Genomic DNA, 140,668 nt, shown 5'->3' with positions numbered 1-140,668 from the left:
TTGAATAGTTTAGCGATTCAAAAATCGTTAAAAAACTTCAACGCGCGCGCCGTCGTATAATGTACGTCTAATATTAATTATAGAATATACTAGTATACTACTATAGCGTTTTTGATGTGTGAATAATTTTGTGCAATATATTATAATATATAATGAAATTGGTAATAAAAGTATGTTTTAACAATATTTCCCTTATATCAATATTATTATGCGAAGTCTAGGCCACATATTTTTTATGCTCTAATTTATTATTCTTATGACGAAATAAATAAGGATTAATTATTGTATTTGATACAAATGAGGTTTAAGACCTGGTAATTATTTGTCTATTTGTTTATATTTAATATAAAAATCTACAATCGTGTATAAAAAATTAAAAGTTACAGATTTTATATATATTGTAAAAAAAAAAATAAATAAATAATGAAATTATTTTTATGTAGTTTTATTTAAGTCTTATAGTGTTTTTATAAATAGTATTTATGCACAGTATATATTAATTTTGTTAAATATTTCTTTTTTAAAAATGTCTTTGAGGAACTAATCAATCTCAATAATTATAAAATTTTAACTTCTTCTAGAGTATTATTAATTATTATTAATATATTATTCATATGTATTATATCTAAATGCCATATAATAAAGTAAAATATTTTCGTCAAACCTAAATTTCTTTAAGTTTAAAAATGAGATTAAAAATTCAACTCTAATAAGATATTTAAAAATGAAGGACGAGGAACGCTAAACCAAGTGCTTCAATAATCCAACAACATATTAGACAAATTTTTATTCTTTTGAATTCTTTGGCAACGAAAGCATTAGTAATAGTATAATGAATAATAATAATAGAAATAATTATAGTAATATTATACTAGTATTATATTTATGGCAGTGAAGATGGTAGTTGAATTTATATATATTATGCAGTTAAACCTTGTAGACTGTAGTATATAGTGGCTCGCAATTACATTCAGTTTTGTCCGCTTCCCCACGCACTACAATTCTCCCGCAACAGCTCATTCGACCACCTGTCGTGAAAAATCATAAACTACGCCCGAGGGATGCTTTTAAAATTACTTTTTCGACTTCACCTTGCGTGTAATATATATATAAATAGGTAGGTAAACGTATAAAGTGGACTGAATTGTATTACACTCACGCACACTTGTGTTTCTCAACACGAGTTTTGTTCCTAACATACCGCTTTGTAATAAAAACCCAGTGCAATAGTCGTAGACGCCATCTGAACGAATAATACAATCATTGATAAACGTGGTAGTTGGATTTTTCGTGTTTTGTGAGAAGAAGTTTAAACTGTAATTTATAAGTACAAAAAAACGAAATTAGGAGACCGTTGACAATAGAGACTGATGAGGGGAAAACAATTCAAATTTTTAAAATTTGTTAGTGTACTAGAATTTAGTAATTTAAAGAAAGGACCTACAATAAAATTAATTTAGACACGATAAAAAAAATATTTAGCATGACTTATTTTATTTTGAAAAATTAAAAATGGCTGTCTTGTAATATGTTGAGCACTTATATATGTGACACACAATAAATAATGTCTAATCCATCGATATATTATAAGAATTTATAAGAATTAGTTTTCATGTATGAAAATATTTTGCTGTATGTAAAGCGTGTACATACAATGAGTCAAACGTAAAGATATATATATATACATTACACCTATAATGTGCTCTTTGCATAACATTTTCAAAGTGAAAAAAAAAAGATAGTGGTAGGTAATAAAGGTCGTTTGACCCCATTGCGCGTCTTACTTCGTATGTATAATTAAATCGCATTGAATATGCGCACACACACAAACACACACAAATAAATGTGGCTCAATGTATATATAGGTAATAAATCATAATATTTGACGTTGATTTGAATTGATTCGAAGTTTGAAAATCAAATTAAAACGGCAACGGTGTTTCAATACGCACGAGTTTTGTTTTGTATAACTTGTAATTTATCATGCATCTGAATAGCTCGCGATTCACAGAGTTCAATTTTTTTGGTTAGTTAATATTATCACCACCGTATACATACTTTTAATAATAATTAAGTAATATAAGTAAATTTTATATACTTTATACACTATACGACATACGTAGGTATATCGTATATAGTATATACTATTGACATAATTAAATATTTATTAAATTTATTTATTGATTTAAATAGGTTAAGTTAAATATATTAGTAATAAAAACTGTTTATTGTTACGATTTATATATTATGTATAATATTGCAGATAATATTATATGCATCATTGAGCGCATTATATAATGTAGTTTTGAAGAACTATCTACAAGATATTGCAGAATAATTTCGTTAATCATAAGGACCAAAAAGTAAAACAAGTACTTCTGTAGCCTGTGGGTATAATTTTTATGTTTTGATTTACAGTGAGATGCATACGTGTAAAAAAATTGCCAATTTATTGCTGAAAGTTGATATTGATCATTATTCTTTACACTTATAATATATTACACATGATGTCTTCTAGTATGATGTACGATTGAAAACTACTAGAAAATTTGATTTTTGCATTATATTATCAATCATGCTGAATGTGAAAAAAAAATTTCATTAATTTATTATGAACTTTTATAATCGTGTATATCTAATAGCCAAAAGTAAAATGTCCGAGTCCGATGTTATTATGCTGAATGTTGAAAAAAAATTCAGACGGCTATCGGCTGTGGTGAATTGTTTACATCATCCCACCACACCTCATTCATCTACCTGTTATTGTCTAGAATCATAAGTCCACCATCGCACCACGACGTGTTTTGGGTGGATTATATCGTTGTAGTGTTATTGTTTACATCTACATCAGCATGTATTACATAACAACCATTATACATTAATACCACATGTATTCACAATACATATGTACATAGTACGCATTATGCTCAATATTACATAAAATAACATATTATGATATTTCGGGGACATGTATAACATAGAATATAATTTGTCGTTACAACGTACGAGAGGATACAATATAACGAACGTTATAATACAATACACGCAATACACCCTAATAATAACCAATAATTGGTTCGGCTGATTTATCGTAAACTAGATATAATTTTTTATTGAACTAACACAAAGACTTTCTCGGAAGTTATTTTAGTTCAAAGATTTTTAACGGTTTGATATTAGCGAAAATCGCCAGATGTGTAATAATAATATGTATTGAGTTATAGAAACTAGCTAATTTTCTGCTAGCAATTTTTGTTTAATTATTGTAGTCTTATAGAGTCCTCATCTACCTTGCCATCTAACATATTTATACAGGATAATCAATTACTTCGTCGATTAACCATACAAATACAAGATAGTTAATTAATTTATTGATTTATTGATTTGAAAATCGATTTTAGATAAGTAATTGTATTTTTTTTTATTGAGATCCATATATAAGGGATTTGAAACAACGACTATCCCGTAATTAATGAATCGATTTATTTCACAACTCTAGTCCGTAATGTGCGTGTATCCAGTCAATTACCCCAAAGCTTTAAGCTGGGTCCTATATTAATCAGCTTAAATATCTTTATTTAATATCCTTTTATTCGATATACCACAGTCATCATGTACTAATATTGCTCCATTTGTAGATTATACAACTGTGTAATATAGTGAATTCCGTAATTAGAAGCGATAACATATAATCTACAAGGTCTCTTAAATGTATTATAAATTTATTGTAAAAAAATGGAAGATATAAATCAACTCATCAAAAAGCATTGACATTTTTTTTTAATCATCGTCATTATTTCTCACCACTAAAATTCGACTACGAGCCCATACCTTGGAAACTGACAGTCGAAGTCATATAAATATAAGATTAACTTTATGGCCACACTTATCAATAAAATTTCGATGATATTTCCAATAATAAACTAAAATCAGTCATTTTAAAACAATGTTCAATTCTAATAATATGTAAACAACTACTATTTCCATTAATTAGTTACGGATATCCAATCTGGAGAAAATGTTAGGCTACACATTCAAGAAAAATTAAAAAATTAAAAATAAAGTTTTAAGAACTATTACAAATAGTCTACGATTCATAATTAATGAAAACATACATGAAGAAATTTAAATCAATAAAATTGGAGACTACATTACGCTCTATCAAAACATTTTCATAATTCAATACTCAATTCAATAGGCTCCACTACACTATAATCTATCTGGCACTTAAATGACTTTGAAAATGTGGCTGTCCACATGGTCTGATTGGTTAAATTGTATCTATATATTCTTAATATATCTATTATATCTTCGTGTTATTTTTTTATTAATTGTTCTATAGTTTATATAATACCAATTAAATATTTATATAAATCACCTGTTAGTATATTTATATATGTAATGATTATCTTGTTAAAATAATCATAAAATTATTATTCTGTATTATCCATAGATATAGATAACTAGTAATAAAAACCGTGCATGTATATTTTAGATAGGATGGAAGAAGTTTTTGAAAGTTTCACGTATAGTTCATCTTAAATACGAATTGTTTGTATAAGTTGTTCCACACCGGTTCTTTAAAGAGGTTATTTCTGATTTTATTAATAGTTTATGTGAAGAGCAAGTATAAAATATTGATAAGATGGACGACGATAAGTGTTTAAAAGTTTTTAAGATATTTCAACAAGAAATTTAATAAGCGTGATTCTAACAGTTTATACCAGACTGTTGTTTGAATTTAGCATTTTATACTATCAATTTTATAACGATATAGGCTTATTCTGACGAATACAATAAATTATTAATAAACTGCAAGCAGTCTTATTAGCGTTTCCAAATTCGTATAATATCGCGAGTAATATATTTTTAATAAAAATTATTTATACACACCTATTATCTATTTTATTTTCAAACCAAAGATTTTTAATAGATCATAAATTAATAAGTTTTGGTTTTTTGTGTGTACTCATCTCTTATTTTTAATTTCATAGTCAAACAAATAAATCCGAAAGGTAGTCTAAAATACCAAAGATTTAAAAGAAACAATCATACTGTGAAAATGTCGAACAGTTTATAGTCTATTGTATTTTTTGTCACATTTCATTAAAAAACTGAGTCGGTAGTTTTAAATAGATCATATCGAACTATTTTTGATTAAACAACCATAAGCGGAATGTATAAAAAAGTACACTGGATCCTGCAGCTGGAAGAGGACTATTTAGCGCTGTTAGCGAGGTTGGTGCTATTATAGGTACTTAAGTACATTATTTAAAGTTTCACAGAATTCAGAATTTAAAGCATTTGCTTAATTTTTTTTTAATTGAAATAAAATCTACCTACGTGAAATCTATAGACGTTTTTGAAATGTTACTATGATTTAAATTTTAAAATATTTATTTATTTATTTTTTATTTCGGTGGTTTTTATTTTTAATGGTTTTTATTAGTTGTTTTTACTTCTTTTGCTTTTTTTTTTATCTATATCTATTTTATACTTAATCAATTGGTTTTCGTAATCTTAGAATATTATTTTTAGCAAAGGCACTAATTTCTTTAATTCCAAGTATTTTATAATATACGAGGAGAATATATGGACTTCTTAAGGAAAGACCATATTTTTTATTTTTTGGAGTTTTTTCCTGGGAGATGGATTATAATTTTTTAAATTGATCACTTACTAAAAACGCGTATGGTTCTACTTTGTATAATACGATTAATTATACTACATTACCACTGTATAAAGAATAATTATACTCTATAATGTGTTTAAACTATTATATCGTATATTTAAATCTGTTGTTGTCTTCACGTTTATATATCATTGGTCTTATTTTATATAATAGGCATAGAAGAAAGAGTGAATATTATTATTAAATTATTAAACTATAATCGCTAAACAAAACGAAGGAACTCACGGTGTTAATCCACGCGTGATGCGCGTCTTTGGAATTTTCGTTCGAAAAACAAAGACGTATTATGTTGCACCCTGTGATCGCATACCAGGACGACGACGCGTATTCCATAATAATTGTGTAGCAGATCTCCGGAGTACGGACATTATTTTTTTGCTCTTGACTCGAATTTAAGCGCTTATTGTATATTAGGTATGTATTATTATACGCGAATCGTTCGAGCGTGCCGAGCTTACAAACCACCTGGGCCTTATGACTCTGAAAATCGTTTTTCCGCCGTATTTAATCCAATTTTGTCTAACACGATTTTTAATCGAACACCGTACTTCTAGTTACCTACCTAATAGAATATATTATTATAATATATGTGTATCGTTTTCCTTGATGACTTACCAATGACGCTTACTAGATACCTATATGACCTGGCTATGTGAAAATAACATTCACGTATGAAGCAAGTATACGCCATTTATATTATTATTTACTATATGCCTAATTTATTTATTATAAATGAAATGTGATATATATCACAATTATATTCATACGCCATTGCGATGTACAAACTGTCGATTAAAAATTAATTAATTTTGCGACGCTTGTCTAATTTACCAGATATCTAATCTTCATCACCGCCTCCACTATATTTCAAAGGTACAATATATCAAGCAAATTATCCGCGTACGATAAATGTGCAAAGTTTTCATGCGATATATTGTATACGCATAATATATAAAATTATAAAGGCTAATGAGGGTAACGACAGCTGTTGCGGGTAAAAAACCTTTTAAATAGATTAACAATTATACGTAGTGCGTAATACACACGTATAAATGATACATGATTAACAGTATACACTAGTTTTTATGATATGTTTGTTCTTGTCTTGAACAAGTTTTGTATATACAGCGTTTATAACCGAAATATACGAATCTGATGATTTTGAGGTGTTGCAGGGTCAAGCGATGACTATTTTCAATTTCGATACTTTCTCGAAATTTTCTGTCGATAATAAATAAGGTATATTTTACGCGCAAGAACGTTTATAATGTATTCTTGTAATATATTTATATATATATCGCTACTATACTTACTGTTGTGCAGTATTAATCTGAATATAATAATACAAACGTATTTTATAGTCCTTTATTGTTAACTTTTTAAATCGTAATGGCTATGTATTAAATGTGTCTACTCATTAAAGACCGAGTCAGTCCCCACCGATCGTGTAGCATGATGTATATAATTATCAATTGTCATTAATATAAATACAACGTGAGACATACATAAATAAAATCATAAAATATTATAATCGAATTTATCATGATTTTCTTAAGCTTTTTTTCGTTTTCATGTAATATGGTTCATATAGTCAGTGATTATTCCATGAATTAATAAACCTATTACTAAATATACAGCAGTACCCGTAGTTATTCTAATAAGTAATAACAAACATTCAATTTCTATGTTTTTAAGTAAAATTGTTTTAACATAATTTTGAGTATGTAAAAATATTCCAATTTTGAAAAAAAATATTCATTAGTTTCTTTGATAAAAACTCATAATTTTTATTTTGTGTTCTTAAACAGAGTATTTTCTTCAAATATTCTATAATAAGATTCATATGTGTGGTATAATTTAACATGCATATCTAAACTTTGCAGCCTTTACTGGAAATTGTAAACGAAATGTAATAGGATAAAATTCTAAAATAAAAACTATTGTTATTATATTTGGAATTTCTATGTGGATATTTTCATGAAAACATTCTGTTTCAGGGTATTAAAAACATATAATAGGGTTAAAAAGGAACGAAATATCGACATGATGAATAAATTGTAAAATATTAGATTTTTTCGCTGAAAATTGATTAAGATAAAAAATGTATTATGATTTTTTTTGTTATTTAAATAAAGCCATATTTTTACCTTACTTTTTTATTCAAATACTGCTTGAAGGTATTCGGATGGTGCCACGTGGGGGTGGTTTTAATGATGACGAATGGAATCGAATTTCATTTAATATTTTATAATAAATTGACGCGTAACAAGCTGTAAATTATATATTTATATATTAAGTTAAACAGAAACAGCGACTATGACATATGATAAATAAATTCAAATAATATGCATAGGTATATTATTATAGTATCGACTTACTTATACTATATACGTACACGTAGTAATGAGGTTTTCTCTACAAAAACAGTTTTATACAATTTTTTTTTAAGTCAAAGCGAAAATGTGGTTTTTTTATCCATACAGAATAATAAATCAAGCGTGCTTATCCTCTATTTTTTTTCAGTTATGTAGTTGTATGAATTTTGATTCTTTGAATTTTTAAATGTTATGCTTAAAACTTTGAAAGCCATACTTTCAATAAATGATAGAGATTTTTTATACTACTTACTGTTCTTTGTGGAGATACAAATTTCTATTTTTAAAACACGAACTTATTTTTATTAAAGTAAATTATTTAGTGGATCGTTTTTTTTTTTTTTTTTTTTTGGAAATGTTGATACATAAAAATCATAGTTTGAATGAGTTTTTTTAAATTTTATGTACTGAGAATAATAGGTTCATGATAATGAAATTAGAAGATAATATGGAGACTATAACGATTTGAGCATTTTGGTTATAATATTAATCTATTGAAATATTTCACAGTTTGTAAAATTTATCTGAATATTTTTAATAGATCCAATTGTATTACGTATATTTTATATAATTGTAAAACAATTTTTAATTATTATTATCCTTAATATAAACATTTTTAATAACTAATAAATTACTCGTTTGGATTTTGAATTATTATGTTTATTTTAATAAAATAAAAAAATATTCACTATATAATTTACATCAACAAAAATGGGTTCTCATTAAAAAACAGAAGTTTGAATCATTATAGAATACTCCTTAAGTTGTCAAAAAATTCTTTGTAATTTGAAAATTTGGTCTTTAAATATATTAAAAAAAAATCAAAAATCAAAATTTGAATAAATTCATTATTAAATGAAAAAACGAATGGTCAGCATGCTTGGTAAGTTATTTTGTAATCTGTATACTAATATCTACACATCAACTTGTTGACGCATGTAAAACCCTCCACTTAAACCCAGTGGGATGTCTCTGTATTGTTAAATGAGAAAAAAGTAAAATTCTAAAATATGTATAAAACTTTAAAGGGCGTTGCAAAATTAATCTTTTCACGACACGTCGCTAATTTGAATCTCATACAAACAAACAAGTAAAAGTATTTTTTTTTTTTAAAGGGCGTTTTAGTATCAGCTGTGCGAAGTTTGAATAAGCATAAAAAATAAAAATATTAAATTACCGTAAAGATTAAAAAAAAATGTTTATTTTCATATTATATAATTGTGTTTTTAATAAAATATTAATTATATTGATATCATTTGTAAAATGAAACCATGCAATGGTTATATATTACATTATGCGTACTATTTTCACACAAACATAACGTTTATTTGCAAAAAATAAACTATAAGAATAACTAAATACGATATTTATAAATTTCAAATATGATTTAGAATAAGAATTCGTACTTTTTAAGAAAATATACTAATTTATTATAGTTTATAGTGCAGTGTATAATATTTTAAAACAGCATTGGCATTTGACGTTAAAAAAATAAAACTAAAAATGTTCTTTTTGTTGTAACACGTAACTGTATTGTTTTGGCTCTGGAATTTAAATAATTATTTTCATATTTTATTTATAGCAAGTTTTGTCTGGTTATATTATGAACTGAAACTGCATCCAAATATTATAAGATAGGTACAATTTTTTTTTTTGGTGTCTATTTAGTTATAACTTATAAGTTTTATTTATTCAATTTAATTTTGTATGGTTTATAGTTATGTAATAAGTTAAATTATGAATAACGAGTTACAAATAAATAAATATAAATATATTTTTGAAGTAAAGAAGTCAGTAAATAATATAATTTTTTTTTTATATAAACGATATTATTACAAAAATTTAAATAAAAACAATATATTATTTAAAACAGAAATTAGAATTTTTTTTATGCTACGAGAGATTTTAACTAGATATTATTTTTATCCCGACGATTATAATAAGGTAGAACATAGCGTGTGTGTGTTGCTGAAATTCCCAGGCGGACACCCGTTTGGGAATTAATAATAAATTGGCTAGCAGAATTTTAAATTAGAGTATTAAATTAAAATTTTAATGAACAAATTACCAGATTATTTCAATTTTCGATGTACATATATATTTATTAGTGTTATTTATAAATAAGATTAGAACATTTTAGCATTTCGCATATTTTTTGGGTTAGTTCCAAATATATTTAAATGTGATAGAAATTTGTTTCACTTACTGGAGATTAAATATTTGTTATTTTCATTTTATATATTTTAGAGATTTTGAAAATAGCTTCATATTTTATTATTTTGAAAAGTTTTAGGTCATATTGTTGTGTTTATTTGTAAATTTTTCTAACATATCATACTTCGATTATTTTTGTTTATTATTATTATTTTTTTGATTAAAATTCGTTTAAAGTTTTATTTGTTATGTTAACGAAAATGTTCGATATTATTTATTTTTTTTTAATCACAATCGCTATATGATAAACAACCATATTCGTATTTTGTATATCTATGACCTGTTATTTTTTTTCGTAACTATATATTTTAATTTTTTTTTTTTATACTTATAACAAATCCATAGCACAAGTAATTTTTGAGCATAGTTTAACATTTTTGCAGCATATCAGTTAGGTATTATTATTATACATTTTATTTATAGAATATTATCATTTCTCGTCAGTATAACATTAAATTATTACAATTAGGAAACAAATTTAAAATTCTAGGGGGAGATGGCAATTGCCCCGTCTTGTCCTCCCCTAGGGTCGTCCATGGTCGTCTATCAACAATCTTTTGTAGTATTTACGAATCCAAAACAATTTCTTTTTCTAGTGCATTAAATGTGTACCAATAATTAAAATACGATAAATATGATAAATTAAACTAGGTAATTGAATATTTTTTGATAAATTCTGTTAGTTATAGCTACTTATAAAATATTATTATTTTAAATCGGTTGGTAGAAATGATTAATATGTATTTTGAGCAAAACTACGAATGTTTTTAACTGGTGTGACGATGGTACTAAAATAGTATAACGATGATCGGTCATTTTTTACTCGTGTAATAATAACCAGTCGCTATAGTAAGAATATTATATATACCTGATCTAACAGTCAAGCAAATAAATGTATTAAGCTGTGTGCATGTATCATGTATTTCGGCATCAGTTTTCGGGCCTTTAATAAGTGTTCGCGTACTGATTCCCGCATCGTAAACCCTAACGAGCCCTCTACTGTCGGTTCCAACTTGCCGCCCGAGTACCGGAGTACATATACCAGACTCTATAATCATCTCCTTGCATATGCATATACAAAACGCGACATACAGAGTGTTACGGAAAAACTGATAATCATGTAATCAACCGTAACTATGTAAAAGTTTACATTTAATTTTGTTTTTAATACAATATTACATGAACAATAAAAAAAAAAAAAAAACGTAAATACAGTGATTAGAATAAATTTTTTTACATTAGTCAGTAATTTCTGTTGCAGCCCATACCTTGTACATTGGTTGTTATAATTTGTTCGCGGTATATCAGATCGTGATTAATCTGTTGGGACAATTCGTCATTATATTATTTAAATGGAAGCTTATATACACTTTATTCAATACATACATTATAGCAGGTAAATGTGACGTTTTGTTCGGTAATATAATATTTTATACCGTGTATACGCGAACTGTATTAAATTGTATAACTTTGGTGTTTTAGAGTTGAAAGGTAATGTCGGTTGGGTTTTGTGTGTTTTCAAAGGAATAGTGTTTTTAGTTTATTTTGGTAAATATTTTAATATCTAAAAAAACTAAAAAATATTGTGCGCTTAAGCCTGTGTTGTAAATGTTTAATTCAAATCATTTTTTTTTGTGTATGACTATGGAAAATGTATAAATTAAAATCTGGGAACTGCGTTCTTTCTTGGGGTGTGTAGCCATATAGTATATTTTTAGTATAGTTACCTTGCATTGAGTAGGCAACTATAATAGATATGTTAGAATTCAATTCAATAATTTTATCTTTGTAAATGATTCTGAACTTAGACCATGTCAGTCTCTGTGTTTAATGATATTTTATTAAATATTTGTATTGTTATTAATATATATAAATAATTAGTAATATATTAGGTTGAATAGATTTTTGGCAAAAATCTCACATACCTATAAATTATATCTGGTGATTATTTTATTCTAAAATACTTATTATTTTAAAAAAAACTATTAACGTTTTTGAAAATATTTCTTTTACATAATTCAATAATTATAAGTAATAAAAAACAAATATTTTTTAAAATAATTATGTTTTTTTAGTTTTTAATTTTTTAAACGACATACATTTTTAATTTCATATTCTGAAGTAGAATATTATTTAAAATATTTTTATATGTAAAAAATGTCAATATGAAACTCAAACAGTGATGGATGTGTTAAATTTGAATTAACCATAAATCATTGTACATACGTATTGCATATGAAAAAGATTATATGCGGATGCTGTCTGTCAGCGGCTATATTACTGAGGATATTTTATTAGTGTATTGTAATTAATTAGAAATGTTGTGTGACATCTATTTTAAATTTATTTTTTTATTTCTAAAAATGAAAATTAATTTACCTATAGGTAATATTATAATGATCATAAATCTCTTTTTTGTTTTTAATTGTTTTATCTTCTAATTATCTTGTCTCTAAAGTTTTTCTAGATCATTTTTATCGATATTATATGTACCTATATCACATATGTGTTATTTTTAATTTTTCTGTTAACATGTGAAAATTGGAAGAGAGAGATATTGATATTCTGTTTTTTCACTAACAATATCACAGGTGCAACTTAAAGATTTAGACATATTTTCAATTTGCGTAACACATTTTAATCGGTATGATTGATCTAGTAAAATTATAAATATTATGAAACAGATTTTCATTTTTCATCAACTTTAAAACAAGTTTCCTAGTATTTTTTGTTTTGTCAATTTACAGTTATATAAAATTATATTAAATAGAAATTAAAGACTATTATTATCGAGTAACATATTTTTATTAACTTTTCAAAAATTAAAAGAATTCAAATTTTTGTAAAACGTTTTAAATCAGTTTAAATATTTAAAAAAAATTATTGAGTCTAGCAATTTTTTTGTTTTTATTACTTATAAGTTATAATTATGTATGAAATATTTTCAACAAACTTATAGTTTTTGAAATAATGAGTAATTCATAAAAAAATATTACCATGTATAATTCATTAGAGTGGGAAAGATACTGTTCACCCAAATATTTTAAAACTGAATTCTCTTTTCGTCCAAAAATAGAATAGAACTTTTGACTACATTTTTATTATACACACTTTGATAAAAACTTGCTTTAAATTATTTATGTCTATTATTAATATGTCCACAAAAATCTGCTCTATAATATCTTATAAAGATAATATCGCCATAAGAATATTTGAAAAACTATAGGTATGTAATGTCTACAATGGTCCACCATCGAGATAGATCTATCTCAGTGTGGTCCGCTTATTATTTGATAAAAATAATACTAGTCTTAATAATATTTGACAAATAACTAGACAACTGTAACAGTTGAACTGTTTTTGTGCAATTTCGTTTACTTTCGAGACGGTATTTTTTTAAATTATTATTGTTGACAATTTTAATAAATTTAAGTGAAATAATGGAATTCCTGTAAAGTAAAGGAGAATGTCGTATAATAGTACCTGTATAATAATTTTAAGTATAATTTTGGATTGAATAGTAAAAAAGACGGCTCTACCCGTTGGAGATATGTTACAAAAACTTGTAGTGCACTAATATATTCAGACAAGAATGATTTTTTTTATTTCAACAACTGGAGAAAAAATCACGACTTATATAATCTAACAAATATTTATCTCTAATTGTAAATGTAGGGTGTAAACCTAAAGCTATAGGAGATATGCATATACACCTGAAAAAGTAGTTTAAAGGAAATTGTTCACAATGACCAGGCAACATCAACATTTACTGTATCTGATATTAATAGACCAAGAAAAAATGTATATAAAGCTAATAAAATTGTTCTTTCTCCTAATACTACTAAAATTAAATGCATACACTTATTGATGTGGAAATAATAGTTACAACTAGAGGAGTCATTTACACAAATAAATATTAAAGTATTTCTCAAAGTGTATATTATAAAAATGTGGTCGTAACGTGCCATAATATGTTTGGAAGAATAGAGAATGTAGTTTTATATATATTGTGATGAGTTATTTCCGAAGTATATCGCAGAATGATGTGAACAGGTTCACATTAGGTCCAAATTTAGGTTAAAATTAATATCCATATTTATTTGTTTATTTAATATATTTTTATTAATATAAAACAGAAAGAGTAAATAAAAAAAACAATTTGATTTAATTATACTTAATTAAATATATTTTGGGGACACTTAAAATTTTTAACCATTTTGAAATTACCGTTAGCCAGAATACGGTGGTACTGTTCTCTGATTTAAATATAGCCTACTATATAATATTTTATGTTTAATAATATATTATAATATTATAATTTATTCATTGTATCGAATCGTCGTTGTGCGTTCGGATATGACGATGACACGGCGGGGTGTAAAACGAATTATCACGCATTTATTTCTACGACCGATTTTGTTCACTTTTGGCGCGTGGCCCAATAACTGTACCATTAGCGAGAGAGAAGTGTAATAAATTTATATATTATATATATATAGCTTTATGGGAAACAATTGTGATAGGGCCGACCTTTTAGTGAGCGTCCTTGTCGATATTATATTGTTTGTTCGAAAAGTAACTTGTTTAATAATGTTGGCATTCGCTGATTTTGTGCGTTTGGCGATTAAATTAAACTTCGCGCATCTTTCGAAACTGTATATAATATACACGTATTTATTAGTTTATACATAAGTATACGTCAAAGTGCATTAGATGGAAATCAAATCGTAAATATTCGTAAATGTGCAGACATTTTTATGCAAACCCAATTTTCAACAAAATTAATTTTTTGTTTTTTTTGGCGTTACTCAAAAACAAATAACTGTAGATACTTAAAATTTTTATAAAATGTTTATATTATGAGTTTTTATAAACATTAAGATTATCAAGATATTTCAATTATTTTTAAGCTATTTATAGGCATGATAAATTTTTATTTTTATTTTTTTTTTTAAATGTCGATTAAATATTATTCACTGAGTAAGAATGTTTGAAAACTTAAGTACAATGTTTCTTATAAGTTGTTAATTTATTAATTAAAAATTATCATGAATCTATTGTTACAATATTTTTTTTAAAAGCATTTTAAGTTAGAAATTTGACAAAATTTTAAACATCGTGAAAATGAGTAAATTATTTTTTAGTTTAAAATTAGAAAAATGTATGTTTTTGTACCTAAATTTAAAAATTGAATACAATAAGAGTATAAGGTTCTTTATAAGTTTATCAATCCATACATAACGAAAAAAATTCTACCGGAAAGCTAAATTTATTTTTTATAAGTATTTAAACTTTGCGTCTGTCATCACTTTTAATCAGTAAAATTGCTTTGATTTTAAATTTTTAATGGTTCCTGTAACAAAGTGATTTTAGTGTATATTTTGGATTACGGTTCATTATTTTGTTATAATTCTAAAAAATTATTCGTGGGAATTTAAAACTTTTACATATATTGTGAATTTTACTATATGCAATAACATTTTTAAAATATATAGATTAATTTATGGATAATACCTAATTATTTCATGAATATATTCACACTGTTTTACAGTTAAATGCTATCGACTCAAGAATCAATAATAATAATATATTTTTTTTTATTTTTAACAAGAAATATACAATCTGTACCCTTGGGCACAATAAGAATATGTGATATAATATATATATATATATTTTTTTTTTTTTAATATGAAAACGTGAGGGAAGAAGCCATCCAGTGAAAGCATTACCTATTTGTTTATTAATAATTTTTTATTTTTTTATTTTATATAATTTTAATTTATTCATTTAGTAAATCTCGACACTATTTTCTTTTCAGTCGTCGTGTAGAATTGCCTGGAATTGTGCGAGAAACAATAATATAGTGTAGTATAAATACTATAAATATATATTATTATATTAAATAAATATTAATAATATTTATAATTGTACTGTTTTTGCAAAAGTTAAATCAACCTACCACAATAATACTAATAATAAAATAAAAATTTTAATAGTTATTTTAAAAATATATCGTGAAATATACTTAGTGATATAGGTGACAGATCGTCTACATTCAGAATCGTTTTTCTTTTACTATGATATATAATTGAATTTAAATTAGTTATAGTAACTCATTAGACACTTACTGTATATCAGAGCATTAGACATCTACTTGTCCAAATAACATATTTTTTTTTGTTTCTAAACTAATATAATTTATTGTTCTAATTTGAAATTATTCATATTTTTCTATTTTGATTTTTAACTAGATTGAAGTATGGCAAGAATATATATGTGTATATGTAAATATCGAGACAGTATAATTAAAAAATACTACGAACATGTTTTATAAATTTACAAATTATAAACTACCAATTGTAAATATGTAAGTTATGTTAGTTTAAAATTTTTTCTTATATTAAAATAAGTAGGACGTAGGTAGTAAGATTTATAATTTATAATTGGTTTATATTATATATATTGATTAATATTACTAACTTATATAGTCAGTTCATCATATCAACGTTATAGCAAGACCTATTTTAGCCTTGTATACCTAAATAATAAAATTATACCTGTATATTTTATATCAAAGAGTTAATATATTCACAATATTCTACCTACCTATCACAACGTATTTTATTATTATGTTATAATGGAATCAACCCTTACCTAGATTTGCGTGTAAGGTTTGTCCACTTCGTCGCCACAGTTTATAGGTTTATGTCATGTAGTAAATGTGTTTTTTTCATTTAGATTTTGTTATTAATTTTGTTTTATTTATCCTGGCATAGAAATCATTAATGTATATAAATTATATTCACAAGTAAAAAATTCATCTCTAAAATGATTTTAATATTACGTTGAAAAAATCATACACACACACATGGAGAGGAAAAATAGAAAAATATTATAGTCGTAAAACAATTACGTAGGATGTTCCGTTTAGAATACCACACGCATAAATGTACACGCAAAAAGTATAATTTCCGACTTTTGTTGTTTGTGCAATGTAATTTATTGTACAAAACTAGAGTCGTCGGACGCCACCATTGTCAGCGAATTTGGATTACGTATAATTAATACATTTTCGTTTTTATTTTTTTTCATTTCCATTTAAGACAATCTAGATGTGATAATGATTCGTAACAAAAGAATCGTCATGGTCGTCACCGTGGTGGCCGTCGTTATATATATCCTCTGGGTTCTCTTTATCCGACTCTTTTTAATATTATAATATACGACGTATATTCGTTGGCGTTTTTTTTTTTTATATTTTTACTATTATTATTATTCATTTATTTTTTTATGAATAATAATAAGCGCTTGAGCCGAATTTCTGTATAAAATAATAGCGTACATCGGGGTGGTCGGTGGGAGGGTGACGGCGGTGCGCACATAAAAGGAGGTCATAGCGAAAATTCGATTTCTACTTTATGAAAGCGGCGACGACGATGGTAGCGGCGGTGGCAGGACTGTCGAGGATTTAGTGTGCACGAGAACTTTTTGGATCGGGGCCCGACACAGAGGAGACTATTTTTTCCCCCAACCGCCACTGTGCATCTATGTTTATACAGTACACATATACACGCACTCGTATATGTATATGTATTTATATAGTATCATCCCGAGTCTCGACCAACCACCGCCATTGATGCCGCTACTTATGCCACCCCTCGCATATCGCAGTCCGTGCCGCCTGCACATATACACACAAATCAAACAGGTTTATTTATTTCAAAGAGAAATATCTGCACAGATCAGACTTGGAGTGTGTTTTTAAGGAGATGAAAATTACGAAGACGAGTTCGTATTATTACCTACATTTAATAGCCTCGAAACATGAATAATTACTGCAATTATAACAAATTTTATTATATTATATTAAAACGTTAATTTTTTTACTAGTTTTTAATGAAATTATACAATTGTAAAATTCATGCTCTTTTTTTGTACACCATAGGCATTTTACATCAACGGCTACTATTGCAGTGAACTGTTGACAAATCGACAGTTGTATATATAGTAGTCTGTTCTTAATTTTGCATTAAACAAAAAGAATATTAATAAATGCGTATGTACATATTTACAGGGCGAGATTAAGGAGAAATGTGCTTAAAGACAAATGCTTTGATATTATTATCTACGCCCCCGCGATATACTAAATTTTTGTGGAGAATTTGTCTAATGTCTACTCACCACGGCACACCATATTTTTGAAATTTTTTATTATTTTTAAATAAAACATTTGCACATTCATAAAATAGGACGTATACGTTAACGTTTGCCTATCACGGTACTTCATACGAGATACTAGTTAATACTTAGGAGACCTACATTAAAAATAAATCAAGATGCAAATAAAAACTAATACAATAAATTAATTATGAAATATACATTTTCCCAATATTAAGTTGATGATTATTTTTAGACTATAATGTGTACTACTTTAAATTTAGTACAAAAGATTATGACAAAATATTATGATGGAGTAGTAAAACAATTATTTCAAATGACTGGCTTTCAAAAGTGTCAAAAGTGTAATAGCTTATAATTATTCTAAAATTAAATTAAAAACTTTTTTCTTACTTTATTATTAGAAAAAGTGTTAATTACATTTATTATATTTATATTTTGAAACATATTTTTTTTCATATCAAATATAATTAGAGCCTTAGAGGGAAATTTTATTAATTTGTTTCTGACCATAGTAGAACTTAAACAGTTCATAAAACTGAAAAATATCTTTACCTAGAACAATTTATTTATGTAACTGAAAGATACATTCTGAAAAATGAACATACATCAAAGAATACATCTTCGAAAATGGTTTTTTTTTTGATAAGCAACAACATTTACAATACTGAATGATGATCAATTTTTTTAAACACATGCCTTTTAAGTAGTAAATAATCACTGTAAAATAATTGAAATTGTCTACTAAACACAATTTATTATTATAGCTTTAAATATAGGATATGGTGCTTTGGTTAAAATAATAGACAAAATGATCGGTTTTAGGTTCTAGGAAATTGAGTATAGTACCTAATGATTAATTTAACTCTAATTACCTATTCAATTTTATACAGTATTATATTTCAATACTTGAAAATGATAAAATATTTAGGAGTGAAAAAAGTTTCAAATCAACACTTTTTGTAAATTTAGATGTATGAAATTATAGTTTCACGGGGTAAGTATCTTTATACTTAGTTATTTGATTTTTGCATATATATTAATTTAAAATACTCCGAAGAATATTCTACTTCAAAATATAAAACAAACATATGCTATAAAAAAATAATAAATAAAAATAAAATCCTGACAATGAAAAAAATAGTATAAAATACTAGAATACTAAGAACATTATTTATTTTTGTGCGTTGGATTTTTTATGGTAATACAATTTTTTTTTGTAATACATAAGAATTTTTAAATATTAGTATTTTTTGTAAAATGTTTACTTATAACTTTTGTAATCATTAAAATATCATGAAAAAGTCAATGTACAAACACAATTGAAGTTCTTGATTTTAAGTTTGATAACGAGTCAATTTACTTTCCAATATTTACTGTCAATAATATAAGGTTGATTTCGATTAACATAAAATTACTTTGTTGCCTGAGAGTTAGAGAGAAAAACAAATGTCGCTGCCATTTTTCATAAATCATAACACACGTTTAGTTTATATTTGTGAGCTGTAGCAGATATTATTATAATATAATATATTATATACCTATGTTCTATAATACAGCTTAACAATATTGTGCACAGTTTTGTATATTCGTGTCACGTTTACATGTTGCATGTTGTATCTATGCATTATATTATTTTTTGGATTAAATATCGTTTATCCAGTCATGCTCAATACTCGAGGCTTAAAGCCTGCCGGATATCGTCCTTCGTCGCGGATCCTATTATATTTGTAAACGCTGCGGGTATTTTGCTGTAGTTTGCGTCCTCTTGTTATTTTGTGTTATTGCGTAGCGTATAATATGACGTGACGAAACAGCAGAGCCTGTCACGTCACCATCTGAAATTTTTTCAAAATAAGTCGACTGACGTACGTGCGGAATACTAAAATACTAAAAAGATTTATCGTATGTAATGGGATTTTCGAAACTATATTCGTGGCTGATTGATTGCTTCGGTGACCAGTAATAAGCGACACATTATATGGCGTAGTGTGACAAAATTTGTCCAGCTGAAAAGTTTATTATTGAAGCTATATGTAGGTACTGCCCTTTTCATTAAATATTATATTTATATTTTATGTGAGTATATATATAACAAATAGTTAAGACTTCATTTAGTATATTTTAGCTATATACTGTTTATCCGTGATTCTTGAGTATTCAATAAAGGTTTGTATGTTAGTATTGGATTTTGCTTGATTTGGGGAGAACATCAGTCAGATTTTTATTTTCGTATCTAGTTGCTTCAACCAGTTTATTGATTGGTTATCCAAACACATGTTTAATCATAGTTACGAATTAAGTATCCGTATTAGCAACAAAGAATTAATTATTCAATTTCTTATGTTATTTTTGATTCAATTTATAGAAAAATAAGGATTACCCGATTACATCAATTCTATACCTAACTATTTACATTTTTTTTTTAATAATTTACAGTAACAGATAATAAATCTCAAACATTTTCGTTTATATGAGATTTTATTTCCAATCCTGCATGGTAATGATAAATAATAAAAATAACTATAGTCTACAGCTAGATATAAACCATAAACCATAATGCAATTCTTAAGTAACGTGGAGAATAGCGAAATAATATTTTTATTAAATCATAAGAAAGTAGATATTATATATTGTAACTGCTACTATGCTATAGTTTAAACAAGGGAGGGATTTTTTCGACCGGTATTATAGTGCCATCGACTGTGTGACTATTTGACGAGACGACCAGTGACATATCTAGAAATTTATAAAAGTGAACCAGAGACATTTATTGAATAGCATATACCGTCCTTATTTTTTAGAGGTTATAAAACTTTATTGAAAGTAAATTATGTTTATTTTAAAATTATTTATCTCCACTCCCACACCCCACGGAACTTGAGTTATCACATTAAATATTTTAAAATATATATACATTTTAAATGTTTAATGCAAAAAAATATTATAATTAATAAAGTTTATTAATTATTTTAATATCTTCTACAATCCTTGAATGATAATTATTGAAAAATCATCTATAATAAATTGTAGAATTAATAAAATATGTAAGCATTAATTGTTTAAGTTGGCTAAACACTATTAGACTTATAATTTTTACTAAATAACTAATAGGTATTTTATTTTTTATTTTGAAAAGTATTCAATAATATTACTTCAACACATACTTATTATTTTCAAATATTCATGTTTTTCTATGATTATAAAATTGCCTTTCTTCTTGTGATTAGCATACGCGAACGAAGCAGAGTGAAAGTCAAAGTTAAAGTTCATTATAGACTTCTTGCTGATTTTTTTTAAAATAAAAATACAGATGCAAAGTAAAGTGAATTTTTCATTCTTTAAAATATTCAAGTTTTATAATATCTGTTACAAATTTTCAATATGACTCGATAATGGCCGATTTGTACAGATTTAAACGGAGGACGTAAAAGCTTTTTGTTGTGGGGTAACCATTTCGACACTAACCAACGATAGTTCGCTAACATTATAAACGCTTACAAATCACAAGCGCTACATTTATTTGCAACGAAAAAATAAACACAACGAAAGTAAACTTGCATGTCTTATCTTTTCAATGGCATATTGGTCGTTTCCCTGGGATTTACAGTAGCCGAGCTATATAAATTCGTAAACTGGTGAAGACTTATTTGGATTTATCGTGAAACGGAAACAGTGATGAAAACGCTGTATTGATATTACCATCGTAACACTACAGCTGAAGAGTACGTGATATATAAAATTCCAGTAAGACCGCCTTTTGCATATATATTATATATATATATATATTATAAGTATATACCAGGGTAAGGGTATATAATATTTATAGTCAGTGCTAGATTCGTGTACGTATTATAATATTTGGCACGTAGCCTACACGCAATTATTAGCGTACGTCATTATTGCCATCTATACGACCGTGCACCAGTGTCTATACAAACAAATAACAATAACATGATATATGACGACGCGCGTCATGCCGGTAATGTAAAACACCGGTCTAAAATCGGCTGTAAAGGTTGCTGCGGGACTGTAGTTGCTATTCAAACTCATATATTACTATAATATTATATATATATATATGTGTGTGTGTGTGTGTGTGTGTGCATATGTGTTTCATGCTATATTATACTTTTGGTTTGTAAAGGTTAACGGGGTTTTTCACTCACACCCTCTCTTTACAGTGCAATAAACGCCGCCTGGTCGCGTGTAAAGGTCAATCGTTTTGCGTAACAACCGTACCTACTTTAATGCAGCGCCGGACGCTGAAAAGGCTTTTACCAAATTTATAACCACATCCTAAAATCATCGATCAAGATGAGTATTCGTGCGTTGTCGGATAGTAATAGTATGGTACAGTAATCTGAAATACTACCAAAATCGTAGGTGTAGTATTATGCTGTTTATAATGATTAATGACAGTGGAGCGTCGATTTTCTAAACTAAAAAATATTTGAAAAAAAAAAATGAATTCATATTCTATATTTTTAAATTTTTGATTTAAATGAATAATATTACGTACTTTTAACAATAAAATATGTATATTTTTATTTCATTCTATTATATCTATACATTAATGCATACAGTATATTTGTTTTATTTTTTATTATATAAAACATTTAAATTCATGTTCATTGTATATTGCATATATTTTTAGTTATTGTTTGATTATTATCTGTATAAATCAATTATTCGTACCCCTTCAGTCCCAATTAGTGCGGATAATTGACGTCTTCACTGTATAATTAATAATACAAGATATTTCACCATGTATGTTTTCACCCATTTTTTCAGGCGTCGTTCATAACCGCACACTTTTATATCTTAATTCCGCATATTTTCCCCAAATTAAACCGTTCAATACCGCACACATCAATATGTATCAATACTATATACATTTATCTAAAATAACATTATCATTTAGTATCGCACACTATTGTTAATCATATTTAATCAAGATCACAAAATCTGAAACCAAATTTAAACTCATACGAAACGACAACGAAAACCGTACACGTAAAGTATGTAGGAATAAAGAAAAATATATTTTAAATTTATATAATCGTTTCATGACCAAGGAAATAAATTTAATTGATTATTTAAATACATTAGCGTGTAAATTTATTTCAATTTAATTATATATAAAATTATTTTTAATTTATACTAAATTATTTTTTTATAATAAAATATGCTTAATTTTTAACTGACAATCAAATGTGTGTGGTTTTGAACTTTCAACCTTTCAAATTTACCTTTTTAACAATAGTATAAATATGTGCGGTATTGAACGGTGTAAAATATGCGGTTATGAACGGTAAATGTGTAGTAATGATAACCGCCGTTTTTTTTTTTCATTTAGTAATTTCTTCGTACAAATTTTCATTTTTGAAATTTTGAATATATTTATATAGATTATATTTAAAATTAAAATTTTTTTATTGTTAAGGAAGCTTTTACATAGTTAGTTTTTATTTAAATTATTTAGTGGGCATTTTTTTTAAAACTCAGATGCACATAATTTAATTTTTGAACGAGTAATTTTTTAGTTATCAAAATACTTAGGATAAAAGGTCTTAAAAATTGTTTTATAAAAATATAAAATAAATGCAATATCGGATCTAGTGTTTATTATACTTGGACCATTTTTATAAATTATATATTACATTGATTAATATTAATAATTATACATTTCTCAAGGGTTTCATATTACCATAGCCATCATATCTTCCAAACTCATCATCATAAACCATTTTGATGAATCAATATTTTCAGAAAAATTATCTTCGAAATAATTTATACTTAGTTGAAAAAGGGGCTTTTCATTTTAAAATAGAAGTTTGTATTACCTCGGGACACTTATCCTTAAGTAGTATAGAGTATTATAAGAATGTTTAAGTGTTTTTAAAGATTCTAAAATCTGAATTGGAAGAAACTTATTGTTAAAGAAAAAAACGAAAGGGAACATGATTGGTAAAACATTTTTTGTAGGCTGGTAGTTACAATCGCCGGTAATTGTTAGCACATCGTCTGTTTACCTGTGCAAAATACCGTACATCATTTGTGTATCAAGAAATTAAACAATAGAAAGGTAAAAAAAGATTGAAAAGTACATAAATTATTGTACAATATATGTTGAAAGAATTGTTTAAGACTTGAGAATTAATAATTGTTATTATTCACATACTTAATATAAAAATAAAAATAAATGGATTATTCAGTTAAATTTTAAATAATAGTCATAATTTTAATAAATATGCGTTTATATTACGATAAAAATCTATGTTTTGGTCTTTGTTATGACCCACCCGTATACCTTAGTTGCGTTTTATGTCGGTAAATTTATTTTATTAAGTAAATAAATACCTATTTAATGTTTGAAAATAGAATATTAAAATTTTTAAATTTTAAGCTGATAGTAAACTAATTATGTTTTTGGGTTTACCTCATCTCTTCTAGTTCTATTGTTAAATTTATTGATGTGTAAATGAAGAACGATCGTTATATGACGTAAGGTATTTAGGCGATGTGTACTTAAACGATGTATAATTCAAAAATTGTACGATGCACAATAATTATTGTCTTACAAAAATGATTGAAATGAATAATTTTATTGCGAATTATCAGCAACATTGTTCGGCATAACACTACAACAGTTTTATACTTAGGAGCGAACTAATTTTTTTCAACGTGAGCATATCGTGTGTAGATTTCAATTTTCTTTTCATATGAAAGTAACATTTCTTTGTTTGCTACCCGTCTAACCCAACCTATTTCTTATTTAGTGGAAGTACATAAATTACTCACGGCAACTATATGATTATAAATTATATAAACTCATGTTGAGGAATTATTGCAAATGTAATTGAAGATTTTCTTACACAAGGTTTTGACATTTATTTTAATCTTTAGATATCGATTTTTCTTGATTTTATATTATTTTGGATAAGTGTAAAGAGATTAGCTTTTTTACTAAAATTTCAAAGTATAAGTATTAAATATCTAAATGTTAAAAACACATTTTTCTTTATTTGTAACTATTTAAACTGTATTAACACTTTTGAAGTAGCAATTGCGAGTGATATTCCGTTAATATGTGGTTCGTTATTTTAATAATTTAGACCACAAAGGCGTAAATGGTTGTTAATAAAAAATTGTTCGTTGAACTTTGTAACAGAGTAGCCGTCGTCACATAAAACGGTCCTTTTCAGGACCACCAATCACAACACAGTACATACAAAAGGACACCATCGTAGGGATTTAGCGGCGAATTCGAAGCTCTTCTAGTCACCTAACCTCCCTAAGTACGACTATGGGTAGGGGAGACTATAACGAAATCAGCAACACCCGTCTTATAACAATATAACTCCAAAACTGCGCAAATAGTGAGGTAAACTGTACCGATGGTAAGCATGGACACGCACGGCGGCACACCTGTGGTTTACGATTCGGTACTAGATCATATTATATCAACCGGTCACATTTACGGAGCAGCATTATTTATTCTTCCAACACTACAATCGTTAATATTTATAATCAAAGATGAACGACGAATTAACTGACCAGTGGATTATAGAACTATTTCGCGGTGACCAAGACACTCATTGACGAGACGGCAATTGACGACTTCAGCAGCATTCTATACGACTAGAGCACGGAGTCAATATATGCTGAACCTTGCGTACAATTACCAGCGGCTCATATGTGGTTTTATATTGCATATAGTCGATCTATTATGACGACTGATAGAAGGAGATTCTTCTTAAAACCATCAGTCTAACCCCACCCCTAGTGTGCCTACTCAGGTATTCACTATACGAGATTACCAAATTAACACGACTTACACCAAGGCCGCGAAAAATTGATTTTAACTCGTTCACACTTGTTCTTGTATAATTTTTATAATGACGTACTAACTTTTATATTTTATTGGTCTCGCTTATTCAAGCCTAACTACTCGGCCCGGATATAAATTTTCCCACATACATTGTTATATATTTTTTGACATTAATTAAGAAACAAGTGTGATATTAAAGAAAAACAATCAGAGTATACTTATACACGATCACGAGCCATCGGATATCAACGGACCTGTAATCAACGTTCGACATTATTTTAAACTAGCATTTAAATAAAAAGTATTCTGCATAAAAATACGAATAAGCGACTGTTAGCCGTTAAAAAGCCCAAATATTTGTAAGCGATTACATTTTTTTCTCCATAAGAAACGTAGTAATACAAAACCATTTCAACGGAGTAATGAATTCTTTTTTGCATAAATTGATTGTTTTTTGATAAAATACTTGACTTATATATTGATATATTTAATTATATCGTAACATGTAATTATCAAAAATGAATTATAATTGTGACCGCATACGAATTCAAAGAACACGATCTGGTAAAAAAATAGTTATCTTTTGACCAGTCTTTTTAAATGAATATAAATATTATATAATATTTAACGGTCACACACACATAAGTGTTTATCCGAAACCCGTACACAAGACTCGAGCCAGCTCGATTTTATAAGACCATATATTATATTATGTATAATATATCTATCGCTTGGTCTATACATCCGGTCATTATATAAAATGTTTCCTAAATTGATATATATATATATATATATATATATATTACATAAAAAGAATTCCCCTTTTGTCCATATCATGGAACGTTTCCAAGTCCTAGTTATATTATTGATATTTGCAGTGCGCCTGCTGTTTTAACATGATTTCGTGTTATTATAAGGTTAGGCATGCATTTGATTTTTTTAGGGGCTATTTTTATTTTTCATACGCGACGTGCATCACATAGATTAGGTACTTATGTACATATAGTGGGATTATAAATAAATCAATAATATGGTTTCTATACATTAACGTTGTCGTCGTTTTATTCGTATAATTGGTACATCGAGATTTTTTCGATATCATAATAATACGCGTTCCTATAAATTGTATATATTATGTAAATATGGAATACAGTGTAGTATAAATTGTACGGAATACACAATGATATAGGTATTATATTTTATATTTTGAACGAAACTGGAAATATCTAAAAGCTAGATATGTATACAATAATACAATATTATTAAATCGATATCCTACTGAGTGGATATTTTGAGCGGTATTCGACGAATGTATTAATATAATACTAGTATGTATACGCTAATATATATATTATTGTGTGTGTTATATTATATTGCTATTTTACGGTTAGACAATCAGAAGTAATACGATTGTACCTGGACTTTGCGTAGGTGTTTTTAAAACTTTTTTCACAGTCTAACAAATATTTTTACGACCTTCAAATAACAACCTGTCAAATCGTTATTACACTATAATTTTATTAAATCTGGTAAAGTATTTGAGTAATTTTTGCTATAAATATTTTTTTTTGAATTGGAAATATAAGTTTTTTAAACAATAATTTTAAATAAAAAATTATCACTATTCAATCAAAAAGAAATATTATATTAAATCTATCGTCGTTATAATAAGTATCAAAATGATATCGTACTTTATAAAGCAAGGCGTAATGCATCGAATATTATTACAGAAAAGTGATTTAAAATTTGATTTAAATAAATTTAAATGGTTAATTCCTAGTATAATCAATAGTTGACTTGATAATGGTACAATATTAAAAAGTATCGTATTTTAATATATAGGGGAACATAGGATGTCTGCTCGAACTATTTGCTTAGTAATATCTGATTTCATATAAGTATTATTTTATACAAAAAAACAAAAAATTGTGGTTTGGATTTTAAATTTTTTATTTAAAAACTTGCTTTGATTTATTATCATACCTATTTATTCATATTTCAAGTAATAAATAAAATAAATATTCGTTATCAAAACTTGATATCGTTTACAAACTACAAAGTATTATAAATTATAATTATCGAAATTTTTTCTTGATTAATAATAGTAATATTTTCTATTTTATTGATTTAATATTATATATATATATATATATATATATTCATGAAACGAGCATGAAATAACTGGAAGGTCGTGGACAGGTCGAAGCACACATCTGCGTGGAACATAATTACATAAATCATTTAAGCACACCCTAACTGTGCTCCTATGATTGTATACATTTGTGTAGTAATATTACGAAACGTACTAGTACAATGCGAAAGTGCTCACCGCGTAGATTCATGTAATAATATACGTATCACTAGTTACTACATAACGTATAATAAAATGAACGCAATGAAAATATTACATTTGATGAAGATGTAATAAAACAACAATAAAGTAAAACAAATCGTTTATATAATTTTTTTATTATCAACAGCATTCTATACTTTATTTTTATTTGTTAAAATGTGCATTATATTATATATATATATATTTATATATACATATATAATAATATATATATACATATATTATATATATACATATATAATAAATAATATATATATATATATTGTACAAAATATGCAAGCTCAAATATATTGTTCACATGTACAATTTTATGTTATTATTATATTATATAATATAAAATTAATTGTAATAATAATAGTAATAATAATAATAATAATAATAATAATAATAATAATAGTATCGTATTCGCATATATCTAAATCAACACTCAATAATTTTATTAATTTTATTATATATTATATAATTTTACTGTGTTTCAAAAATGAAAACTTAACAACTCGTAATTATATGACTGTACATGTTTTTCACTAACGTACACGTTAAAACACATAATATTGTATAAATACGTATATATGCGTTTAGTATAATAATATGTAATACATAATTACTGCAGTTTTTCGATTTGAACTGAAGTAACTCGAGTTTTACGTGACGTGATGTATTTGTCGAGCTCGTGTGTACCTATGTACAAGTCTGCTCAACTCCGCAGAGCTATACCACTGGATGACGATTGCGGTACGATAAAAACGATTTTAATGGTAATAAATAATAATAATCATAACAATTACAATAATAAGTATACATTATATTATTATGTTGTATTATTATGTGTTGCATATGCAGTTTGTGCTGAGGTACACGTGTTCAGCAGCTCGTCTCCGAGTATTGTCATAATCCGCTCGGTTCGCCATGTAATGCTTTTGACGCTTCCATTATTGCTTCGTCCAGCCGTTCTACTCGGGTGCTTATTGAGTGGTCGCTGTAAAATCACAACAAAAATGGCGTGACATTAATAATTTTTATATTTTTTACTATAATTATTTGGGTACTTTAGTAAGTATTAAAAACGACCACACGTTACGTGGTTAGCTTGCTCAATTGAATTTGTAAGTATTATACACGAGATAAATAATAGTATGTTATACATTTACATGTCGATATTTTTTACCAATACCTATATTATTGTATATTAATAGTAGACGTTAGTCTTAGTAAATTATGATTATAACGGTTCTTAGAGAATTTTGGCGGGTGTCCTATACTGTTTCCCATAAATACGCGATAAAGAGATTTCGGTTTTTGTGATTTGTAAAAACTGTTTAATAAACACCATTAGTTATTCGTAAAATTTATTTTCAAATATAAAGTGTTTTCATATAGTTAAAAATACCTTCGTTATTGATATTATACACTGTGTAAAGGGTGAACAATAAAGTTAATTATAATGTGAAATTATTCATGTTCTTAGAAATATATAAATATATATTTTTATTTATATTTAATTTAGATTTTAGAGACACTATAAAACATTTTTCAAAAGAAAGTATAACTATTACTTTTTTAATCGTCATGATAATAAAAATCTATTTTTTTTTACGTGTATCAAATTAGGTTAGGTATAACAATTATCATATTACCGAATTCATACATTTAGTTTAGTTTACATATTTATATGAACGAATTAAAATTATATGAATAATTATATAAATTATGGTATGTATAATATACGATTGTTGTAAATGTCGTGTGATATAACATGTACCTTTAATTCTGTAATAAATTCTGTAATAATATTATACAATACGCTAATTTAAACATTTTATCATATAATATATAGATATACATTTTATTCTGCCGCAAAACCGAGTTCGAGAGTCGAGCATTTCATACACAACTTTATAGCGTCGGGTCTATTTTCTCGAAATGTTTTTAAATTTATGTTTCGCTAAACAATTTATATATTACATTTATATACAATTTGTGCGGGGTAACTAATATATTTAACTGGAGAAAATAAAAACATCTCTGATGCACAGAATTTCTCCGGAGATGAAATATTAACGCGATAAATTGTTGCCAAAACATGTTCAAAGCTTACGGACAGCTGCAGTAGAATAATATAAGTAATGTAAGTGATGTCACAGTACTAAAAACCAGAGAACCGAGATAGCACACGAGATTAAATTATATCATACTATTTTATTTACACAATATAATGTCATAATTATTGTTGTACAATATGTTATATGCCTTTTTAGGGCTTGATAAAATTATGGTTTAATGCATTATTTAGTGGACATTTGTTTATCCGAGAAGTTAAGTTATTTTTGGAATAATAATAGTTTCATTTTACTAGAAATATACATGCGCTGTGTTCTTTTGAGTCAATTGTTTGTATTTTTCTATAGTTAAGCCATAAAATTAATTTTTTTTACGAGTTTTCTTACCATAGTGGCTTAAATTTTTTTAATGACAACTTTAAACTTTTTTTAATTTTATAATTGGGACTATGATGTGTTAAATACATAGTAAAATGACATTGAACAGTTCTCAAAAGTTGTAATTTACTATATGATACCGTTCATTTGAACATAATATCATTATTTATCTATTATCCTTTGTTTACATCAATATTATTAAACTGGTATTCTCCTGCTACCGGTATTGAAATTAAATCTGTATATTGATGTAATAAAATAAATTTGAAAAAATAATATGTGTAATTACTACATAGTATAATTAGATATTTATTTGTAAAAGATAAATCGAATAAATAAATATAAATTAAGAACAAGTAATTTTTCAAAAATTGATTTGGAAAATAATAGTGTAATTAGTTAAAAAAGATTTAAAAGCTTTATAATTTTTTAAAGAAGAAGTAGAAATAATAACGAAACGTAATCGGAATACGACAAATAATCCAACATCTTGCTGTAGTGTACACCATTACTAAATCATCCATATAGAACCTGCATAATACCCATAATACGATGTATAAAATAATGCATTGTAATACAAAATACACGAAATTAATTTTACAAATATATCTATTTATATACAAACATCATAAATCACAATTATTTCGCGGGAAAAATAATAATCGTTCCGAGATAAAAAAAAAAATAACAAATTATGATAAAAAAGTGTTTTATTTATGTCTGCAAGCAGATTGGTATTTTTTACGTATACAATACGAAAAAATGCGTATCAAATGAATACACACACACACACACACACACACTAGAGAGTGGTAGAAATAAGAAACGTTTTTTATGATATGACACGTTCAGTGGCGATCGCATGAAAAAATAAAAACCTATGTGAGTGCCTAACCTTTGTACTCACGAATGATGTGTAAACATCTTAGCTGCAGTACGACTTTGATTGGGGAATACAATGTCATGGTTTGAGTGGGAATTTGTATAATAAGGTAACAATAATCATACAAGATCGCGTTCTCTTTAAAATTTATATTTAACTTTTTTATTTTTATTTATATATATTTATTTTTATTATTATATATAATTTATATATATTATAATTATTTATTATATATTATTAATTATGATATATTATTGTATATCGTCAGCCTATTTAGCAAACGGTATAATTTCAAAAAATTCAAATTTCATTGTTTCATGTCATTCGATGGAAAAAAAATGCGCGTTGATTGGTATCATAATCATAATATTTAAGTGTGTTTTCTTTTATGAACCCGGTGTTAATTGATACGTATTAGTCGTAACTCCGATAAACAAATAATATAATTTCTATAGAAACCGGCGTATCTCAATATATATAATATTATATATTATATTATATTATATTATTATTTTATATTATATTATGTATGTCGGGTAGCCTTCGCGAATACCGTACGCAATAGCCTCACACACACACACTCAAGCAATCACATCTACATGACTTACGCCTGACGCTCGATTCCCCAAGACGGTCGTACTACAAACCGATAGCATAGATGTTTACACATCAAAAACCGTCCGTTTCTTTTTTAAACTCTTCAAGTCGACTGTCTGCACTCCGTTACGAAAACGTCGTCGTCGTATCACGAACACCACACGTACTACCATCACGTTCGAACGGGCATCGCAGAGTAATCCGCTCCCGAATTAATCCTGGGGATGGTAAAACTCGATCGCGCGAACACTGCAATCCGCGAGACGTTCGATCGTTGTTCGCATTATTACGACGATGGCATTTGACGGTGTAAACATAATGTTTTAGTATGAATAGTATGATGGGTACATTATTTTATTACAGTAGCGGTGTGCGTGTCGTTTAATTCATTCGTCGGTAATCGATAAGATACTTATTGCGTACCGTCGCTGTGTTCGCGGTAACGAATCGATTTCAATGTATATATAAATAAATATACGTACGTTGTGTGTGTTTGGAACAGAAACTAAAGTTTGTTACCTAATTTAACTTGTGCTTCCGAGCAGATATCCTAAATTGAAAACACAATCTCGAAAATAATAAATTATATTATTAAACTGCGAAAGTTGGGCGACCGACTCGTTTCGACGCTGTGTGGTATTGGATTTGCATACCTAGTGTGCCGGCTTAAATGTATTACAGAAAAACAGCGTGACATCCCGATATCACGCGCGTATATTTTAATATTATAATACTGTACGCATTGGAAAGTCTGATCTGTGGCAGGGTCCAGGGGTCCGAAACTCTCAGAATTAAAAAGTAGACAATTTTATCGTTAGATATGATGTATATTGAATCAAGTATAATTAATTGTATAATTTCGTTAAAATGTTAAAACAAGTTTACGCAGCTTTGACGAATTTTATAGTTCATTAAATTTATTTCAAATTTAAATTATCTCGGATTGTGTGCCTGAAGAAATGTCAAGCTATCTACGCCTATTTATTGTATTATATTAAAATACATTTTACGCTAGATTTTGCCAGTTAAAGAAAATTGTTTTGAGTGAGTTCGTAGATTAAGTCAACGTTATAAGTTAGTAGTTAAAAGTCTATATATTTAATTCTTTATGTTAAAATTTAATATAGAAAAAAAAATATTCACTTTGCTTTAAAAGTTACTCAACTTAACTCACACATTTTTTAAAACAAAAATCAAACACTTTGTTGAAAATGTATTGTACTATAGCATACTGCTTATTACACATAAACTATAGTGAGTTTGAAAATTATATGTTTGAGATAACTAAATTATTAAGTCAAGGAATGTATATAATAAATAATATTAATTATGAAGTTATATTAGATTACTATAATAAATTTTATTATATGACCTTGGTGGAAATTAATAAAAATTGTTATTTTTTTTTAAATTAAAATGTTTTCATAAATCATAACCTGTGAAGGAAAAATGAAAATATCGAATTATCACTATTTTAATAAGTCGACAATGTACCCGATAAATTGTATATTTTGCAATCAAAGCTATATTATAATTTTCAGTTCATAAATTCGTTAATGCCCTTACAGCGTAGTAAAAGGGTATCTTATATTATTATATAATATTTATATGTTGTTGGTATTCTACAGTACGCTGGTTGATGCGATCTTTCGAAATAAGTACGATACACAATAATCACTGCAGACGCTCCCGCGGGTAGTATTATATTATGAACTCGCAAACATTTCTTCTACTCTTGTTATATTTCACAATAGCGTCAGTGTATGTACATTATATCCGAACCGGAAGCATATAATACGACGAAATGTATTATCGTACGTAGTATGCACTACGCCTTAAGTATAGCATCTAGGTTACGGGATTACCACGCGAAAAACCATTTTCCGTTGAAATGTATCAAAGAATCATCATGCACCACGTAGGCCATTTACGAAATGCAAACCTAAATAATAAATAAAATATATATGCATTTAGGATTTGGGTTGGAATACCAACCACGGATGAAGTATTCGCTATCTCTATCTCTTTTTTATCTGTCTCGTACGCTCTCTATATTCGTCAGAACTACGCTCGCTAACGAATTGAAATGCCAAATCGAATTTTCTTTCGGTATAGTACGAAATACGTGATGTGTTTACCGGTATTGAAGTATAAATAAAAATAAAATTCACTACGACCTCGGACAAAGAACCTTTCTTCCGTTTTGTATAATATTATGTTATTTGGTATATGTACGTAGTATATATATTTAGAAAATAAATGACTCTGTGCAATTTTACTTGTTCATTGATACATTGTACTCAGGGAAATTTTTTTTTATTCTCTCAAAAAATTATTAAATAATATAATATAGTATATGTGTAAGAGAATTGTCTTAAAATAATAATTTTTGAGATTAAGCTTGAAAGTAATATTTTTGAATTTATGAGTTTTTATTTAAATCATAATATATTTATAATTTTCTTAAAAAGATTATGTAATTTGTATATTGTATACAATTTAATAGTAATATATTGAATAGAGGGTTAGTTTAGATCAAAATTGATCAATATTAAGATAAACAATTATTCCATGCGGAGCTCGATTTATTCTTAACCATTAAAACTTACTCGTAAAAACAGATTCTCTGACATCTCTCTATTATTAATATTATTTTATTTTTTAATGGCACTTTGAAAAACACTTTCAGTATTATAAAGATGTTTTGAAAGCTCTGAAGTACATTCACGATACAGCTAGTGTTCATTTTCGAATTTGTATATTATACCTATTTTCGGTATGGTTCTTTAAATAACAGCAGTACCTAATAATTTGCAGTAAATTGTTTATTCTTGTGTATAAGTATAACGCTAAACTATTTTGTCAACATTTCCGTAAAATATATTCCCATTTAGGTTATAAAATAAATAATATGGGAAAGTTATTATTTAAAACCTAAAAAATCATGATAGAATGTAAACATTTAGTTTATTTACGGTATTTAAATTCGTATAATAAAGGAAAATATCCACCGGAATAACAAGTTAAGAACTTCAAACATTATACGTGATATTAAGTATACAATAAAATATAGTTACTATGTATAAATTCTATTTAAATAAAGCAGTTTCGATCTGATTGTGATCTAAATTTCAGATTTATTTACAACACAGAGCAATAATGTAGTTCTATGCGTACAAACATAATATATGTAATTAAATAATTAAATAATTTATGATTGGTGTGATTGAAAGATATTCCTTGCAAATGTGATTATAACAATTGATGTATATAATAAATTAGCTAAAGCAACAATCGAGTAAAGTTTTGTATGAAAACGGTGACGATTATACAGCGAACATTGTGATTAAATATTGCGTTTATATTCTGTAACACAACAATAATGGTAATATATATAGGTATTATTTGTGAAAATGTGATGTAAAAGTTATTATGCATTATTATTATTAGGAATGCTGTTTGCTGTGACTCATTTGCAAAATGTTTGAGCTTATGGTTATATATATATATATATAATATAAGCTTGTTTGCTATTTGCAAATTTAAAAAAACTTGCTGGTCAGTCAGAATAATTGTATTTTCGTGAATGTCGACACTATGGATTTTTAAAGTAACATTTTATATTTTTGTTCGATTTATTTATTAATTTTTTTATGTTTATAATACAAACAAAATATTGTTATTTCTCTTTCTGTATTAATTTTACAATGATTTTTTTTTTTTTTTTATTTGAATATGATAAATGTTCTATAAAATGTTTCGATGTTTAATTTTGAAGGTGAGTTTAGATAGCAAATTGGATCTAGTTTACATTTTAGATACTTTAAAATTCCCAGTACTTTTTTTTATAATCAGAAAAAAATTTAAAAAAAAACAAGAATTTTAATATAAATTAAATTTAGATCTAAGTGCTTTGGGTGCAGCTCAAAAGAGAAGTTAATCTAAGTTTTTATTTTTTTTTCGACGAATCATTTCTAATATTTTGATTAGTTTTAGTACGTTGGTTCCAATTGAATTGCAAAAATGATGTAGATTCTTATTTTTTTATAAGAAAATTTTGACTATATATTCAAATAATTTTAAGCCAAAGAGTATATCTGAGTTGTATATACAAATAATAAAAATATTATTGCATAGTTATAATTATTCATCTAGATATTCGATGTTTTGATTCGTTGTTATATCTAATCTTAAATATTTTCCATGATATTATTTATTATTGCTAGGCATTGAATTTTTTATCATTGAAGTTATAAGCAGAGTTTGTGATGGCCGAGATAGCGGTGAAGTGGGACATGTAATTACAGGTTCTGCGCGTTAATATGCTTTATATTGCTTGGGTTTAATGTTAATGGTTTGCGAGTTAGCTTATTTATTGTTCCTATAATATTTGAATTGGTTGTGTTTGGGGTATCGTACTTAATTAGTTAAATATGTATTATTGTAATTGTCTTCCGTAATATTCAGAGATGGATTGTTCTATGTCTATATTTACGAGAAGAGGGGAGTTGTTAATGTTTTTACACGATGATGATAGGTGGCCCGTTTGTTTAGAAAGGAAACAAGTGACTTTGTCGTCCTTAATAAATATTCAATATGTTGTATTTTCATAAGATGCCGCAATCGATCCAAGAAGTTTAGAGATGTCGTTGTTCCTTGTATAAAGTTGTCTGCGAAAGTTTGTTATATGTGTAAACTTATTTAATGAGAACTTAGACATCAACGTATAATGGAGGACATTATTTTTACTTCAAAGTTTTCCAGTGTTTTAGGAATAAAATAGGTAGGTATATAGCTAGATAAAAATTTGATAGAATAATACTTTTTATGAATAAATAAATAAATTTGTGTATCGGTATTGTTGTGTTATAGACATAAATAATTGTCGAGTGTGAATTAATTAGATTTTCAACTATTAAATTGATCTATTAAAAATATAAATAATTTGTTATTACAAAAGTGTGAAGTGGATATTATATATGATACTTTATTTAAATTTTAGAATATGATTATGATATATTGAATTTATTAAATAATTATGTCAATTCAATTAATTAGTATGGTTTGGTTTATTTTGGGAAATGTTGTGTTGGTAAGTTGTTTCAGCAAAACTTTTTGGTGTAGCGTTGTATTTTGGGATGGTTGTAATTATGGGTATACCATTTTTGTTTATAATACAGGCTAAATTTTAAATTGGAGTACTGGTATTAAACTGATTTTAATATTTTGAGTAGCTTGTTTATTAGATGCTAACAGTTTTTTTAAGAGAAAAATATTTTATATGATAAAATACAGTTTTATATATCTAAACTTTGTGAAATTGACTAATTTTTTCTCGTAATAAATAATTATTATTTTATTAACAAAATGTATTTAAAATACTATAGAGGTTTTGTAGGTATATGCATCATATTACTAAATAATTTAATATGCTTTATTCTGTGTGACTTTTTTTGAAAGTTAAATTACGAGCGTGATAAATACACACAGGTGTGGCTCGGTTTAAAGTCAAACACATATATTATAATTTATAATGTATATAAAAAGTATTATCATTGATTATAGAATTGTTCTATAATCAATGGTGTTAATATGTATATATACTGATAGTTTATTCTTATTATTCTCTTCTAGATAGAGATAAAATCTTCCATAAAAAAGTTTGTTTATAACATAAATCTCTATTGGTAATTAAATTATAATTATCTAATAAATGATCGATTAATTCAATTATTTGTACTAATTTATTCTTATTAATTGTCCAGTTATTTATGAAAAATGAACAGAAGATACATTAGATATAAGCTATTGTTTGTAAAAAAATTGTACTGTTATTTCTGATAAGTAGACATTTTTTAAATTCCCAAATGTTCCTACGTCGTACAGAAGTATAGAAATATCGATGCTCATTAAGTATGTACTATAATAATTTATAATATGATGTAATATATTAAACACTGTTTATTTGGTTCGATTTTACGTTTGAAAATTAATCGTATGGAAATGAAAGGCATATTTTGTTTTTATTCATATAATATACTGGATAATTAATTTAATGCGCTTGTTACCATAATATTTTCAGTAACAGTGTATGATTGCTGAAGATAAATTTAACTATTATCTGTATCGCGTTGAACGAAATTTTAGTGATGTCTAAATATTGATTTTATAACTAAACCAACAATTTAATATGTTTATTCTTTCCTTTGTAAACCGTCGATTTCATATTGATTTCACCAACTGTCGATTCTATTAATGTTTAAATTTAATATGATATATATTTAAAATTATAAATGTAAATAATTATTTTGAGATATATATTTTTTAAAAAAAATTTTACTTACTATCTACACATATATACGAAATTTGATGTATAATGTACCTAGGTCAGTATATATAAATCATGATCTATGAATGGCTGGTACCGAATTAGTTCCCGAACTCCAACCCCACGTGTCGAATTGGTTCCCGTTTGAAAAGGTATTTTATTAAGTTGAGCCGAATTGGTTCTCGTTTAATTATCTACATTTTCTTTTTCAATTTTACAAGTTTAAGACTGTCAACTTAAAAGTAGGCTTGGTTAAAAATGTGCGTTAATATGTGTTATAAAAAAAATTATATAATATATACAATTTTAAATCGTTGATTTGGAAGTCAACTATAGTCATCACTAGGTGTAGGTATGAAAAAAATACTGCTAGGTTCTTTTAGAATTCCGACTTGTAATTTTCAATAATCAACCAACTTAGTTCCCTTTTCTCTAAACATAAACTCTATAATTAGGAAAAAATATAAATTAAAATACGAAATACAAATTACAAATTTATACGATGTATTATTCAAAACTGTACAGTACTCACTGCTCATTAACATTATTGTCGTTCATACATAGGATATAGACGATATACCACATAGTAATAAAAGTATATTTATCTTAATCGTTATCTTAATTGATCGGGGTATTATCGAAAATTTGCTAAACTTCTATTACACAAATGTATTGCCATCTTATTGTATATTATACTATAGAGTCTATAGTATAAACTATATAGTGTAGTTGTGTAGGTACATTTATATTTTATAATATCTAATTTATATTTTGAATAAATTATTAAAAATAAAAATTACCTGTACACAAATGGTAACCGAATTGGTTACTCCCCTGTGTATTTTAAAGAAATTAAAAATTATTTAAATACATTATATCATCAGAAGTATCAGGTAAATTTATAAATTTATTAATTCAAGGCAATGAATGCGTGATTATTAGTTAGATTTTTAATATTATAAGATTTAAACTTTAAAGCATACGTATACAATTTTTATAACGTTTTATTTTATTAAATTTACTGTCCGTGTTCGGCTTCATTGATGAATATTGTCTAATTTTATGGTTTATTTTTGCTATTGGTGATGCTGTTTCTTGGGGGTTTCCGAAAGTTAAAATTTAAAAGCTTATTATGGCATATTGAAAGAATTAGATTATGGGGTGTTTTAATGTTATATAAGCAATTTTACAAATTGAACACGTGGGTTTGTTTTCCTCAGTCATGAGGGGTCCATGGATGTGAGTCCTATACAAAGTTTGTTCATCATTACGACTCACATTTTCTGGTTTTTCTCTGGAGTTTTTAAATAGTAAAATTTTGTTCCTAGATATTGATCTAAATGATATAAATCCGCGATGGCTTTGCTATTTAAAATATACGTGTAGATATATTTTATTCACCAATTTCGCATATTTATAAAAACATTTTTGGTGACTTTGTTGCAGACTTTTTTATTTTATCTCCTTATTAAGGTGATTTTCTTTCGTGTCTACATATCCGTATATATGGTTATAGATGTGTATTGTAATATAGAATTTTCTCTATGAAATGTTTCGTACATAGACTTCAATATGCCGCTCGGAAGAATCATTTTTACTATATTGTGGCTCAACTTAAAAAACATCGTACACGCTTAATAACGGATTCGTCAAGAAAAATGAACGAAAAAATTTGTTTAATTTTATATGGTCTCTAAAAGCTCGATACCCACATAACTACGTAATCTGATGTGGTCTAATCATAAATAATTCTATATAATATGAATTTGACCTAGTTGAGTTGAAACGATACTAAACAATCTCCATTATTTCATTAAACATTAATTCACGCGCTTATAAATATTTTATTGGTCTTGAAAATTTCTTCCAGTTAAATAATTTAAGAACAATTATTGGGGAGCGATGAAACGGCTGTTGAAGTAACCTTCGATATAGGATGATTATTATAACAGTCTTTAATTACTCACTAGTTAAACAGTTTTTAAGCAGCGTTAATGAAAAAAAGTTAATTTATTTCTTAAATATTTTAAATCTATTTATTTTTTTAACGGGTATTTTAAGTATAGGGGTATTCCATAATACGTATTACAGTCATTTATCTACTTGATATATTTTTTATAATCTTAACTATATCTGTATATAACTATTCTATAACTATTTATCTACTATCTATAACTAATTAACTCTTCGATTTGAAAATAAATTTTTGTACCTATTAACAAATTTGAAGAAAACTATTCAACTTTGAAATATTAAATTTAAAATATTTGTCGTTAGTCTAAAATAAAAAAAAATTATTAGAGTTATATTTTATAGTTAATATAAAGTTATACTTATATTCCTCAAAATGTTGTTTTTTTAAATGTTGTATAATGAAAAAAATATTTTCAAACACGTTAATACTTTTTGAGATAATGAGTATTTACAGTCTAAAAAATTAGTTACTATAGTTAATATAGTTTTGACTCGGCCACATAAAAGTAACCGCATAATGATGACTATTTTATAATATAGAGTAAAAAATCAATAATAAAAAATAAAAAATAATAATAATATACACGCGTGTATTTATAAACTTATAATAAACGCGGAACACGCGAATATGACACAGTATTATAGTCTAATGTAATATTATTGTACGCATACGCAAAAAAGAAAATAATACGCTGTGCCTGAAAGTTTATCTGTTTCCACGTCGTGAAGATAACGTGCTACATACATAATAATGACTTTGGATGACAGACATAATAATAAACATAATAATGTGCTATAGATATAATAAATACATTGTGATACGTTGTATAAACATTATGTATTATCTAAATCAATATGCATTTTATAACGATATTTGGAAAAGTCGTTGAATTATAAAATAAAAATAAAAATGATTCAAATCATTATTGGCATTAATACTTTGAAAATGTTTTTTTCTAAAATTTTAATATTAAAACATTTTTGAAACCATACGTGACAAAGCAAGAATGTTATCTATATTAGAGTCCATTGATGAAAAAAAAACAATCAACTATCGATCGTAGATTAAAATTGAAATGTATACATATAAAAACTTCTTTAGTCGTGTATGATTACCTCAACTACTCATGTTATTATAGCTCTTATAAAATATGCTTATTGTGCATCATTGTACAGATTGTATATAATATTATGTAAAATAAAAAAAAAAAGTCGTGTATTATATGAAAAAATTTGGTTATACATATGAAGGAAATCACTATATTATTGCATATCGCATTTAGTTTTATAATCATTTTTTTTATTTTTTTTTTGGGGGGATTTCCGAGTTTTGATAGTTTATAATATGTTATAATGTTGGTGATGTATTCGACTTACAACTTTATGTTTCTGGGTTTTTTAATTAGTCGGTCACTTTGAAACTTCTCATTAGTTTAAGCCATCTGCTATCTATGTTTCATGGTATTGCTAAGAGATTATAACATGATATAATATTTAACAATTGTTTTTTTTGTTTGTTAAAAACTGTTCAATTCAATTGTTAAAAATGGATATAATCATATTATAATTTAATGTTTATAACCTTAGTGTTATAAAATACGTTTTCCTATATTTTTAATTTTTTAATTTTTTTTTTAGGCTAATAGCGCTACGCTTGCACTGGATAGTTTAAAGGTTATAACTTATAACCCTCTAGCCCCTAGTATTATCTCTCGATTACAAAGTGTCCTTGACCACAACTTCTGTTATTTACTTATGTTTTGTTTTTGACAGATTTTTAGCAAAAAATAAAAAATAATATTAAATTGTATTGCTATGATAATATAATATGTATAAAAATTGTTTATAGCCGCTATGGACATTTGGAGTATACCACAAGAGAATGTTTTCTGTGAAGTTGAATCAAAGTACAAGTTTAAAAATATTTACGACTTCATAATTAATTTGGCTACAATTTCTTTTTTTTTTTTAATAAAGTTCTTTCTAGAATTAAATCAAAGTTTAGTGTGTTGTATAATCTGATTACACACTATAAACCTCGTGTATGGGCGTGATGTAGAAGTGTAGATTAGACGCGTATAGAGTCTACCGATTTACCAACCATATTACATTATATGCTTGACGTATTAAAACTTTTTTTTTTTTAATTTTGTTGTACAAACGGGTCGCAGGGAGCCGTTAGCTAATCTCTCCGCGTGTTTGAACGTTACATTTCGTGGCTGCTTCTTTTCTTTTGCTGTTAATTGTAAATCATGGTTATAACACAGTAATCATTTTTTTTCTTCTGCGACAATTTTCATTTTATGGCACTGTAATTCCACAGCTTTAAACTGGCTATTTTCTGCTCAAACATAAATATTTTTTTCACCATGACTTTTGATCTTGTTATTTTTATATAACTTGCATAGTTTGTGTGCTAAATAGTTTTCCACGTTCATTTCAAGTACTTTAGGTTACTCATGATTATTTTAATTTAGATTTAAAGCGTTTAATGTGAAACAATCTAGTTTATATTTATCGAAACCATTTTCAATTTACATTAAAATACAGTTGGTTAAAATAATTTTTTAAAAAATAATTTTTTTTTTAGCATGATTTTCCAATTTTTTGTACATGGTATACTATTTTTTTAAAGTAATTATAGGTCTAGGAACGAGTAATTACCGTTGAATTAAATATATATGGACTGGAAGATTAGTGAATTATTATTCTAAGGACAATTATTTCATGTGTACACATGCAACGTGATTTAATCGATTATATTTATTACAATAACTATAATGTTACCCAACTGAGCAACAATTAAATAATAAATTATCACACTTCACACAATAAATATACATTATTGTACATACTTATTTCCACAACAGTAGTAAAAAATCTAATCGAAATAATACAATTCAATTCGGAAGATTCAAAAACTAGTAACAACAAAAGGTACTTTTAAGAAGATTGCAGTGGTATTTTTCATATAATATAATATCAGAAATACTTTTAGTATTTAAATATTAGTATGGAATTTATAATATATTAATACATTAATATACGTAATAGTGTCGTGGATATAATATTACTAAACGTGATAGAGGATTGTCATCTCTTATTTTTATTTACGTTATATCATGATAAATATTATTACATGATATTTGTCATTATTGCATCCTCAAAATACGAACTTTCTACGTAATTAACGATTTTTAGTTATAGTTTAGTGATGGATAATACTGCATTTTTAAAGTATTAAATTATAATAGTAAAAAATCCACAGTGAAATAGCCTTATTTCACTCTAATCAATAAATTATATTTTATCCTTGCATTAAATAATTCTCTTAAAGACTATTTTCTATTGTTATTGTAGTATATCAATTATTTTTTAAAAGTGAAAAAAGATACAAAATTTTGTCTCGAATCGAATTATGATTGTTTAAATAGTTTATAAAGGTTTATTACAAACATAATTATGTTATAAATTTTCATTGTTAATTTATCAAAATTTTTTCGATGAAAATTCATTTTTTTTTAAAGAATAAAATAAAAACATTTATTTTTTATCTTATAACATTCATAAAACTCTCGTTGTAGAAAAATTAAATCACTGATATATATATATATATATATATATATATAAAGATATATTACTTTTAGACAATTTTAATATCGTTATTTTTAAAACAATAATGTATACAAAAAAATTATTTTTTATTTTATCGTTGTTCTTGTTTATATTTTATAGAACGTATACTCAATACTCATATTACATATTATATTTATAATATCATTTATTTGTTCTTTGAAAAGATAACATATACATATCAGCCGATAGGTAGACAAATATAAACACTGTACAATTATGTCTAAATATCATATTATTATACTTGAATTCGTAATAGATATGATTATGATATGATTAAAAACTTCATTTAAATATTACTCTTTCCGTACTACGAATCGAATCAATTAGAAATTAAATTTTCAAAATTTTACTCTCTAATAAATTAATATGCGTTATGTAATTTCATACTTATATTATTAACAATAGATTTTTTTTCTTCAAAATAGTTATTTACTACGAAGAAAATACTTTCAACCATTGTATACCGTTCAAATGAAAAGAAGAAAAACGGTAAAGGAAAATAAATCGTTAAAATAAATATTATCTTGTTTATGGTCATCCGATATTGATATTTAAGTGTATATGTATTATTACATATAGCGTGACTTGGTCATAAACTGAACATTTTTATAATACTTTGAATATATTTATAGTAGTATACTAGTACCTAATAATAAAAATAATATAATGGTATAGCAACCGAGTGGTCAATCAGTCGTCAACTTTTCGACTGAGACGACAGTAATCACAGTTTAATGTTAACATTGTTAACTTAGTCTTATGTATTATTTTGAAATATTATAAAGATTGTTTTAGCAAAAGTCTTGAACATATTATATTCATGTTTAAGTCGTGTATGCATTATCAGCAGAGGTGGCAATATGCCGATGAAAACAAATAACACAAGTTATTTAAGTGATTGAAACAACATTTGGAATATTTGTTAATTAAAATTATTTGTTGTTACTTATTAATGTCATAAAATTATAAATTCCAAACTAGAAGATATATAAGCTAATAGATAAAAATATTAACTTAATTCAGTAAATTAAAAAAGTTATTTTTTTTTTTATTATCATTATTATCATCTGGGTAATTTTAATTAACACAAGTAATGATTGTGATATTTAAAATTTTTTTTAAACATCTAATAATTTTGTTAAAAATTAATTGTATTATTCCTTATGATTACACAATATGCTGCAAGCAAGAATGAAAGAATGATAGTAAGTTTTTGTTTATTAATTTTTTTAAATTAAAATAGATATAATATATTTGCTTACTTTTATTTAAATCATTATTTCTATCGGAAGTATAAAAAAAAAAAAAAAAAAAATAGATAAAAATAATGTTTAATTAAATTCTAATCGCACTCACAGTTATAGATTTATATAAATATGATTTCAACTATTTGATTATGTGTAAAATAAACTGAAAAAATTTAAATCATTTTAATGGATAATATTTAATTTAATCTAGTTAATAATTTGATTAGTTAATGAACTAACTATTGATGTTACGGAGCTTACAAAAACTTTTCAAATAGTTGATGGCCACATTTGTTTACTACAGTAAAATAGTTTATATAGGTATTTTTTCAACGTTGATTGCTTGAATAATATTTTACCACTATAGTGTAATTTTGACTTTTGAGATACGAAGTATTTAAATTTGATCCATGTAAAAAGTTACACTGTGTGTGTTAAAATAAAGCTCAGGATTTTAATGTAGTGAAGTTTTCTGAAAAATATATTAACGTATGATGGTGAAATGGTACTTAGGTATGTTCAAAAATATCATTCCGAAAGAATTTGATGTGTAATTTTTTTTTATGTTTTATTGTGGGTAGTTCAATAAAATGATTAAATGAGATAATGGTAGAAGTTTTGTGTTTTGGTGCTGAAAATTGCTTGATTAATTAGTTGGAGTACTCTGTATAAGTTTTACGACGTTCTTAATTTTACAGTCGAAAAGTTTATAACTTAACGTACCTGCTATTAAAATATCATAATATTTTGGTTGTATAATAATAATACAAGTACTATAATAATTTAAGCTAGATTTAGGTATGTATAATAAGTATTTGGGTCCTATGTGGTCAAAAATAGTTCTTTTTTTGGAGAAGAAGAAACGCGTTTAAACAGTTTTAATATTAATTTATATTTTATCTGCTAGAACACCGAAGGATGCATTTATAACATAAAAAAATTCAAAAAATCTTTGTAATTATTAGAAATTCATAAAAAAAATCACACTGATCCACGATAGAGAGTTTCATAATCACCTTTATCTACAGCGTATGAATAATATATGCTATGTACAGCATATAATTATTTGATTTGGGCTATTTTGTTAAATATTCGATGTAGTTTGGTTGGATATGACATTGTGAACAAGCATTGGCTTAGAGAAAGTGTTCTCGGGGGACTCAACTCTCTAAAATTATAAATTAGTATTTCAAAACTTGCATTGCATTTATTTTAAATGTGATGAAAACTTGTCATATAGCCTATGTAGGTATTAATAATTTTTATGAAAATACATATTGAAGCCAATTAATTGCTATTTTGTTGACAAAAGGTTTTTTTTATAAATATAAATATAATATAGATTAATATTAAAAAATAGACTCGGGGATTCAGCCACTTTTAAATAAAGTTTTATGTAGTACCGCTTATGTGGGAGAGTTGTTCATTATATTAGAATGTGTTGGTGTGTTAGACAAATAATATCTTCAATAATTGTTATATATATATATATATATATATATATATATTTCATTGAAAAAATCGTTTTTTTCTAAACAATATCAGTAGTATGGGTATTTTTTTTTAGAGAACAAAAAGAGTATAAATGTTTCTACTGCAGCAGTGGATGTACAAATTTATGCGTTCCGGACGCGACCATGACGGTTTCAGATGTTCTATATTATATTATTTTCCGTTTAAATCGTATTATTATTCTGTTTCGCGTTTGGTTATATAGTATACGTTATTGTTGAAAAATATAGCGTTCCACCGTCGACTTTTGAGTTTTAATTTCGTAACCAAACGCGTGCATCGTTTGTTCTACGTTTTGCGTGTTTTTACGGCTGAATTTTCGACAAACCGTAATAATTACACAACGATATAACAAAAGAAAGTAAGTTAGTAGTGACACAGAGTGATTCTCTTATCTCAAATACCAGACCCTGTTTTAGGAAATACAAGGAACGTTTTGATACTTATTCAATACATTTTATACATTTTTCTGCAATTTTCATAATTCTAAATATTTTAAAGCGCACATTGGCCAGATAAAAATATTACGTTACCACCATTTTATGTAAAAATCTATATGAGATTATCAGTAGATAAATTATTAGTTTTTAATATAATACTAAAAAATTAAAAATTATCTGTATTTTCTGATTTACGATATGTATACTTGCCTCAATTCCCAGATACCACCGGTATGTACTCTAAATCTCCGGTTAAATTTTCGAATCTTGTATGTTTTGTGTCAAAATCAATATTACCATTATGCACTACCTTATCAGCGTATTGGTGCGCGTACGTCGTTAGATTGTTTATTATTATTACAATGTGACCTCAACAATGGAATAACATGTTTGTAGTTTCAATGTTTTAGCATTGTCTTTGCCATTTTCGCTTGAATAACTGATGGTAAAAGTATAAATGTTGCAGTAGTGTAAGGTCATGTTTATATATGTCTGTATATATATATATATATTATTAATTCACGAGAGAGCGCGAGAAATGCAAATTAGTTACCGAATTAATTACTATCGGTAGCGATGCGTCGTCGTGATCTGAATAGCAATAAGCGAAGATCGTTGCTCACGCCTCACAAGGTCGTCTCGTATTATAATTACTAAAATTTAAATTTTAAAATATTGTTGCACGTTTGTTATAATGTATATACCTCGAGAGAAAGAAAGAGAGATAGAGGCCGCGTGAGTGATAAAAGGGCAAAAATAATGGGTGAGCGCATGTCCGTGGTGCCTTGGTATTCGAGACGGAGCTTTTGGGGGTTAAATGCTATATGAGGTAAGAGAGAGATGAAGATAATATAAAAAGCCATGGGCCACGTTGTTTCGTGACAAAATAATATAAAACATTATGAAGAAACATCAATAAAATGGTTCGAAAACAAATGGTTATATATGGGCGTGGTTTTTCGAGACTGCCGTCAAGTCGTATTATACGCGCGGCTGTGGGCTTGTTATATTATTTTGATTGTGTATGTGTGTGTGAGTGTGTGGTGTGTGTGCGTGTGCTTGCTTTGTATTTTATAATATTATTATACTTCCTTCACCGGTGACACCCTGCACCATCATTACCCGTCGTTTCCTAGTTCGACACGTATCGCCTGACACGAATAATATTAATATTACAAATATTATGTCCGAAATGACGATGGAATCGATCGGGCTTACGATACAATAATAAAATAATAACCTCACGTATAATGGTGTCTCGGTGGGTCGAGGAAGAAAAAAAATTTGTATTTACGATGATGGTAAACAATAATAAGTAGTTATATAGGCAAAATAATAACGCTAGACGATGATATATTATAACTCAGCTGTATATTATATTATTATGTACATTGGTAAATTTTATAACAGTAAATACTAAGTAAATTATTATTACCACAAAAATTATTATTTCAATGTTTCTAGAGATTCATTTTTTTTAAACAAAATTTTAAGCTATCAAAAACCAAAATTTTGGGAAAAAATGTTCTTACTATTTTTAACGTTTTTTAATGACAGCATATATTTTTTATTTCACATTCTAATTTGAAAATTTTAATAATTTTATAAAAATCAAATTGTTGATAATAGCAGTCAACTAGTTATAAATTATAATAGTATTTCAAGTTTTGATGAGCCAAGTAATGGAAAAATATTTTGCGGAATACCCTTGTACCATTCCGCTCAAAAATTTTAAATATTTAGAACAAATTGACAGCTTGTTTGAAATTCTGTCAAATTTCTCGGACAATAGTATTATATAGATTACCTGGAAATTCATAATAATTATACATTTTAAAATGATTTAAATTACGGAGATTTTTATTAGATTTAAAAAATGTTAATTTTCTTCATATCAGTTACATATGAATGTATAATTATTATACTATAACTATCAAATTTCATTATTATAATTTTACAAAAAAAGTAATTATTTATATTATTAAATGTATATAACTATTGAATATATATGTACTTTATATTATACTCAATGATATAACTTACGATATTTGTAAGGTGTATAATATATTTCTAAATACCAATAACTCTTTTTTTTTTTTTATGAGAAATTAAAAACGTATGTTGATTTCTGGTTAAAATGTAAAAAATTTAAATCAATAAAAATAATTTTGTATTACAGTCAAACGCCAAATTATGTAAAAATGATTTTACAAAATATCTATTTACTTTTCAATATAATGAATATTTTTTAATATTAAAAAAGACACCCCATGTTTATTGAATTTCAATAATAGTATTATACCTACTTGATGAATTTCGGTAGTTTTATTTTATATTTTCCTTGTCGGTTACGTTTGATCGGTTTTTTAATTTTTTACCGACGCTATCATCATCGCCCTCTGACATTCTGCGTTGTTTCATGCAATATCAATTCTATTATATATTCATTATTATTGTTAATAATTTCCAAAAAAAAGAAAAAAAGAAAAAAGTGAAGTCGTTAAAATTAGTTTTATTGAACTTGCTGTGATAATGAAATATGCGTTGGATATTGTACGCTTAATAACAATAGTTTATATTACATTGTTATTATAATATAATTTCATTGTAGTTTTTGTGGTGTAGTAGGTTGTTGCCTATGTGTTCATATCGTTGAATTATGAATAAATTGTTTGTGTATGGAAATGAATGCACTAAAGTTCACAAAAGTGTCAGTAATGAATTGTTTGATATAATTGTGATTACGTCCATCGTAGATCGTAAAATAGTTAAAAAAGTAAACTCGGCATTGGTTTGGACACGATCAACTCTTGTACTAGTATATTTTTTAATCAAAGTAATTAAACATTTAATATGTTAACAATTATTAGCGAAAAAAACATTGTCAATATATTTATTATTTGAGCACTTGAAATTTTTACATAAGTTTCATAATATCCTAGTTGTTAAAATCTTAAGTACCTATAGTTTTAATATTTAAGTTTTAAAAATTTGCATCATGTGTTTATCAAAGTAAGATATAATATATTATGTTTACTCTGTTTTCATTCAAATAAATCTTTTTGGTAGAGTTTTGAAAAAATGTGTATACTACTAGATTAATAAGTTTGTAGCTTAAAATAAAACAAGAGTGTAAACCTCTAAAGTTTACTGAATATATTATAACTTAAGTATTAAAGGATTGTTTTTTATCGTTGAAACTAAGGCCATAGAATGGTATTTGGGTTAGACTGGTGTGAAAACGAATAATATGATACAAATTCATGGACAAACAAACTATTTGGTTTCAATTAACTGAAAAAAAATCAAATTGAATAATATAATAAAATATAAGTGCGACCGCGCAAGACCAATAAGAAAATACAGCTTCACGTGCCAAAATAAAGGGTGAGTTTATACTAACGATATCATTATATCACTATTGCTCACAACTCATAAGCATATAAAATTATATATTATGTTTACTAGACAAATATTTATACACAGAAAAAAATCCCGATTAAAGATTTGGGGGTATAAATTATAACCATATAAATTAAAAATTAAAAATTATAATGTTTAATAACATGATTCGCAAAAAAAAACAGTTGAAAAAATTTGAATTACAAATTTCCACTATTTACGTGTTTGCAGATATTTTACATTGAGTTATTGGTAATTTTAGAAATATATTATACACCTTACAAATATCGTAAGTTAATATATAGTACATATATTTAATAGTTATATACATTTAATAATGTAAATAATTACTTTTTTTTTGTAAAATTATAATAATGAAATTTGATAGTTATAGTATAATAATTATACATTCATATGAAACTGATATGAAGAACATTAAAATTTTTTAAATCTAATAAAAATCTCCGTAATTTAAATCATTATAAAATGTATAATTATTATGAATTTCGAGGTAATCTATATAATATTGAATAAAAACAAAACATTGATTTCCGGTACCTATCTATGTATAAGGAGTAAGGACGTAACAAAGAAGCTATAGGTATTATAACGATAGCGCGTGTCCTGAGCACAGTTTGTAAATGTACTTAAAATATTATGGCAACCTTTCTATGATTTATTTAAATCGCAACCGCTCCTTGAAAAACTCATTTTCGCATTAATTCAAAATAACCTTCTCATGTTTAAAATCATAATGTCATTTTATATCATGTCTATGTAGTTGTACAAATATATGTTGGAACGTAGGTAAGTACACACTGACGTTATTGTGACCTTTTGTATGTTTAAAGTCGAATACCCTCGTGCATATTCGGTAAACTCTTAAAAATAAAAAAATGTTATCGATTTTTTTTCCAGACTATATCATAATATTATAATATGATTATGTTATATTATATTATTTTATCATATCTAATAAAATAATAGGATAAAAAACAGGAAATTCAAAAATTCATTGCAAGGCATTTTTCAAGTTTTCAAAGTTGACCCATTTTCTGCACATCACTGTAAGTGACTGTTATCAATCAATGTTCAATGTTCAATATACATTATAATAATAATATAATAATTGATTTTTCTATTAAAGAATAAAAAATATAATGCACTTAAGACAAAAAACGAAACGTTTATTCTATTATACAGCAGAGTATACTATGTGATCGAATATTGTAAGTAATTAAATCAAAAAAAATTATTAATATTTCAAATGACACATTATTTTTTAAGTTAATTATAGTTTTATTATTTAGTCATATGCTGCCTAAGGATATTCGTATCGTCGAGAAAATAAAGTTATAAAGTTTATCCATTGTTTAGTACAGTAAATTTTATAGTGTAAATATTATAATAAAATTGACTATTATTTTGAATTTAAAATTATTTATGCATTATTATAATATTAAAATGTATAGTTTCTAAAATGTAGCCAAAATTAAATTAAATTTAAAACTATACAGTGTGATTTATCAATCATGTTCAGCTGTATATTTTTCCTTTAATAGTATATTAATAAAATTATGATTTTTGGATTTTTTTTTAGTAAACATAAAGCTTTTATTTTCTATGTGAATTACGAAGTATAATGTAACAACTTTTTTTTAAAACCTAATCCAATCCTTTTTTACAGTAAATATTTAAGCTGATGATATTTTAAAATTGTTTATGATGGTTAATATTAACATAATTATAATTTGTAAAATTTGTCTAGGTATAATAAATACTAGACTAAATATTACAAATATTTTTTATTAGATATAAAATCATCATTAAAGAATAACATTTTAAGTACATACAATTTTAAAACTACTAGTTTAAATTTTTATTTAGATATTGCATTTATATTTAAAAATAATATTATTCATGCCTAAAAATTAAAAAAAAAAAATGTTGCCAATTTTAAAAAGTGTATAATATGATACTTCCCAAATTCCTAAATGATATAAAAACGATCAACTAAACATATAAAATTATTGTTTTTAATGATATTAAAAATAAAAAAATGTAAGATTAAATAAATGCATTATTAAAGGACTAAAGAGGGTGGATCATTATAATACTATATAAACATCAGAACTGTGATCTTTAGTAAGTAATATGTTTAATGTCACGCAGTTACAGAATATAATAAAACATACATGACTGTATTTAAATTTAGAAATAGAACTTTTGTCAAAAACATAGAATGAATTAATATAAAAACATAAAAATTAGCAACAAGTAAAGCATAAATTACTATTAGTTTTGATCGGGAAATTAATAATCTAAAATCGAATGTCGTGTTGATATTTAAATCGTTTTTTGTTAAGTGGTAAGATTTATTTTTCCAATATTTACCATCGCGATGATAGTATAAAATTAAAAATACGGTCTCTTCATCGATTCGTTAACAATTAATAACTATGACCTTATATAAAGCATATTACGACGCAATGTCGTTACGAAAATATTTATAAAATAATTATATTTTATGATAATTTTATGTTCTTGCATAGATATTCAATGCGGAACATTACGTAGAAGAATGAATTTTTAATAATAGTTTTTATTTTTTTAGATTTGTTTTCGAAGTGTCTGCCCGAAGAAAAGAATAAAAACATGCTTGTAGGTGTTATAAACAGAACAATAATAATACATTTGAAATGTGTATACTCGAGTAAGTCAAAAAAGTACAAATATTATTCCGCTGCATTATTGTATATTACATTCAAGGACTACACATTTTGTACATTTTTATGGTTAGAAAATTTGTAGGTATTAATAATATAATATGATATAAGAGTTGAAATCAAACTATAAAATGGATTATGTATGTAAAAATCTGTACAATCGTTATTTATATGAAATTATTTTATCAATCAGTTTTGATAGTATACATTTTAATGACTAGAATTTTTTAAATAAAAATTATGTCAATAGATTCTTTGAGATTAGGAAGGTGTTTACCATTTATTATTTCAAACCCTATTGATTGTTATAGAGCGACTTTCACTTAAATTTAATTTTGGCTCACGAAAATCGAATATTTTTATACTAATATTATAATTAATAGGAATATGACGTCTAAAATATTTTTTAAACATATTAAAAATAATAAATAAATTTAATATTAAATCCTTTAAACACTATTATAATGATTACTTTTATGAGTTACAATCTTGACTGCTGTTTTAATTCTGGACATTTTTTTTTTATGTAAATACACAAAATTATTAATCTAAATCTTGAACGATATTAGATTTACGTAAAATTTTAATTATTTATTAAATTTTTCTTCAATTTTGTTTATTTTAAAATTATTGACAGAATTAAAAAGTAGAAAATCATAAAATTATAATTGTAATTTTAGTGTTTGTATTTAAATTCATGCTTGCAGAGAAAATACAGCAAGTTTATTTATGTATTTAAATATTTATACTTATTTTGAGGCTAAGGGTTAGTAAAAAAAAATGTGAGATTTTATGTTAGATAGGAAAACCTCGTACGTAACTATATTACAATACTCGTATGTTCTCATAGGTATACAGAATAAGAATTCTATCTAGTTTGTCAGTGGCATAAATAGAAGAATTGAAAGGGGAGGAGATATTAATTTTCAAATAATAGATCATTATACTTACAAACACACACACATATTATATATATAAATGCGTGCTTTAATTTTCTATAAATAACATAAAATAATTTGATTCCTAGGTTTTTAGGATTATTATAGTATCAAATATATAAAATATATATAGGTTATGTATATAATAATTTAAAATCTTTATTATACAAAGAATAAATAATATGCCTCTTAAATATGTATTATATACAGACATAAAATATACTCAAATATATTTATATTTTTAAAGTAAAACTATAAAATCTATAAAAATACTATTATGATTTTAGATTGCAGTTTATTGTTTAAAAAGTTAAGACGTGGTGTAATGACATAATTATGTTTTTAAGTGCTATTTTGGTAGCCCATTGGCTTAAATAATTATAAAAATCTTGAGTTATAGATCTACAGATATATTATGCATCACATCAACATTTTATTATTAATAACTCATTAAATTTATTATATTTTAACGTATTATATTAGATTATATTAATAAATATTAAAATAATAATTATGAAAACTGAAAATAGTTATTAAATAGGACGTATTTATAAAATGAATAAAAATCAGCGTTTGCAAAAAAAACTCTTGAGATCTTAAAATTAAATCAGAGTTTTAATCTCCTTTCCTATAATAACGCCATTACTGTAATAGGATCTTTGTCACTTATCGATGTTATAAGAATTACTCCTACAACAATTTGTAATTACCATGGATATTGCATTATCATTATCACTGGATTTTATTTCAACTCTTCTACTGTAATTTTCATTTTTCACCACATTTCAAGAAGCACGCGTAACAACGTAACACATGGCACCCGATGTTTTACACAGTTAGGTTATTAGGAAATAACATTAAATGCAATTAATTAATTTACGATTAACATTTATAAAAGATCCGATAAATTCATATTTCGTGTCATACAAAACAAGTCTTAAAAACGTTATCATTCTTTTACGTGTTTAGTTTATACTAAAAATTTAAGTATTTCTTTACGTATTTTTGTCATAAAGTGCTTTAATTTTCTTTCAGTTTTTCGGTTTGTTATGTTATTATTGCATCAAATTTGAATACAATTTAAGACAAAATATATACGTTTGAGTCCGGACATCCCATACGAAGTTGTATTAAGTTGATTTCACTTATGTCTGAAAAGTATTATAAGTTATGATCTATCCCTGATATATATTCATAAATTAATGTTCTATTATTGAATATTTTACATATTGTATTTATCCTCTCAGCAGTGTCATTATATTTATTCCGTTATTTAGGGATTTCTACTCCAGTACAATATTGATCCATTTTCAGACGATTTAGCTTGACAGTTGAAATTTGTACACGCTGTTATTCAACTTATCATCGCAAAATGTATAATAATGATTATTGTCGATTTGTACCATATATAACGTTTTTAAACCAATATTCATGTTCTGTGACGAAAAAAAAAAATCGACAAATTTATCAAACGATCAATTTTACCACGACCAATTTACCTATACTCATAATGATGACGTTTGAATAATAAAAAAAAAAAATATTTAATAATTATTTTATCTTCATTAGGTGTTTGTTTTAACAACAATGTTATAATTTATATTTTGATAGCTCTATCCAAGGGTACACACCAGCTAACAGTAATTCAAATTAATTATTTACTGCCTATTAAATTCAATTAAATGATAAAATTATACTATTCAGGATATATTTTATATCGTTGAATGTATTTGTTTTTATTCAAATTATGATACGATAAAATAGAGTTTCAAAAGAGTGAAAAATATGTATTGTTTTAGATTCTGAACGTAGTGATGAATGTATGGATTTTACAATGATGTGTGTGTTTTTTTTTTTTGTGTGTCTGTGTATAGCATAAATAGTCGAAATAATGCTTCAATTTCAAACTTCGGGGGGTGTTTCCGATGGCAAAGTAAATATCCTTGGTGCATTATACAGGTAAAAAGTTTGCATTTTCCAACAGTTTTCAAAAAAATCGAGAAAAACAAAAAAAAAAAATGACGGAAAAACGGAAATTTTTACGCAAAACTAATTTTCGACCAAATCGATTTTTTTTTATGATTGTAATTTAAAAAGTAATCACTGTAGATACTTGAAATTTTCACCAAATGTTTATGTTAGTATTATCTATATGCAGTTTAATTTTCAAAAAATTTTGACTTTTTTTTTTGAGTTATTTATAGACCACTAAAATTATCGATTTTTATGAGAATTTTTTTTTGAAGTGTCGATAAAAAAAATGTTGGATGACCAAAAAATTTTGGAATTTAATACAAGGTTCCTTATGAGTTGTCCTTATTGTAGCTAAAAAAAATTAAAAATCGTTGGTCACAATTTTTTTTTATAAACGTTTACAGTTCAAATATTTACGAAATCTATCAAAAACGCGAAAATTTGTAAGTAATTTTGAAACTGAAAAATCATTTAATTTTTTGTGTTTATAACTAAGTATTAAAAATACTACACTATGTTTTTCCTAAGTTTTTCTTCAAGTAGCTATAGTAAAAACTCGAAGCATCATTATAGGAAAAATGTTAAGTGCGTTTGAATTTAAAATTTTTACGAAATAACGTAACGATAACGATTTAGTCTCAAACGATTTTAAATATTTATTAATATTCAAAAAGTATAAATCGTAGATACTTGAACATTTTACCAGTTATTTAGATTGGTATTTTCTTTACATTATTTAATTTTCAAAATATTTTGACTTTTTTTGAGCTATTTATAGACAACTGAAATTTTCAATTTTTCTGAAAATTTTTTTTTGAAGTGTCAATAAAATTTTTTTGGTCCAATAAAAATTCTTGAACATTTAATACAAAGTTCCTCATAAGTTATTCTTATAGTGATCAAAAAATTTTGAGAATACATAGGCACAATTTTTTTTTATTAGCATTTGAAGTTCAAATATTGACAAAAATTCGTCAAAACCATGAATATTTGCAAACTATTTTGTAGGTATAATTCATAAAAATTAATAATTAATTGATTAACCATGATTTTTGCAAATGCGTCCTAATTGAAAAAAAAATATTTGTTTTAAAATAGAATGTATGACAATATTTAAATATAATATATTCTAGACTGACAAATCATCTCCGTTCAGAATCGTTTTTCGTACACAATGATACCTATCATTGCATTCAAATTTAACCTACTCTAGTCCGAGGTTCACCCTACCCCCTAATGTACAGCAGAGCGGTATCTACTTGTCTGCTATTTTTACTTAACAAGGATTTTTTCATAGCAATTTATAATTTTTGACTATTAACGAAAAGATCAACATATTTTTTATAAGTTGATAATTTTTAAATAGATTTTGATAGTGCTTACTTTTTAAATTACTTTTATGTACTCATACATTTTGGTTTATTATATTATTAACAAAATGTGACCATTTAAAGTCTAGTGAGTTTATTATTAGTTTTAGTTAAACCAATATTGGAATAATTACCCATATGCGTAGAGATAAACCTAAAAATTAATATAACTAGTATGTATAAAAAAATATTCATTTATATACATTAAAATACATTATATATATAAATATTAATCGTTATAATTTAAAAAAGATTTCTACTTATCTAACAACAGAGTAATATGAATTATATTATGTAATTCAATAATTTGTATGAATGGCATTTCAATCACAAAATAATATGGTTACACAGAGTTCTGTATAGATATCTTTAGGTATAATGCTATCGTGCGTTCAGATAATATGGTTTGTTATAAAATTTAAAGTAAATATTTAACAACATATTAAAGATAAAGCACGAAATTATTAATTTATTATGAGTTGATTATGAGTTAATACCTATAAGCCAGAAGAAATAAATATAAATACATATTATATTATTCTTAACAAATTTTACGTAATCGAGATTGTAAAAATATGAATCAATGTATGTTCAATGACACATCGTTTTATTTATTTTACGTAAATGGTAAATCATTAAAAACTTACATCTATACCATTATAAATGTTCAGCATTACAGTCAATACAGGTAAATAAAAATAGAGAGTGATTTACCAAACATGTTTGCACAGTTATTTTCATTAATTATAAAGTTATTCGAAATCAGATTTTTTGCATTTTTAACTATACATAAATATCATATTTTCAAATTATTAAGATTATATTATAAACTATTTAAAGAGTGTTTTGAGGAGATATACACTTTTGTTTTTCAAATATAAACTCTCATTTTCTACTATAAATTATTTAGTGAATATTTTTTCTGAAAATGTTGATAATTCAAAACAATGAAAATGTATAACCTATTTATATGAATTCTGAAATTTTGTGGATTTTAAATTTTCGAATATCAATCAACACTTGTAGAAATAGTGAGTGTTTACTTATTTTAAAAGGATTGTTTGTTATATTATATTAATGACAAAAAGTATATTGACTAAATTAATGAAATAATAGCAATAAAAAGAGAACCGTCCGTCATTTTATTCATATAACCATCGTATTCATGTATTAGTACTTTAACATATTATTATAACAACCTATGAAAGTTTCCGTTTGTCCTCAATAATATTTTATTTAAAAAATAATCTTTTTGCTAAGGTTCGTTGAAATATTAAACAGAAGGTAACGGACCGTGTATTGCACGTGCAATACTACGATATAAGAACGCGCGTATTTGAACTTTGGCCACTTTGGACGGTAGTTGACAGGTCATTGAAAAGTACCACGCCTATGTGATATTTATCATTGGATTTTCCCTCTTGTATACATACATATACTGGCTCGGGTTATGTAATAATAATTTATACGTTTGTGTAAATAAAAAGCTGTAAAAGCAAGGTCCCGAGTTCATGAGAGGTCGTGTTTTAGTTATTTTGTTTTTTCGAAGCATTTTTCTCTCACAGTTTTTGATGGTTAATTTTAATAAAAATTATTATTATTTTTAATGTAAACTTAAAAAAAAAAAATAAAAATAAAAATTCAAAGTTTTTTCTTTTTTAATCCAACACAAGTAGGTAATGCATTGTAAACTGACATATGTGAATTTTAAATATTATTGATAATCTACATTTACCTTAAAATATGTAACTGTATTATTTTGTGCATAATATCGTTTAAAAAGTGTGCATTTATCATTGTATGTAATAATAACAAATTGTAAGTAAAACGGAGAAATTTAAATATTATATTTTTCTGAAATTAAATTCGCTTACTTAAACCAAAATATTTATTATTATACAGTATTATTTAAATCACGGCCACTGTTTGAATCATGAGAATAGATACTTTAGTGCTAATGAATAATAAAATGAGATTATGTGCTAATCAGTTACCATGTATTAATAGTGAACATTATTTCTTTTTTGTTAAAAATTAATCAATGTTATCAAATAAAAGCACATCCCGCAGTCAGTATTTAGTTCTGATCTACAGACTATGATTACCAAATGGATGTTTAAAATTTGTAAGAACAATTTAAATAGCTTTAAATTCATAAATTTTAATAAATATTTAAATTCATCAAATTTATTGTTGTCAAATTATAGGTACATGCATGTATAATTAAATGTAATATTACAAAAGAAATCTTTAATATAATTACTTAATTAATTATAAACAACGATTGCATTAGTAAAAAAAAAAAAAAAATACGTATTTAATATTGGAAATAAAAATAATGTTTTTAAAATATATTTTAAATATATATATATATATATATATATTCTATATATATTATATTATTATTTATTATGTAATCTTTAGTTTAATACTGGAATACGGCTATTTTCAATACTTTTTTTTGTAGTCAAATTTACTCATTGTAATTTCATAATAAAATTAAAAATATATTATATTCATTATAATTTGTTAATGCTAATTGGTTATTAGTATCGACAGATTAAATTATTGATATATTTATTTGAAAATATGTATATTGATTTTAATTACATAACATGCGTAATCCTTTAGAAATTTAATTATCTAGTTTTTATCATAGTTTTTTGTACTCCCTGCAGTGTAGTTAAATAATGATGATATATATGACATACAATAAACAATATTCCAGTCGACCATCTTTATTATTATTTTTATTTTCATAATATATAACGACATCACTGGTGCCGACGTTTTTAGACATTAAACAGGTTGATTTTTTTAAACTAAAACTTTCATTATTTTCAAAAATAATTGTTTTCATAATATTTGAAATAAATACAAAATTAAATGTATGTATATATGAAATAATATTCTTACTTTCTTAAATGACAATATATAATTTTAGTTTCATAAACTAAAACAAGATATTTTGCTGTTCATTTTGATACGTAGTAATTAAATATCAAACAAGTACCAAGTTAATTAGTTTTAAGTAGGTATTAAAAGTTTTGATGAGCTAAGTGGAGTGGCATCAGGCTATAGAGGTAACCCGCAAAGTGTTGGTCTACTACTCCTTTTTAACTAAACTTTAAATACTTATGAATAATCATTAACTACATGTTCAAAATTTTACTTTGTATCAAGAAAGTAAGAATATGTTATCCAGTAAGAAAATTAAAAAATTATGTATTTCTTTTAGAAAAAAAAATGTATTTATATTAAGGCTTTAAAATTTATATTGATGTGCCTGATTCAAAATAAGTACGAATAGTTTCTCAGTTATTAATATTTTTATATTAAGAAATAATGAGGAAGTTTAAAAATAATTTAAAATTGATGATTTATTGGATTTAGTCTTTATTATACTCGGATTAGTTTTACAAATTATTATAAAAAATACTGACTGACAAGTATGAATTACTTAAAATTTTCAAATTATCATAGCCTTCATATTATTCAAACCCTTTATAATGAACTTTATAATTTTATTATCTTTAGTACATAAAATTCTAATTTTTATTTTTGATTATGCCTTCATTAAAAAATATATATATATCTATTAGGTAATTTACAGTAGAAAATTAAGATTTATGTTTGAAAAACAAAATTTTGTTTTTCCACAAGTAACTCTTTTTAATAGTAATACATAAAATCTCAATAATTGAAAAATATAATATTTAAGAGCTTATTTAAAAATTCCAAAAATCTAAATTTTATCAGAACAACTGTATTATAGTTGTGTAAACATGTTCGGTAAATCACCCTGTAATGGTGGGTACCATATTATTATACCATCTGTGTTATACGGAAATAATAATAATTATTAATATACGCGGAGTAGATTATATTGACCGTAATAGTTCGACTGATATAGCACTACAATGTAAGCAGTAATTTAACACTGGATAACAAAATAATTATAATGTAATTATAAAGAAGAAAAAATATATCACTAGAGATTATAAAATTAATTTTAATCGATTTAAATTACAAATTAAAAGTTATGATATTTGAGTAAAAAATATATTCTTATAATACAGTAGACGCCGCTTATAAGACTCACGGATATAAGGTTTAGTCGCTTATTAGACTCAAAATCATCTGGAACGGTCTGGACGTATCCAAATACATTAAAAAAAAAATCGGTTATAAGACTCAACACTTCGGTTATAAGACTCCAATTTCGTAAAATAAATAGTAGAAAATAAACTTTTTTGGTTATAATTTTGAAATAAATTGGTATTGAAAAATGAAATAATATTCGTGTTGATTATTTCTAGTTTCTGTTGGTACCTTATAACGTATAATAATTTTTATCGCAGATAAAAGTTCACATTTATCGCAACGAAAATTGTTATTATAGTGTACTGATTATGTGGCGGCTGCACAGTTATCGTAATATGTAATATTTACCTATTATAATTTTAGTATTTTTATCGGGATTTTTAAATTTATTCAATAATAAAGTATGTAATATGTAATATGTAATATGTGTTAATGTATTAAAATCAAAGCAAAATATGTAGTAAAATAAAATTTATAAATACGTAATTATTTTTTTTTTTCCACTTCGCCTATAAGACTCATTCGGTTATAAGACTCACTTTGTGCTGGTACCAAAGTGAGTCTTATAAGCGACGTATACTGTATAATATTGTGATTAAATTTACTTATAGTATATGAGCTTACAGTAAAAGTAAAATAATTTAAATAATTTATTTAAATACACGTTTTTTAATTCTGATTACAAATAGTACGTGAAATTAATTCTATTTAAAATAAAACGTAGATAAGTAACCAGTTTAACATATTTTCGTGTATTTTTAAGTTAATGTTAAGTATTAAATATTTATAATAATATTTTTTTTTTATCTATTAATAAATATATCAATAATAACCATTATTTTTTGGGATATTCAATTTATAGTATTTCGTCGTAATAGATAATATCACTTGTAAATAATACACATCATCATATGCGTAACAGATTTGATATCACCATATCGTATAATTAATTTATTAATATTATATAGTGACTAGTGTTGTTTTCGATCTAATCTTAGTTTTTATTTTTGTTTATATATATATATATATATATATATATATATAAACATCTTTAAAATTTTTGTAAAATATTAAATTTTTTTTGTACATACTTGGAAAATAAGAAATAACAATATTTATTTATTTTGACTTTTTTTATTACATAAACATCTGCACTTTTGTAATAATATAGGTATATATTTATATTTAGTATGATGTCGTTCGTATGTACTAAATATATTACAAAATGATATGTGAATTTAACCTATCGTATAAATTGTGCATTATTACTAAATTAACATCATAATACAACGTAATGAGCTTCAAGATCTCTAATGTGATCATTGATGTATGCCTTATCGTTACGCCACCGTGTATATATTCTAATAACGTGTATAGATAATTGCGTTTCTGAGTACGTTTCACTTGCACGTGTTGTATCCACCTTGAAAACCAACAACATATCACATATCATATGTTCAGAAGAACCCGTTTTATGTTATTGACTTTGTTATTAGATGAATCCATCTACTAACAAATTTAAGAGAAAGAATATTATTGTATAGCATCTTGTAGGATTTTTTTGATGTTTCATTGCGTGTTATGAATATTTTAAAACAGTCATATTTTACATAGGAGATATAACTGACTTTAAAATTAAAATATTAATTAAATCTTACAATATATCTTGGATAATAATACTTATATATAAATCTACATATTTTACGATATTCAAATTCACTATAATATTGAAATTAAAAACACAAAACGTATTCTTCAGTATCTCAATTTTCTATGTTATACGTTTGTAAAATGGAGACGACATGTATGATTGTAGCAGATGTAGTCACAAGAACGTTATAATACAGAAATACTATTCATTCTCTTTACATTTTAGTTAAGTACGGTAAGTATTTGAATTATAATTACAACGTAAATATAAATCCTTTTCACTGTGACAGACATTCATATAATTGTAGTATTATTCACAGCCCTTAAATAATAGGAATGACTCCCGACTGCGATCAAGATGACGTATTTAGGTCCTGGATTTTGATGAACTCATTGTATTTTTAATTTTTCAAGTGCATTGTCTCGTACACATGATTCAAACAACGAATTAGTGATTCGTCTTGTATTTTTATTTTTCGTTTTTTTTTGTTTATATTACATTTTAAATTTGTACGTGAAAATTTATTGTGGAACACAATGATGTCAATAGTGGAGCAGCTTTATTAGCTTTCTTCATATGTAATAATAGACGCAATAAAATATGATACCTACATCATATAATGGCGTCGTTGTTTCTCGTCTGCATTGAAATTCAGCTGAGTGCGAATAACGATACGATTGATTCCAATCCAAACATGTTTAAATGTATTAAAAACGATTCAACATCATCCGATAAATTGAGGATTCCGTACGTATAATTTACCAAATGCGCCGTTCGTCGTCGTGAAGTATGTATACGACTGACGTATGGAAAAATCAATAGTCACAGTTCACTTGTGGCATGTTCTTGTAATTTTAAATTACACAAGCTGCATAACACCATGATATTATAGGTAATGATATGCATATTATATAGAAATAAAGATTCAACCCTATCAATCCAATTTATACACAATTTCACATATTTTATCCAGTAAAATATTTATATAATATTATAATATGTTTTAATCGAAACCGTCAAGGCGGTAAGGAAGCTATGAATAAACAATCATACGCGAGTACACAACGATTATCATTCGTCATCGGAGTATACAGTTATTATAATAATAAATAATAATAATGAAACGATTGTTCTGAATGATAATTACCTGCTATGATTAATGAATTTATATTATAACGTATATCTAATATTATTCCGAAGTAGCAACAGAAAAAAAAATCTTTTGCATTATTACTTAAATTGTTTTTTGATGACTGATTGAAATCGTACTTGAACCACACCATTAAGGTCGTATGCAGAATGTGTACTTACTTAAATATATGCGAAAATATCTTATTTTACATTATTGTTGTTATATTTTGTAACAACGCAATGCTATGATTTGCACATGGAAGTTATTTTAAAAATGCGATTGTATTTATTTGATGAGTTCTTATGCAAACTAATTTCTAAGTATTTATTATATATATTATTGTATTCGCTTGTATAATGTTCATTACCAAGAATGAATACGGCATAGTCCTGAGTCACGAAAAAGAATATTTAAAAGTTTACCAATAATATAATGTATATATTATATGTATAAATAAAAATAGCTTTAATATAAATAGAAATAAGTAAAAATAATAAAATTAATTTATATATTTAAATATATTTTTATGAATATAAATAATCTAAAATTATTTCAGACTTCAGACTGCCGAAAAATAAGTAATTAAAAAAACTGTGGATTCGCCGAAATCAATATATTCTAATAGTTTACTTGGTAATAATTATAGTGATTGTTAAGTTTCGAGATAAAAATTTTATAATGTAGTAATTGGACATTTTTAAAAATGTAAGTTTTTGTCATTTATTTAAATGCTAGCAAGTGGCAAGTAAGTAGCTACAACAATTTGATATCGTTCGTCAAAAAACTTTTTGAAATATTCGTTGTTTCGGTAACTTAAAATTTACATATAGGTAATAATATATGACAAACCTCAGCGTGTAAACGGGTATGGTAATGTATAAATATAGGGGGTGGGTCTATCAAATTTCACGTTTCCAACGAGATGTAGATTATATTACAGCTAACGATGTTACGAATGACTTTGATTTTTAGGAGAACCATATCAATTGCGTCAGAAAAACATATCATTAAGCTACGAGAAAACATCGACTCGACTCAATGAGTTTATGATATATCGTTCACATAATTGCGTCCATTGTTAACGGATTCCCGCAGTTGTTTCCATTAAATTCTTTACTCTATCTCTACCTATTTTTCTATATAATATATATAATATATATATATTATGTATAGATGTATACATGTCTTATAAAATATATTATATACAGTAGATAACGGAAAATTGTCAATCATAAATATTTAAAAAAAAAAAATAACAAACGTGGCGAGCATTTCAAATGCTGTTGATCCCGTCTATACCTTCGATAAAGGTTTGTCGTAAATCAGAATGGCGATATAATATTATGATTAAAAAATGTTATTTTTATTTATCGATATAAAGTTGCACTTACATTTTGCGATGAATTTAATTTTTAACGTTAAAAAATTCAACATCAACCACTGTGTCAATATCAGCAGCTATGTGCATACATACATACATTTATGTTGTGACGAAGTAGTTATGTAGAGGTGTTTTACTGCAAACGAAAAATATATAACACGTGTCACGAACGAGAAGTTTAAATGGTTAACTCGACAATCGAAATAAAATAATTGATGCGCATGCACCTTATTATATGAAATGCCAAAATGTGAGGGCAAAGAAATTGTCAATCGACAATAAACTTTTAACAATATATTCTTCACTTCAAAACGTCGTGTGTTTTTTTTTTTTAAGAGCCTTGACGATAATGATTATTATTTTTTAAACAATATATTTTTCATTGATTTGTTTAATTATTGGTGATAACGACTTGCATTGTACATAAATGACGTATATTGACAGCTACATAGTAATGAATAGTTTTTTTTTTTTTTTTTTAAATGGAAACTGCGTGAAAAAAAATATACAGTATCGATACAGACGTGAGAACAGTAGCCTCATTTCTATTCGTAGGACATAAACTATAATTTTCGTGGCAAAGAAGTGTTTAAAATACCAACGTTTTGATCGATAGCGAAGCTAGCAGCGTCTATTTGTTTATATTTTGCGTGTGTTTTCCCTCTTTTCGAGGACTGTATGTCATATAAAAAAAAAAAACATCGATATATATATATATATTATTATATGTAAGAATATGGCGATGTTCTTTTATTTTATTATTATTATTATTATTATAATTTATAACTATTATTAAAGTCATTTTTTTTTTTATTCTAGCCATGTCTTTTTTTACCGCTTCTTTAGTAAAAATATTGATTGATTGACTTAATCTAACTTGCCAGCATCTCATTCGGAGTCGACGACAACCACATTATCTCCGTTATTAAGAGAAATACAATAATTACGAATAAGTAATAACAGTTTAATACGGGTGCTGTGTAGGTCATATTATATACATTCGTAGACGGAAGTAAATCACTAAGTCCTGCCGGAAGTATAACAAGAAAATAATCCTCCCTCACACCGTTTTCCGCCACTGCCACGATGGGGAAAAATTGATTTCGTCGCACGTCGATACCACTATTGCCATTATATATAATATATATATATACATTTTATGTACACGTATTTATCCTTATATCGTATTATTTTGTTTTACTTGTTATGTTTTCCTTCATAACGACCGGAAGTCCAGTGTCGTTATATACACGACGACAACGATAACGACGATGGTGTCGATTTTTTCTGACTCTTTTTCTTCCTTGTTTTCGGCGCCCGGATATCGTTTTATCATTTATAATATTATAGATTATGTTATCGCGCCACGAATATATCTATACATATAATATACGGAACTCTTTAGAGCCGAGACGTCAATTTAGATAATGGAATGGACTGCAGTGTCTGCTATGCGTACACGCACACTTATGTATATTATATATATTATACGCGTGTACGTGTGACGGTCGACCGAATAATAAAACGTGGGCTTTACAGCGCACAAAGGTTACAACGCGGTCATTCGCCCGATCTTGCATATACTGCCTACAGGACTCAACTGTCCCCCGAGAAAACGTCAACGGTCTATTTTTCTCGCCCACCGTGTTATATAAATATACATATATATATATATATATATAAATACGTTTATACATTATACCTTAACGAAAGTTTTTCGTAGATTTAATAGGATTTTCTGCGTCGCCCGACCGCAAATAATCACTATATACGTGTATAATAATAATAGTAATAATAATATACTCAGTGGAATTACACTCGTCGCGAATTTATGTCAAACGGTGAAAACGGCTATATACGCACACGCATACAGCAGTAATAGGTATGTACTGCAGGCGATGTGGCGGATCCAATCCCTTGTCAACAACGGGGTATAGGATGAATTGAACGCACACTATAGCTGTTTTTGAAGAAGTGAAGTGTGTACGTTACATTTCTTGAGACCAAGTTAAAAGCATTTGACATCGTGCCTGACAGCTAGAAGTGTGCGGAAATGCAAGAGCATACACGCATACACATATACATACCCATACATACACACATACACACACGAGCGTGACGTTAAGGATTTTAAATTATATGCGCCAGACACACGCACTATATATGGAAGTTTAAGTACAAACGTTATTTTTCTTACACTTTTAAACGCTATTTTTACATAATATCTTTTCATATTTTCGTGTAGTATATGTATTATGTATTCGCAAAAGTGGCAAAAAGCATTATCATTATAATAGGTATTTAGGTGTTCAATATTTAAACAACAAATTTTAACTGCTGCTGTCATAGAATCACCGTCATTCTTCAAAATATTATATTGACTGGAATCGGGTTTCTCTAGAAAATACAATAATTTACCTGGCAATATTGTTTGTTATTTGCTGGAGGTATTTTTTCGATGTTTAATTTTTGAATGAATTGTGTGCATTTTGAAATACTCTCCTCTCCTCTTGAAATTTAAAAATAATAAAATCCTGACTACGTGCTTGCATATATAATGAGATGTCCACTTCTTAAGCTTTCGATGTTATATAGTAACCATAATATGAGTAAATTATAGTTGATAGTATTTACATTTCGTACTTTGACTTTGTTTAAAAGCATAAATTCATAGAATAGAAAAAAGACTCACTTGTAGCTGAAATAATTTTAAAAAGGCACGATAAGTCTCTATTGTTGTAAAAACCAATACGATGCGTGCACACGCTAAAATATTTGTCTGTAGAGAAGCTGCGATAGAAATAGAAAAACATCAGAGTAGTGAGTTAGACTAAGAGGACGGGTGAAAATTCTGAGTGAATCCTATGGGTAAAATAGCTGTTGTTGCTTAAATTTACAAAAATGTGGATGTGGATCATCGGTTATCGGTAAAACCTCTGATTCTATATAATATCATCAATCGGTTGATAACACACGCAGCACACAACACACAGTCATCGTGAATTGACGCAGTATTGCATTCGAAAGTACTGAAGCTGAATTAGACAATGGTTTCGATTCGGTTCGAATAGAGTAATAGTGACTATTTTAGATATAAAATAATGTGTCACTGTTAAACAATATTTATAATGTCTGTTTGAAAAAAAAAAAACAATTGTATATTGAAGGCAAATTAATGTCATCGAAAATGGACGTTGGAATAAGCCAATAAATTGAAAGCTTCGACAATTTCGATTGTTACCTATTTTTTATATTTAATTTGACTTCAATATACGATGCATTATTCGTGTCCAGTGCATGCGCGTAAGTTTGCGAGCTCGCGTGCGTTTCGGTACGATATAATGCCATTAATTCATGTGTATTGTATACACTATATAGCACGAGTAAAATGTATCAATTTACATAATATGTAATTGTATATTATACAAATATACAAGTAAAAATCGAAAAAAAGAATTATTTTTAACATACTGCGTGCTATATCATTAGTTTCTCTAATTAACATAATAAATAATACAAATAGTTTAAGGAATAATATATGTATATTATACTGGCCCGCAGACATTTGCATCTGAAAGTTTTTGGGATTCAATGCTCGTCGACCGCTTCGCGTAGACGTAGGTATACTTTACACCTATTATTATTACAATACAGGTGGGTTGAAAATAATATGTAGGTAGAATGTTTAACAATAATAATAATTCCAATTACATTTTTTGCGAACCAACGCCATCCCTCATAATAAAGTGTACAAGGTTTATGTGTGACCCCGTGATAGTCACTGCTGTCAGCAGGATATTGAGAATAATGAAAAAGTTTCTTAAAAAATATTGTTTGAAAACGCAATTCATTTAATAATTTATTCGTTGCTCGTAAAATTGGAATAATCAATTTACTTTCGAGTGTAACGGCATTGAATACGTCACACTTATTGTGTTGTATTGTATTATATTTATTTTGAAAATAACGAGGTAGTTAGTGTGTATAGGCATTGATAAACGTATGATTTCACTTTAAGTATATATTGATCCATGGTTGAAACGTTATTTAACGATGTACTTCGTGAATAAGTAAAAACAATTATTATATTATATAACATACAACGAAATAAGTTTGATACATGTAACTTTTGTTTCAACACTTATTTTGAACGGTATTTTGCGAAAAGTTATAATTTGAAGAAGTGTGCTCTGCCATTTTAAACACTTAACAAAAAAAACCGTCGTTTTTATAAACGACAGAAAACAATGAAAACAAATAAATGTATGACAATACATTTATTTAGTATAACTGTTTTGGCTATATAAATAAATGTATTGTCGTTTGTGTTCACAAAACGTTCGAATTAGAGATACGACAGAAGAAAGTATTTATTTTTTCAAATTGTGTGAAAATGTCATTGGTGTTTGTATGTTTTGTGTAAGACAATAAATTTCTACCACGTTCTCGTGAAACGACGATTTTACAGAGTACTTTGGTTGAACAAATTTAACATTATGCATACTTTTATTTTGTTACCGCGTTATGAGGTGTGCGAATAATCATTTATTGTGAACTCCGACTATTAATGCAGTAGAATATATGAAAACACAAGATTCGCATGTGATCTAAATAAAAATAAAACGTTATCATCAACGTGAATAGAAAACTATAACTTAATAATACTTGTGATTATTCGAATAGTGAAGAATTTTAAACTGATTTTTGGCATTAATAAAAGGCAAAAATTATTTTTATTAAAACATAATAATATTGTTTCCACACTAAAAATGTGTAATTAGTTTTATATTTATCAATATTATTATTATTTTATGCAACTGAATAAATAGTTTGATGAAATATAAAATAATAAATTGTGGTGCTTATATGGATTTACGATCAATTTATGTTGGTAAGAAATTCCGGAAACAATGATGGGCATTATATTAGAAAGCCTTCAATATTGTTTATTTATGCTGTTAAATTAAAATACAAATAAAGTGAATGGTAATTAAATCGTTATTTAATAGTTTAAGCTTAGGATTGTTTTTATCAATTATTTACCTTAGACGAATTTCTACAAATTTTATAATACTATATAGAAGCAACAATCTATATTGAGTGAATCTAAAAAATATTTGCTTAATTTATTTACTGGATTTAATTTTTGCAATTTTCGAAGAAAAAAATTCATTGGTTTTTATAATAAATTGCGGACGAGTGTTTCACACAATGAAAATATAATTATTTATATAATTACCCAATATATCATAGACCCGATTATCAAAAATCTGTTGTATGAATATCGAGGAGTATTATACTAAGTGTATGATAATATAATATATTATATTTATATTGTAATTATTTTACTGAAAGTGATGCCTATAGGAGTGTGGGATTTGTAGTGGTGGAATGTCAAAACGATTTAATTTAAAACTTTTATTACAAAAAATGCATCAATTTATTGAGTTTTTTTTAGAATGATGTATTCTATATAATATAATTATAATACTGTAATACACATCTTTAATTATAGTATCATATAAGGGCAATAAGCTTATGATAAAATTGTATAATCATATTTTTATCGGGAAGTTAAGTGCACATACGAAGTAGTTATTTATTTGTAAATAAAACAAGATGTAGTTATATAATGTCATCAGGATAAACTATAGTTTGATTAAAATAATTACTAAATTAAATTATTGTAACGTGATTAAGAATTTAGGTTAGATTGATAGGTCTAGTTTTTTATAGACTATATACTATATAGTGTGTATTATTATTTTTGATGATTTTTCACTTATTTAAAATTAAACATATTTGCATAGACTTTTTTAATATGCCACTATTGAAATGTCTTATTTTTAACTATTTCTTGAATAATATTTTTTTTTACTTGGCGTCTTGTTAATTTTATAAAAAGTAAATAATGTTTACGTATTTGAAAATAATGTAACACGGCGTCTTGTGTAGACAATATAGGTGCATCGCTGTCGTGCATCTCTGATGTTTGACAATTTTACTTAATATAATATATTGTATTTCAATTAAACAATTTATAGGCGTTTTAAATAAACGTTCTGGGTCATCTAGTATTTTTTCCCGGCTATTCCAAGTGATAAAAATTATATATGTTAATGATTTTATACACATTTCGGCTACCGATTGCAATTTTAGACTTGGTTCGAAAAGTAAATATTGTTACTGTTGTAATGCACTTATAGATAATTTGACAACTTTTATGGAACATATCCGTAGTCTCAAAAAAAAAAAAAAAAACACAGTTCATAGTATTATTAATTTCTTTAGAGTAATCATGAAGTTGAGAACTTTCAAACTGAAATTGGTTGAAATTCTAGTAGAAAATGTATAACTAATTGCAGATGTTTTGATTTTTTGGTTTGGTAGAAAAACTAGGACGACAAGAATTACAGGCCGTCTTGACGTTTGGAATTACGTGAAATATAAAATCATAATAAAAAATTTGCACGACGAACTTGATATCATTATATTATATAATAACGAAGCGTATACATTGTTATTAATCTGTAGCGAAGCGCACTGCGACTATATTATTATACAGCAATGATAATAAAACACGCGGTGTTATAATACAATAATGTAGGTTTTCTAAACTCGGTTATGTATTATTATTATGTTTTTGTAACGAAATTATTGTTAACGCGTGTATCCAACTTGTATAATATAATACAAATTCATATTTGAACAGGGATAGAGTGCGTAACTGGACGTTTAAATATTTAGTACGTTTTATGTAGCTGCGATCATTTGCGGTCTGATATAATTTAATAGGAAATCGCCTTTGCTTGTTATTATTGTATGTACGATGTCCGCCTCACCACCACTAAGCGCCACCGTAGTTCTAGGTGGCGGAATTGTGTATTTACCAGTTATATTTACCGGTTTAGGTATTAATATTTTCTTATCCCGTGAGATTACAAACATTTTACCTTCATAAAGGACATACGAATAAAGTAATTGTTAAAGAATACACATGTTATTGTCAGAAATGAGAGGGTCATTCGATTAGATTTAATTAGTTACTATAATTACAATTTATAATAATTAAAACCATGTATCTAGTCACAAAATACTTTTAAATTTTGTTACTAGTTATAAATCAGTAACAAAATTTCAAAATTTCTATAAAAAAATAATGACATAGCTATGTATTTGTCGTTTGCATGTGGGTTTGTAGGTTATAATTTATAACTTTTAAGTTATTTACTTTAAAATTCTTAAAGTATTGGTTAGAGGTCATAATACATTACAAAATGTTAAAATTATAATTTTTTGTTAGATTATGTTACATAAATGAACGTCATATAATACAACGACTTTACTACATATTTTATACATGATTTGGTTTATATAACGTTTCTCATCATTTTGAATAATGTTTTTATAATATTTTATATTCAACGAAAATAATATACGTTTTATAAGTTCTTAATGTAAGGCTTTTAAAATATCCACGACTTAATAATTTATCCATTATTTTCTAGAAACTTAGATGGAATACTGTTGTTTAAAATAGATTAATATGTCTTTAAAATAAATATAAATTGCAACCGAGAACCGATGTAAGCTCACTGCAGGTAATACCGAAAAGTCAAGACTCGATGAAAGGTTTTCGATACACGTTTAATTTGAAGATAAACACTCAATTAAAAGTTCAATTTTGACGTTATTTTTTAATCAGCGATTAGTATTTTAATGTTTTAATACTAAAAATTTAATTTTTTTATCTGACTTTAAAATTATATTCACTATTTTTTTAATTTATTGTTTTGAATAACAAAAGTTTTAGATTTAATTTTCTATATCCTATAAAATATATCACAGTAAACATTAAAATAAATAAATAGAGTCTATCTTAAATAAAAAAATACATTAAGAAGTTTAGCATATATTTCATCGGTTTGAAATAAAAATTATATTTTAGTTTTATACAAAAAGATACATTAAGTTTTTGTGACAGATGAGTTTTAATTTAAGAATATTGTGAACATTATCTATATGTACGTAGCAGTGGTTCATATTAGCCAACTATCGCCTGCTCTTAGAAACTAAATCGTAATTCCAAAGGTAACAGTAATTAAATTGGTAGGTTTTTTTATCACTACTCTAATGGTATTAAGTCTAATGGTGTACAAACTACTAAATTCTATAACACATTCGAAGTAATATTGACAAAACAGCTAATTATAGAATTAAATGAAAATATACAATTATTATACACCCATGTAAGTGAACACAGATGAAAATCAATATATTAATACGAATTTATTGATGCAATTATCAATATTTTATTATATCTACAATGGTTATTATTAGAAAAATATTTTATTTTTTACTTACTATAATAAATTTTATATTTATATGACACAAAAAATATTAATTACGCTGTATAATTTATTTTATAAACTTATAATGTTACAGGGATAAAACTTCCATTTAGTGTCGATAGTAATGATATCAAAATTGAGAAAAAAATAAATCATTTGTTACTACCCAACGGGCGTGGCAGATCTTACATAATATAATACACATTATTATGTATTATTTTTACGCGGAAATTTAGTATACATCAGATATAATATTATAGCAGGTATAGACGGTATAAATATAAATATATTTTTCACGATAATGCGAAAATTACGTATATTTTCGGATCGCGTTTGCACAATTAAACGTGACTGTTAAAGTTTATTTACAATATTTCAGTACACGGTTAAAAGCTCTCTGGATTTTAAAACCGAACACGCGTGACGTTGACGAGGCGGATATTGGTACCATATCATAATATTGTACGTATAATATACGATGTATCCGCGTAGTACGATCACGCCTTCGCCAAAACACGCGATACACAGCACGTTGCATTATCCTAAAAGCGTGAAACAATTTTATAAAATTGCACTTCACAATTAACTGCTGACCGACACAATAACATAATAACATACTCACACACAATTGACTGCAAGGCTTTTTTACACATTATGTGTAAGTACCACAGTCTGTTGAACACAAAAGATATCAACTGAACTGCGTAAAATAAGATACGGCCACATACTATTATTGTATAAATTTGAAATTAAATATTTGTAAGTATTAACTGCTATTAGTATTTAGTAGGCAATATAATAATAAAATACTAATCTGTCAAACAATTAAAGCATATCATGTATATTTTATTTTTCTACCTTACTGTTTAACTTGAATTTCTCTGTGAACAGTATTGAAATTAAATTGATATGATATTTTTTTACACAAATTGGGCGCCAGGTGTTAAATGGCGCAGCATCGTAGTTAAACTTCCCCTAAAACTTTTACAAAAAAAAAAAAAAAAAATGTCATAAATAATAATCACATTTTTATAAATCATGTGATAATTTTGTTTAATGGAAAAATAGTATTAAATAAATTAATATTTTATCTTAAAAACAATAGCTTCTAACCCATAATACAAGGCATTATGAGTTGATATATTAAAACGATAATAACTTTTTGTGCGGTTATTTAAAATCTTGAAGCACGAGCTTATTATTTTCTAGATGATAAATGTTATTTTAATGATCTAAAGATCTATGTGTTCATTGTTTTTCAAATCACATAAATGTATCAGCGCTCACAATGAGTTGAAAATTAAATTTGATGTATTAAAAATATTTTTAACACATTTTTAATAATTATTTTTGAATACCTATACATTAAAACTAGATACGATTTACTGCAAGATAATTATTAATTATTTAAATTTAACTTTTACTATATCTATATATTTATTACTACTTAGGTATTTGAAAATGTTAACTATATTAAAATATCTTGTTATTGATATTTTTAATGTACCTATAGGTGCCTAATATTGTTAAATTATATAAATGTTATAATATTTGTGTATTTAAAATAAATATCTACCTGTTTTTTTAAATCTCAACTTAAAATTAATATATTTTTAGGATTTTAGTTTTTATTTTTATACATTTATAGTTGTCGAAAACACGTTCAATTCGTGAAATATTAAAAATTAATATTTGTGTAAAAATGTTTTGGTCGACTCGTGATATAGATCCCAAAATCCTTTGATTGGATATGGTAAATATTTTCGAAAAATGAATATGTATAAAAATTATTTTTGAGCTCACGGCAATTCATAGTGTACATTCAGCGTAAATCAGTGTAGGTCACGCTGCAACAGTGCGTACATGGGTTGTCGTCAGCAATCGTTATATTGTGCTGTTGTGTATGAGATGCTGTGGTGGCCGCTGATTTAATCATCGGGAAGATTAAAATCGCTGGTTGCAAGCGGGTTGATTCTAGTCTCGCTGTGGGTTGCCCCGGGTAACGGTTGGGATTCAGACGGCGCACTGTGGTGATGGAAATTGTTATTATTAATCTCGTTTTAGCGAGGTTTGTTGTAAATCGGCTGACGGCAACAATATGTTTGAGGTGTTTGCGAACTTAGAAAACGCGTTGCCGAGAAAACTCTGCTCTTTATAAATATACGCGCGCGCGCGTGTGTGTGTGTTTTTACGCTTAATATACGCCCAGTGTCTGAGGGTCGAAAACTCGCACCGGGGTTTTGTTAATGACGACATATATCGCAACGGATAATATATTATATATATATAAATTTTACGGTGTATTTCAGCGCATGAAAACTGCTTTGTTGTTCCGGCCAACGCGGAAGAACAGATGATATCACAACGCGACCACCGGAAACCAACCGTTTAGACTAACATTCTCCTGTAGAAATGATCCGGAACGATAAATCGCGCAACGGTCCAAATTATATATATATATAGTTAAGAGTTACCGTACTTGCCATCCTTACCACCACTACTATCACCACCGTTTTTGCCACTATAACTGCTGCTAGAGTCTGATATCAATATTCATAAAACAGTAAGTAATTATCATTATAAAATCTGCTATACATGTATAAACCGTGTGTGTTAGTTAGTATATATAGTAAGAGACAGGAGTAGTACCCAAACTATAATATAATATAATTTATTCAACACGAAAAGGTGAAAACTTAATAACAACGATAATATAGCATGTCATCGTCGAACTACAACCAAACATATTGATTTTAATATTATACTCGTAAACAACATAAAGTACATTTTTATTATCATTATTTGGATTCGTTTTCACTAGAGTTTTATAAATTAAATGCATGTTTTCGATTGGTACGGTTTTTATGTCGAATAGTCCAAGTTTTATTTTATTATTCTAAACAGACATTTATTATTAAAGATAACGAAAATTTAATTTATGTTATGTTATCTTGTTATAATAATATAAGAACAATAAAATGTATAAAAAACGTTTATAAAAAAGTTCTGTAAACGATATTAATTGTTTGCGTCGCAGTATGGTCAGAAGGGGGAAAGGATTGACGTATGTGTGATTATTTTTTACTTCGAGTAATTCGTCTTCATATCTTAATAACGTATCATATACGCATAACACATAATACATTTATTTGCAATACATTATAATATTATATTATTAAACCACGCAAACAACATAGCCCATTTTATCGATTGGGGAGTGTCACATGTCCACTATATATATATACGCTTCCTCCTCTTACCACACGACTACACCCTCCCCTCCACCTCCATCACCGATTGAAGGTTAGGTTATGTGTGTTATTTATTATAAAGTCTACGGATATATATATATATCAAAATGATAAATGTCTGTAAATTATTACCAAAATAAAATATTAGCGATTTGCCATTCGTATGCGTATATAGGTACGCACACAAAACGATATTTAAATTTATGGACTAACGCTGAATAAAATATTTTTAGAAATATATTCACGTGTGTATATTTCACATAATGGAAAATTGGATCGCTTAACCGAAACCAGTGTAGTTGTTGAACAATATTACGTACATTTAATAAACAGAGCGTTGTAATAAAAAATGACAGATTTAATAATTTTTAGTCTTCTAATTTATTAAAAATGTAGATATTAAATGTTTATATTAATTATACTACTGCAGTTAATCATATCACATATTTAAGAAAAAAACGATATTGATAATCAAAGAATTATTGAATATTAAGTTAGTTAATAAATATTGTGAACAATTTACGATAAATGCTGTGACTAGTGACTATATTATATTATAATATTAAAATAAGAAATATTCTGACGGTGCATTTTATTTATTTTCCCCACCAAACAACATTCCCTTATGGTTCCACCTGTGGATTTCTTGTTGTTTAAATTTTCTCACTGTTTGTATTTTTTTTTATATCTTTATTATATTATCTCTCCGCCAATGTTAATTTTTTGGCACTAGATTTTCTCATAAATCTTACGACGTCCGTTCAAACACATGCTTCGATTTACACACATTTGTATGTCTGTGTTGAAAAAATGGCACGCCAAGTCTCCGGTGCTTTATATCGATTACGCGGACGGGCAACGAGCTGTGTTTATACAAAGATTACGAACGAAATTACGCGCAATACACTTAAGATAATACGGTTTTTGTTTTGAATGTGAAATTTATCTTCACGAATAGCGCGTAGAAAACCGAAAATTGTTCTTAGCCAAGGACGAAACGAATTCGGGCACGCGTGAATCTGAATATTTCCATTTATGGTTCATTCTGTCGACTTTACTATAGTCGTTTGTAGGACAGAAATCTGAACCGAACCTATAACAATATAAACCAGTGTATTTAGGACTAACAGTTGCTGACATAAACATGTGTTTGACTATGTTTAACTGAAATTCGTAAAAGATATTGTTTTGTTACATTATTTAATGAAGCTATTAGTTTTAGACGTTGACATCATTTTAGATAGCCCCATATGGTGGACGTATAAAATATCATACGATACTAAACGAAAATGATTTTTTTTTTAATTCCTTACAATTAAAATTATACTATTTTCATGATCTAATATTGTTTTTAACGATAGATAAATATTGTCATTTTATTTTGATAAGTCATTTCTATCGTGCCTGAATAAATTTATTCAGTGACATGACTTAAATTTTAATAACTGATATTCATAGTATTTATGAATATGTATGGAAAATAAATATAATATAGGTATTCGCGTTTAACTCCTACGATAAAATTATTAAATTAAATGAGTATTCGAATAATAAAATATCATATATTAATTAAGTTTTGATTTTAAAAAGTAGCGAATTATATAGTTAAGTATTAATATTTAAATTTTATATTATACTGATGAAAATGAAACATTATTGTATATTAAAAAAAAAGATAAACTGATTTTTTTTTCCAAATAAAAGATATCTTCTATATAAATACATACATATTAAATACCTATGTGTAATGTGTATAATGTAATTATAATGTATATCTTAACATAATTATTTCAAATACTTTGTATTTAAGGCAAAATTTATAAGTATAGCTACGTGAAAACAAATTGATAATTTAAAACTTTTATATACGTTTTTGTTGTAATTATTTTAATTAAAATGAATACGATTCTTATTGTATCCATATTAATACGGTTGATTATACGTATGTGAATGGAAAATATATTCGTTTTAAATGTTGTTATAATTATATGCTCGTATTATTGTTGTATAGTATGTTATTTATGCAGAAAAACGTTAAGTGTTCATGGTATTTTCTCGAGTGTAAATATATTATATAAAATGTAGAGTACCGTACCCATTATAATAGCATATAATATAGCTAGTGAAAACTTCAAAAATATTTTTATACTACAATGAATATAATGTTTTCTTAAAAAAAACTGAAATTGCGAAACTTTATTTATTTATTTTTTTATTGTAATATAATTCTATACAATATTATATATATATATATATATATATATATATATATATATATATATATATACACTATTTAATTTTAAATTATTAATATATCTTTGTATTATTAATTTATAATTATGGTAACTATTTAATATACTGTAGATTTATCTTCCAAGTGGTTTTTTATTATTTAATAAGCCAGATTAAAAAAAAATTAAAAAATAATAATAATAAAATTAAAAAAAAAAAAAAAGACAATTATAATAATGGAGGAAAGAATAGTTATGAATTCATTTACCCTTTTAGTACGGTTGTTAAATTTCAAAAACATAATTGTTGATAATATTATAAGAATACGTTTCCTGAAATTGCTGAAATTTAATAATTTAAAAATTAAAACCAAATTAAATATGTAAATTGTTGGCAAAAAGCTTACAAGTTTATTTCTTGAATTTGATAATAAATCTAATTTAATACTTATAATAATATAAGAGTAATATTATATATTAAAAACATTTAAATATTTAAAAAAATACATAGTTTTAAATTAGTTTATCTCAAAATTTCTTACATTGAAATGTTTGAACTAACTTAACCTAAGCTGCTGTAATAAGAAATAAATAGCCGAGATTGTATACATCACTTTGTATTTGATTCTTTAATAACTATATTCAAAGTAATATGTATCGATCTTCCAAATATATTTTTAATAATTGTTATTTTTATATTATTCCTTTGAATGCGTCCAATATTGTATCTAATCCAAAAAAGTAAAACTATAGTTATACGTCCTGATTGAATAATAAAATAATTTAATATATTAGGGAGTTTAACACGATATAACTATAATCTATTACTATCAAACCGGGTCGTATAATATTTATTTTTCAAATTCATTATAAATACGTCAAAAAAAAAAAAAAAAAAAAAAGAGTCGTGTGTTGCACGAAACGTTGTCTATAACTATATTTTTTAAACATGAAAATGAAATTTCATCAATACTCGCAAGGTATAATAAATTGTTTGTATGTGTGTAATATTGTAATTACAAAGATAGAATGTATTCAAAAATAAAATGAATGTACTCGAAAATAAGCAATTTAAAAAGGCACGTATGTGCGCGCATCAATTGCGTACATTCGTTTTGCAGTATAACGCGAAACGTAGTTTCCATTAAATTAACCATTGTTCGGAATAACTTTTTTTCGTTCGAAAAAATTTTAAATTCAACATAATACATATTGATATCGATTTGGTTATATATGGTTTACCGGGCCAATAATATTATATATAATATGTACCGACCTTGTTTTATACGTGCACGTATGTTTTATTTTGTTTTCTGTCGACACTGCACACCAATAAACAGTATACGACTGTTTTAAAATATTATAAACAGGGGTATACCCGAGGGGGGAGGGAGTTACAAGTCTGAACGATCCCCCAATCAATTAATATATTTTAAAACTTATTAGTTATTACATTCATACACATTGCTTAATTTTAATCGTACTTAAACTTATTTTATACTTATTTTTTTTACCAATTAAAGAATTTATGAATCAAAATGTTTGTTGTTTTTTTAATGACATAGTTTGTTTTATACGTTTTACACATTAAAAAATTTGGGCTCCCCTCGCTTTGAAAAAATTCTTGGATACTCCCTTGATTATATATATATGTATATAATATTTTAATAATGTCATGTAATATTGGTATGGAATTATTAAATGTTATTATTCTTTCGTCGACGAAATTGTGATAATCGATTGAATCACGACGATAATATTATTTATTATTAATATGTCGTATCTTTATCGAGTTGCAGGATGCGTTAAAAACCTCAAACGTGAGTAAATTTGCTGTTATGAACGAAACGCGTCGTTTACAAACATTATAACATGGCAAGTAAATCATTTCGAAATTTCATGTCCACACTTGATGTTTTTGATATGAGTTTAATTGACCTCTTAAAATGATCTACATACTAAATTTAACGCATATGAATGAGAGAGAAATGAACCAAATTTTGAACCATCAACGCTTTTTTGTTCTTCACAAGCTTCGACGGTTTGTTACTTTGTTTACTGGAAATTTATTTAATTCAATATTATATTATGTTAAGTATATTGAGTCTGAGTCATATAATAATATATCCGACTTGACGTTGAATAAATAACGCTTAAAGCTGTAAACATACTTCATATATATTTTATAATAGTTTTGTAGATGCAAAAGAAAATTATTTTAGATATATGATATAATAATAATTGCTATGTTAACAGTTTAATGAAAAAAAAAGAAAAATACGTAAACACATAATTTCACATTTAACCCTGTCACGTCATGACAGGTTATAAATAGTTTAACCTCTTTTTTTTTCGTTGCGTAATATTATATATTATGGAAAACAATTTTATGAAGGTGCTATATGTAGAATAGACGCGTGATGGATATATCAACTCTATGCGTTTGAGTATGTTTTTTACTTCAATAGTTAGTTGTTTATATTACACACTAGACATTTCGATTGAAAATCAATTTACTACCTACATATTGCATAGCTAATTAATTGTGTATATTGTATGAGATTGTATAATCCAAGTTCAAAATGGGAAACATTTAATTAATTTTTGTTAAAAAAAAAACAATGAAAGTTTGTTGCTCTGTTCGTTTTACTGTAATACGCGTGAAAAACTATGTTTTTTCGAGACGAGAATGGATATGGTATTTTTGTGTTTGTTTTAAATTAATTAATTAAAACACGTCACCCTAGGGAGCATTAGGCTGAGTAAAATAATTACAGCACTAAGTTTGAATTAAGTTGGAGCGCGTTAATCACTTTAATTATTAGATAATCAGGCATATGCGTCTAAATCCTTACCATTGAAGTGGGTTTTTTTTTTTAATAAAAATAGTAATTTTGTATAATTTTAATGAACGTCAGAATTCTAATGGCACAGGGTTTCATAAATAACTGAACTATTATTAATTTATTATTATTATATAATGCTGTATATTGAGTTATTCTGCAGTAGCTGTATTGTATAAGACAGATGACAACCCATTTATTAAAAAAATGCAGTTTTTAGATGCAGAAAGCTCATAAATTGATATTATTATACGAATATAACTATTTTAACCAATTTCTAATAAATTATATATATATATAAATGATGATGAAAATATATGACTGAGTATAATAACAAATTTATTCAATAGAGCGCTTTTAGATGTATTAAAAACTCATACTATTGATTCAATTGTGTGTCAGACCATTGAGAAGATCTAAGTTTTATATATTATTTTTAAAACTATGAAAAACGTATATTAAGTGTGTGTCACGGGCTTATATTGCTTGTCTTATTGTTTTTCCGGTAGAAAACGCAATGAGTTGTATCTCAAATCGTTTTTTTTCTTTAATAATATGTGACGTGTGCGAGAAAAGCGTTGATGTAGATATGTGCAAGTTTAAATGATTTAAAAACTTTTATTGAAGCCAAAAACTTGAGATTTTGACATGGAAAAAAATTCAATATAAAATGTAACAATTGCCGTGAATGTGCGGCCACCATTTGTTCATTTTTTATATATTTATGTTTCTACAATCAATTATATCCACTTATCTTGTATTGACGTAGATTTTTACTTATAGAAAGTTTTTAATTTCAGTCAAATCAAATCAAAAGGTCGTGTGATTTGTAAAAAGTACTAGGTAAATCATTAATTACTACATAATATAATGTAGCTTAAGTGTAAATAAAATATGTTATTTAATTTTAACCACCAATAATTCATCAAATAACTATGTGAATTCGTTTTATGCATATTAATATTAAATTTAAGTTTATATACCAACATTTTTTACGGTAATATGGCCAATATGTAATACGGTTTCAAAACTTCTAGACTATATAATAGTATAATGAATAGGTCAATGAAATAATATATTAATATGTTGACATTTTATAAGTATACATTAATTATATTATTGACAATTAATTTAAAAATAATATATTGTATTTAGTAATTAGTATATACACTATTTTATACTTTTAAAATTTGATTTCACTGTTAGAGTAGACACATCATTTAATGTTGATTACATTTAAAAAATATTGTTCACACACATTTCATATATTAATATTTATTATTTTTTTTTTTAGCAATTATCAAATCATATCATATACAATGAATTAAAATAGATTTCTAATATATTTTTTTTTACGTAGTAGCATTGAGTATATATACTCAATGGTAGTAGTCATCTGAGTGTCGAATAAACTGAATGTAAATAGTTAAAAAATTAAAATGTTTTATTCACTGCCCGGGAGATTTTAAAAATGAAAATAATACTAACAGGTTATTTATTTAACTTAATTTTATTAATCTGGAGTTTAATATCATTACATTTGTTTTGCTTACTGCGATATTATTAAATTTTAGAAATGTAATAATATGTAAAAGTTACAAATAAATTATTTTCTTTCATAAAATTATAGAAAATCTATAAATTTGATGTATTCATATAAAAATATATTTCGATTTTCTAAAAAATAATTACATGTTACCGTGTTGATAGTGTATGAATACGATTCTTGTTATAAATTTTATAAAAAATACATATATCAAGGATTTGGAATATTTTCACTGAATAACATTTTGAATAGAATTTTACAAAAAAAAGTGCATAAATGCATTATATATTATCATGTGATTGTGCACCTACTACTTATCACTTTAAAATTATTTTTCAAATATATTTACTTAGGAAATTCAATTTTTTTTCTTTCGAAATCCATGATTTTACTGAGTTAGTAGTACACATTCGCATTAACAATTGAAGAGTGTTTAATTGCTATGTACTCTGTATGTTTTTTTGCTCATTGTATAGCATAATAAATATGTATATAAAAATAATATATAACATACTTGTTAATTTTTTAAGTTTTTTTTTTTTTTAATGCAATATTATTATATAGTTGAGTTATCTAAAAAATAAAAACTATACATCATCATCTATACAGATGAAATTTTGTTTATGACATAAACTTGGTCGTTAAATTCATTATATTATTATGAGTATGTACCTTAATATTGCGTTGTTGAAGGTTCTCGTAAAACTTTTTTCATTTATAAATTCGTATCCATTAGGTAAACCAATTAGAGCTCGGGTTTGACACGGGTAACTTTTTAAACTTTTCTTTTAAAATATATATTAAAACAGGTTTTGATCACACAATTTTCGTATTACTGAAGAATTCTATAAAATATTCTAAATAAATCCCGGACGTTTACAACGCCCTCTTAAAATATGATTAATACTTAAATAAGATCCAAGAATAATATGCATACTATTTTTATATTGTTTAGATTTGTGTATATTGCAGTTAAAGTATTAAATTTCGTTATTTTATGAAATAACTAGGTAGTTTTTAAATTACCTACAAATGTCAATTAGAGTATTTAATGGTATATGAAAAAACTATTTAATATTTATTATATTTTAACTGACTATTCTATACAATGTTCGTTTGATTTCTGTTAAAGTATATAATACCCGTACATTTAAATTTAAAATTCATCAAAATATTTAGTTTATTTTAAACAGAATAATTATAATTGTATAAATTATTTGTCCATATTATAAGCTAATGTGGCATTTATTATTGCATAATACTTCTTTTTTTCTACAAACAAGCTTATTTGTATCAAATTTTTTGGTATAAGTGTACTTAAAAAAACCCTAACCAGTTCCCAGTGATCAAAAATTTTCCAAAGATCTTATACCTTCATTTGGAACATGCTGTAAACTGGAATTGAGAGTATAGTTATTTTCCCATGTATTTATAATGATAAAGTAGAGATAAATGAACGAACAGTGAACACGCGTAACTGTAAAGTTATTACTAAACTTTAACTTCAATAATTTTATTGAAAATCTTAATAATAAAACTATAAACGTACAGAATTCGCATTCGTGTACAGCGACAATCTTAAAATAATTCGATAAACATACATAAACATTGCCATCGCAGACAATAAGGACGTCAGTGTTATCTGATTTATTATTATGTTGAACTGTAAAATAACATTATAAATTTAACAATTTAACACATTAACGGTTTGAGTAACGGAGATGTATGAAATAACTAGTTCAAGTGTAAATTATATACATCATCTACACATTTTAGTTATTTTATAAACTTGCAGATTCAACACTTAAACTGTAACATATACATTGAAAATATCGTTTATCACGCATTATTTTAGTAGAGAAAAACGAAATTTGTGTAAACTTAAATACATTGAAATATGTTGGAGTATTAAAGTACATTTTGTAGACAACATACTACGATTATAAATTACAAAACAGACATCCGACAAAAAATTAGAACCTCGAGAGTCGTGTCGTCAATAACTTAAGTACAACTACGTGAGTACAAGAACCATAATCATAGGAAAACTATGTATTTTCAATATTAGACACGTTAAATCGTATACGATTGTCAACATTTTTAAAATTAATTTGATGCGTCTATCATTGAAACAGTTTAAGCGTCAAATCAATATACCTAAGTCGTATATTATTTAACATTGTTTGCATAACTACGGTCTACGAGTATATATGAGTAAACGTTTTTGTCGAACAAACAACATGTTTATTTTCAAAATATTTTTTTTTGTTAGGTACAGTGATTTTAAACCGTAATTACGTGTATACGTAAGTACATTTTAAAGTTATTAGTAACAATGTGTGTTTACATAATATGAGAAAAATTTACTAAAATAAATATTCTGATCGCTATTTTATACACCTTAATAATGCATTTTTATTTCATTAAAACTGTAAGTTCTGATTTTTTCAATAAGTATGCTGTAATATTTTTTAATAATTAGATTTTTTTTACCTTTAAAACTATTATTAAACATTTTATGTTCATAAAGTTTAACAAATCAGAAGCTACTTATTCGAATTTGATTTCGATGTGTCGAAAAATTTTAAAACATAAAAAATCACGCCAAGACTTGTAGAAATTTTGAAACTTTATCGAATGTAATAAAAATCATAAACGAGTCTATATTATAAAATACAAATATGTTTTAATATTTACTGATAATAATTAAAAAAAGACGGTATTATAAATTCACTATATTATTTTATACGTATAATATTAAAAATGAAATGCTATATTTAATAATAATAATTTAAATTATCTATATTACTTAAAAAAAAATTTAAAAAAAAATAATATAATTTTAATTTTAATTTACTAATTAAAAATATGGTAATTTATTGAAGCTCAAGTAGGTATGAAGTTTGACAGTGGAAAAAGTTTTGTTTGTACATTTATTTAGATTTAATTTGTTTTAAATATGTACATAATATATTAATTTTAATTCTATGTGGCAAATATTCGTTTAAGGAAAATCAATTTCATCAATTAATTTATATTAAAGTATTAATTTGGTTTCCATTTTAATAGGTATAGGCATATAAAGAATATTATACGTTTATATATTTTAAACAATGGTGTTTTATTTATCATTGTTAACTTAACTGAAATAGATAACAATATGATAAAAATATGCATGTTTCTTCAAAAAAAAGTTATTATGCTCATATCAGTTATTTTTATATTTTTATAATGCTAAATATTACGAGCTTATCATAATTACATTTTTGGAGCATATAACCACGTCATGAATTTTGTCAGTGCTACAAGTCATTTCACGTCCTACTTATAAGTATCGCTATTGGACTTTCTACGTTATCATCTTAAAGATTCGAATGTCTTGTGAGATAGACTCGCTGACTCAACATTTCTGTCACAGATCGTTAATTTTAAGGTCTTTTCTTGCTGAACTAGGTTCTCTATACGGTTACTACAGTCTCTTCAGCACCATCGTCAAAACTCAAAACTACATTCGAGTAGTTTATTCAACTCGCTTTTGTTCGTATAGCTAACGGATTTCCTGTTTTTCGGAATTGGCACGGAATTACTAATCTCGAATTAAGTATCTTAGAGACAGCGCGTGTGAGGGGGAAAACGCTTTATCTTTGGTGTAGAATTTTGTAAACGTCTCAGCCGTCAGTGACTATAATATAGTTATTGACGTACCTATTCAAATTATTTAATCGTTCTGGAATGAATTATTTCACGTTTTTTAATCGGTAAATCCGATCTATTCGATTATTATCGATTGAGGAAATCAAAATATGTATTTAAAGGGTTGATAATAAAAATAACTCGTAAACTTTGACCGACCTAACGATCGACTTAAAACATGTGCTCGCCGATAAATCGATGAATAAAATTTCCAAAAATCAAATCAATATAATAATAGATAAGTACACGATAGTGATTTTCTAAATTATTTAGATCCATTTATGTACGAGTGTGTGAAAAACGTAGGAAGTTCAGTCACTATTATAACTTTCAGAGATACTTTTAAATCATCGATAAGATAATACCTGTAGCCCTCGGTGTGCGAGTGTCCGGCGGAACTCCTGGACGGTTCCGGTAGTGCGTGTTGTCGGGCGGCTGCGGCAGCGGCCTGCTGACAGTCGCAATGCATGACGCACAGCACGATGGACGTGACCACACACACGGCGAACGGGACGGCAAAGTAGTGGACGATGTCGGCGTACTGTTGTCGCTTGTCGTAGCCCACCACGGCCAGCGTGAGGTTCTGCCGGGAATAGTGACACGGGAACGTGGCGCCCAGCTCGCCGTAGGCCTTGGTGAAGTTGGAACAGGCCACGGCTGGCGGGTAACCGCAGCCCTTGATGTTGACCAGCAGCACAGCCTCGGTCATGATCACGTCGCCTCCGCGACCGGACGCCACTTGCATGCCACCGCCACCGCCATCGGCGCCACTGACTCCACCGGCGGACGTCCTGTACGCCACGTAAATGTGACTGCAGTTGTACACGTCGCTGGTGCAACCCTCCCGGCATGAGCTCCACGTGCAGTTGTACAAGCCGGCCAGCTGTTCGCGGCGCACCGTGGTGCACAGCACCGGTTCCGGCACGAAGTCGGCCAGCAGCGTTGACACGGCCGGGTCCACGTACAGCGGCACAAGGAACAGCAGCGCCGAGCCCGAACCGACGGCGATCATGGCGAACGACAGTGTCGAGTAGAACCACACCTTCTCGCGAAGGGTCCGGGGCGCGCCACGCTTCTGCTTCTTGGCCGCCGCTAATTCCAGCAGCTTCTTCTTGCGGAGCTGCTGCTGCTTGGTGTCCAGCAACAGTTCGGAGCTGGCGGACCGCATCGCGTCGCATGGTGCGCCGATCTACGGCCGGCCTTGGGGCGCCGCGTCACGTGCGGTTCGCCCGCCGCAACACCGCCGCCGCCGATTCCGCCGCCGCCAGCCTACCACCACCACCACCACCACCACCACCACACACAACGCGCCGCCGACGCCGTTATCGCCCTTCCTTCCACTTTACGACGAAAACCGGCCCGGCGGCCGTGGACGCCGCCCGCCGTGGCCGCCGGTGGCCGGTTCCTTGTGTCGTCTCGAAACGTGCGTCGCCCGATTTTCGGGATGCGTTTGGTCGGTGGACGGGTGGACGGACGAGCGTGCGGGCGCGAAGTTGCCGCGCGGACGGGCACTGGCAGACACCGACGGCGGACGGACGGGCGCGACGAGACCGACACGGACGAACGGTTTTTTATTTCGTTTCAGCGTCGGCGTGGTGCGTGGCGTGTTCCCGTACCGCCGTTAGCCGACACACTGACTGACGAGTCGCGCGCGGCGCGTTACGTGCTTTTGACGGCGCGCCGCGCGTCGCCCGGCGTAAAGCGCTCCGTCTGCTGCTCGCCGGGGCGTTCGCAACACGCACGCCCCGTCGACGGGCCGCTCCGACCGACCGCCCGTCACTCGCACCTCCGCCACACCGCCATAGCACCGCCGCTATATCGCTATATCGCGTAGCACGTCTCCCGAATTTCTACCAACACAATAGCGGCGGACGCACGTGCGTGACCAGAAACCGTGTATATCGCCTACTGCACCGAACTATAAATGTTATAATATATTTTATTATACATTACGTACCGCCACAACCCTTTGCACTGTGTTATTATGTCGTATTGTCCGACCGTCGCTGCAGTTGGTTCGCCCGCGCACGTTATCGCCGCGTTTGCCGTATAATAATTATTATAATCGTCGTCGGTCTGGACGTCGTATATCGGGTCGAATAATATCGTTGTATACGGTCTAACAGTGTACTTGTTTATTTTATTCGTCGACGGAACGACACGTCCCCACGTCTCCGCGGCCAAAATATTCTGTACGGTGTCGCGTAAGCTGGTGACGACGTAACTTGACCTAACGACGAGTTAGTCCCCTGCAGACTTTTGACGACATAGACGGCAACGTAATATCGAACGCTCCGTAATTGTTACGATCGACATCCATTTATATTCATTTGATATCGTTTTTTTTCCGGGTCTGAGCAACAAGCGGCGCGCGACGATAGCGAACGTTTGGCTTGGGTACGCGTTTGCGGTCTGCTCATCTGTAGTCACGTCCAAGCCTTGCGGACCAGCGCGACGCGAACGTGCGCCGCGTTTTGACTATTTTCAATATGTTCAGCCCCGGCACGAGACGCGCGTCGTAAATAGCGTTTGAAATCTTTTATATCTTTATTGCGTATGCGTGTACGCGCGTATAGGTATGGCACACGTTATTTTACGTGCGTTAGGTACCGAGGTTGTTCGAGTCGATTGACGGTCGGTTCAAATAATCGAGTTGGGATGTAATTTCGTTCTATATAGATCCATATTCGTCAGACTTTCGTCCAGTCCTACATTTGATTTCCGATACTTACTTTCGTCTTTTCGATATTGCACAAAATGTTAAGTCTCTGTAGTATACTATATCTAGATACTGTTATTACTTACAACACATGCAAATGCATAAATTATGCGCATTTATTATATAATATGGCCGAATAAACGCGATGGGAGTGGATCAAATAGTCAGCTTTTCTAATTTAAATATTTTTTTTTTTTTTTTTTTTAGTGTCATTGTAAACCATATATTTTTTCATTCTAGATTTTTAGCTATAATTTTAATCATTTAGCATAACTGATTACTGATTATTTTTTTTTTTTATTGAACTTAATCCCGGAAACTAGGGCCATTAGCTGTTTGTAGGGGTTATGAACTATGGTAAGGGTAAGGTTGGTATGGTAGGTTGTATTTTACGATTTTTACGGTTGATAGCAAACACGTGTATGTGTGGCAAGGTTTTTAACCACTATGATCCCGAGTGGTCACCCATCCAGGAGCTAGTAGCTGTGGCCGTTACTTACTCTCAGTCGCATTCCGCGACTGGTAGCAGCCAACGCGCCACGCCAAGCTACGATTACTGATTAATAATGTATTTTTTTTATTGTGAAGATTTAAAACATATTTAAAAAAGAATAATTGGACCCAAATTCACTGATTTGAACTTTAATTATTTAGCAAAAATTTAAGGACAGAATAACATATTGGACCTAAATTACTTAGACAACATTCGATAATACTTAATTGTGTTTGAATAACTGACGTTTTGATTATAGTCACTAGTGCATTGCTGTGCATTCGTTAAGAAACACTATATAACGACGAAGTGAAGTCCTACATTTTCATATAAAAATGCAGTTGCAAATGCAAATTTTTAGCATTTTTAATAAATTAATATAATGTTCTTAAGAATAATCAAACACTTTTAGAACAATTTGTACGTCGAGATATTCAAGTATGAAAAATAGTATAAAAATGTGTTGTGTTAGGAAATTTAACAGATTTTTAATATATACCCAACTTCACGTTGAGTAGATATAAAGGTATATTTCAATATTCCTTTACATAGTCACTTAAATTGATAAAAACTCGACTTGTCTTATTAACAAACGTGGATAGTGAAAAAATGAATTATATGTTTAGGCTAGGCTTAGTTCACTCTTAAATTGCATTGCATAGAGGATCATTATTTATTGTTGTACTTGAGTTCCTGCAAATATTTACAAATTGACCGAGTTCAAATTCGCATATCATAATAATAATAAAAAAAGAATCAATACGATTGAAAATACTCACATTTTTAACAAACAATAATGTTAATCATAATTTTTAGTTTTTACTTAAATAGCAACATATTTAAATGGTATCTTAAATTAAAAAAAAAAAAAACAGTTATGAATAATGTATAATATGTATATACATAATTGTTTACCTCGCAGTAAAATATAATTTTATACTGTACAAGAATGTATTTTATAAATAGTAGGTATGCAGTTATTAATTATTATTACTCGTAGAGGGGACCAGCCGATAAAAATATACATACACATACAACACTCTTATAACATTATGTTTTTATCTGTGAATTATTTTCATTTTATAAAATGTGAATATCTCTATATATATTTTCATATACATTATCATATATAATTATTGTATCGAGTCTTAACTACCTAAACATATCATATTATTGTATTTTCGTGGTCGCCAGTCACTGCATTGTTTTATTTTATTATATTTTTGGGCTCTATGCGCTAAATTATTTAAGATTCAAAATTATAATTATTCATGTATGCCCTAAATTCTCCGCGTATTTTAAGAATTATGTTTTTTAGGCATACGTAAATTTGGATTACCATTACATTACAATTGCAATATCCGTGTGTGCTTATAGCCGCTAAAATTTCTATTCCATCTTATAGAGTTGCATTGTATTTTATTATTTATGAGTTATGTCTTATTTTTTTAGTTCATATAGCCATTGAAATATGTTATTATTATTATACTTATTGTAAGCGCCAAATTTTTTTAAATTTATTTATTTATCATTAATCATTATTTTGTGTTATTATATGAGTTTTATTATATTATTATATTTTTTATCAAACTGGCTTTTATAGCAGTTATTGTAAAATACAATTATATTAGATTCAGATAGTGTTTAGTCAATAATAAACACCAAAAAATTGTGAGTTAATTTTTTATTATTCATTTTTAAATTTTATATTGTATTTAATTGTACCAAGTTGGCTGTTATGTATTATAATAAATTATTATTTTTTGAGTCAGAAAGATCACATTGTTGTCATACTATATCACATTAGTTACCATACACATCGATGTTGTTACTATTTTTATAATATAAAATAAAAATAATATGTACACACGAGTATATATACATACAAACACACTCACCTAGTCAAATCATGTGTAGCACATTAATATTAGCCTGGTGATCCCCATCACTGCTGATAGAGTTACTCACACCGTGCATGTTTGCAAATTTAAATCAGTTAATCAGTCTATTATTTTACGTGAAAAAGTTAATTATATAGACCTAACGGTTTACTTAACCTAACCGAGTAGTACAGATAAGAATTATTCGTTCTCGATCAGTAAATTATATTATGATGAAGGTATGTTTCTCCCCCCCCCCCCCCCTAAAACATTAAAAAAATTATTTTTTTTAAATATTAAGTATGAAATTTGTATGAATTTGTACGATGAAAATCAGAATTTGTACGAATTTATTTTCAAAATAATAACAAATAATTTAAGTGGTGGGAAGGGAGGGAAGTGTGTAGAAATGTTCCTACAGCCCTTCCTTAAAAAAACTAACTTTTCCAAAATTTCCTCGAATGAATATTTAATATAGAATTTGTAAGAATTTTTAAGAATTTGTACGACAAATCCCAAAATTCATGGAAAATCCCTTCAAGGCAAAACACGTGTTATCGAAATTTGGAATTTCCTCAGCCTTCCCAAATACCAAACATCTTTTTTCCAAAATTTTCTGGAATAAATATTTAAAGGAATTGGTACGTTAACCAAAAAAACAAATTTTGAAAAATGCTTTCTCAATTAAAACCGTGATTTTGTAATTTTTGAATTTCCTCATGCTACCAAAAACCTAAGATTATTTTTTTCCGAAATTTTTTCGAACGTATGTATTTAATAGGGAATTAATATAACCAATTGCAAAATTTTTGACAAATCCCTTCCTAGTAAAAAAACATATTTTCATAAATAAGATTTTCCCAAAAACCAATTGTCTATTTTATCGTATGTATATTAAGTATGGTATTTTAAAGAATGTGTACGGCTAATCGCAAAATTTTGGAAATCCCTTCTAGGTAAAAAACGTGTTTTGGAAAATTGAAATTTCCTAACACTACCCAAAAACTAAAAATAATTCTTTCAAAATTTTCTGGAATAAATTTTTACGACAAATCGCAAAATTTTCGAAAAATCCGTTTTCGGCAAAAAACGTGTTTTGGTAATTTTTGAATACCCTCACCTCTCCCAAAAACCAAAAACAAATTTTCCCAAAGTTTTCTTGAACGTATATTTAGTACGAAAGTACGAATTGTCTATTTTATCGTATGTATATTTAGTATGGTATTTTAAAGAATTTTTACGACCAATCGCAAAATTTTGGAAATCCCTTCCAGGTAAAAAAAACGTGTTTTGTAATTTTTAAATTTTCTTAGCCCTCCCAAAAACTAAAAACAATTTTTCCAAAATTTTCTAGAAAAAATATTAAGTTGTACTAAATTTGTACGAATTTGTACAACAAATCGTAAAATTTTTTTAGAAATCCCTTCCAGGCAAAAAAATATGTTTTCAAAAATTAGAATTTCTTCACTCCTCCCAAAAACCAAAAGCATTTTTACCAAAATTTTCTCGAACGTATATTTAGAACGAAATTTGTAAGAATTTGTATGATCAATCGCAAATTTTACAAAATTCCTTCTCGGTAAATAACGTGTTTTCATAAATTGGATTTTCCTCAGCCCTCCCTTAAACTAAAACCAATTTTTCTAAAATTTTCTCAAGTGAATATTTAGTACGGAATTCGTGCAAATATGTACGATCACTTGCGAAATTTTTGGAAAATTCTTTCCGGTAAAAAACGTGTTTTTAAATTTAACTTTTCCCCACCCCTCCCAAAATCCAAAAATCATTTTTTCCATATCTACTTTCTATTATTAAAAATGGCATTTGAAACTGAGTAATATTTATGTTAAAAATATAATAACATTTTTTATAAGTCGTATAATAATGTTAATTATTATTGAAAAATATTTGTGTATTACTGTAAGCTCTAAAAAGTAAATAAAGAATTTGAATTCGAGCACAGAGATAAAAAAATAACTTTGTGGTTTAATTGGTAAATGGTGGATGACCTGGATAAATTTTAATCTCTCGATCTGATGTTGGTTCTCACTCCACCACTGTAGCAGAATAGATGATGTGTATAGATTTTTAAAATATTATACTACTATATTTATTATTTTGGTCTAAGTAGTAGTTAGTACCTAATTAGTATAGGTACCTAAGTCAGTTAGAACGCGATCCTCGTAAAACTAATAGCATATAAATGTTCCTATTGCGCGTACAAATACGAACAAATAGAGAACAAAAGATTAGTAAAAAAAAAAATTCATATTTCTTAAGTGGGGGCTGGCGTGACGTCATATCAGCCCCCCTGAAGCGTTTTTGATATAACTCAGCCTTTTTGGTCATACAAATTCTGAGCCACTGCGTACAAATACGTACAAATGACGTACTAAACGATAGAATAATAAAATTTCCATATTTTGTAAATTGCGGGGGGGGGGGCTGGCGTGACGTACGTGAGTTATGAAATTACTTTATTTAATATTCTAAAGTAGGATAGGTTAGGATTATAATTTTTATTAAAATATATCTACAAAAATATAATCAAATATACGTATTTATTTTTCAATTATAATCTATTTGTTGAAAATTTTTTTGTGAAACACCTGAAGGTACAATAAATTATAGATCGATACATCCAATGAAATGTTGGTTACTCCATTTTATCAATTGTTTAGAAGAAGGAAAACAAAATTTAAAGTTGATTTTGAATTCTTTTTTGTTTTGTTTATTTTAAAAATCCTTATCTATCTAGCCAATATATGACCATAAAATATGAATTTTTGAATTTAAAAAAAATATTATTATATTTTTGGAAATTTATATTTTTTTTTTTAGTTTCACGACTCTTTACATCGGGAATTTAAAGTCGTATCTCAAATCACGACTTTTTGTGAAAAAATAAAAAGTCTCAATTTACACCTCTCTTGTGAAAGACTGAAAGGATGTAAAGTATATACTCTTTTAGAATAGAAATTATAAATTATAAAAAAATTTTAAAAATGCTGTACACGATTATTTATTTAATAGGTTTATAGTATATTTAAAACATTATTTCACGCTAGAACACTGAAAATTATACAATTTGTAAAATATTTCAAATTTGTTATTATGGTGATGGACAGTTAGTTAAATATAGCTGCTATAATAGAAAATGGTATTGCTATTATTAAGAAATGAACATTTTTATACTGACCATCAATAACAATAATATTATGTTTAAACGACTTAGGTAGGTTTACAATATTCTTAGTGTAAATTATAGAGATGTTAAAATACGTTATTTTATTTAGTTATTTATTTATTTTTTATTATTCCGTGTTATACCGTACAAAACCTTGCAGTACCTTAAATTATCGGAAATTTAACTAAGGTTATAATACCAAACCATTGCTAATTATGAAATATGAATCATTTTAAAATTAATTAATTGAAAAATGACCTAATAATCCGAAAACATTACATCACGACGGATTGTATCAACAATTATAAATGATAAAAATAAATAATAAAATATTATTTATGTCAATAATAACTAAAAATAACGCCTTAATTTTTTTATATCGTCTGTATAAAATAATTTTATAACAGGTTATTATTTAATACCTCTTGTATAATACAATTTTGTATTACTACGCATATAACAAAAGTTACAAATTCACATTTCTAATAAATTACAATAATAGTATAAGTGTACTTACTTATAAAATTATAATCATGATATTGTGATTTTTAATTTTTAACACATTAATAATATTTATCATGGTCTGTGAGTAAATTTCTGTAATCAGCATTTATCATCATATTTATTATGTGACAAACAATAGAGTATATATTTATATAATAATTAGCTATTATGCATAAATACGCGGTAATATTTTGAAATTTTTTTCTAAACATACTATATTTTTTCGTGGAAAATATTTTTTCAAAAAGAACGTAACTCAAGATCTGACTTTATTCGTCGGAAGCCGTAATTTTATGAAATTCTTAAACATTAGTTTATAATATCTTTGGAATAACTGGAGAAAATATTCTGAGACAGAATACACTAATTAATTATTACAGTCGTAACTCGTGAACAACAAAAATCGTTGGTTGTTTTTACAGATATTAACCAATAACAGTTTTTATGAATTTATATTTTGCATTAAATGGCTTCTATTTTGTTTATTGTAGGAGTGTTACGTTTGATTTGTTAATGCACATACTGCATTACCTGCATTACCTGCTTACATAATGTAAGGCAAATATGCCTATTTTCTCCATGGCTCACCTTATTCCAAATTCTTACGCACACCTAACTATTCCTATTATATTTTTTTTAATGTGAATTCATCTCTCAGCTCTTTATTTTTAATCAAATCTTCTAAATTTTTTTTTTACATTTTGAATCCGTCTCCTTTTTTTTTTTAATAATGTTGACTTTTAATATACATTGACAATTTTTTAATTAATGAATATTTAAGGAATGTAAAGAATACGAGTCTGTGCACTATACATTTTGTAATACAAATTTCCTCATATTATTTATGTTAAATTATTTTAACAATTTAAATATATTGAAAATACATAATAATATAGACAATTTTATTCTTCAACTTTTTTTTTTAAATTAAAATTTCGGAAAAAATAGTTTTTGGTTTAAGGGTAGGCTGGAGAAATTCCAAATTTTGAAAACACGTTTTTTACCGGGAAGGGATTTTCGAAAAATGTCGTGAGTGGTTGTACGAATTTGTACGAATTCCGTACTAATTTTCGAGAAAATTTTGGAAAAAAATAGTTTTTTTTTTTATGGAAAGACTGTAGAACCGTTTCTACAGCCCCCCTCCTACACACACACACACAAACACACACATACATTATTTTGGTTATTACTTTGTAAATAAATTCATTCAAATTCCATACTAAATATTTATGAAAAAAAATTTGTAAAAAGTTTTATGGGAGGGGGAGCTAGAAAAACGTACGTTTATAATAATAATTAATTATGTGTATAATGTATATATTATATTATACTGTATGTATTAAACGTTGATTAATTTTACTGACGAACTACAAAATAATTACTTTTCTACTTTGGTTGACATCTGTTATTGTCATTTTGGTTTTGAAATTTTGATTTCAACCTCGACATTGAGGTTGTTTGTCCTATATTCGTAAAAGCGATGCACGTGGAAGTAATGGGACGGTTATTATCATATATTATGAAGGGTCATTGCGAACTATTTGAATAACCTGCAAGCTTTTTTTTCAGATAATAATAATAACAAATACATGTTCAGAATTCGATCTCGTTAATTTCACAATGTTGGTCATTTGCTTGTTTACGCGTTATTATTTTTAATAATTTATTGAATTAATAACCACAAAACATGAACAAATATACGCGGACGCAAAGAAATATATTATAAGTGATTTTTATAGTGATAATAATGGATTTAGTTAATTAGGGTGTTTTTAAAATTAAAATACTTGAATTACATGGTTTTTAGGGCTCGAGTTTTTAATGGTTTTCGTATTTATTACGCGTTCCTGTGTATTCAATGATAAAGTTTTGCTCAGTATTTCATAATTTAACTAAAAATTATAATAAAATTATTACTAAAGCAATTTTCTTCAACGTATTTATACAATAATATTAACTATCATAGTAGTATTATTAAACAATAAAAAATGAAAAAATTATGACATCCATCTAACAATTATAAAAACACATAATATACTAATTAATTTTGTACATATTATTTCTGTAGATCCACTAGCAGTATTTTCAGGTGCTTCAGGCATAATATATTTATCTGTCAATACAACTACTGACTGTGGTCTTAGTTGTAAGATATTGTTAAATGAAGATTTGGTGGATACTTTACTCCTAAACACAAAAATACAATAGTGAATAAAATTTATAAATTTTAAGACTTTTAATTATGATTTATTTTTAAAATTTAAATAATAACACTACCCAGGGCTATACGCTGAATTTTCACTTCCTAAGTATACGTATAAGGCATCTTGGAGATCATTTATGACATGGGACAAGATGATTGTCTCAGTTTCACTACCGAAGTTCATTACGACTGTGTATGATTCGTGTTTCAATAGTGACCTAAAACAATTTTCGAATGAGTATTACCACAAAATAATAAGTTACCTAATTTATTTTTCGAAATATTATAAACATTTTTTATTTTGATTACCTCTTCAAAATATATATCGATTTAGTCATAATATACGTTTGAAGATCGCCGTTTTTTAATGTATCAGTTTTTCGAAGTTGAGACATTTTTTTGTAAAAATTATAATTACTATTAGGTATTTTTTTTTTGTGCTTCGACGTTCAATTTGTAATAATTTGGATTTACTGGTAACCACGGGTTTTTCTTTTCAGTGAAACCTATGAAACAATTTGGTACAATTTTAACTATATATATATTTAAAAAAACATTACTTTAAGTTCAATGTATATTATCACTTTTAGATTAAAATTAAAATTATAATAGTTTTTTAATTTTTATAAATTAAATATATTTTATCTATAGATACGTGCATTTTTCTAACCCCTCATACTAATTAATAAATTATTTATTTTCTAGCAAATAATCAATGCATAATTATTACTAATTTTAATCTGTGCATTATTTGTATTTTAAGAGCAAATTTGTAAAGTCTTTAACCCTTAAGTGTTGATTTTTTAAAAACTTATCTAAAAGATGTCTTTTTCAGTGTTCAATACCGAATTTTAATAAAATCTATTTAGTAGTTAAGCCGTGAAAATGTAACAAATAAACAAAGTTATTATCCCGTTTATATTATTAGGTACTATAGATATCACGGAAAATAATTAATACAATAACTTCCACATTCTTTTTTCTTATCACATTAAAGTAATCTTTTGTTTATCTATAAATTAATAGATTGACAAACTATGTACTGCATATATATATACTATGTGTACAATTTACTAAGTATAACATTTATTTTACAAACAATTAAGGCTAATTAACTAACCAAATATTGAATAATGAAACGTTAACGTGCACATAACTATAATAATAAATTAAATCAAGGATAATAAATGATGAATATTTAGTTATTTTTATATTATTCTCTATTGCAACTAAATATAAAGCTAAAATGGAGCAAAAGTAACTAAAAAAAAAAAATTAAAAAACATAGTTATTAATTAATGAGAATTAAGAACTCTGAAATTTAGAAAACATAAAAAAAATAATTCTTTCCACAAAAACTATGTTTTTACTTAATATTTTAAAAGATAGAACTTTCTCTTAGGATCCCCGTATTTGTTGTTAAACTTACAAAAATTAACACGCATTATCCAGCTTTAAATATTGTCCATACCTCTTTATTATAAAAAAAAAAAAAAAAAATTCAAATCACATAACGCCAAAGAAGAGTACGCCTTTTACTCAAAGCTTATCCCTTTCTCAGGTTTATTTTAAATACAGATTTTAAACATTGAAGTTGTTACAAAATTGATAATAATTGACATATGTACAGCATAAAAAAGCACAAACGTTATTTTTCATATCTTTATTTGAAATCATATTTTTACTTAATATAATATATGTTTAAGTTATTAATATCAAATTATATTTTTTTGATATATTTAATTTTTAATTTTTGTTTATTCATATTTTTTTCATTTTTTTCTGTTAGAAAATTATAGGTACCTAACTAATTTAATATAGGCACGATAATATTTTGAAATTAGATTTTGAGATGTATTTGATATACTTTACAAATATGTTTATTATTTAGTAACGATGCATATCTAAATGTCTAAAAATCAAAATAGTAAATGATAATACTTTTTATCGTATTGATTATAAGTACCTCCGTTAATCGAATCATCCCACTGCATTGGACACCTTTCGTAATCTCTAGATATCCGATTCCTATCAGATGCATCAGTTAATTGTTCTGATGTCACATACATGTTGTTTTCCATACCAATTTCACTACCATAATAAGTTACATCAACTAGGAAGAGCCAATTTCAACGCAGTAAACAATGGAGCTGTTTCAGCTCCAAATTTTATTGCCACTCTTGAATTGTCATGGTTTTCGATCTAAAATTTGTATTAGTTAACGAAATCAAAGCTTGAGTAACTAAATAATAAAATTTATCACTGTCATAAATAAAATATGTTATACCAAACATATTATAATTTATTACTATCAAGGATTAACCAAATATTTTGTGAGATTTAATTAAGTATAATAAAAACTATTGTAATAATAATTTTGGAGAAAGTTATTTAAGACTTTTTAAATTTTAACAGTAAAATATTATCAATAATTATTATAAGATATAAATTTAATTTAAAAACACTTACTCCCCAGTTGGGAACCTTGTTTTCTGATATATTAGCCAGCCAATCATTGATAATATTATCTATGGATTCAATTATATGACCATCGTTTGGTAATTTCACTAATGCAAGATTAAATGGTACTTGAGATCCCGGGTTGGTCAAGTTTCCGTAATATTTCATTAAAATATCAGTACTTGTATACGACTCTGACGTCATTAAACTGTCCAAATTATAAAATTAATAAATTTGGTTAATTTAATTTAGCTATTTACTTTTGTTATAAGTAATATATTAACACTATAATATTTATTGCGCATATATATTACAACATATTTTGACACATATTTAAAGACTTTATAATAGCCACGATACATAGGTACATAAAAATTCGCTGTAAATTTCATCCCAATTTTATTTTTTCAGGTGAATTTCGAACTGTGTACAATTTGAATATATTATGAAAACTGTGTAAGGATAAATTAATAAAAGTATTCATTCTTAAATTATGCTTAGCAATATTTTTGAAAATAATACTTCCCTTTCCATTTTTAAAATTTAGGACTAATAATATAATTATATTAGTTAATTTTAAGATGATTAAAAATATTGGTTTTGCTATTCATGTTATTTATAATTAAATATATATTATAAAAAATTCTTTATGAGTAATTTTTTTTGTTCACATTTCTTTAAATTGTAATTGTTTATATGTTCACTTTTCCATATTCTTTCTACTTTTTATTTCCTGACTTCTCAAACTATTGTGTTATGTGTCACTATATGTTTTTTAAATGTCACGGGATGAAATTTATTTACCTTTCAAAAATACCTAGACCACAATTTACGTAGTATATGACTGCAGTAACCTTATTTGGAAACGTAATACTCTACCTTCTCACATAAACTGATCTCTGATTTAGAGAATATAAAAAAAAAATTTCAAACAATATTATAGGTACACAAAAATTGAAAACTCTCGTTTTTCCTTATTTTTTTCTTTTGTTTTCCCGATTATAAAAATAATCCACTGAAATTTATTACTTGTAAGTTGTAACCCTTCAAAGTAGTAACTAAATCCAATTTTTTATCAAAAACCACTCCTATTTTTGAAATTTGAAATATTTTATCGATTATTCACCGTGTTTACAGAAAAAAAAAAATAAAAAAAAAAAACCTTGTTCAATTATTAATTTATTCGCTCCACTCAGATTCTAAAACGATATTTAGTCTTCAAAAGTAAAATATGTGAGATCACGTCTAATAATTTATCATACAATTTACCTGGGGATTGAAATATTTTTACTTTTAGTATAATTATCCATAAATGTTTTCCATTCTAATATAGTATCAATGACTTCTGGTTGATTTGTTGTATATATATGATCCATATCCTCGTATAAATTTGAATTTTCTTTTCCGGGAAAATACGGTTCATCTGGTAATGAAACGTTTTCGTATAAAAATTTAAGAGCATCAAATCGAAATCCAGAAACGCCTTTATCCATCCAAAATTCAATTACGTTCTTTAAAAAAATGAAAAAGCAATGTTATATTATTCATGCTGTTTATAATTTATAACTTAAAATATACTTAAAACAACTTTTAATACATTTTTTTACTCACTAAAATTTCTTGTTTAACATCTGGGTTTCTGAAATCATAATCTGGTTGTTTAATACTAAATTGGTGAAAGTAGAATTGTTGTCGTATATCATTCCATGTCCAAGCAGAACCTCCAAATTCACTCAACTGTGTAAAATATAAAAAAATCTCAATATTTATTTATTTATTTATTTTTTTTTTTTTTGTCGATCCCAATTATTATTCTCGGTAAATTTGTATTTATGTATATGTTTTATATACAGTAGACGCCGCTTATAAGACTCACGGATATAAGGTTCAGTTGCTTATTAGACTCAAAATCGTCTGGAACGGTCCGGACGTATTCAAATACATTAAAAAAAAATCGGTTATAAGACTCAAATTTCGTAAAATAAATAGTAAATTAAATAGTAATTAAATAATATTCGTGTTGATTGTTTCTAGTTTCTGTTGATACCTTATAACGTATAATAATTTTTATCGCAGATAAAAGTTCACATTTATCGCAACGATTATCGTTATTATAGTGAAGTACATATCTGATTATTTGACAGCTGCGCAGTTATCACAGTTATACGAATATGAACAGTAAATTCTCGGAGTATTGGAAAATTTGGAACAAAATAAAAAACAAACTAAAATTACAAATTTTTTTCAAAAATAATTTTTCAAAATAAATAATAAATAATAATAATTTTTTTATTAATGTATAATTTTTATAATATTTTTATATGTAATATTTACCTATTATAATTTTAGTTTTTTTTTTATTATTAAATTTATTCAATAATAAGTATATAATATGTAATATGTGTTAAAGTATTAAAATTAAAGCAAAATATGTAGTAAAATAAAATTTATAAATACGTAATTAATTTTTTTTTCTCACTTCGTCTATAAGATTCATTCGGTTATAAGACTCACTTTGTGCTGGTCTCAAAGTGAGTCTTATAAGTGGCATCTACTGTATATATATATATATATATGTAAAATATACATTAAATGTATATCCATCATAGACCTTATACTAATAAACGTGACGTTCGGGGTGGATGCGGATGGGTAGTGCGGTCTTTCCTAGCTGTAATAGTACGAGGTGTGTGTATTTATAAAGCGCACAGTTACAATAGGTTGTAAAATACCATAATTCTTGTGCACATGTGCAGTGTACTATGTATTACCTTGACAGCTCCCTAACGAGTGGATGCCGGAACTACTACCATGTACCGTCTATTAATATAAGGTCTATAATATTCATATATATTATATTTTTACTTTTGAATAAAATAAATTTGTTGACAAAAATATTATGTTACCATCACAGATATATAAAAATACTAAATAGCCGACTTCTATATAGACTAAATGTATTAAATGATGTCTTCAGTAAATAACAGCGATTTTTTATTTACGAGATGAATATTTACAAATTAAAAAGAAATGAAAAGTGATAAGATATATTCAAGTATCTTAAAATAATAATATTAATATTTTATATATTTTTTCTTATCAATATTAATAAAATAAATATCCATCTCTAAAATGACTAATATCAACCATTTTGTTGGCGAGAATAATTGGTCGAAATCGAATATCTTGTATTTTTAAATATCTGTAGTTACTATAAAAATAATAATCGATAATTGATACGGTAAAAATACGTATATTATATAACATTTAGCTTCTATCAAGCTTAGATTGCGATCCAATTAGATAGATATTCGATTAATAAATAAAATGTGGTTTTTGGAATTATTAATGTAGTATATATTATTAAAAATATACTGATAAAGCACTAAAACTAACTTAAAAGTTAAATTTTCATTTTTAAGTAATACTAACAAAATCGGAATTTTTTTTTAGTCATATTTTTTTTTTTCAAAATATTTTCAATTATATATATATATATAAAAAACAATAAAACGTATTAAACACAGGGAACTTATGATTCAATCACAACACCATAAACAACATTGTTATCATGTCAAATGTTTAAATGTTCTATAATTGAATACATTTACCCAATTATTTGGAGGTTTCGGTTTTATTGATGAATCACTTAGTTCATCTTGGTTTGAAACGTTACGCCAAATGTAATAATTTGTGTATTTGCCAACTCTTTTAATTGATTTCTTAAACCACTCACACTCATCACTTGAATGGTTTGGTATAAGGTCAATGATCATTTTAAGATCTAAAAGAAGAATGTATTAATTATACATTTATATGTTATTACTTATTGTTTCATGTTCTAAAATATAATATACTTACTTCGCTGCTTCATTTCAAAAATTAATTCTTTAAAATCATCCATTGTGCCAAATACAGGATCTATCACTCTGTAGTCTTCCACATCGTATCCCATATCATGCATGGGTGATTTAAAAAATGGACCAACCCATAATGTTTCAATTCCAAGATCAACAAAATGATCAAGTTTTTGAGTAACACCTGAGGATGTTATGGAAAAAAAAACTACTTTATTAATTAGTTTTTTAAATGTTAAGTGAAACGATAATAATTGTTTAAAAAATGTTTTTGTTTTCAATATCATGTTTTTGAGCAAGAGAATTTTTAAATGATCAATTTACAATTCAAAGTTACTTACCATTTGAGTTCCTACTTTTACTTTTATGTTTATTCTGCAGGACTCAACACCATACACTGTCAGTGAAATAGCGACCAAACCGGCTACTATGCTATTTAAATTTAATTTAATTTACATTGGAATACTAATTATTATTAAAAATATTGGCATATTCGTGCGTATATATTTTAAAAATGTTTATATAAATATAAAAAGAACTTATGTGGGATCTTATAATACATTTATAAGCTTATTGACCAAGAAAACATTTGTATTGATATTTAAAATAAAATAATAAAATTTCAACTGTCAATAATATCATAATATATGGTTGAAATATTTTTTATACAAAAATAATAACATAAGCACTTGGTGAAAATTTCAAATTTTTATTCACTTTTAAATTAAAACAAAACTAAGAAAAAAAACTTTTTGTAGGAAATAGCACCGTTGAAATTAGTATGACACTTTTTATAAATACCTTTTAAATCACCAACCCCGTCATTATTACTGTCCTTAAAAGATCTTTGGAATACTTGATAAATTATTGTATTAGACCACCATTCATTGTTTGGATTAACAGCTTGATAATACACATTTCCACTCACTGTTTTACATGTATATGCAAGCATCAGAAGCCAGCATATAACAAATGTTTTCATATTGTTGTGATAAAAAATAAAACTTACCTGAAACAATAACAATATTATTTATGAGTTAAAGTAAAAATTACTATCATTTGAAAAACTCTAATAACATCTATATAAACCTATACTTTCTCTAAAAGGGTTCGTATATATTATTCCTGACATAGGGATTTTGTAAATTTGTGTTCAGCAGTTCTAATTGGGTGTAGCAAGTATTAGTAATCGAGTGCATAAATTACCTATTGCTTAACCTTAAGCTAAGAAATTTATCTGTGTGTGTTTTCTTATGGAGATTTTCTAAAATTTAAATGTTTAACCTAATTATAAGAATTTTTAAATTGTAATATCTTACATTAATTATAATAAAAATTAATAAAAATTATTTATGTTGTCATGCATTTTTCAAATTATAATGAAGTAAAAATAATTACACAATTAATTTTTTTTTTAATTTGAAGCATAAGTAATAAATAATAATCAATATACGAGTACATTCCACATAGTTTATAATCAATACAGTATGTGTATTATATATTATCTATTAATGTGAAAATAGAAATCTTTGTCACGCATTTTTCTGAAGCTTATCTTCCGATTATCTTGATTTTTTTTCCAAATGGTGACTTCAACGCCAAACACCCTAGTAGCACAACCACACATCAAACTCAAAAAACCGGAGTTTCGATAATCACTTCAGAATCTTAAACTATTCTTATAACTTAAAGAGGTAAGGTAATCCTTGGCTAAGCGCACCATCCGATAATTTGGATTACTTATAGTATATATTTAGAACTATGAAAGAGCGAATGATAATGGAAAGTTACACCTATAACTATATCTTATATTAAACACGTACTGTCTCGATCAAAAAACCGTAGTGTCTTAAGTATTGTCCATATTATAGAATTTAAGTAAGAAATAGATGAAATAATATGGAGCTATTTATTAAGTATATTATAATATGAATATTTTGTTGACAGTTCTAATGTTACAATAACAAATAATAAACAAAACATTTATACGAGTATTTTATTTATTTTTTTATTTATCTTTTAATCTAAAAACTACTTATTAAGATTTCATGAGCAGTTCATAGTTCAGTTTTACATTAAAGAGTTCACTTCATAAATGAAAAAAAATTGATAAAAAATAATTATTCCTATTACTATTTCTAGCCTTGGTTTGGTTGTTTACGAAAATGACATATTTATAATATTCAAAACAATAAAAGTTCAGCAACATATTTTTTTTAATATCGTTGGTATTCATTTTTGCTATCAAATAATTCAGGTCTTACTTATTGAATCACATTTTCGTATAATTATCAATATTCCATATAAAAAAAATAAAAAAATAAAAAAAAATCTTTATTATTAGAAAAGTTCTGGAAATGTGTATTTTATTACACTTTGTATAATTTCGATTTTTTAGGAAAAGGAGTCACATAAATATTTCTAGACTTGGTTTGATGCTTTACGATAATGACGATATTTTTATAAAAAAAAAAAAGTAATGACATAGTGTACTCAATAAAATGTAGATTTTTTGAAAAGAAGAAGTCACATTAGAATTCCAAAACTTAGTTTAAACATTTATAAAAATGATGATGTTCTTCGTGTACGCAAAATAAATTAATAATTAATAAGTTTTCACTTTTGATTATGTTTGATATTTCGATTCGGCTTTTTCCAGATTTTTCGGCGTTCCAATTCTAATCTCGAATTAAATTAACTATTCAAGTAAACTTTGAGATTTTTCAATTGTAATAAATGACGTTGTTTTATAATTTTAGTTTTTTTTTTTTTGTTCTATTTAACAAATGAATCAATCTATATATTAACTCAAATAATTATGGATTTAAGCACCCAAACGTAGTTTATTCAAATGATTTTTTTTTTTTGGTTTTTGAATATTTTTATTATTGTTTTTTGTTTTCTTTCAGATCAATTTTTCAGTGGTAGGTATATATTTGACATTTATCTATACTTAAAAATAGATATATCATAATTTAACTTTTTAATATTGTCTTTAAAAACGTAATGAAAAGAATTTACTATATTATTTTTTTTTTATTATCAACCATATTATACTCGTAATATTATTATCTTAATCTTTTGAAATATCAGAATCAAAATAAGTAGTAATGAGTATTACAACAACAAAAAAAGATTAACAATAAAATGACTACGTTTATATATTATATAGCTATGAATTGTTATAACTCAAAGTTGATGGTGGATTTATCAGAGATAAAAACTCAAATTTATCAAAATTTAATCAAATTAAATAATATCATAAAATAAAATGTTAAATTTTACAATAAAAACCATTTAAATAGACACACCTAATATGTTAAAATAATATTATTATAAAAATATTTCATTTCAGGTGTTAAATTATTAATTTTTTAATTTTCCTACTGCCTCTGATATAGTTATAACCTCATCTTCGACACGTCAAAAAAATATTCATATTATTAATAGCTTATTTTCTCCAAACCTAAAATACTTTATCCTAAAAGAAAAGTTTTCTGCCCATTAATTTGTTTTCCACCAGAATAAAATTCTATTTTTATAATAAAATTTCGATTGGGTAAGCATTTATAAAACAATACTTTTCTGTTTACGTTAAACTCATCACTTGAAGAATATTCTATTACAAGATTTTTTAAAACTTACTAAGCTAATAATCATTAAAATTTAATTTATAAAAATAGTTTACGAACAATTAAGCTATGAATTTTTTTTTTTTAGAATTTTCAGACAAGCCTTAACTTGTCTTTATATTTGAATATTCAAATTTGATTAAGTTTCGAAATATTTTGGATTTTATTTTAATATATTGATCCATTAATATATTTATAACGAGAAATGTATTTTAATACTTCTAGGTTTTTAAACTAAGCTGAAATTGATAATTTGTTTTTTTTTAAGTTCTATAAAATAACCTCATTATCTTTAGACTCTAAATCAAGCGATGGATTAATTGATTTTACAATAATATTTTTTTTTTCAACGTTAAGTAAAAATTTTTTAATAGGTAATAAATTAGATTTTTTTGGTACTTTAGGTGATAAAAGGTAATTAACTCCCAACAGTTCAAAATAACCAGGAAAAAAATTAAACTAAAATAAATGGCAATTTTGTAATTATAAACACATACTTTGTTTCATATTTTATGTCTCGTGAGGTATTGCACAATGACATGTTTTTTATTATTATTATTATTATTATTATTATTATTATTGTGGTATCCCCAAGTAGTAAGTAACCACTTTAGGCATATTCCACATATTATAAAGAAAAATGAATGAACAATGAAATTCATAAAATAATATCTTAAGATAACTCACAAGATCATTTAGGTTAAAATTAATTTTAAAAAGAAGAAAAGTAAGCAACCATCCTGCTGTACAGTAGGTGTCAAGTGTACTTCGTCATTGAGTAAGAAACTATAATGGATGTATTCAATTTTAATTCAATAATAAATCCTTTTAAACGAAAAAACGGTACTTAGGAAGAATGGTTTGATAGCTTATGTGACTAATTATATTTTATCATAATAAATTAAATGTGTTGCTATTAAAGTAATAAATTTACTAGATGTTAGTGATACTGTAGGTTGAACTAATTTTGTCAAAAACTTAGAATTTGTTTTTATTTTATTATTAATGTTTAATTATTCTAATAGTACAGTTGAACTTTTGGCAGATTTTGTGTATGTATTGTTTGTGTATCTTTTATATTTTTAAATATCGTTAATAATAAGTTATTATTAATAACCTATAAAAAATCTTTATGATATTTTTAAACTATTTTATCGATAAATACGTCTGAAAAAAACCATAAAAAATTCATACATCAATAAATAACTAAAAAAGAGTCAAGTATTATTAAAAATTTGTAAGGTTTAAAAATGTTTTTATAGTTTGGTCAATATTCAAATAAGTACAGTTACTCTTTTTAAAATTTCAATAAAATTTAAAAAAATCCATATTATTGAAAAACTGATTTTGCTTAAAAATTCCCATTTTTTCCTGATTGTTTTTTTTTTTTTTTTTTTGTTTTTTGGTATTATAAATAAAATTGTAATACATTTTTTTATATTTTACCTTTCAAAGTATCAATTAGTGTCACATTTCTACAAAAAAAAAATGTTATAATTAAAAATCTAAGCATTCCAGCTTCTTCTAAAGTTGATGAAATATCATTCATGATAGAATTCGAAAAAATAAAAGCAAAAAAAAAAAAAAAGCACACATTATTGAAAAATCAATACATTTAGCTTTCTCTTCATAGCTTAAAATATGCAAATATTAAACAATAAAATAAATTGGGCTTCTTCAGATAAATAAATTGAAAAAGTTGTTCGTTGGATCAAAAGTAAACATTTTAAAACTTTCAATGTGTTATCAATGATCAATACATATCATCAAATTAATATTTTCTACTATGAAAAATTATAAACTTAACCTTTATTATATGTTTTAATATAAATATTGCCTGTTTAAAACTTATAGACAAGAATAAGATGCATTCAAATCCCCTTTATAGTTTTGAGGAAAAAACTTTTTCTTTCCGAAACTCTAGAAAATGTCTCTTACCATTTTTTGTTTACTGGCTTGCACTACTGACCTACTTGAAACCTACATACAAAATTATTTATATTTTATTAACTATTATCACAGATTTTCTATCACTTAATATTATACATTTGTATATAAATATATAATATGAAAAAATGTTTATTAAAAAAATATACTTATCATATAATTATTTTATCTACGTATATACCATGGTTCACCAGAATTCGTTATTTCTCTGTCTCCATTCAGTGTAAAATACCATCTGTGGCCATTTTGTTTAAACTTTTAGAGTTGTGAGTCCCGGGTTGGCAATAAACTACACGAAATATGAGGATCAGTAGTGTATGATTCCAAAAAAGAAATAACTTCTATCTGTATATAATACAACCCTCCCAAGTATACGTGTATTTTTTTTAATAATAATATAAAATTGAATAAATCTCTTTGAAATCATATGACAATATATTTTACGCATATAGTATATGTTAGGATAAGTTTTAAATGTACTTAAGTACCAATTAAAAATTTAAAAAATAAAATAATAATCTTTGTAAAAACTTTGTGACTATATAAAAATAAATTATTTAATATATATCTAACAGATTTAAAACGAAAATAACTGATTAGAAAAAATGATTGTTATAAAAGTATAAAATAATAAACAGGTGTGTTTAAGATTAAAATAAGTTATTGTAAACACTTTAAAATAAAGTAAATATTATAATCTCTGTATACTTATTAACAATTTTCAAATAAATGATTAAGAATGGCATTGGAAAAATATAAAACGCCGTTCCAATCAAAGAATGTTGTATTAGGTACATAAAAGTTTATAATATATAATATTATGTAATATTATCTATGTTAAGAGAACATTTTTATCGAAAAATTACTCGTATATTTAAAAACCATAAGAAAAAAGTTATCATTTCAATTTTAAAACAAAGTGACACTATAGAGACGAAAGAATAAAATATATTTAAGAAAACCCTTTTAACATTCACATTTAAAATTAATAATAAAATAACCATAATTTTACAGCTGTTCAGATTTATAATGAACGTACAGTGTTAAGCTTCGCGAAAGTTATCGAGTTTCTTTGTGGTATTAAATCGACTAAACATTATTCAGTTACTTTTATTTGAAAACTTAAATTCAAAAAATAAAAACCTATATTACTATATACTACATACCAATGAGCTATAATATAAACATTATTTATTTCTATGATTTTGATATACCTAGCCTATGGCCTACATGGTATTAGACCATTTTGAAATCGGGAAAAAAATACAAAAAAATTAAGTAGGTACTAGATAAAAAGAACATAAATAAAATAAATACAAAATAGAAACAGTAGAATTACCAAAAAGTTAATATTATGGATGAATTATTTACTAATGGATAAATTGTAATACATTAATTACATACTTTAGTCCCATTATCTTACATAATTATTATTTTAATAGATACATTTATTAAAATAGTCTAATAATTTTAATTCAGTACCTAACATGTATTGTCATTTTATAAATTAAAATTATTTTATTTCTGTATTTTGGCCTACTCTTATTAAAAATTAACCAATTACAGTCGAACTTGGTTAACTCGAACTTTTTTAACTCGAAATCATCAATACCTCGAACTTTTTTCCGGTCCCTAAAATTTCCTATTAAAACAATGTAAAAAAATCTTGTTTAACTCGAATAATTTCATGGCTAACTCGAAGTTTTGAGTTTTATTAGTATTATAGAATTGTGATATTTCCTTCGTGTACCTATGTATATATTTCAATATCGAAAATAAGGTTATTACTCATTAGTTTTATCGTTACCAATAAATGGTTTAAAACGATGCTTTACAAACACTGCGATTAACACCAAAACTTAAACAAAAATAAATACCTTTTTGAAATAATTTTCTAACCTCATTTTATTTATACATAGATACATATACCTCTTTAAAATTACATAAACATAATTCATATTATATAAATACACAGTAAATATTTTTTATTATATTACTTTATTCATAATAAATATATAGGAATTAATATATTTTATACTGTTTTAAACATTTTCAATTTGGATAACTCGAACTTTTTTCCAGTCCCTTCAACTTCAAGTTAATCAAGTTTGACTGCATAAATGAAACTCATAACTTTGATTTATTCATGAAAATATTCGAGTTAAACAAGATTTTTTTACATTATTTAAATAGGAAATTTTAGAGATTGGAGAAAAAGTTTGAGGTATCGACGATTTTGAATTAAAGAAGTTCGAGATAACCAATTTCAAATGTACTTTTCAATTTTTGTTAACTAAGCGTGATTTTTACAAAGATAATCTATATTTTCGGTTATTAAATTCATTAAAAATTGAATAGCGTAATTTAAACACTGCAGGAATGAAGAAAAGAATATTCATATAACGAGTTGTAGATAGTTAACTATAAATAATCAGAAATCGTTAAATTCATTATAACGATTAAACACGACTAGTTAATCATACACGTGCAAAGCGATTAAATTAAGAGGAAAACAATGTCTATTGATGAAAATATATATAGTAGTCACCGTTTATTGATATAACTTTGGGACTAACTTAGAGAATTTGATTCTATTAATCGAATAAGTCAAAAAGACAAAATAATAAAAACAATAAACGACATATTATGCATTGAAATAAAAAAATTAAATTTGGCTATGCACTAATAAATATTTGTTATCATATAATTATTTATTTGTTTATTTCAAATTTATTTTTCCATTCATAAAATAAAACATGAAAATTGGAAATGAAAAAAGTAGAAAATAAAAATTGTTTTCAAGTTGTTTCAGAATTACTTATGATTATTGAAATAAAGGTACGAATATCATTCGATAAAAGTATAATAGTCATTGTAATAATTTAAGCTAATGTTTCCCAATTATTTTGAAAAGTATTTGGAATTTTCTTTTAAAACCCCCCTTCCCCGAGTACCAACCATAACTTATTTTATACAAAATACCTCTCCCATAATATTTATTAACGAGGCATTTTTTCTTCTTTAATAAGTGTAAAATCAATACTTCTATCATTCTACCCAGAATCTAAAACTCTAAAAGTATTGAACTCTTGCATTGTATGGGTTTTATTAGGTTTATACAAGTTTTAGAATGACTCTTGAAATTTGAAATTCTTAACAAATATATATATATTGATTTTAGAAAATGTTTTGGTTTGTATTGATACATTACTCACCATTAACGCTAGTGTATCGCTCCAAAAGTTTCATACAGTAGAAACTTTAAAATCAGTAGTTTAATGTTATAGCTGATACTTAAAGCAGACTATTTTTTATTTTAACAGTATTTTGGTGGCTTTAAAATGAAGACTTATGAAATATTAAAAGAAAAATTCCTTATAAACAGGAGTAAGTAAAAATATTTTATGATAAGATAGATTTTAAAAATAAGTTATTTTATAATTATTAAATATTTATTTGTTTAATTCAGAAAATTATAAATATTTACCTCAAAATATAATTATACCTACTGTTTATTAGGTAACTAAAATGTAACTTAAAAATTTGATTTAATTTTTTTTTTTTTTTTTTATTGTTTTATAATTTTACTAAGATAATGCTATTCTGAGCTATAAAATATCATTAACTTCCTCTTCTGCAGCTTTATGAATAAGTATTATTAATACAATTTATTTCTATTTTAATATTAATTCAAATTAGTAAAATTGTAGATATTATACAAAAAACAAATTTTGAAATATTATAAATCGAAATAAAATATGATACATACTTCTTTAAAACTAGGAAAATAAATTTTTTATTCAATAAAAATTTGATGTCTCATTCGATTATTACATTCTTACATACTGCAACTATGTGCATACAATATAATATTTCATACATATAAATATATAACACATGCATATTATGCATTATTATTATTATTATTATTAATTTTTTTTTTTTTTGAAAATACTATTTTATATTTATTTTATAAACATGAATTTGATTTTTATCAAGATAATACATAATATTAAATAAGCGATGATGATATACTTATAAATATTTTTACTCAATGATCATTTTTCATTCATTGTAATTTTTTTTCATTTTAATAATACTGTTTTTTAAGAGCCATAGAGTTTTAAAAATACTTTGTTCTTAGATGGAATAATGTGATTGAGATCCAACTTAACCAATTCCCAACATTTAAGTTTTTCTGTTTCACCCATGAACCAATGAGGAACACACAAGCATTTTGTTACGTTAATATCAGTAGTTATAAATTCTTTGTCTTCTATATCTTCACCTTACAATTAGAAGTAATTATGAATGTTAATTTAATTAATTAAAATAATTTGGCAAGTAAGTAACGCTAAAGTTTTAGGTATTAAGTGTACACCGTTGTTGAATAAGTATCTATAGTAATGAATGTGTTAAATTTGAACTCAATGATAAATATTATTATTTATTTTTTAGAAAATATAATTTTAGGTGGAAAAGGTCTGTCAGCTTGAATTACTACGTGCGTTCTAAGTGTATTTATTTAAATAACTTATAATGTTGTTTATTTTTTAAAATATTATCAATGCGATAAACGTTTAAATATATAGGTTCAAAATATTAAAAATATTATATTTTTCTATAAATGTGTAAATTTTTAGATGGTCGAACTTCAAGGGTTATTAAAAGAAAAGTCCCAGAATTAAGTAATATAATAAACTGTTCAAAATATTTTTGCGTGTGATACACATCGTGTTTCTTAAACCAATAATTCGATGAACAACATGAAACAATATTATTATTACTATTTTCAATTTTGTTACCAATGTTGAAACAGGAGTCCGATGATAGTGTACAAGTATTAACATATACATTTTTATATTTTTTTTCATTTAATTTTTGTAAATTCTTTTTTAATATGTACTTGACATTTCCATAACGATTAATAATCTGTCTAATTTCCAAACGTAATATTAAAGATATTTCTCCTTCTAATACAAAGTGAGCATAATCAACATCGCCTAGCCCTTTTCCTACAGCAAAAAAACAATATATTTACTTACCTTCATAGATTTTTTTTATTATTTAAATATTATTGTATCGAATATGTTTAAAAATTAAGTATATTATTTACCGAGAACATATTCATTGCCTTTAAATGTTTTGATAAACGAAACAGTGCTGCACCTATTTAACTCCAATAAACTTAGGTGTTTAAAATATGAAAAACATTTTATTGCTATTGCATTTGCATTCCACTTAAGTTGTAAATTGTTTTTGATGATATCCGTGAAATCATTTTTCGATATGCAAATCAATTCCACTGTACCTTGATATTATTTAATTAATTTATTATAATTAAAAGTTGTAAGTAATTAACTATAATGCATATTATATTAAAACATATAATAAAAAACTACAATCTAAAATGTATAATATAGGAAAAATTAAGTAAATTCAATTACACAAGTTAAATAACTAATTTTTTTCTAGTATTTAGATTTAAAAAAAAAAAAAAATGTTTACTTATTGATTGTACAGAATTTATTCTACGTGTATTAAACATAACAGCACTCTCGCCAAAAGATTTTTTTTCTTTTAATATGCAACGTTCGGTGCTTTCTATTAATTTAGTGATAGGATTTCGAACATCTTCAGTAATTCTCACATTTCCTTTGACAATTAAATACATATTTGTTGATAAATGCCCTTGTTTTAATATCCATCTACCAGGGCCATAACATTTATACGACGCTCTTTTTATTAAAAGCATTTTAATTTCCTAAAAATATATTATTACGATAACTACAATATTATTCTTTTTTAAATTTATCGATGAATTCATATTAGCGTATATAATGCATTAGCTTAAATATAAAACTACTTAACAGAAATTATTTATTTTTTTCTATGATTGTACCACTGCTTATACCACATGTGGTATAAGTACAATGTTAAAATTCTGCTTCTGTGGGCTGTATACTAGAGAACAGCACGTGACTATAGTAAATTTGTAACTATTTTTACAAAAAATATTCTTTTGTATTTTCACTTTAGGCTTCATATAAACATTATTTTGATATCTACATTTACCAACTTAAATTAGACTTTATTAACTTTTTTTTAAATATAATGTTTTTCATTTTACTAATTTTAAATACAAGTTAAAGTTAAGTTAAACTTCAAGTTAAGTAGATTTGAAATAACTTTTTTTAAACTAACTTTTTAGTGCAATTTATCATGTTGATTTTAGAACCAAACTTATAGTTTTCAAAGCAATAAAGTATGACTAATTTTTAATCATTTTACAGATTTTAAAAATGTAAGAAAGTATTGAAGACACGTGATTACTTATTAACACGTTTTTTGATTTTAGAATATATTTAATAATTATACATTTTTACGAGTACTACTTATACTTTATATATTGTTATCACTAATGATAAAAATTATAACCATTAATAGATTAACATCAAGATGGCACAAACAGTTTAACAATTTACTTAATTTTATATACATTTGCCGTATTTCAATAACCATAAATATCATTTCACAGCCTAATAATAATAAAAATAACAAAATTAAAGTGGGTTAAGTTCACGTGTAACAAATAATTTGTAAGACTAGTTTATTTTTTTAATTTAAACATTTTTATTTTAGCGTTAGCTCGGGGTTAGAAAATTTCACGAATATAGATAAATTAATATAAAGTTCTATCAATATTTAAAAAAATTCAATTTATTTTAATCATTTAAGTACTTACAATTGGACAAAGATGAAAAAATTTAAATCCTACTGCAAACATCCATTCGATTGTTTCTAATTCAAACATTGTTCGATCATTTGGTCGTTTGAATAAAATCAATTTTTGCTAAAAAATGAAAAAAGGTTATCATGGTATCATAATATTACAATATAAAAAAACGTTATTCACTCACAAAAACAGATATTTCAGATAATTTACAAGCTGAAATTAAATTTTGCATATGTATTGAATCAAATGAATCTATAGGAGCGAATTGATAGTCATCGTTTTTTAACCAAGGTAAATTAGCAATTGTCATAAAAACAGCAGCTCTAAATCTTGATAACGGTTGTAACCCCTAACATTTTGAAATAAATTATAAATTATTATTATAAAACCACTGAATTTATTTATTAATTTATTTGTTGGCAAATCAATAATTTCTAATATTTATGTCAGTATTTTGTATTTTTGTTTATAAAGTTGTTAACCAGAAGTACAATTTTTTAACAGTAAATATATAACTAATCTTTGTTTACTATAAAAGTTTAAATTATAAGTCTCATAATCATATCATGATGTATTTTAAAATTGAAACTCATTACAGCTAAATTATAATAATCACTGTTTTTATGCAAATATTTATTTTATTTCTTACCATTATAATGACGCAAATCACTTTTCTCATCAATCATATTCCATAACCCTGTTTACCTTAATAAGAAACCTTCAATTTTTAACATTTTATCACATCTAACTACTAATGGTCATCATCTCATCACTCCATAAATAAAATGCTTTACCAGCCAAACAATTATATTTAGTTTTTGATCTCCTTACTATTTTACTTATAATTTGATGTATTTATTTTGTTTTTATTTTTTCGATTGTATAATAGTTTTAATTTATTTTTTTGTGCTAATTTCACTAATATTACAATACTATTTATTATACACTGTACATCTCATAAACTGCCGTATGCTGTCAAAAAATAAAAACAATAATTATTGCCTAGTTATTTACCTTTTTTGTAAAAACATGATGTAAACTCATTTGACTCATTTTAGTACTTCTACTAAAATAAAAAGTTATTATTAATTATACTAACAAACAACAGTGACGTAAAGTAACTATGCAATTGTAAAGTGAATATGCTATTTTATAAAACTAGATCAAATTATCGGTTGTTATAGAAATTAAAAAAAAAAAAATACCGGAAAAATCGCTTTACTGTACATTATTTGTGAGTATTTGTGTCTAAATGTGTAATGAAACACTTATTTGTTTACAGTTGTAAAGTTAAAATAATACTAGTTTCTTGTTCTAATTTTCTTAGTCATCAAAATATTTTAATAGATAAGTTTATAGCAATTTAATTTATACATATTTATATTGAAAAGTTTATCATTATAATTTATTTATATATGTTTCTAATATTTAATAATATAAAATTAAAACACGATATTATATGTGTTAAAATACATAAAATACAAATAATAATCTATAATCTATAATCTATGTATTCGTTCTGTGATTATGCATAAAAATAATATTAAGTCGTGTAAATGACAAAATATTTTTTTTCTGTTTTAAAAATATTTAAATTAATTTTGATCTATTTAAATCACTCAACTATATCTCGCTATTTGGGTTTCAAATATAAACCTGAAGTAATATAACTAAAAATCTGAATTAGTAACTAGAGAGCAAAATTCACAATAATTAACATTTCACTTATTTGTATGTCATTTGTTTAAGCAAAATTATAAGTTAGATCGTTTTTAGTAAATGTAATTTAAAAAATATTAAAAATTGTCATGTCTGACGATGAAAATTTAGTATATTAGATTCTTATTGGAACAATGAAGCCCTGATAATTATTATTATTATTATTCTGTGGTATTGATTTTACAATGATGTGTTTATGTTTTCATGTTTTGTAGTAAAAAAAGGAAATCTGTCATCTTTAAATTTGAAGGTATTTTTTAATAGAAAATTGGATGTATTTCATTGTTATTTTTAAGTGGTTAAAATTAATAAATATCAATACTTTTTAAAATAATCGAGAAAAATGTAGATGGGTATCGTTATGCTGTGCGTTAGGTGTCGAGTAAATCACTTCTAAAGGGGGGTTAAATTTGAATTCAATGATATATTATTGTGTATGAAAAACAACTCTGAGTGGAAACCTGTATCAGCCTATAATATTACCAAGTACTGGTATATTTTGTGGTGTGTTTTTTCATCTATTTTTCTTTTACTATTATGGTAGATTGATAAAATTGTTTCCAAAAATATTGTATTTATAATATTATTAGTATTTAATTATTATAATAACATATATTTATATCATATTGTATCAACCTTTATAATTTGACATTTTAATATTATCGACTGTATAGCACTGGAAACGAAGCCATTATTCAATAAATGGTCAATCGTGTTGTAGAAAAAATTTTACCACCTTTGTGCAATGACGAACAATCATCAGGTGTGAATGACGCGCAACCAGAGATTGAAACGACGTCCAAGAAGTGTCAGTGAAAACGAACGACGATAATATAAACGATATAAACGGAACGCCAGCTGAGAGCGCGATTATATTAATGGCGATTGATCTAGTCGTAGGCTAGTTCTGGGTGCAGCACCCACGTAACTCAAATCACGCCACTGACGATTTACGGTGGCCTTGAAACATGTAAAACCGATTATATTAGACATGTGTTGTTATGTTCGATGTGATTAGCGTCCGCAAACACAAACCTCGCCCACTTGGCCGAAGACTTTTGACAGGATGACAACGGGGTCGAGTTAGCACATGAAGGATACGAGACGGAACACGGACAGTGTCCGGCGGTATGTCATCCAAACATGTTTTCCGACCACCCACGGCACGACGGGATTTGTGGACGTAGTGCGCTTGAGTCACCCACATGATCAACCCTCCAGTGACTTGACGGGTGCCCGACTGCTTGGACGCGTAGAGCGGCAGTCGTTCACCGATATAGGACCAACCAAGATAAGATGACCAATGGCCATAATCTACACGCTGTAATACTTTTTGTACCCATTTTGCCATCACCTATTCCCCCTCCAATCTCCTTTATTGTGTTGTCCTGTCGATGTAAATTTTTCCCCCTTTTTAAATCTTTTCTTTATTTTCTCTAAGTGCTCTTATCTTTATACATTTTTTTTTATATCAAAATGTAATGCCACATCTAGCGCTCTTAATGGTATATTTTTTTTATTTGTAAGATTCTAATATATCATATGTTTTGTATGTCATATTTTTTTTTTTTTTTGCTTCTTAAAAAGATAATAAAATTAAAAACTGTTTACACAAAAAGTATTATTTATTTACCTCGTATTGTCGAGTATATGAATCAAATATTACAAAATCAACAGTTTATAAAATCGTTTAAATATTAATAAAAATCTCATATTGTAGATTAAAAATAATAGGTGATGAATAGATTTTAGTCTAACTATCGAAGAACAGAATTGGTAAAAGACCATTAAAAAGATTGTGTGAAAGCCACCGAGAAAAAAAATCAACCAAGTTTACCATAAAAAATATAACAGCAGAAGAAATAGAATGATGGAGAAAAATTGACAGAGTGATCTTAATAACCAAGAATCCCCTACCTCTAAAAAAAAAAAAAATACAAATATGACTATGAGTATAATATTATCTTGTAAATATGACTTTCAAATCTCAATAAGACACACAACCCACAACCTTTCAGACTCAATATTGTACACGGATTTTTTTCTTAAAATGAATGTAAGAATTATTAAAATAAAACAAAGGATTATTGTTAACCTCTATTTTAAACTTATTTAACTGATTCTATATATTGATCGCTGTTCAAAAACTTAATGTTAACAAGATTGGTTAAAATATAATTTAATGAGGGAACACAATTTATATCAAAATGGATTAGAAAATATAATACTGTATAATAATAAGATAATAAATATTTTATTTTTATCTTACACAAAATACTTGATCACAAATAATCAAGTGACTAACAATTATTATAATATTTATTTGTACATTTATTCAGTCTTAGTGAAATCGACATAAACTTATGATTGTTTAAATGTTTCTCCCTAAACACTGACTTACCTTAAGCTGTCGATTTATCTGAAATCAATCATCATATACGCATAGTCCCTCGTCGTACTGACATATGCGAATATTGTTAATATCAAGACATTCTATAAACATAAGATAAGTATAATTTCGCGAACATAAAATTTGTTTAAAATATTTTTTCATCAATTTTATTTATCATTGTTTTTTAATTAATTAAAATAGTCTTAAAAAATTATTCATAATAATACGTGTTTTACGTTTCAAAATCATCCGTGACAGAGGACGACAATAAACCATATTATACGTCACATTGACAAAACTGTCGTCACAAGAATTGATCAAAAGGCCTCAGTATGTTAAATTTAAATTTTATAATATAATACTTAGAATCTTGCGATCTGAATAAAACGTGTTTTGCGACGAACAGGTTACATTTTGGTTGACTCCGCTTAATTATTAAACTACGTCTTCTAATTGATTTTCAGTCATTCGTTAACAACAACGCCATCTATGATCCAATAAATTGCTTAATAAATAGTAAAAAAAGAGGAATAGGATAGTGAATTTTCTTTGTAGTATACATTTTATGGAAAGATGTCGTTGCTAGTACTAAAATTTCGATGATATAATTATTTATTTTAATATAACGTAAAATATCGTATAGGTATATTTTTTATTTTTGCAAAACCTTGTATCCATCTTATACCTGTTTTAAGTAAAAAATAATTTTTAATGACGCTGAGTACGTCCCAGAGAAAAATAGACTCACTTACGTACTTTACCCACTCTTTTCTTATTAGCAAAGTGTTTCTACCAATTTGCATTCATAAAACAAATATGTTTTGGAAATGTGATCAAAATATGAAACAAATGATGCAAAACTCCTAACATCTTATGAATTATTATATTTTAAAAAAGTTTTTATATTGTAAACTAATAACTTTAGTTTTTGAAGCCTTAAAACTTATAAATAGAAAAATATACAAATTTAACTCTGCTGTCAATCGCCGTCTCATAGAGTAGGCCAAGTGTACTTGACTCTGTCGAAAGATACTTAACATGCACTTAAATTATGAAATAAAATAAAAAAAAAAAAAAGACGAATAATTACACATGGTCTAGTAGTGTTTTTATTTTACGACTCACGTTTTAAATATACTTAAAATAATTTACTATACTTTACATAGTTTTTAAATCTTATTTGCTTTTTTAATACTTAATTCAAGCAAAGTGAAAAACCTCATAATAATATAAGATTAATAATTGGTTTTAAAAATGTGTTTATATTATAAATTATATATATATATATATATATATATATTATAATTATAATATATTATTAAGATCCTACCTTTCAATTTTACGATAAAAAAATAAATGTATTAAAAACTTTTATTTTAACATAGATATATTTTTAGATTGACAATATTTTTTGTTTTTTATATATAATCGTTATTCGTTTTTTGCTTTAGTGTTTTGAAACTTTATAACGTTATAAGGTTAAGACACTAGAATTTCGTAATATAGCCATTTTCATTCTGTATCTAGGTTGTTCCTGACAACCGATGAATAATATAATTGTGTTACCATAACAACCAAAAAAGAGAAAAAACAGATCCTAATTCTAGATCCAACTTATTTTTTATCAAAAGTTGCTTTAAATAATCGATAAATAATATAATTACATTATCATAGTCATCCATTGATACATTTTTTTATTTTTGTTATCATACTTTAAAAAAACTTATAAAATTCAATGTTTTTCTATACAGTGGAGAAATTATCAATTAGCGTCAAAAATCTAAAATAGCATATAAATCACGTTTTAAGAAAACCTGGATAAAAATAATCCAAATCATTAATAGAAGAAGGCTATAATAGCCAATATTAGGTACCTAAAATTTTTTTATAATTATTAGTTATGTACCTACTTATTATTTAATGAGTAGCTTCAAAACTCAACATAGTATTAAGTATAAAAGTATCAAACAAAAAACGCCAACCGTAAAACAATTTAGGAATATATCATTTACAGAAATAAAATTTATAATTACAATTTAAATACCATACATAAATTTGAAAAAAAAAGAACATTAAATGTAATTGTATAATTATTACGTTATATATGACCTTTACAAATATATTCTCAAGGTCTAATGCTTAATCAAACAAAATTGAATTAAAAAATGTATTAAAATAAATACTGTATATAATTTTAGGCATTATAAATATATGTGTTTAACAATACTCTTAAGGCATGGACAATTCATTAATTATTATTAACTTTCTTTTCTATTTAGTTATATAATTGTATTGATATTTTTCTATGATGACGAAAAATTACTATAGCGATTATCATACACAATATTTACAGTACTTTTAAATTGTATAATTTGTATAATAGAGTAGTTTTTACAATTCATTTGATAGCATAAAATATAAATTTAAATATTAAGCAAATATGTAAAAGGAAATATAAGAAATATCAATCGTAATAATATCTTTTAAAAATATAGGATTGAAACATTACATAAATTCTAAGTGGGCATTGACTAGTTAAAGTTAAAGTCAAGCTAAAAAAATAATTTTTTTTAACATTTTTAAATTGACTAGTTATTTAATTTAAATTTAATTTTTAAACTAATTTATTAAAATAAAATTACGTTTAAACAATAAATTATCCATAACTGTAATTTTATTTTAATTATTTTTTATTAAATCATATAGCTATACAATAATTTTAAATAAATTATTATTCTTTGACTTAAAAATTTAGTTAAGAATGTGTAGTTACAATACGTTAATGCAATAAGAAGTAATATCTATATTAAAAATGTTCATAAAAATTTAAACTATTATTTCAAACAACTGAAAGTTGCACAATCACACTATAAGTCTATAAATAGGTGATGATTAAAATAATAAAAAACTACTTTTTAAATTAATTAAGAAAATATTTTTCTTCATATTATTAACTTTGAACTTTTTAGAGTTAAACGTATTGTTTTATTAACGTTGAATTAACCTAAATAACTAAGTGATAACTGATAGGTATACTCGTATAAAAAAAATAAATATTTCATAGAATTATAATATATGTATATTATGTGCTCTAGTAATTGTGACCATACCCACACTGAATAAATGTGATAAAAATATATAGTATAATATAAGATAAATTAACGAATTAAGATTAATTATATTTATAAAAACCCATTAAGCATAATGTTATACCATAGTACGTTGTGAAATTGAAATTTGTCTTGCTATACTTTCTATGAACATAAAAAATGAAAAAGTTTTTTTTTACTCTTGAATAATAACTGTTCACAGTTACGGTTCAGTTGTTTATATTAAAAATTAAAAATATTATACATAGGCACATATACAAGCGAATAATGCTGAAATATCACAAAAATTCCAATTATAAGGAGTCTTTGCAAAAAATTCCATTGTATAAAATGCCGTTTTTTGCTTTGGTTGATATGCAATTTTCAGCGTAGTTCAATAAAATTTCATAAATAACTAAAAAAAAAAAAAAAATAAAAATGATAAAATATTTACCAAAAATTATAGTATGACAGGTATATTATTTCAAATATTTGATTATTTTAAAGTTAACAGTGGTAAACTCAAAAAGAATTAACGTTGGAATTTGTTTTTATATTATTTAATTAAACAAAGTAAAAGCTATAACTTTTAATTTTAAATAACACCATACTAAATTATAAGTGTATAACTAACTGTACTAATTTGTAATTCGATTTTAAGACGTTTTTTTGTAATAATTTTATATAATATACACCTATTGGAATAAAAATATTTTCAGTAGAATCAAAAGTATACTTTTAAAAGAACCACTCCGTGAATAAGATTTTAATTTTTAGAAGTATAAATTATGAAAATAATGCAAATTTCAGGTTTTATTAATTACCTACATTAAAACAAAGACTATTATAAGACTTAAATAATTTAAATATTAATGTTTATTATATTATTCTGTTTAAATAACATAATATGTTTAAATAGGCTTTCCCAGTATAACGTGACTATATCAATACATAAGTAAAAATGAAATCATACTTTTTTAATCATTATATATTATTATATTGTTAACTATTATGATTATGATTTTTAAAAACTGAGAGATCAGATGAACGTGTTAACATAATACACCTCCTCGTCAACCCCTCGTTATTCAATAGACTGTATTTGTTATTTTTTTTTTTATTATTATTAAATACATTTATAATCTGTATACCACCGCAATTAATAAGCAAATAAGTTAACGTTTATACAAGAATTAAAAAACATGAAGGAAAAAAAGGATCTATCGAGTATCGACATTACTTTTAAACTGCAGTCATACGCTGCATATCATGTGTTACGTATTATTGTATTATAACGAATATTATTATTGAACTATTAGGATTTTTTACGGAACTCAGATGATCCAGTTAATGTATGCAATGTGCTCGACTTTCAGATGGCGTTTTATACTTTGAATTAATGACTAAAAAAAAAAAAAAAACCAATTTAACGATATTCTGCAATTTAAATACTAAAAAGAATACAAACACGACTTGCAAAAAATGACGTGTTCGTAAAAATTTTAATTAAATTCGAAAAACTGCTTCGACGCGTAATAAACCACGGCGGTAATAATATCATCACCGGTCGACGTGCGGTGATGAGTCGACGGTAATACTCACAAGTTAACTTACAGAAACATAAATCGTGAATGACGGATCCGTATTTAATTGCGTTAGTAACGCGTTAAACGTCGATATGGCGATATGACATTATTAACGACCACGGTGGTTACAGCGGATTGCAATATTTTATAGTACACATTTTATGCACGCTATATTTCGTTTATATATTTATTATATATTTGGCATCACAAAAATAGTGGAAGGTATACCGAAACCGTGTGTGTCGCCAATCGGTCTGAAATCGAATACCCGTCCGTTACCAGAGTTACACCTTACACGCATAACCTATACGTCGTGTCAACACCTGTTGCAGTGCCGCGCGTCAATGACAACATCGTAAACGGACGGGCAACGTTATAAACGCAAAATTAATATTATATCGCAGTACACATATTATATAGTGTTTAAATAAATCACGCGACATCGCGAAATGCAACGTGACGACGGTAAGAATTGTAATGTCACAGCCGTTGGGGCCGACGACCTGCAAACGACCAGTGAAGATCATAAGCTGCAACCTTACGACGAAGAAGTAGACAAATTGATCGAATGGTTGCGGAACATGCCTCACTTGCCAAACGTTAATGGTGAGCACACAATGGCAAGAATCGATGTAAACAGCCGATATTTCTATTAAATTCCCCAGACAACACTTAAGCCTTAGATATTTTTAAAGGAAATAGAATCAATATTAAATAAAAAATTAATTTGTAACTTTTTTCTCTCTGATCAAAGGTTGATAATAAACACTTCTAAATTATACCGATATAATATACGGAATTATTCATCAGTTTTAGTTACTACAACAAAATTCTTTAAATAACAAGCTTATTTAAATTATAATTTTTTCTGTACCTTTATATAATCACAAAACTTAATATATTTTAGACTTATTATCATGGACGATTATTTTCAATACAAAGAGATTAACAAATCAGAATTTATCCGTTAAAAATTTAATTTATGTGGATTAGAATTTTCAAAAAATGATGTTTATACTTTTCAAATGCTTAATGCCTCAAAAATGTGTTTGATGATAAAATATTACAGATAAAAAAAAATCGCAATTCAGTGTACTATAAATATTGAACTTCACCGTCAACTTAATCGCGAATAAATAATTTGATTTACCATTTATCCATAAATGATAAGGATATTAATGACCTGAAACATTCTAAAAATTATACCCAAAAACTATAAAATTATGTTTATAAAACAATTAAATATAACATTAAAAGATACGTTCAACAATTCATCATTCATTATTCGTTTGTAAATATTTAATATATATTTCATATTTTTAATAAATTATTAATATAAAGTTCACGTTTCTTATTCAGGTGTGAATGTAAGTTATGATTTGTAACACTAGCAATATTTACTTATCTATAAGTGTAGCTTACAGAAATTTTTGTATAAAATATAAAAATGTGTGTATTTAAAAAAAAAAAAATTAACTTTTGATATTTAAAATGTAAAAAAATTACTATTAGTAAAGAGTATCGTCAAAAAAACATAACAATGTATTTACTAAAAATAAAATTATATACAGATATTAAGCTAAATTCAATTAGCTGATACATATACAATTGATACTAATATAATATTTTTCCAATTTTTAAAATATATACTTGTATAACATGTTTTAATTTAATATATAACCTAAACTTTAATAATTAAATTAACTTTATATAGAATTATTGTTTTCTTTTTTTTTTTTAATCATTAATGTCTGTTTGCCTTTTAATTTTTTAGCTATTTGACCTATTTAGAATCGTACATTAGTACCACACCCGTTAAAAATGTAAAAGTCATAAACTTTCTATCCCTTATAATCAATAATATAAAGTTTAATTTATTGAATCCAACATATTATATTATTACAATATTAAATATGCATATAATATGTATTGAATTGATATGATTTTTTTTACTGTTGACCTTGAAAAATGCTTAAAAGAAAAACATAGATTTGATTAAATTATAGAGGAATAATTATTTGGAAAAATACATCGAAAATTGTTATTGTAATTAAAGTAACTTTCAATTGGTTTAATAAAATAAAATATTAAAAACGCTTAGAAAAATAATATAATTGTAAAACAGAAAAAATATTAAAGTAATATAAGAACAATATTGTTGAAAGGAATAGAAATTACAAAGTAATCCAAACACGTGTAAGTTAAATTAAAAAATAAATTAAATATATAGAATAATATAATCCACTAATAAACGTACGACGGCAACGAGTCACATAACTCGACTGTCTTACAGTACTCATATACTATAGCAGTATAATATAAAATACTACACGCAAAATTGCAATGTGTCATCTCTGCAATGTTGCTTCCTTTATATATGTATTACTATGTAGTTAATTTATAGTATGATAAATTGATAATACTAAATATTATATACAACCTACAGGTTAATTCCTAAGTTATAATTTAATATTTCAACAAATATTTACAATTAAAAAACAACTAAACATTTACAATAAATATGTATGTAAATATTTGTATATTGTGAATTAATATAATAATATTATCTTAACTGTAAAGTCAATATTAATACTGTTAATATAAAAAAGTGTCAACTATTTTCAATAAATTTGTACTTTATACTCATAAAAGTCATAACCGATTAATATTTCTTTTACATTTTTAATAATTTTTGAAATTTAATTAATAAAAAACTATTAATTAATAAAAAAAACTATTATTTTATCATTCTAATATCATTAGGGAAAAATGAATCAGATATCACAATGTATCTATATTGCCTATTTAGAGCGCCGTGTTATTATTATTTTGTTAAAATTTTACCATGGGATTTATTTTCATATGACTTGTTCACATCAAAATTATATTTCTGTTTCGGAATTAAACTAAAATATAAAAAATAACTCGAAATAAAAATGAACAAAAAAAAAATTAATACCACACGTCTTATAATAAAAAATGTATCATGTATATTATAAAAAAAATACCTTTTAAAAACTCTGTTATTTTAGAAAAAACTAACGTAGATAATTACTGGCAGTGAGTATACAAGGGAATTATTTTTTACAAAGTTTAAAATCATTATAAAACATTATATTTGAAAATAAACTGTATTTTCAATATTTTTGAAATTAAAAAAATAGTATACTAGTATTATAGTTTTCGAATAGAAATTTAATTTAAATATATACAACTATTAAATGTGTATATTTATGAAATTTTAGAATTTAAATACTGAGATATCTAAAAAATAATAAAACTATATCAACTACTGACTAACGAAACACAATAATATAAGAAAAGTATTGTTTTGTAGATATTTCGTTGTACAGCTTTACAAAGTGAATACCCCTAAAAAAGACGTAGTTTAGCGGATCATTATTTCCTGAAACATTATAAACACACTATATATATTTACTTTTTTAATTTTTTAAAATACACAGTTATAATTTGTAACTAAATAATGAAAATTATTTAACTACATGGTTATTTATTTTATACTTAGAATTTAGAATATTGCAATATCGACTGCTGTATTGACTTAAAACTCGTTATTATCATTTATCACACAGATCGAGCGTGGTTGCGGAACTGTTTTATTGGACGAAAACTCCGAATTGAGAGAACAAAAGAATCTTTGGATGGATATTTTTGCTGCAGAGCGCTGATTGACGAATTTTTCGGCGTCCGCGATCCGCTCGGAGATGATGTCCAAACGGCGATGCGTAAAACGTCAGTATACATTATTAATATTATAAAATTATTTATTTAGATTCATAATATGATAGAACATTATAATTTTATTTTACAACTCTGGCAGAGGAGAGAATAGATGATTGAAAAAATGTACGATTTGCTTATCATTACTTATCATTTTTTTTCCTTTTGCGTGTGTACTGCAATACAGGTGGTTTGGATTTTCGACCAATTTGACGGACGAAGGTTATCAAGTTATAGTGACGAGAAATCTCACTGACGAAGACGTTCCCGGCAGATATTTAGATCAGTGGACAAAATACTTTTACATGTGCATCGACTGGAACTTGAAGCGGGAAACGGTAAATGGTGTGATAATTATTTATGACATGGCCACGACGAACAAAAACGAATTACTCACTCAAGTGACACCAAATTTTCTTAGAAAATCATTACAATGTTCAGTGAGTATAAGTATTTTTTTACAATATTTAAGTACATCAGGTGTGGCTGATGCAAGGATCTCTTACTTTCAAATTTATAACTCGTAAAAAAGAATGTAAAAGGTATAAATTATAAACATAACAAAAAATATTACAGTATTTAATGATTATGATATGAACACCGCGACTTAAAGCACAATAAAATAAAATCTAAAGTTATCATCAACGTTGTTAATATAACGAAAGTATTACAAAGTTAATTTAATCATTATTAGTTTACTCTTCAATACTGTGTATAATATAAACATTTTAATTTTGTACAATTAAGTATATTACCAGCTGTTTATTTGTGTACCTTTGTATAATACAGTGGTGCCTAAATTTACCGAACATGATGTTTGCTTAAATATAATTTTTTATTATTGTCCGTAATTAACGTAAATAATAACATATATGTTATATGTATATTATATTTTATAATATTCATTTTTCTAAATACAAATTGCTTAGTCTCTTCAAAAAAATTAAAAAGATTAATTAAATAAAAGTTTGTTAAATATAGATTCCACTGTATATTTCAGTTGACAGTCATATTGTTTTTATGATTATACAGACACGTTTTGTTAACAAATTATTTGTTTTCAGACATTTTTCCCATACAAACTTATACAAGTCCACTTCATAAACGTACCATCGTATGCAGCCGTAGTGTTCAATATTTTAAAATCTCTGGTTCCTAAAAAAATCCAATCACGAGTAAGTATTCGCAATAAATTATGTTAGCAATTTGTATCAATTTTACTACCACATTAAAACAGTATACCTACATAATATTATTCAAATAAGTGAATATTTACTTTTAATTTGTATGTACCGGATTAACTATTATAAGTACCTAATTTTAATATTTATGATGATCTTAAATTTCTTAAAACTCTGTAACGTGTTAGCTTAAAATGCTTTGATAATTAAATGCAAAGACTATCATAATATTTAATAATATTACTCAATATATTAACTTAAATTTATTTTGGTAAATAAAAAATCAATAGACCATTATAGTGATTTTTCAAAATTTCTTAGTAAAAATTTATAAAATTACATAATATCAAAATAATTATGAAACCTAAGTATATTTTGGTACATTTTCATTACAAGATATAACTTAAGAATATGATATCTAATAGAATAACGTAAATATATACTATATACGGAATGCAGTATGTGTATAATAAATTAAAATTTGTTTGAAAAATTTAAATAAATATATTTTTATTTCGAAAAACTGATATTCAAACATTGCGGTCTACTTTCATAATAATACAACGTAAAAATCACTATGGTAGATACACAATATAATATGAATTATGTAAATTTAAATTGCGCAAATATACCTATGTAATAATTAATAATAATAATAATAATTACATAAAACGAAGCGTTTTTCATAGGTATAATATAATTGATACCTACCAATTAATTTAGTCCAACTTTCAAACAAATAAAACATATTAATTTATGTGATTTTTCATTCATTTACAATAATATTATTTCATCCAAGAAACATTTATGTTTTAATTCAGATATTTATGCACAATAATCCATCAGATGTATTACAACATATCCAAAAAGAATGCGTGCCATCAGATTTAGGTGGTTGCGATAAATCTATCCAGGAACTGGGTGGTAAGTTTATCACATAATTATATTGTATTTCAAAAATATAACTAGTTGGCAATAATGTAGTAAGAATTTTATTTGTAGTTTACTAATGTCATAAGCGGTTTAACTGATTTTTGACAAATCATTATCAACTATTTGTAGGGTTACAAAAAACAACGAATAATTTATAAAAATGTATTGTATTAACTATATTCACTTTAGTAAATATTCTTAATCAAAAAAAAAAAAAGTTGTAATATTAAAAATAATTATCATAAAATTAAAAAAGTTATTTAAAATAATAGTAATAAATTACTCATAAAAGGTTAATTACGCGTCAGAAAATTAAAATGTTATGGATGCATAAATATTTACTGTTTTTCTAGAAACTACCTTTTAAGTAAAAAAGATTCGCTATTGATTCGTTTATTATCACATTCGTAATATAATACACCATAAACATTCGTTGCCTTGAGTATAAGCTCCATTTTGTGGGTCAATATAAAGTATTTACTGTTATTAACAGTTTTATAGGTAAATCAAAAGTGTTCAAAGTTAAGATGCTTTTCATTTATCAATGGGGACCCCAATCTTATGTTTATCTTATAATTACGGGCAAAAGGATTTTCGCATCACTTTTCTGGTAAACTTTTAGCATGATATAACTTAATTGTATGATAGTTGACGTTAACGGTTGATGAAAAAAAAAAATGTAGATAACGTATATGGCAGATTGATTACAACACTGATGCTGATTTGTTAATAATATTATCTGATATTGAATTTAATTGATGTGGTTGAATGGTTTATCTACAGAATTCTGCAAAAAGAACATCATAGCAGAAAGAGAGATGTTCATGAACGGAATACTTTCATTAAAAGCGGACATGGACAAAAAGCCAAAAGATACAAACAGCAATGAACAATCAGAACTCTTCGGATTTGACGGGAACTTCAAGCAATTGAATATCGATTGAAAAGTTTATTTTGTTTCGAATATTTTTCCGATTTATTATAATACCTACTGGTGGATATTTATTAAAAAGCATAAACAATACACTTATAATTCTTAATATTATAATAAAAATTGTTAGTTTATAGATAAAACAAATTTTAATTAAAATTATAATATTGTAATACATAATTCTATAGTGTTGTGATAATTAAATTTTTTTCGTAGTACCCATTTAAGTTAGATTAGAGATGTTGTTATAATAAATATTTTTTTTTAAACTAAACAAACCTAGATAATAATAATGATAGTTAATACATTGACTCAAATAATATGTACCCAACGCATAAAAACAATATCTTAACATAGAAATTTATAAATTACACAATAAAATAACATTATTTTTAACAAAAAAAAAAAAATAAAAAATACTGTAAATAATAAAATACGCAATATTAACGAAAAAATATTTTGAGTTAAATATATATATATATATATATAGTTGTGGCAACAGAGATAATTGGATAAGAAATTTTTTCGTGGCAATTTAATACGGTACGCATTAAAGTCAAAATAATAATTATTTTATTCATTTTGCATTGTATAACGTATTTATTATATTTACCAGCCATATGCAAAAAATAACGTATAAAAACTTGTGATCATGTCTATGGATAACTCATAGACAGTACGCTGAAGTAAAATATTTTAGTAAGATTAAAAATTATTATTAATATTATATCATTTAAGAATTTAAAAAATAATTGAAAATTTGATTTTGTTTATTACGCAATAAATGATTATTATGATTAAAAAATATTCGTAGTTTATTATTTAATAACAGTTTTCACATATTTGAAGTCTTTTATTTACTTATAACCGTATAATTCTGAGATTTTAATTGAAGTAGATCAAAAAGATGTATATTTTATAAACGTTGCTGGAAATTGAGATATAATAAATCTAAAATCCGTTATTAAATATAAAAAATAACTTTTGTCGACTTCGATCGTTAAGAGTGGATCAAATATTTGTTTATTTTTCAGTGGCAAAGTATACATCAATTAACTTCTGTCATTAAATTAGAAAGTACCTATAGGTTACATTGACGTGTACAATAAATTTAAAAGTACCAATAAAACTATACTTGCACAAGTAAAAAAAGCACATCTACCCATTCCTTTTCGATGGTTAACACTAAACACGATAATATTATTTCCATGTATTTATCTATAGAATACCATGTACAAGTAATTCCACGAGTGTAAAATAAAAACGTGCAGAAGAACTTCTGTTATTACGTGTGTAAGAAGTTAAAACTTTAACTATACGTTTATATGATGTTAATCAAATGATTTAATTGAAAGAATAATTAGATTAAAACAGCAAAGTTTTACGTAAAGAGTAAACTGTTTAATTTAACCTATCTGTACAATTTTTAAAACGTTTTACTTTTGATAAATGGTACTTGATGTTTTTTGCATATTTTAGTATGCAATAGAAATTTAATTAAACGACATTATATCGTAATCATCATAAATAAAATAGTTAGTTTCTATAATAAAAATAAATATAGCATACGATCATAATTAATAATTGTGGGGCCATTATGATATTACTAAGTGATATTTTATAAATAAACTTTTAATTATTTTAAAACATAATAAAATTAGTACGATGGTAAAAAGAAGTAATAACTAAATTAATAATGGATTTTTTTTCGTATGAGTCTAAAAAGACATCACCGGAATCCAAAGTTAAATTAAAATATGTGCAGAATATATATTATAAATATTTTATACTTATTTATAAAAATAAAAAATAAATAAGAAAAACCAGTACCATGTATAAAAGATGAATAAAATTATTTAATTATATATAATATTTAAATTATTACTTATAAGAGAAGGCCACCCAAAATACTAATTTGTTAATTTATTTTTTATAAGTATGAAGATAATGTTTACAAGTTAATTGAGCTTATTTAAAATGAGTCATTATTTTTTTAAAAGTCTTAGTAATTATGTTCCATAAAATACAGCTAATAATATTAATTAGAATTAAGTCATGGATAAGAACAAACTCTTTGAAACACTATGTAGTTAGTTACAAATTTTATTAGACTGCTAGTTAGGTATAGTTTGTCAATATTTTTGATTGCAATCAAAAGAAGTATTTATTATTTTTTTTTTTAATAAGAATAATATTAAAAATAACAAAATAGTATTAATAATATAATATAATTTAACAAAAAGCTATATATAATTCTTAATAATACAGAGTCTTCCGAATTTCACATCTTCACACCACAAAAAGTATGGTAGTTATTATTCCGTTCTATATTTCTTACATGACCTCCACATTTTTGTCTCACAGTTTTAAAGACATATATTACATTTTCAAAAACAAATACTCTTCTAAAAATATTAATGATTTAAAATGTATACATATATACTAAAGAAATGAAAAAAAACCTAAGACAAAAAACTGGCTTTAAAAAATACAAACATTTTATTTTCAAAATGATAACAGAAAGCATAAAATCGAAAAATGTGTTACTTACTGTAGACAGACAGTTTTGGTCACGTGTCATCACGCTGCCAGCAAGTAGAGTACAATTGTTGGAGTAAATGTCGCAAATATGTATGCCTGTTCATACCAATGAAGTTGTCCATCGGGCAGCCTTGAACGGCTTCGAGTTTCTAAGCAAAGGACTCGACTGAAGAGCAATTTAATTTTTCTACACTCAATCATTATTTATAAGTACAATATTAAATATACCCATACCTTTCGTTCTTTCATTTATTATCATTGCGGGAGTTGTTGTCTCCTATTCTAAAGTTACACGTCTAAGAATGTTTTATTTAATATTTGTTTATCTATATAATAAAAAAACAACCATAAAATCGTAGCAAAAAAAAAACCCGTTTTGCTTATAAATTATGTTACATTATTATTATAAACATATAAAATCTAAGTCAAACTGTCGGTATGTTTGAGATTTTTATTATAATAAGTTTTTAGAATATTTTTTATAATCAGGTCTATTGATTTTTAATAGCTTTTGATATAGTACAACGGTTTTTAAACAGTAAAATATACTACGCACACTCACATAATCAGTACAATTATAATTACTTATATCGTTAAAAATGAAAACGATTACTTAATGACTAAAACTGAAAAAGAATAAATTATAAAATAGATAACCCACATAAAATAAATTTACGATTAAGTTTAAAGAATAAAAAGTACCAACAAATAATAGCTCTTACGGATAAAATTATATATAAATAATATGAAGGGAGTATCCTAATCACCTGCTATATAATAGGTATCGAGTGTTTCTCGTAAATGAGTAAGTCGCTGTAATGGATATATTAAATTTCAGATCAATGGCAAATCATTGAATACAAAAAACGATTCTAATTGAAAGAAACCAATGTAAGAAAGTATATTTTATATATTAGGTAAATTGAATTAATTTTCGCCAAAAACATTACATTAATTATATTATTAATATTTAATTACTATAATAATATACCCTAGTACCCATATTATATTTCAATTATACATTATTATTATTATTGCTTTTAAGCCATACCACCTTGCCACTTTGTCGTAAAACAGGCTATGAATAAATTCATTGCATAAATAAGTAATGTCTATAATAATTATGATTATAAGATTATAATTTAATCTGCATATTTTGAAAATATCATTAGGTACAGTAAAATTCATAGTATAAGTAAAAGTTCTAAGTTCCCATGAATAATGGTGTTCCATAATTTTGTACTTGTTTTTCCCATTTATTTTAAAAAATACTAAGAATTTTAAACTTTGACTTCTTAAAACCACTGACTAGATCAAATTTTCTACCCCCCTCAAAGTTGAAGACTAAAGCTTATCGTGTACATATACATATCATTATAAAATCAATATATTCGTTGCTCTGCTTAAAATCTAAAAATATATAAATATTATGATGAATAGAAAAAATAAAAATTTGAGTATGTTTAATACTTAATATACAGTCTATATAGTGTATATGAGTATATGAGTGAATCAAAGGACGATATCCTACACTGTATACAGACGGGAGATTATTGGGCTTTTGGATATATTACTACTGTAGTTATCCGAATTATCCGAATCATCCGTTTATATATAGTTTTTATTTAATATAATTTACTACGCACAAACCAACATTATATAAAGTTAGTCTCAAAAGAAAAATATGATGTGAATTATCACAGAAAATTTAACAAATGCATGTGTCCCTAATGACTTCTTTCTTAATAGGAACTACATGTCAAAATAAATAACAGCTGTGTATCAATCGTATATGATGATATAAAAATAGTTTTAAAAGTTATTAATAATTCCATAATAATTTATTATTACTTCTCATAATATATATTTAGATTTTAAGTGTAGCAATACATTTATTAGTCTTAGAATGATGTACTCATATTTTATTTTTATTTTATATTTTATACTACGTAGGTACCCATTTTTACTTTTTTTAACTCTATTTACAGAAATGCGATGTCATTAAATTTTAAGTAATTTTAATTGATAAATTATATGGTATAAATATATATATATTATATTAATAATATAATAAATACAATATTTTTGGAAACAATTTTATCAATCTACTGTAATACTAAAAGTAAAATAAATGAAAAAACACACCATGAAATATACCAGTACTTGATAATATTATAGGCTGACAAGCCGTTTCCACTATTATTTTTCATATACAATAATATATCATTGAATTCAAATTTAACACACATAATAGTGATCCATTAAATACCTAGTGTACAGCAGAGTGATGACCACTTGCCTACCTTTTTTTTATTTTTCATTTTATTTTTAAGTTATTTAATTTCCCAAATCTAACTTCTAAAGAGATATTTCTTAAAATAAATGTATACATAAAATAAAAAATAAAATAATCTATTATGCAGACCAAACCAAGTATAAAGGTATTAAATTTTTGCTACGACAACAAATTGTTACACTAAAATTATTTCCATTCAACTTTTTCGTAATTTAAAATGGTTCAAGAGTTGTAACAATAATTGTTTATTTATTAATCCGTTTAACTACCGAATAAAAATTAAATCTCATCGTAGGTAATGGTTATGAATATTTAATAATAAAATACATAATTACATAGACTAGAGTTCACTAAATTGAAATACCATGCTTTACTGTTTTTACACTCTGTAGACACGTCGTGATAATGTATGCGCAGTGTGTACATGACGTGGTATAACACTCAATACCTCATCAAAACCATTTTACCTATCTGGAATCCGCAGTTAAACGCGTGTGATAGAAATGACACTCGAATATAATCGTATATACATAATATTATTATTGCATAGTAATTTATACGGTTTTAAAATTCCAGTTTTCTCATAGCGCATGCGCCGTATAGCTTTTGTTTTTTTTCGTACGTCGGTTTTCAATGGACAAGTTTCGTGCGAGTAGAAGAAATTCGAGAAAAATAATAATTCCAAATTCCTATTTGGACTTTTAAAATACATTAGGTTTTAGAAAGTACCGTAACAATAAATAATAAGCATGTAAATAACACGACAAACTACGTCACATATTCATACAGATTTAAGACCCGAAGAGATATACTTGTTATTAGGTATTGATTGTTTCCGGTGTATGTATGACGGCAATAGGAATTGGACTGGAAACAGCGCGGTCTTGTATTTCTTCATAGAATACTATAGCAGCGTGTTTCGTATAAAATTCGTCACTTCACACCGACGACGGCCGTACGCGAACGACTTATGTCATCAATATAATAATATTAATGATAATAATAATAAAAATAATAATATAATATGATATGTCGATATTGTCGACACCCAACACGTATAGGTGAGTGCACGCTATACCATAATAATATAATATTACTAAACGACATTCGAATACGACAACACGTGAAATATGCTATTTTCGGTAACGAATATAATAAATTGTAACTCTTTTTTTTCCATACAACTTCGATTGATATTATAATAAATTATTATATATTCTACTATTTTTACCGTTCTCGTTTTAATTACGAATAATAATGGGCGTTTTAAAATGTCGATAGTGATTGACACGCCGAATGAGTATCTATAGTTATACTATAGTACCTGCAATATCCTATATATACTTTATAAAACTGTGTATATGTATAAATATCATATAAAAAATATCAATTACTTAAAAACAATGTTAGACAAATGATAATGCCTTCGTAGTTCCGCGAACGTTTTCCAACTGAACGATATCTGCCATCGTCGATTTCCATGACGCGATCACTGGTAGTACGTAATGTGATTTATAATTACTATCATCTTGACATAGCCTATACAGTAGTATAATAATACAATGATTTGGCATATGTTTTATACTTGTGTCGATAAAATTCCAATGATCTCTTTAATCTTCAACGAGCATAAATCACCCTCTTTTATATTATTTAACAATTGTCCGATATTTAATTGACAACAGAAAAACTACGTTTTTCAAACGAGAAACGCCTTTTTTAATTGTTTAATGTGAATGATTGATCAAATTTTTTTTTTTTTTTTATAAATATTGATGCATCTCAATTAAAATTAAAAAACAATTGATTTCTGAGTTACTAAACTCTACATATTATATCAACATCATACATATTACACAATACATATTTAAACCAATTTTTATTAACAATTATCATTTGTAAATACATTTAATAATTTAAAAACCACTTGCTCAAATTTTGATTTCTTTAATATGTAGTGTGTTTATAAATAATAATAATCTACTTAAAAATTTACAGAAAAAAAAGATTGATTGTAGTTACAAAATATAGTTTATATTAATATATAATAATAATTCTTAAATTACATAATAAAATTTGAAGTTATCACAAAAATGGCGTAAGTATTAATATTTATAAATTTCACTTTGTTGGTTTTATACGTATTATTTTTTTTGTTTTTTTAAACATGGAATTTCGGTTGTTTGAATTTTAAAACACTATTTCCTTTAAATAAGCGATGTCCGGAGAGCACGGTTTGTGGTCCACCTACGCGTAGAACAATAGCAAAGTGCCAAAGTGTATAATAATAATAATAATAAAATTAGCTCTAAAAATATGAACCAATATAATAATACAAGCGTACATA

General features: G+C 25.9%; 3 protein-coding genes and 1 pseudogene across 3 annotated transcripts; 1 reads left to right on the top strand and 3 right to left on the bottom strand.

Annotated features, from left to right (window-relative positions):
• Nucleotides 1–29,050: 29,050 nt before the first annotated feature.
• Nucleotides 29,051–89,552, bottom strand: LOC112592548 (protein tipE). The gene is made up of 2 exons (XM_025336638.1): nt 88,660–89,552; nt 29,051–29,625 (listed from the first exon to the last, which is right to left on the bottom strand). The coding sequence occupies exons 1-2, from the start codon at nt 89,460–89,462 to the stop codon at nt 29,535–29,537; spliced, it is 894 nt and encodes a 297-aa protein (XP_025192423.1). The 5' UTR covers nt 89,463–89,552; the 3' UTR covers nt 29,051–29,534.
• A 9,534-nt stretch (nt 89,553–99,086) lies between these two features.
• LOC112592546 lies at nt 99,087–106,579 on the bottom strand (annotated as a pseudogene).
• An 8,703-nt stretch (nt 106,580–115,282) lies between these two features.
• On the bottom strand, nt 115,283–118,965 carry LOC112592524 (cAMP-dependent protein kinase type II-alpha regulatory subunit-like). Its single transcript, XM_025336607.1, has 7 exons — nt 118,927–118,965; nt 118,097–118,261; nt 117,922–118,029; nt 116,685–116,940; nt 116,293–116,487; nt 115,982–116,191; nt 115,283–115,464 (listed from the first exon to the last, which is right to left on the bottom strand). The coding sequence occupies exons 1-7, from the start codon at nt 118,963–118,965 to the stop codon at nt 115,283–115,285; spliced, it is 1,155 nt and encodes a 384-aa protein (XP_025192392.1).
• Nucleotides 118,966–127,147: 8,182 nt separating this feature from the next.
• On the top strand, nt 127,148–133,542 carry LOC112592547 (retinaldehyde-binding protein 1-like). The gene is made up of 6 exons (XM_025336637.1): nt 127,148–127,304; nt 130,292–130,451; nt 130,627–130,879; nt 131,504–131,614; nt 132,442–132,544; nt 133,337–133,542. The coding sequence occupies exons 1-6, from the start codon at nt 127,148–127,150 to the stop codon at nt 133,495–133,497; spliced, it is 945 nt and encodes a 314-aa protein (XP_025192422.1). The 3' UTR covers nt 133,498–133,542.
• The last annotated feature ends 7,126 nt before the right edge of the window (nt 133,543–140,668 follow it).

Source organism: Melanaphis sacchari, unplaced genomic scaffold (assembly GCF_002803265.2).
Source record: "Melanaphis sacchari strain LSU unplaced genomic scaffold, SCAv2.0 Contig178_pilon_pilon, whole genome shotgun sequence".
In the NCBI taxonomy this organism is placed as follows: Eukaryota; Metazoa; Arthropoda; class Insecta; order Hemiptera; family Aphididae; genus Melanaphis; species Melanaphis sacchari.
The sequence above is the reverse complement of the archived record's forward strand: the minus strand, read 5'-3'. Positions and strand labels throughout refer to the sequence as shown.

Coding starts and splice junctions, on each gene's coding strand:
- LOC112592547 (XM_025336637.1), top strand. CDS start 127,148: ATGCAACGTGACGACGGTAAGAATTGTAATGTCACAGCCGTTGGGGCC. Junction 130,880..131,503: donor GAAAATCATTACAATGTTCA/GTGAGTATAAGT, acceptor ATTTGTTTTCAG/ACATTTTTCCCATACAAACT. Junction 132,545..133,336: donor ATCTATCCAGGAACTGGGTG/GTAAGTTTATCA, acceptor GTTTATCTACAG/AATTCTGCAAAAAGAACATC.
- LOC112592524 (XM_025336607.1), bottom strand. CDS start 118,965: ATGAGTCAAATGAGTTTACATCATGTTTTTACAAAAAAG. Junction 118,030..118,096: donor TATCTGAAATATCTGTTTTT/GTGAGTGAATAA, acceptor TTCATTTTTTAG/CAAAAATTGATTTTATTCAA. Junction 116,941..117,921: donor TTTTTCATCTTTGTCCAATT/GTAAGTACTTAA, acceptor ATATATTTTTAG/GAAATTAAAATGCTTTTAAT.
- LOC112592548 (XM_025336638.1), bottom strand. CDS start 89,462: ATGCGGTCCGCCAGCTCCGAACTGTTGCTGGACACCAAGCAGCAGCAG. Junction 29,626..88,659: donor TCGCACACCGAGGGCTACAG/GTATTATCTTAT, acceptor GTGATTTTACAG/CGACCACTCAATAAGCACCC.